Raw genomic sequence first — 131,811 nt, 5'->3', positions numbered from 1 at the left:
ATATTGGAGACCGTGCCTGCGGGAATGAGCCAGCACATATTTTATTGTCCGTATTGTTAGTAACTCTTTCATTGGGCATACTTGGCATAGGCGATCAATGCTTCCTGCGGTCCGTCGTTGTTGTTCCACTACCATTCTCCTTCGTTCTTCAAGGAGTTGGTGCGATATTGATGGTGGCATCTGCCTCCTCCTCCGTCGACATCTTCCTCCGCTCCGCACATTTTGAGCTTGGCTGCTTGTTGTAGCCGGCAACTCTCTGTATGCCTCAGCAGGCTGTGTCGTCCTGAGCTGTTACCCGAATCACTGCTTAGTTTAGTTGTACAACTAAAAAGGAGGAGGAGATCACTCGACAAGCTCAGCAAGCACACCGTAAGTCCACCAAATAATAATAATAATGGTACTGTGATGTCACACGTAAGGTTTGTCTGCGCTGTGTGAAGACATGTTGCACATGCCGCAGGGTAGGACTGCGGATAATTTGTACCACCTGGGGTTCTTTTGACGTGCGCCGGAAATCTCCGACACACGGTGCTGGAAGCAATGTTTACCTCGCCCACATTGCTACCGCCCTCAGCCGGGATCGAACCCGCGGCGTATAGTGCACATATCACCGCCTTCGTCTTCTACCAATGTGATGTCAAAATAAAATACGAAATTAACTCTCAACACAGGTGTAGAGTGAAAAGAAAAAGAGACAGCTCCGAGCGCCGAATGATTCCCTTCGAGCCGGCGACGACAGCAGACGATACCGCACTGCATTCGCATTGGCTGATTCGTGTCTTACGTGCTCATCTAGCGAAGTATGTGCAAGAAGGTTTCTTTCCACGCGGTAACAAAATTTATATTTGTTAGAGGTAAATACAAAGTAAGGTAATCTCGTCAAATTTAGGCTTTTTGCATGACAGACTTGCGTCTGCCACCGAGAGTAGCGTCATTGCTCCTCGCGCCGGCGAGGCTCGCCTACCCAGCGGACGACGGTGTCCTTCCTAGAGATGCGAAGCCCCGGAAAAAACCCGGAAATTTTGAAAAAGTTTGAAAAACAGTTTTTCCGGGTTTTTTTTTCGTCTCCGGAAAAATTGACAAAAATTTCCAGGCGACAAAATTGAAAAATGTAAATTTTCGTGCCTTCGATGCGTTCCCACCCGCCAACAGTGCCTTAGCTGCCTCTAATCCGCCAACAACCACCAACTTAGAGCTCCGTCAGGCTATTCCAAGCGATCGCCATCGCGTTCACATAATGTCGGAGTTCTGGTCAGAGCGGACGGGTTGTTCCAATTACCTATCGCTCAGTAGACAGCAGTCTCATGGGATGCTCTGCTCTGCATTTATGCCTAGAGGGCGAACACTACTAAGGTTTCTAGCTCATTGTATGCTGTGGCTTGGCCGGCAATGCTTCGACTCAGCAGTAACCGCGTTTGTTTCCAGTTTTTCCAATTTTTCGGAAAAAAACAAAAAAAAGAGAGACGGTTTTTTTCGAGCGATCCAAAATTTCCGGAAATTGTGGTTCTCTAGGCCTTACTGACCACTTCAGATCGTGCATCGGCAGCGCTTGCATGCCCGACGGTAAGCGTTGCCACGTTAGGCCGACGCACCGATGCAATGGCCAGTAATCCGCCCCTAGCTGAGAGAAGAAGAAGCCGCGATCTTCATCTTGGGCTAGATTTTGAACTTAGCGCTACCCCGTAACGCTTGCTAAACGCTCGTGCTCCCCGGTCGACGGCCAATGCGCGTGACGGAATGAGCGCGCAAATTTTGAAAAATAGCTATAACGATCGCTATGTGCAGATCAAGATTGAGCCCCTTGTCGTTACCCCATAACGCGCGTTAAATGCATCAAATCGGCAGTGATTCGCCACGAGCTCTCGCGCGAGCTTCTCAAGGCGGCTTTGGAGCGCGCGAACTTTAAACATAACGATAACGATCGCTATGTGAAACGCCCATCAGCGCGCAGCTTTTCCCCCAATAATGATATCTTCGGGGCGACCGAAGAAACCTCCTTTCGACACTCACCGGCCCCAAGATGCGGGCTCACTAACAACACGACATAGCTCACTCCCTTCTCTCGAATGTATAGACCCCACGCTTTCTCTCGTACTTCCTCCGCGACTACCGCGCCCCTTTACTGCACTCTTCCACCGCATGAGGCTCAACGTTACATTTAGACCTGCCTTTCAACACCGTCTCGGCTCCACATCGTCTTCCCTCTGCCCCAGTTGTGGAGTCCACGGCGACCTTTGCCACGTCATCCTGGCTTGTGGGCAATATCACCACGAGTATGCACTGATGGAAGTTTCTATGCAACGTCTTGACAAGCGGCCGTTCACCCTCGCGAAGATCCTCGAACCGTGGTCGAACGCTGCCCACCATATGCAAGGCCTTCGTCTTCTTGCGGAGTACTTGCGCTCCACCGCAGGTACTCCGGTGACGGATGCGGTCTGGTGACGGATCTGTGAAAGTGCTGCCCCATCATCATCCCCTCATCCGTTCCCAGTGTGCAACAGGGCAGTGTACCGCCTCGGCGGTGGTGATTCGCCCACCTCATCATCATCCAATGTATGTGTGTGTGTGTGTTATGTGAAAGTTGTGTGAGGAGTGAGCAAGAGGAGTGAAAAAAAAAGAAACATAAAAATGTGTGTATGCCCAAGCAACGGTGTGTTAGATATAGGGTTGTTAAAGTTAAGTGTCTGAGCTACAGTTACAGATAACTGGGTTCAAAAGTATCTAAGTTACAGTTAGAGATGCCCATGAAACAAAGGACAACACTGGTACATTTACATTACAGGTACCCCCAGAAAAGTACTCGATACTTTTACGGTTGCTTTCTGAATCTTCTCGGTACACCTGATATTCTGAGTAAGCTAGGCTCTGACTTTTTCGGGTTAAACCCGATTCCGTCCGATTGTTTCCTCCCGGATCAGTCTCGGACCCATTCGGGTTAAACCCGATTTCTCTCCGAATTCTAATCACAGATTACGTTGAATCATGTATCACGTACACGATTTAGTAGCAATCTGTGCGCACATTTGATGAAAATATTATCTGACTGCAACAATAAACTATGCGGAACACATTTGTAGAGGAGATGGTCTTCCTCTACATGAGTCCTGACCGGCGGTGATGGAATGTCCCAGCGGGCAGATGTTCGTGGCCTGTCACTAGGACGCTGCCGGTAGGACTGACGAGACAGCGCGGTAGCACGTGGCAGCAGGGTACATCGTCCTCGTCCAGGGGCCGCCACACATTTAATATTACATCATGTGCTATTTGTGAGTATAAATCGTGAGGAATGCATATGTCGGACTAATATGTGCACCTCTAACTACGGGCCGCTTGCTGGATAGAAAGAAAAAAAAAAGTAACGCGATAACACCCGATTGTATCAATAGCACCCGATTTCACCCCGAGTTTCAGATTTCGAAATAGCACCCGATTACTCCTCCTCCAGAATCCGGGAAAGATATTTAACCCGAAAAAGTCATACACTAGAGCAATGCATTTCTTGGTTGTAAAGGAATAAATCAATTCTTTTAAGGATTCCACACACATGTCAGTAAGAAATCATGAAAAAAAGTTTTATTCGCAATACGAGTGCATTGTCTATAGTTGGTATACGAGTAGGTTCGTTATGTACACATGAACGACCACTCTAACCCTATCCCGGTAGTTTGATTTCCACATCTAATTAGTCAATTTTGTGTTCGCGACAAGTCGCCCACCTTTTAAAACAGCACTCGAAAAAAAAAAAAAAACAGACACACACACACACAAAAACACACAGATCACTGGAAAAAGTTACTTAGTTACAGGTACAAATACGCATATGAAAATGCATCTAATATTTTCCTCAAGATACACAAAAAGTATCTAGGTACGGGTATTCAGATACGCTTGCTCGCTTATTTAAGAACCCTGGTGTTAGGCGAACGTTTAAATGTTCTCAGGTCCCTCCTCCCCTCAGCGAAGTGTTCACATTAACATAATCGTCTATATGGCGCGAGCTAAATGTGGGATGCAATTAATCATGCATTGAATAGGCGCAATATAAAAAGTGAGGTTGAAGGATAGAGGATGACGATGGATGAGCATCTTCACCACGTGCAAGGAGAAAATCGCAGATTAGTTTAATAAATTTTCTAGGCCAACTTCACGACCTTCGCATGCTCGGTCATACAAGTAGCTGAGTCGGTCATTTTGGAACATGCGGGTATACCGATGAATCTACCAAAAACACTTTTTTGTCACTTACTATACCAATTCCGTTTAATCGATCTTATTTTCTCCGATGGTTGCTCTCCAGAGCAGGGAAGGGTAACGGACGTATTTTCGTTTCCGTTATCCGTTTCCGATACCAGCCTTTTAATCGCGTTTCCGTTACGCTTCCGTTACTGTTTCCGGTAATGGAACGCCTGTTACAGAACTGCGGGAGGACAGCCCGTCCGGCTCTGTCAGCATCCTGTTTTGCCTAAGTGCTGCTTCGGTGTCACGCGTACGCACTACACAAGTAATTTTACGTCGTTGGGATGCGTACATCTTGCAAGATTTAAAAAAAGTGTAGGAACATCTCTTCAGTCAGACTTCTGCCTTCAGTCACTCTGAGCCCAACAACTCAAGATGGGCGTGACCTTCATCCAATGTCGCATTCATAGGCGGGCGCTCTGAGTAGTAAACAATACTGCCATAGCCACGGTGAAATAAAAAAAGTAAAGAAAGTAAATGAATAAAAATCGTAAGCTTTCATCCTCGTGCTATGGTGGAGTAGAGTGCGTGGAGTCTATGTTGTGTAAGTCTGATGTGTTGATATCATGGAGCTATGAGGACTGGGATGAGTAGGTAAGCGAGGTATGCATCCTGGAGACCCAATGTTGTGCTTTGTTTCCATGCTCTCGTGTCGTATTTGGAGCATTACAGCGAATGGAGTCATCAAAATACAAAAAAAAAAAGAAAGAAACAGAAAAGTCACTCAAGTGTCGTCGCACAACAGGAATAGCCATTACCCGAATTCAATACCGGACGATAATTTTCGTGTCCGTTTCTGTTACCGGTAATGGAGGACCGTGGTATGCGTTTCCGTTATCGTTACCAACTCCAATTTCGGTATTATACCGATGCTTTCTGTCAGTAATTACCGTCCTACGTGTTAGTTATTTCCGGTAAAATATCAGAAAAAGTAATTCTGACGAGTTTGAAAATTCTTTTTGCCTTAAAGCTCAGCTACGCCGATTTTCGAGTGTTACAGAATGGAATGGTACTCACACGATGTGTTCATAAGGGAACACTGATTATGTATGCAAAACAGTTATCCCAAACTCCTCGCGGTTTTCCGAAAAAGTGAATTTTTAGTTTCACTGACATCCCGTCTTGTGGCCCGCAAACCCTGTGTCGACGACACATTCGTGGTCTGCCCGCGCTCCGGCTTGGCATGACTTTTGGCTTGGTTTCTTCCGCCAAGCCGGCCAGTTTCTCCTGCCGAGCCGTCTGCTGCGCAGATTAACATTGGGGAAGTGATAAACAGTTCGCTATTAGGGAGCCAGTATATTTCTGGACTTCACTAAACCCACGAGGAACGTGAGTTTTGCTTCCTTCGACTGCAAAGCATTTGCTAGGCCAGTACAGACTTCCTGGTGTGATTCGTGTTCTGTGCTGCGTGCCGAGAATGCGTGAGCGTTTTGCTCCCGTCTGCAAGAACACTTCAGCATGCAGTTCCAATGTTTCAAACCACAATTTTCCGAAAGGTGAAAGAGAAATCTATTGAAACAATCGGTTACAACTCCGACTGGGTGCCACCTTCGAAAGCAGTGATCTGTTCATCTGGCTCATACGAATGTTACGGAAGCAATGCGCAACTTGTTTCACAAGAAGCTAATGATGTCTCGTCCGGGATGCCGTGCCAACCTTATCTGCAGCAGGAGATTGCAGGGGCAGGACTAGGCAGCAGATAAAGGTAAGACGCGTAATGTTAGACAAGTCAGTCATGCGGTGCAAATTGCATCACGTAGAAGAGAAAAATACGCTATCTGTCAGTTACTGCTTCATCCTTTGAGATTACGCCCCAGCGGGTGTATTCTCAGTACAGATTTGGAATTGCCTTATTTGTTAAATGATTTCGCAGGCATTCTGGCACCACCGAAAAGCTTGCACTCCACGTCTCAACTATCACCGTCTGGGTTTCAATCTGAAGGCTGTCACCAGTGCCAACCAGACGCCCCTTCAAAGTTCATCTGTTTTTGTTGACGGAACAGTGACACCTGGTACTGAGACATTTCATTTTCTGATTAATCAAGTGCATTCCACCACTTGTGCTCGACTTCTTGTGTTCGTATACCCTTGCTGTTGCTCGCTAGCTTAGAGCAACCATGCCTGAGGTGCCGGCGCTTTCAGAGTACATTTAAGCAGTATCATCGTATCACATGCACGGCAGCACATCTTGTGTATTTTGAGTAAGGTATAAATTCAGTGTTCGCTCAGCTGTTGTATTTTGGTCACAAATAAGGTGTTCTTCCAGAGCGCTCAAGGGCAGTTCAAGCAGTTTCATGTGTGCAACAGCACATACTTTTTCTCAGTTTTGACTAAGGTAAATCGAAATCTTCCAGTTGATGTCTTTCGGTCATAAATTATGTTTTTCGAGACATTCAAACAGCATCATGTGTGCAACAGTACATACTTTTTCTCAGGTGCAGCAGAAGCTTGTGTTGCATTCAAGTGGTATCATGTATACAAAAACTAGTTTTATGCCTTTCTGTAGCTGCTGTACTAATATTGTGAGTACAGAGACATTCCTGCATAGCATATCGGAGCATCTTGTGTGCTATTGTTGGTATGATCTGCAGCAGTATATTGATAATGTTAATTATTCAATGACTTTAGCTAACATTTACATTCTTACTTCCAGGTAAACCTGTCACGCAGATGCCCTACCCCTTGGTATGCATAGTTCAAGATTGTACCGAAACAATCCACCTGGAGCATTATTCTTCAATTGGCAGTGGCATTACTATCACAACACACCACATACTTCGTGTGTATGGTGCGTGTACAATGCATCAAACCTATTCTCATGTACAGACCAGCTGGTACGCAACTACAACATGAAACAACTGACACAGAGACCGTAAAGTCATGCCTTTTCCTCCACGCCTCGGGTTTCATGTTATTATCCTCACATGCAGCTCAATTCGCCTGTGCTGTGCAGCATGAGCAAAAGCATATATTGTTTGTGGTCACATGACACGGAACATAAATACAGTGAAACCTTCCTATGTTGGACACCCGCAGTGCAGCCAAAGCGTCTCCTACGTATAGAGGTGTCCGAGTTACAGAATATGACGGCAACAAAAAATGGAAGAGGTCACAGCTGTGAGAAATGTCCCCCTTCTTCAATTTAAGGTCCTTAGTGGTACCTGGTGGTGGTGCCTGGTAGTGGTACCTCTACTCACTCTTCACTGATAATTATTACTGATTTTACTATATTCAATTCCGTTCAGATTCTACTCAATGGCATTACATCCGGAGCTTTTCGAGCAGCAAGGACTTGTCTCTGAAGTGTCAGCCTACTTCTCATAGCTTTGGTGCAGTGCTTGTTCAAAGGCTCTAGACAAACTGAAGACAAGTGCTCACGTAAAGAATTACAATGTAGACTGACAGCACTTGTTTTTGGACTCGAAAAACTAAAGCAACAAAATGCTGAGACCAGAATAGGGGAAAAAAGGGGCAAAAGTCAAGGCCACTGGCTCATTTTGGGTCTTTTTGGTGCAAAGATGGGCCGACATTGAGGTAATTTGGCCAGGGTTTTGTCCGACTTTGCAGGGAAAACCCTATCCTACTTCCAAGATAGGGAGGTGTCCGACATAGAGAATTTCGTCCCCATGTAGTTTCAATGGGAGCCTGCCCGTGCAATGAAATCATGGGGAGTTGTCCGAGGTAGGGAGGTGTCCGACTTTGGAGGTTTTACTGTACTACAGAGCATTCTACATCATGTAATCTAACAGTTGTTCACGTTTGGATATTTTAACCATGGAATTTACCCTGCATGCACCATACGATGTCCAAACACTAACAACTGCTAGAGAGCAGCATGTACTGTTTCCGTATAGCACTTATGGCGTGCGTCCTGTGATCGGAAACAGTAGTGTCTTTTTTCTGCTACAACCAGTAAACTACAGTAAAGATTTAGAAATACTGTGTCATACCATAAAGCACTATGGGAAATGGCAGTTTGAAAAACTGGAGAAGACTGTCATTAGAATGGGGGACATGTTCTACGGTGAAATTTCTTACAGTGTGTGCTGTACCACGTAATGCACTGCAGGCCTACCACAGTATGGTAACGCGCTGAATACTGATTTGCTCAAAAAAGGAATGTGTACGTTTCTTGTACTAACTTCCCATTATGCAAAGTAGTAGAGAAATGTTCTCAGCCAATGGGGAGGGAGAGGACATCATTCTGGAGTCTCGTTGACCTACAATGTGTCGTGTGTGAATGTCATTTTGAAGAGTGTAGGTGGTACAAGACTGTGTTCCCACATTCTTGGCAGTGTTGACTAATAACCATAATAAAGTAGAGGGTACATTTGTTGCTTCATATATTTGTGTCATGGCAAAGCATGTAGAGATACATCTTCCTCAACATGCAGGTGACAAAACTGCTTTTTATGCCTAAACTATGACAAATAGTTGTGTGTTCAGCACCACTAATCATGTGCCGGCCTCCATGACATGTCTGTGACATTCCAAAGTGATTAACATGTACCATAGATGTGTGCGATGCTGAAGATGACTGTGTACCTTCTATGGATTCTTGTTTCAAGAAAAGTACTGTGTGATTTGTACCTTCACAATTGTACATAAAAATAAAAAGTTTCCGGAAGGAAACATCATGAAGGTCCATAGCGAAAAACCCTGAGACGAGGGATAGGAAGGGACATACACAATGTTTCAACATAGCGTGTTTATGTCCCTTCTTGTATCTCCTCTTCAGGTCTCGCCATCATGGACACTATCACCAGCTCGCTTGCTGTTGAACCGTTCTTTCAACGATAAGGGTCACTTTCATGGACTGGATGGCAGCCAACATGCTGTCAATAAAAAGAATAATGGAAGGAGCTCAATATGATCCTTAGGCTGTGTGTGGTCATTGCTTTCTGACAAATGGTGACTTAGAATTTCAGGACAGTGCCTGCAGTGGTAGTATTCTTGTGTTCTCACCCTTGACGCCCATTGTGTGTCATCGGTCACCTGTAATCTGCTAATATGCACATAGCTAAAACAAAGTATATCTGTATTTCTTTGAATACGGTTGGTACAGCACATTGTTTTTTACGTGTTCTTTGGAAAATATAAATAAAAAAATTCTCTACTCTGCAAGTCTCCTGTCAGCTCTACTGAGCAGCTTCGAATTTCACTAGAAGCCACGTGTGAAACCAAACTAGTGGTGAAAGTCCATATAGGTCATAGATAGATACTATTATTATTATTATTAGATCATAGGTCAGGCTTAGGTCCTGGTTGGTAGCAACGCATTTGAATCGTATTAAAAATTGGTGCAGGAGGTGACCAACATAACTAAATACACCAACTGCCTCTCACAAATTTTGTGCTGTTATACTTTTGAAACAACATTAATATGCCGCAGTGGTCTTTTCTCTCTTGTTCCTTTTAACCTAGAAATATTAGGTCTTCGGCATCACCAGCCTTAGTTGCTGAGCATGGAGTTATTTACGTTGAGCACTGCAGTTTCATATTTGTTTCTCTGGACAAGCAAGCCCGCTTCCCCATTCTGATAAGAGTCTTTCAGCTTTGACAGGGCATTTGTGGACAAGGAAAACATTTGGACTATTGTGTATTTTGCTATGAAGTGCACTGTACCAGGCAGAGGACACCATCCACCATTTCCACTAAGGTTATTAAATTTGTGATAAAGTACATGTACCTTTTGTCACTGACTAATTTGGTGGCAAAGTTACTTGAGTGGCAGTTGTGCAATTTTAAGCACATGTTTAAAAAAAACAGGATATGGGAAGTGCTGACTTGGTGAACATGTGGAGTACCCAATATAATAATTGGGGGTTTACGTCGCGAGACAACTGAGTGTGGAATACACAGCACAGTGTAATGTTCCTTATTCTGGCAATGTTAGCATGGTTCAAGAAGTGGGAAATGTTGCACTACCCTTAATAACATGTGTTGGGCCCAGCAAACAGGGTACACATACCCTGATTTGAAGACACTATGCCTAACTCAAAAGCAATATGAGATCGACCCGTACGTGTTTATTTGCGAAACTATTATGAATGAAATATGGCCTGTGTGGTATAGAACAACGCGCACACACAAGTAAACATGCAAAAAATACGTATAAGGGCTCTCGACCTACATGCCGCGATGTGCTCTACGAGATAAACAACACACTACAAAACTACATCCAACAGTTTTTGTGCGGGGCAACTCTAATGAGCACTTTTATATAACCGACGAATGGTTCAACGAATGCAGTTCGAGTGGTCACGATACATTCCTACTTCGTTCATTGCAGTCGCGCTATGATGCTGCACAATATATGTATCTCGTGTAACAAGCCTGGCAATCGCACGATGTGCATGGGCAGAAATACGGCCTTCTTTCTTTGAAGACCAGTCCTCTGCAGGTGTGTGCTCAAACGATCACAAAGTCTCACGTTGTTGCTCAATCGCTTCCATTCCTGCACTTGTAGTAAAAGCAGCAAACGGGTTGACGTGAATGGCAGCTGAACGGTTGAACTGCGAAGTTCTCGAGCACATAATCACAATTTCACGCTGAAAACGATGTTGAGGTGAGTTCGCGGTTCTTGTTTCCATCGTTCAATAGTTCTCGGGATTACCTCGGACGAAACGCTCATCGTAGCCGGCGGCCATAACTGGATTTCCTCGCAAACGGGAGAAGACGCCAGGGAAGTCAGAGAAAGCCTCAGCTTTCATCCAATCAGAGGCACGATTCTCTATCTACGTAGATGGAGCAGGTTTATCCCATCTACGTCACAAAAATGGCTGCGCCCATGGCTTGTTTTGGTTTCTTTGATGAATTAATTTTCGTAATAGGAAGACAAAATTGAGAAACGAAGGTGTGTATCGGGGGCAGTTGGATGTGCTCGTTCTGTCTATCACAACCGTTTCAACACATCGGGAAATCGGCGTAGCTGACCTTTAATAAGACACTGCTGTCAACTTTGTAGCTTGGGTTTATGAAACGAAAGTCAACTGCACTAAGTTTAGAAAAGTTTAGTTAAGTTTTAGAAAACTTTACTAGTTACTTCCCTGATAGGAAAGAGCATATCATTCGGTCCATACGTCATTCATCAGAGCAGTATGCATATCTTGCGGAGTGCCATAAGGATCAATACTTGGACCTTTCCTGTTTCTAACACATATAAACGAAGTACCTCAACTTTTATCAGTACAATTTGCTCTTTATGCTGATGATACATTTCCGTAGAAAATAATTTCATCAATGATCTACTTAATAAAGCCAATTCTCTGGCTGATGAACTTAGCTTGTGGCCCTGTCTAAGACTGATGACCAAACCTCGATAAGTCGTGGAACGTGCTTTTTCATCCTAAACCGAATATCAGGCTGATAGGGCTTATTGAGAGGGCAGAAACATAAAAAGGTTGATTGTGCTAAGTTCCTTGGAGTTGGATTCGCATTAATCTTGGATAACTCATACAGAATATTTCAGAAAGATAGTTACAAAAGGGATATATGATATTATGCCGTGTAAGAGTTCTTTTGACATTAAAAAGTTCACTCATGGTAAGTCATTTTTTTCACGACCACTTGTCATGTGCTTTAGCCACATCTGGTATCACATATGAAACTCGGTTTGGGGGGAGGGGATGGGGGTTGGTCACTCAACATATAGGACCCGTTACTCTACAGGGTGTCTTTTTTTATATACTAATTTTTCATTCAAAAAACTATAAGGGCTATAGTCATCCTGTTCTCACTTCTATCATCTCTGGGCCGGAGAACGATCTTGGCCATCTGTTGCTCAACCGTCGAATGACTAATTACCTAAACCCGTTAATTAACTTTTTAATTGTAAAAGATACAAGGTCGTCCCAATGAGAACATCTGGTTCCTTCGGCCACCTGATATCGTTACCGTTTCCAGAACAAAAATCCGTTCGATAGATCGCCCGCAAAAAATTCGTGAAAGAACACCATTTTTTTTATTATTTTGTTCATTGCGCATCTTCGGAGACGCGTCGTTCCTTCACCCCACGGTGAGAGGGTGAAGGACCACACTATCGCCTGTTACACCATCAATATCCCACAGACCTCCCAAATGGTCTCACACGTCACGGATGTCAAGTGTATCCTCACAACGCCCGCTCTATATCCATCATAAGACGTCGCAAATATCCCCCAGTGAATATTCTGTGGATATACTAAGAATATCACAACAATGACATTCCTTTACATTATAATAAAGAATTCTTGTGGCAATAGCAGCCATTTCCAGCATTCTCAGAATAAGTGACAATTTCATTTTTTGAACCAAAATGTTCTTTGGTCTTCGTAACTTCAGCATTTGCGCATTTTGTACTGGAATCTCTGGAGCATCGAGACAGTAGTGGCCAATATGGTGAACAAGCACGCTGAGCATAACAGCGAATGCCGTGGTGTGCGAGATGTAGCGCTCCGTTGTTCTCCGGCTTTGGAATTCAGGTGAATTCGTTCTTCCTTTTGCCTCACTTAAGGTTTGTGCATTGTTGTTTTTTCAGCAGTCACATGTGGTAGAGGTGTGCTGCAATAACAGCTTAGTATCTGAGTAAACAGCTATTGTTTTCTTTACCTGCAGAGTCTGGTGCGTATCACTGACGAACTCATACGAACTGTGTGTGATTGTGTGTGTGTGTGATATGTACTTTGGCGTACGTTCAAACAGTACGTAGCGCAGTTATTTCAGATGTTGCATATTGCAAAATGCAGGTATATTTCTTCACATCTCTTTGATTCCAGTACTATTTTATAGATCCTTGTGATATCTTGCATTGGGCATGATGAAAGCGACGGTGGCCTATTCTATAAACTATGAGCAGCCTGCTAGTAGATAAGCTTTTGGCTCAGCTACAGTTGTCTTTCATATAAGGGAAAGCAGTTACCTTTTCACGTCTGACTTCAAAGTTCCTTGGTTTTTGCATGACCGTCAATCTTGCTTGAATTTGGTGTGTTTATGTCGCATGGAATGGACGTGACTCTGGACTGATAAAACATTACTGTTTTACAGTATCCACACACACCCATTGACAGCCTGAGGCATGGGTAAAGTGCCTGGTGTCTTTGCAACAATGAAGAGCCAGGCATAAACCGGAAGACGTCGCTTGGGTCTGCAAGTGTTTAGGCTGCTTCCGCATCTAACCATCTATACGCCGAAAGAAACTGCGGTAAGAGTAGTATAATTATATGTCCTATAGCCAAGAGTTTTCTCTAATCCTAGAGAAGCCTATTCTAATCAAATTCTAATCCAAAATCCAGTTCTAGTCCAACACAAGCCCCATTCTCAACCATCTGATTGGTCGCCATGAGCTCCGCCCACTTCACGTTGATTGGCCCATGCTAAGCCTACTGATCGTTGATTGGTTGACCGTAGCTCCGCTCCTTTATGCTAATTACTTGGCTCCGCCCACTTCACGTTGATTGTCCTATGCTAAGCCTACTGATCGTTGATTGGTTAACCGTAGCTCCGCCCCTTTATGCTCATTATTTGGCTCCACCCACTTCACACTGATTGGTGCATGATGATCGCTGACCACAGCTCCGCCCCTTTATGCTAATTATCCGGTTCCACAGATTGGTCAATTCCAAGCCTACTCATCACTCTCCACATTTTCCAGCCTTCTAAGCCCTCTGATTGGCCGTCCCCAATTTAAGCCTACCGATTATCCCTCGCTGGCCCGTTCTAAGCCCACTTAAAAGCCGACTAAGCCTGCTGAACATAGCCTGCACTAGCGGCCGCCAGATGGTGCCATCGGCAGCGGTTCCACTGATGTCCAAACTTACCTCGTTGGAGTGCCAACAGATGGCGCAACTCTTTACTAGCTCCGCCCACTTCATGCTGGTTGGTCCATTCTAAGCATACCGATCACTCTCACCATTTTCTAGACTTATAAGCCGGTCCACGCTAAGCCTAATGATTGGCCCTTCACACTGATTGGTCCATTCTAAGCCTACTGAACAGTGATTGGCTAGCCTGTATTTGTCGCTCCTAAGCCTAAGTTTCAGACAAGACACGACAATTGTTGATTTCAACCTTTATTTGGTACAACAGCCTCCTGGTCCAGCAGCATCATAGAGCATGGGTTGGTTCAGCTGCATCCGAGAGATCATTGGTCCATAATTCTATCCGGTCATCTCTTGCGCTCATTGCTAGCTGGTCACTCAGCTCCCTCGGTCGGCTCCAACTGTTATTGGTTCATCTAACTGCAAGTGGTCACTCCCAACCGCTCGTTAGCCCAACTGACTGCAAGTGGTCGCTCACACAGCTGTTTATTGGTTCCTACTTCTAGTCGGTCAGACATCTCTAGAGCTCCCTCATAGGCTCCAACTCCGATTGGTCCGTCTAACTGCAAGTGGTCACTCACCCAACTACTATTGGTCCATTGAACTGCAAGCCACTCATTAGTCAGTCCCTCTAATCTTTAGATAAGATAATATAAGTTCAGCTGGGGATATTGGAACTTTTACCATAAGATAAGTTTAGCAGGTGTCATTGGAACTTTCTACCCAAATGGTTCACAGTTATAGACGGTCACTTCCACTCATCGCTAGAGCTCCCTCATACGCTGGTAGACTCCAACCGCTATTTGCCCATGCTAACTGCATGCCACTCATTGGTCACACCTCCTCCCGGCTGCTCATTGGTTCACAATGGACATTTTTCACAACGCTTCTGCGCATGTTCTATGACCCTGATAGTGCAGAAGAAGGTTCCCTACATATTCAATAGATGGGGCCAATTGTAGGGTGTCGTAGGGTGTAGGGTCGTGTTTCGCTGAAAAGAGCCCCGACGTGAGCGTGAAGAAGGTCCATTCTAACTGCATTGGTCACTCAGTTCTACCCAACTTCTTATTGGTTCGTATTTCTAGCTGGAGAGCCAGCGTTGGAAGGCTAATTCGCTGCTGAACTATGCAAAACGCAAATAAAACAGCTTACATTAACATGGTGCCGCCTCCTGCTGTTCACACTGCTCATAGCCACTTGGTGGTGCTGACAGGAAATTAAAAAAAACGCGTTCACGGTACGATGTACACCATCTCAAAACACACTCTATCCACCTATATAGAACACGAGTAAAGTTGGCTTCACCTGGTTGCAGGCATGCGCTAGGTGAAGCCTACCCCCTGTACCGTTTTTTCTTATAGAGTGCTTTGCACTTCAACATAAACATTTATTTCAATGTTTATCAAGCAGAATAGCAAAGAAAATCCACAAATGATGCTATGGAGTGAAGCGCGTCCATTCTTAAAAGCTCAACAACAAATTTTGCCACAGATAGTGCACTCCATCGTCCCCAGAACAAAAAGAAACATTTCAGTGTGTATTAAGCAGAGCGCAAAAAACTCATCGTGATGCTAAGCAGCGAAGTCCGCACGCGTTCGAAATAAAAAAAAAGTTGAGCAGGAAGAAGCACATGATCGAGAAAGCATCGATAGTTGTTGCTGTGCAGAGAAGCTCATTTTAGAGAAAAACAATTTGAATGATCAAGAAAACATGTAGAGAAGTGAAGCTTAGGATCGTTTTTGTTTTAGACAGTGTGCGTTGCACTTTAACACTACAAATTAATTAAATCAAGCAGAATGGCAAAGCATAGTGATGCTATGCGGTGAAGCTCAAGATTGTTTCTCTCACTAATACTTCGACGCTCCAACGCTTATTAAACAAACTGGTTGGTGCTATGCAGTGAAGCTTCGCATGTACTCAATCTTAAAAAGAAGACTCAACCCAAGCTGAGTATGAAGAAACACAATTTCAGATTGCCTTCAGAGCTCTCCCAGAACGTTCTGTGTGTGTGGACCACAAACATAGCCAGTGTATATGCGGTGAAGCTCAAGAATGTTTCTCTCACTGAAGCTCCGACGCTTATTAAACAAAGCGATCGAGTAAACCCAAAGTGGTTGGTGCTATGCAGTGAAGCTTCGCACGTACTCAATCTTAAAAAGAAGACTCAACCCAAGCTTTTTTCTGTGTTAGCACCGCGAAGCAACTGTGGCTATGAGCGACGTACAGATGTGGACAGATGGAGAGAGGACAGCAGGAAGGACTGAGGGACAGGGGGGTTAGTATGCGTCCTGGGCCGACTTCAGGGGGAACTGTGCCGACATTCGTCTGGAAAGTCTTCGGAAAACCCAGGGAAAACCTCAGACAGCACAGCCGGTGGTAGGATTCGAACCCACCACCTCCCAGTCTTCGGCACGACCTTGGCTACCACCAACCCAAGCTGAGTATCAAGAAACACAATTTCAGACTGCCTTCAGAGCTCTCCCAGAACACTCTGTGCGTGCACCACAAACATAGCCAGCGTATATTTCAAGCGAGTTCCTTCTAAACAGAGCACTACTGAACAGTAAAAAGCACCAATAGAAATATAAATTTAGGATGTTCGCACAAAATGTGCAGTGCTCGTCGCATTATGAATAAGTTCATCTAAGAAAAAAATGTGCTCACCTTAAGAGCATCACAGTTACGAATATGAGGGGTTTCACACCACATAGATTTAGAATCTTGTCACGCGACACCATGCAGCAATATCTGAAACACAAATTTCCGGCGGCGCGTGGACAGCTCACGCGATTTTAGCCTGCAAATGTCCGCGCATATTGCAGTTTTATACCGAAAACGCACTGTCGCACACGATTTGGAACGACCTGGGGCGCGTTCCCGGACACTGCGCGAGCTCGCGACTTCGCGCTGACCACGCCCATCGTTGCCACTACGCAGGAGGACAACGAAAGTGCGGGGACACTACCGTTGCGCTATCGTTGCGCGATCCGCCACGAGGTGACGGCACTCTCGGCTAGAGGCCTGCTGCGAACGCACTTAGTACCAGAAATGAAGTTGAAATAATGTCTAAACGGGACACATAATTTTGGTTACATAAACAATTACACTGTAAGTACGCCTCGAAACAGCATTCCTTTCAGCTGTTTGATTTCTGGTTCAAATCAACCAATGAGAAACTACGTGTAGTCGTCTAATGAAAAAGCGGTTGAGAGTCAAACTTGGACGCGCGCATCACTTCAAAAGTTTGGTGAGTATGAAAATTCTTGAGATATCATTCCGTATGCTATAACTTAGTCGCGTACTACCTCTTGCAACATCGTAACACAAGAAAACTGTGTGTGAACCATATTTATGTAATTCCTCGATGCATTTAGGTTTTTGCTTCGATATTTTGCACGACTGCTCACACTGTCTGCAAGGCGCCGTGCTTAAAATGTTGCTCGCTATCTATAGAATTGTATCAGCTTCATCAACTTTCACCTGTGTAGCGGTGAAATTATGTTTCTCTGCGTAACTGTCGCCGGACGTTAAACCACTTGTAATATGTCTTGATGTAGACGGAAGGCTTAAGTAATGCTATGTTAGCACAGTTGAAAGCTCAGTTGGTTGAGCACAGTTGAGCAGTGGTTGAGAGTTTTGAAACATGCAGCCATGTACACTGAAACAAACAAAAACATTTCTTACGCTCCAGTTTCACGTTTTTGGGCCTTGCAATACACAATTCGAGACGTTCAGCTGAAGCGTATGGTGCAGTGCACTGTTGAAGCACTTGAAAAACCGAACACTAGCACCCGTTAATGATAAAGCATGGCAGCGACCTAGAACAACTATTCTTTCGAATTTAGAAAAGAACAAAATGACTAGCCCATCCAATAAAAAGAAAATACAAAAGTAAAAGATAAACCACTCATAGGACCTCCCTGCACAAAAAGGGTTGAGATGAACAAAATATGGCCATAATTTTTGTCCGACTTAGCAGGGGAAACTAGCTCAGTCCTGCTTTAGTCTACTTTCAATTAGAAATCAGGTGGTTGTCCAGAAGTGAAAGTTGGTGTGTATCTTTTTTTTTCTTCTTCTCACATTACAGATATGGCGAGCGAAGCCCAAAAGCTGCTGCTGTTGTCACTGCTCGAGGAGTTGCCCGAACTGTGTAGCAACAGGAGATTCCTCGAGTGTGTGACGGCTGCACAGCGCAGAGTGAAATGGGACAGAATTGCTGCCACCCTGAACGCTGTTGGAACATACAACAAAGACGGCAAGGGGTGGCAGCAATTTTGGAAGCACTGGGGCCACAGCATGCAGAGCCGTGCCAGAGAATTGTCACGAAGACTGCAGACCACAAGGGGAGGAAGCTGCAACGTTGTCGCTAACGTGGGGCCGGCCCCAGTGGACACCTCATCGTGCCTGTCTGGGCTCGACCGGCGTGTCATGCCTCTTGTAAGCTGGGACACGACGGTGGGCGTACCAGGAGCGGTGGAGATGTCCATCGAGACCGGCCTCATGGAAGTGATGTTGCCCGTCTCAGTAGTACATAATATACAGCGGTCCTAGCCCAACATGAATATGAAACAAGTGGAAAAGATAAAGCATGAGTGAATGCAGCACACCTCACAATGTTTATATCAATTGCACGTTTTCAGAACGAGACAGAGCCGGTTCCCTCCACATCTGCCGGTCTTCGTGGAACCGAGGAGTCGGGAAGCAGAAGGTAAGGAGGTTTACCAAATAAGTGACAAATGAGCAAAAGAAAATACAAAAAACACATGCAAAGACACACGTAAAGGACAGTGATAGACAACAGAGCTAGGATTTATTTACTTTGAGGGTCATGGCTTTGAAAGCTGATGAAGAGGCGTTTGAACTGTCAAGGGCGATCTCCACAGTGGTACTTGTCTTCAGGCGGTCTCCGTTTTGGACTGAGCGGTTGAAAAGCAAGTGTAGCAAAGGCCCTCTCCTCCCGTGCATCACAAGATGGAATTCCTTCCTCCATGCAGCAAAACGACTTGTAGAGGTATGTGCAGGTAATACCTGACAGTTATTATTTATTAATTGCCGACATTGTAAATGCAGGATGATGTCTACGAAGCTGTCGACAGCGTTTTGAAAGAGAGGGCTGCACAGACATAAAAGAAAATTGACCTCCCATCTTCGTTCAACAAGGAGAGCATCAGAGGGCTTGTTAAATGCCTGAAACCAGTTGAAGAGGCAACAAACATCCTGCAAGGAAATGGGGCCATTTCGTGCCTGGTGTTGATCACCATTATTTCTAGTAGGTAGCAGTTTATTCAGAAACATTATGCAAATTCAGCAGAAGGTTGCAAGACCTTGCTGTTATGCTCACATAACAGATGGGATGCAAGTAACCAGATTCCCGACAGTTCCCCCGAGTCAGCTTCGTGTTTGCAATAATTTCACTTTCTCCCCAAATTTCATCCAGCGGCAAAATTTCTTTCGCGTTTGCTAGCATCTCAAGAAACGCTTTCCGCACTTGTGATAGGAAACATATATCTCATGCGCATTTCTTGTAAACATTGTTGCGTATTGGGTTGATTACCCTGCTTGCGTCCTGCTGTATACTTATGGCCTGACTTTTCCGGGCTATATTTTTTGCCAAATTCGGGGGTAAATTTTGGGTGATATTTTCAGTTAAAAATTTGGATGTATTCGGGTTATATTCGTTGTAAGTTCACACAACGTGAGCGGAAATTGGGAAAATTCTGGCATATTTGCCTTACACTCACTTGACTACTGGAGTAGCTGTCAAGAGCACAATGGTGCATGCAAATCTGCAGGCAAAGTTAGGATTTTTAACTGTTGTTACATTATCCATCACAATGAACCTTGGGTCTTTGCAGTAAGCGTTTGTCACTGACACTTACTACACTGTAAAATGTAGCACACTACGCCTTGCTTACATCAATTGCAGGCAACATTGTATCAGGTCAGTTGATATCACCACCGTTATTGTATAAAATGAACCTCACATTGAGTGAAGTATCTTTGAAAAAAAAATAGTTAGGCCTGTTTGCTGATAGCAACTTCGTTTTAAAAGTAACCTGCTCAAGTGAAGTACATAGAATCCCCGTAATATTACACTGGATCGTTATGGCATTGAAGCCAGATTAGCGCTGCCGTCAATAGCATGTCGATTGGAAATCAAACGAAACCATACACATAATCGGGCAATCCCGCCGATGCCTTAAAGTGGGGTTCACCTAATGCTTCGGTGTAGTGCGGTGAAGCCGCCTTGAGGAACGCCGATGGCCTCCGAAAACCATGCGAACGCTCTGTCACGCGTATTTTTTAACAATAACATCACAGATTTCAGCTCCTCCACCGTTTTTACAATTTTACTTTGAAGTTTTCAGCAATTTCCGTTCCGTACGGTGGCACACAAGCGAGTTTAAGGAATTTGTTCTTGGGTAAATTCTGGCTAAACCCATATTTGGAAATTTCGTTTGGGGGGTAAATATCAGGCGGATAAGTTAGGATATTCTTTTGCAAGTCTAATTTAGTAAGACTTTGGAATTCCTACAATCACCTCTCATGTATGGTGTTTTTCTGCAATAGTTCCCTATGCAATCATTATAGTAGAATAAAGGAAATAATCTTGGGATAGTGATTCAATAAATAACAGGTCCCCTGTCTATAGCGTACGCGTCCTTGAGCCACACAGCTGCATGATGACGTCATACCGCGACACTATTGTTTCAGGTGGACCTTGTCCACAGAGGAGCATTAGTGGAAAAAAACAGTGAGCCCTGAGACAATAGGATGACGTCACGACCAATGAGCACGGCCTGCAGGGGGCGCAAGGATTCACTTCTCCCTTGGACACTGACGGGTGTGGACGCATTAATTCTGTTCCTAGCAATTGCGTTGGCCGTTAGTGGAAGAGCGTAGCTTCGGTTGGGTTCCGTCTGCCTTTGATGGGGAGCGGATGTGTGGTTCGTCATTGGCGAATGGTGTGTGACGAACGGATTTACAATGAGGGAATGTAGTGAACGTGAAAAATGATGGTGAGTGTCTTTTTCACTCTGTTCAAGTGTCTCAGTGTTTGTTTTCCTCTGTTGCCCAGCAGTCGTGCGATTTGTCCTGACGTGTCCTGACATGCCTCGACATGCATGCTTTCCTTTGTTGACGCTTTGTATTTTTTTTTCTTTTTTGACAAGGAACATTCTTGTCTTGACGATGTTGATAGTGCTGCCCTGAATGGGAATAGTGCTAGAACAATTCTTAATAATTTTGCGATTAAATTAGTTCAGAAATCAACCGCAAGAGGGACAGATGCATGACTTTATAGAGGAGAAAAAGCATTACGATTCAGTGGTATATTGTCGGATGGAGTAGACGCATCGTTCTGCGCTCCTTGTTACCCATACTCTGTGTTGATTTGTTGAGTGCCTAGTCCTCTTATTAGCCATTGATGGAGTTAGGATAGTTTGTTCTTTTGCGAGTCTCATTTAAACAAAATACAGAAACCGACACTGAAGTGTCGGTTTCAGTGTCGGTTTCTGTATTTTGTTTATGTGATCTACAGGACTTGACTCCCCTCTTCGTATACGCTTCGAGTCTCATTTAGTAAGACTTTGGAATTCCTACGATCAGTTTTCATGCATGGTGCTCTTCTGCAATAGTTTCCTATGCAATCGTTATAGAAGAATAAAGGAAATAATCTTGGGATAGTGATTCAATAAATAATAGGCCCCCTGTCTAGATCGTACGCGTCCTTGAGCCACGCAGGCGCATGATGACGTCATGCCATGGCTTCATTGCAGATTGACCTTGTCCAGTTGTGTCGACCGTGTGAAAAAAAAAACGGTGTAGCCTTGGGACAATGGGATGACGTCACGACCAATGAGCAACGCAAGAAGAGGGCGCAGGAATGCTCTTCTCTCTTTGCCTCTCGCAGGTGGTCGCCGCAGAGGGCGCTAAGAGCGCGCGCGGCGTCCCAGTCAGTTGCTCGCTGGCTGTCGTGGAGAGCAGACGTGCGCTCGGTTGCTCCGCAGTCCCCGCGCCCGCTCAGTTTCTGCCTGGCTCTCGGATGGAGCAGTCGCACCGTTGCCGCAGGGGAAAAAGGTGAGTGATTTACCAATGTTTGCGCGTTGTTTTACCGTGCTCGTGTTAAGCCTTTTCTCGCCGTACGTGCATGTTTAGACTTGTTTAGCGGTGTCCCGTACCGAGCCTGCTGACGCACGTTTACCGTCGTGTGGCTAGTGGTTCCCGCCTTGTGTTAGCCGCGTAGTGTTGTGACGCTGTGGTTAGGCCTTTTCTCCCGCATGCCTAGACTTGTTGAGCAGTGCTGCCATTTTTACGTGTCGCTAGTACTTTGTTGTTCACTGTCTTTCTCGCATAGAGCTACGATGCTGGCGCCATCTGGTGTGATGCCTTGCAACTAGGTGGCCACCTGCCTCTGCAACCGTGGGGCCCGGTCGCCCGCACCGGCGTGATTTCTTCAAGATGGCGTCGTTGATTTTCAAATAAATTATTTCCCACTGTCTGCTTCCTTTCTATCTAGTTTCTTCTACAACCCGAGTTTTACATAGAAAATCCACGACAAGTATTGCATTGAGTTAGGTTTTGCACAATTTCAAAAATTTAAAAATTTAAATAGAAAAAGTAATTTTAAAGTAAAAAGTGCAATACTTGCCGTGGATTTTCTGTGTAAAACTTGGGTTGAATGATTACTAGTGCTTGTCAGGCTCACAGGGCGAAATGAGGACAGGGCAATGGGGGTTTACCTGGTTTCAGGACGGGAACAACTAATGCCTCCTTCTAGGTAGATGGTAGGGATCCCTGTTGCCACGACGTATTATAAACATGAAGGAGAGCTTGGAGTGACCGGCCGTCAAGGTTTCGCATGCGGCATAAGTGATTTTATCTGGTCCCGGGGATGAGCCAACATTCACAAGTTTCAACGATGTCTTTGGCTCGATTAGTGTGAAGTCGGTGTCCATAACTTCCGGTGGACTGGACCAGTCATGGTGAATTTGAGCCGTCAAACTGTGGACAAAACTGCGGTGTACCGGTGTCGTTAGTACGATGGAGAGATCTGTCGCTAGCGTGTTTTCGTCTACACCCTTAACGATAGCCAATGCCGTGAGAGGATTCTTTTGTGGGGGCGCATCCTTCAGAGCTCGAATTGTCCTCCAGATCTTTGTGGCCCGGTCAAACGGTGAAAGGTGTTGACAAAACTTACGCCACCGCTTTCGATCTTCTTTCTTAAGTTCTCGTGTTACTTTAGCTTTCATCCTGCGGTACGCTACAATGTCAGGAAGTTGCCCTGTTCGACGAGCCGTTCTTTCTGTTCGGCGACGTAATTCCCTAAGGTGGTTAATTGCTGGAGAATGATCGACGTGAAGTTCTGTATGCGGTGAAGTTCTGTTTTTAGAGTGAACTGCACACTCTTCACCGCATTGCACGCTCCTATCCAACTACCATCCCTATTGACATCGTTCGCGTCCCTGATTTGTTGAAAGCAGGAGGTGTACGTCTTTTTTTTTTGTGCCAATTATGTACTGCATAAGCGGTACAAAAAAAAAAAGGCGTACGCCTCCCGTTTTCAATAAATCAGGGGAGAGGCTGATGTCGTTCGGGATTATGGTTGGCTAGGAGCGTGCTATGCGGTGAAATTCATTTTTAAGAGTGCAGTTTCTTTCCGCCCAAGCAAAACGACAGTATGCTGCGGCAAACTCATTTCACAACGCGAATTGCAGCGCGTTGGCCGTTACAGCACGCGTTTTTTTTTAGAGGGCCTTGATCCATTGTCGTCAAGGAAGACGCAAAAGCGTGGTCGAATAAAGAAGAAAGAACGAACGTCTACAAATGGGATCCGTCATTAACATATCAGACGAACTTCACGGAGCTAATATCGCGTCCCCACACGGCGCCCCCTGGCGTAGAACTTGCAGTTGTACATCAGCTGCAGTACTTTGAAACTACTCAATGACTCTAACTGAGGCATACGAGATAGTTCGATACCCTTTGTACATTAGGGCTACCGTATCTATCGGGGTGGCTCAGTTGTTGAAATGCCCCTCTTCGCCGTCTTCTTGGCTTCTAGGTTCACTCTAACAACAGAGGGAGGTGGGGGGGGGGGGGCTAATGGCAGGATCGGCTCGCCGTTGTTGGCCACACAGAAGTGGGCGTCATCACGACTATAGCAAAAAAAAAGAAAGAAAGACAGACACATGGAGGATAGAGGATGAAGGGCGGAGATGCGCAGAGGGTGCATGAGTTCGTCGGGGAGAGAACAGAACTTCACCGCATAGCACGCTGTGCACCAACCATTGCCACGAACGATAGTGTTATCGCTTCTAACTCGAAGAGAGAGGGGAGCGTACGCCTTTTTGTGTCAATTATCATATATCCAAATTGGCACGAAAAGGCGTACGCTCCCCTCTCTCTACGAATCGGAAGGGATAAACCTATCATTCGTGGCAATAGTTGGCGCACTGCGTGCTATGTGGTGAAGTTCTGTGTTTCGAGTGAATGTGATACGAGCATACATGGAAGTAGCCAGCTGATAGCGGTATCAAACACACTCTACGGAGTTCCTATCACTCGAAAAACAGAACTTCACCGCATAGCACGCTGTGCTCCAACCATTGCACATTTTCACCGCCTGTCATGCTTAATGTTACGCAGGATGGTCCACATACAGCTTATGTTTTACCATATTTATGTTTGTACATAAAACATAGCAATGCCAAGCTATGCTTTCAAACTGCATGAGAGAACTAGGACTTTCATTATCGAGCATTTCAAATCTGCGTTCGATTCATGTAACATCTATGCACTCAGTGAGCTAGAGTACGGCTTTGTCATGCGATATACTTGCAGACTGAATGGAGAGTCAAATTTTCTTCTATGGAACTGTGAGGACCGCAGAATTATCAAAGCATATTTTTATTGATGGAGTTCATTGAGCAACTGAATGTTACTGACCTGCATGAAGGGTGCTCTTCACAGGACACTGCAGATTGACAATGAGTCCACGTGTGAAGTTTTTGTGCAGGCGGATGATTTCCAAGAACTTGCGTTTATTGGAATCACCGGGTTTGACTTTGCCAGATTTTATTTTCTGTACTGTTATCTGAAGGTCTAACACAATGGTCCAACAAACAGCCAGGAACATGGTACAACATACTCCTATCCATTCCGGTGTTACATGCTATATCGACACCTCAGAGCGAACACTGCAGAGTGCACTAGCCAAGGGCCTGAAGATATGTCTTGGAGTACCGTGCGCCACTTCTAATATACTAACCACAATAGAATCCCGAGAACTTTCGCTCGCTGTGCTGCGGACACAGGAATCAGTGCGTCATTATGCGCGGCTAAGCACGTCACACTACAAACACCCGCTTGCACGACAATTAGTCCACCGAAAATCGAATTTTTCAAATGCGATCGCTCAACACCACCGAACAATTCCTAAGGCGCAAAGACAGGAAACGGCGCTGCATCCTCCATGGACATTTATACCCCCGGTAGTTTGCACGTCCGTACCAGGTTTGCAGAAAAAAGCACATCACCCAACCTTGGCGATCCGACAGTACTGCCTTGCCGCAATGGACAATCACAAGAACAGGACGGCGATTTTTACTGACGGCTCGACGACGACCTCAGGATCTGCATCTGCATTTGTGGTACCAGAGCATAGTAGGGAAGGGATCGCGAGACTATCGCATCGCACGTCGTCGACCATGGCTGAGTTAGTTGCGATTAAAATGGCAATAGATTATATAGGCACAAGGGAGATACCGGCTCAGTGGGTTATCTACTGTGACTCCAAGGCTGGACTTGAAGCTATAGAATCGTTCTTGACTGGCGGACGTATTAATCCAGTTGTTCACGACATGCTGAAAGAATATGCAAGATCGTACATCACCGGTCATGACGTCCTCATCCAGTGGATACCTGGCCACATTGGCATACCGGGTAATGAGGCCGCAGACAAATTAGCGGACGTAGCACATCTTTCGTCAACAAACTATGTAGTGCCATTTTTCAAGGCAGACGTGAAATCGCTACTTCAGTCCATTTCAAGAGCAGGTATGGAGGAACAGTGGCAGGAAGCTGATCGCCGATCATCTCTCCTCTTTAAGATCGACCCGGAAGGGAAATACAGGTTCCCATCCGGTACACGGAGGCCCATTGAGACGCTGCTGCATCGTTTTCGGTTGAATGTCCCGTACGGTCAACAGTTCCTCCACAAGATTGGGCGGGCAGACTCTGCATACTGTTCAGTGTGTGCGACAGTGGAGGACACTGAGCACATTCTCCTGCATTGTACAAAGTATGCTCCACAAAGGGCTAGGTTGATGTATACCCTCGACCGCCCTGACAACAGGCGTTTCGACGTGGTGAAAGTGCTCGGACTGTGGGACCCAAGAAAACGAGACACTGCCTTTGCGGCACTTGAGAACTTCCTTGTGAGCTGCGGCATGGAACTCATATTTTAGGATTTTGTGCGAGTGCCTCGTATCAGTGTGTATCTTTGTAGTGTGTATTTGTAGTGTGTATCTTTGCATTAGTGTGTATCTGTTTCTCTGCATGTTCTAGTAATATTTATTCACTTGCACCTAGTGTACTAACACACTAATTGTTGGGGATGGGGAATGTACTTTGTTTGTTTTTGGTTGTTTGTAGGTTGTTGTTTTGTTTTGTTTTGGGAGTAGCAGAACTAGTCAGGAGACAAGTTCAATTTCTCCCTGGTTTTCTTTTAAATAATCAATCACAACATACTCCTCTGTGCTTTCATGAGGAAGGAGGACAATGTCAGGATTTAATGTAAAGGGAAGTAATTTTCGAGAGATACTCTACATTTGCCATGCAGCACTAAATTACTGGCACCCTTCTTCGTCTTCTCCAGAGTGGCCAAGCACCTCGTACGCTGCAGTATGTGCCTGGCCTCGGCGATTATAAGCTTCCACTTTGATACGGTAAGGTTTGCAAGGTGGCTGATCGTAAACCACGTGTGAGTGCTGACGCCAGTCTTCAATGATACGGGAGTTCCAGGAAGCATCGGGCAGATCGTCCCGTTTCCACAATACCTTATAGAAGAAACCAGGTGCGTTGTGTTCGATGGGCGACATCGGTTCCCAGCTTATAACAAGGTTGTCTGACCGATCTCCCCGTCCGCTCACTCGATCAGGGTTCTTGTGGGGCACATCCTCGAGTGTCTTGCAGTAGCCAAAGGGCGTGGACGGTGGTGAGGATCCAATCTTGTTGCGTGCCACAACGCGGAATGTGTAGTTGGCCCATGGACTCAAAGACACCTTGAACTTAGTTTCTGGAGCAGGAATGTTGACAAAGGCATCCTCCCAAATGTCGGGCGTAAAGGAAGTATTGTACTGTATGGAATAAGAGAGGATGGGGGCACGACGATCTCCAGTTGGCCTCCATTCCACCAGGGCAGTGACGGGCTCGCACTCGACATGCACAATCTGCAGAGCAGTTAACCAAATAACAGCCAGTTACACAAAGGTTCCAAAAGGTGCTAATTAGCAAATGAACAATCACTAAAGTGTTAAAAGTTAAAACCGAGAGATAGCAACATAAACAATGCATCAGACGCCATGACACAGTTGATAGAGTTTGTCGTTCGACTACAATTAACAAAATGTATAACTTTCAAGGACAAAGAACTAAAAAAGTAATAGAAGACAGGCAAATACTGAAATAAATTTAAAATTCGGGCAGGTTGGTGGTCCATTCTAAAATCGATAAAAACAAAAGCGCGGTAGCCCGCCGGTTCAAAACTTCTGCGCGTTTTTTTTTTCGCGATAAGTTCATAATGATGAACTTTCTGGTGACCTAAGCGCCGCACGGCAGTTCCTGAATGTTCTACAGGAGAAGGAAGAGGGAGGGTATTTTGTGTTTATAGGCGTGGATATATCAAAAATAAAAGTCTTTGGTTGGCAGTCAGTGCTTGTGTCGTCTCGTTTTTGTCCTGTTTCGTTCTTGTGCCCTTGCACCGTTTTTTATCCATTTTATAACAGGCAAATTCATTTACGTGCATAATGAATTGCTCTAGTAATTGGTACATGTTTTATCAACTGAGAAGGTCTGTCCACCACCGATAAATAAGTATAGGGACTGCACGACAAACTAGTGGCGGCGCGATGCGGCCTCCGGTGAAAGTACCTTGCGTGACAGCCGTCGGGTAGTTAGCTTTGTTCGCATGTGAAGTGCTAGCGTCTTTTTTTGCCACACTAGAACTGTTGCACCGCTAACTGTGCAAACACCTAAGAGCACTCTTCACTAGGGACCAACTGTTTCATTTCTCGTGATTTCTACGCTTCCAGTACCACCAAGGGCACTAGACTCGCAGCGCATAGCGTTCGCGACGCACGTTCGGCCATTGCATGGAGTTTGGCACAACATGAAGGAATGTATTCTATTTATTTTGTCCTAGTTTCGATGAAACTGAATGAGGATCTGCAAAATGATGAATGGTTTACAATTGCCGCTTTCGTGACGGTGAAACGCCGCTGGATACTGTATCACCGTCGATGCACCGACCAAACGGGAACTTTCTTTGCAGAGATAATGATTGAGGTGTTTCATCGCCAGAGCCCAGAGACAATATTGCTCCTGGTAATTTGGTTGAGGAGTCTCACAGTGAGAACGGAAGTTCTACGTTATCCAAAAAGTTTAGCATTTACGCACCGGGCCATTTCACAACCGTTGTGCCGCAAGGCCACGGCGGCAGCCGAGGTAAAAACTGATATATATAATTTCTCCTTTGATGATTTCTTTAGTGTTATTGTTTTTATTGTTTCTGAAGATATTGAAAAAACTGCAGCACAAGTTTAGACAATATGTTGTGACCACACACACACACATACATTGGATGATGATGGGGTGGGCGATTCACCGCCGCTGAGGCGATACACTGCCCTATTGCGCGTTGGGAAAGGATGAGGGAATGATGACGGGGCTTTCAGAGAGCCGTCACCAGACCGGTGGAGCACAAGTACTCCGCAAGAAGACGAAGGCCTTGCATCTGGTGGGCAGCGTTCGACCACGGTCCGATGATCTTCTGCGATGATCTGCGATGATCTGCGAGGTTGAACGGCCGCTTGTCAATGCGTTGCATAGAGACTTCCATTCGTGCACGCTCGTGGTGATATTGCCCACAAGCCAGGATGACGTGGCAGAGGTCGCCGTGCACTCCACAAGTGGGGCAGAGGGAAGACGAGGTGGAGCCGAGACGATGTTGAAAGGCAGGTGTAAAGGCAACGTTGAGCCTCATGCGGTGGAAGAGGGCAGTGAAGGAGAGCGGTAGTCGCGGAGGAAGTACGAGAGAAAGCGTGGGGTCTACATACGAGAGAAGGGAGTGAGCTATGTCGTGTTGCCACTGAGCCTGCATCATGGGGCCGGTGAGTGTCGAAAGGAGATGTCTTCGGTCGCTCGACGACATCATTATCGGGGGAAAAGCTGCGGGCCATCCGAAATCTTAGCGATGCGGGTATTTCCTGTCTGCTCCGTGTCTACAACACCTCATGGAGGAACGGGGAAGTGCCGGCGATCTGGAAAGACGCGTTAGTTGTCCCTCTCTTAAAGCCGAGCAAGCAACCTTCTGATCTCTCCTCCTTTCGTCCTGTCAGCCTGACAAGTTGTCTCGGTAAAGTTTTGGAGCGAATGGTATACTGCATAGGCTGGAATGGTGGCTTGATGGACATGGAGCTTTCCCTGCAGAGATGACAGGTTTCCGTCGCCATTGCAGCGGCATGGATTCCGCCCTCAACCTTTTCATCTCCATCGAACAGGCAGAAGAAAATTGTCATGGCGGTTTTCCTGGACGTCAAAAGAGCTGTAGGACAGGACAACCAGAGACCAGAAGAGAAGAGTGTTTATTCTGGCCGGGTGCTGCCGGTGGACTGACGGCCAGAGAGCCGAGAAGCGCGGGCCGAAAAAAAGGAAAAGGAGCGCGCGATAGATGGCACGGCTGGATGTCGTCGTTGTCGTCACCACATGGCTCCCCCCCTTAGAGCGGTGGGAGCTGGGATGTGCCGGAAGGCAACGAGGTTAGGTGACCAGCGGACACAGGGCGGCTTGGAGTTCATGGAAGGCAGGGCTTGAGGGTCCGGTGGGGGTGGGGGAGGTGGAAACGGTACGGCAGAAACTGAGGCGACGGTGAGGTAGGCTGGCTTCAGCCTGTCGACTGCGATGACTTCATGGCGCCCCTTGATGTCAACAACGAAAGTCTTCTGGCTGCGCTGTACCACTTTGAAAGGACCATCGTAGCGGGGGTCGAGAGGTTTACGCACCGCGTCACGCCGCACGAACACATGGGAGGACGAAGACAGGTCCTGGCTGATGAAGACGTGGGAGCCAGGCGGTGTGCGGGGAGGAACGGGACGCAGCTTGCACATGGTGTCGCGGAGCGTCTGAGCAAACTGCTGGATGTCTGGGACACTGGTGGTAACCGATGAGGACGATGTGCGGAAGAATTCGCCAGGCAAGCGAAGGGTGGAGCCGTAAACCAGCTCTGCCGACGAGCACTGAAGGTCCGACCTTAGGGCTGACCGTACGCCGAGGAGGACGATCGGCAGGGAGTCTGTCCAACGGGTGGAGCCATGGGCCCGTAGCGAGGCTTTCAACTGCCGATGGAAACGTTCCACCATGCCGTTAGATGCCGGGTGGTACGCCGTCGTGCGGGTTCGTGTTATACCCAAAGTGGCTAAGAGGTCCTGGAAAAGGCGCGACTCAAACTGACGACCGCGGTCAGTAGTGATGGTCGTAGGCACGCCAAACCGCGATATCCATCCGGTAACGAAGGCTTGGGCGACGACAGATGCAGTGATCTGTGGGATGGGGAACGCCTCGGGCCAACGCGTATAGCGATCGGCGCAAGTTAGCAAGTAGGTTGCTCCGTCAGATGGTGGAAGGGGGCCGACGAGATCGAGATGTACGTGATCGAAGCGTGAAGATGGCAGGGGAATGGAGGCAGTCGGCGTTACTGTGTGTCGGTGTATTTTGGTCCGCTGGCAATGGATACAGGACCGCGTCCAGGCCCGGATTTCAGCGTTCATCTTGGGCCAGACAGAGAGCGTGGTAATCAGCTTCTGAGTGGCCCGCACGCCGGGATGGGAGAGTCCGTGTAGGGCGTCGAAGATGGGACGACGGAAAGTGCTCGGCACGAGAGGCCGAGGTGAGCCAGTGGAAACGTCGCAGAGGAGGCGGGCGTTGCAAAAAGGAACGGAACGCTCTTCGAAGCGGAGGGAGGACGTTGAGAACAGGTCTGCGAGCTCTTGAGTGTCCTGCTGAACGGCCATGGCAGAGAAATCTATTCGGAGGAGTCCAGGGACGTGGGGTTCGTTGAGACTCGCACGAGAGAGAGCATCTGCGACAACGTTGTCCCGTCCTGGAAGATGACGAATATCCGTGGTGAATTCGGATATAAACGCGAGTTGCCGGAGCTCGCGGGGAGAGTAAGATGTGCCGGTTGTTGACAGGGCGAAGGTCAGCGGCTTGTGGTCGGTAAGGACGAAGAAGCAGCGGCCTTCCAGGAAGTACCGGAACTGCTTGATTGCAAGGTAGATGCCCAGGAGTTCTCTGCCAAATGTGCTGTACCGAGCTTCTCGAGGTGACAATGGCTTTGAGAAGAACTCGAGCGGCGCCCAATCGCCTTCAAGGTGTTGCGGAAGGACTGCGCCCACCGCGGTGCTCGAGGCGTCTACCATGATGCTGGTGGGAGCATCGGGCTTGGGGTGGACCAGGAGAGTTGCGCGCGAGAGTTTTTCCTTGAGTTCGACGAAAGCAGCCGCGGCGGAATCCGTCCAGGTGAACGACGGTGTCGAGTTGCGCTTGTGACGTAGGAGGTCGTTGAGGGGCTGGGAGGCTTGCGCACATCCAGGGAGAAAGCGGCGGTAGAAATTTACCAGCCCTAAAAATGCGCGCAACTGCCGAAAGTTGGTTGGCTCGGGGAACTTCTGTATGGCCTCAACCTTGCTCGAAAGGGGACGGATGCCATGCTGGTCCACGTGATGCCCGAGAAATTCGAGTTCGGGGACGGCGAACTCGCACTTGGCCGTGTTGATGACTATTCCGTGAGCGTCGAGGCGCTTGCAGAGCAGACGGAGGTGCATCTCGTGAGCCGCTTCAGAAGAGCTTGCAATGAGGATGTCGTCCAAGTAGGCGAAACAGAAATCTAGCCCGCGAAGTACTTGGTCGACAAAGCGTTGGAAGGACTGTGCCGCATTACGGACAAACTCAAATAGTCCAAAAGGGGTGATTATCGCCGTTTTTGGGATGTCCTCCGGAGCCACAGGGATCTGATGGTATGCTCGAACAAGATCGATCTTGGAGAAACATGTTGCCCCATGAAGGTTGGCCGCGAAGTCCCGGAGATTGGGGAGAGGGTAGCGGTCAGGTATGGTGACTTTGTTGAGGGCGCGATAATCACCATGGGTGCGGGATCGCCAGAGCCGGGAGCTTCCATGGTGAATGCGGCAGCGACAAGGATAGGTGTTCCAGTCCGGGTCACCAACTGTAGGACAGGACAACCAGAGACCAGAAGAGAAGAGTGTTTATTCTGGCAGGGTGCTGCCGGTGGACTGACGGCCAGAGAGCCGAGAAGCGCGGGCCGAAAAAAAGGAAAAGGAGCGCGCTGGATGTCGTCGTTGTCGTCACCACAGAGCTTACGATACCGTCAGTCACCCCTTTGTGCTGTACGCACTGCTCCAAGCCCAGGCCTCTGACAGAATGTTCTTGTCGCTGCGCGGCGCTGTCGCTGCGCGCAGCGACGGTGTCGCTGGCGGATTTTCTGCGCGACAGAGCACTCTCTGTTCGCACGCATAAGGGGTCCACGCCGGAGATTGGTTTAGCTCATGGGGTACCACAAGGGACTGTCTTAAGCCCAATTCTCTTCAATCTGGTAATGGCAGGCCTAAAGTCCTGCGTTGGCCGAAGAGTTAAAGTTTCCATTTATGCCGACGACATTTGTATTTGGACAATTGGGAAATCAAAGACAGCCAAACGCCGTCGTCTTCAGCTTTCGCTGGATAGGATTTGGCGGTATCTCACTGAAGCAGGCATGGATATCTCGGCTGAAAAAAAACAGCAGCGCTAGCCTTTACTAAGAAGGATATGTGGCAGTGCCAGCTTTCCATTGGTAATACGCCGCTCAGACAAGTTAAACACCACAGATTTCTGGGCGTCATCCTGGACTCCAACCTGTCCTGGAAGATGCATGTCGACCACATGACACCAAGGCCCACTGGTGGATATCTGTCATCCGTCACTTTGCCGGAGCTAAGTGGGGAATGGATGAGAAGTCCCTTCTGGCCCTCCATCACGCTTTAGTTCGTGGCACACTTGTGTACAGCCTCCCTGTCCTGCATGGCGTTTCTCAGACTCAAGAACAGCGACTTCGGTGTACACTTGTGCGAAGCCTGAGGATAGGTCTTGGTGTTCCGAGAGCCGCGGAAACTCGAATGGTGATAGCCGATGCCCGTGAGCTACCGATAGAAATCCTACGGCAGATGGAAACCATTCGCCATTACATGCACCTCAGAACTCACCCCCGTCGTCATCCCCTTCTAGCAAAAATTTATCGGCGAAGCCAAAGTGCTGTCTTCACTAATGAAAGTGAGGACCAAGCTTCCTCCGTTCACAATCCACACAACAGTTCCCACAACCCCTCCGTGGTCGCTTGCGCTCCCCTCACTCTCCCTATCTGTCCCTGGCCTCAAGGTTCCAAAGCATCAAGTGCCACCTTTGGTTCTTCAACAGTTGGCCGCGGACATGGTGCACCTTAAATATCCTGACCACACTACCATCTTCACTGAGGGAACTTCCATACGTGAGGGTTCGTCGTGTGCTTTTGTCGTCCATCTGATGCAGTCGCACGTGGATATCGTCTCTCCCATCGTACGTCATCAACATCGGCGGAGCTGTATGCCATTCTACTCTTCCAACTTCCTCCGCGTGCCTGGGTGGTCTACACCGATTCACGGGTTGCTCTGCAATGTGTGGCAACCATGGGGCTTCGTGGGTCGCTAGCCTCCATCGTAGTAGACATTCTCCACCAAGTTCAGCGTCTACATGATGAAGGTCATCTTATATCCCTGCAGTGGATTCCAGGTCACTGCGGTCTAAGAGGCAATGAGGAGGCTGACAGAGTACCAACGGCTGCCCACGAGTCCCCGACAGCTGTGCCCATTGTGCTGTCGAGAGGTGACAGAAGGACCCTCCTAACTGCGTGGTTTCAACCCTTGGCTCTGCAGCAATGGCGCCGATACATCACGGCTCAATCTCTCATGTATTCAGTAGACCCAAATTTGTCGTTTTCTTTCCCTGCCCGTCTACTACGCCATTTTACCTCCCTCCTGCGTAGACTCCGGCTCAATGTGGCTTTCACCCCGCAATTCAAGTGCATGATCAGATGCTGTGACACAAGCCTCTGTTCCACCTGCGGTGTCGTGGCGACAGCCCAGCACATTCTTATGGAATGTGCACTGCGCTGCCCGCAAAGGCGGATATTGTGTGATGAACTTGCCCGTATCAGCAAGAGGCCGCTCACCTTAGCTGCACTCATTGGCCCCTATGAAGATCCTGTGCTCCATCGTCGGGTTCTTCACCTGTTCATGGACTTCCTGTCGTCCACTGGATTGTTCCAGGCGCTTTAGTTCTTTCTTGTATTTTCATCCTTCCTTCATCATCTTTACATAGTCCCTCATATCATCTAATAATACCCTCATCAGGCGTACCTCATAGACTCTTTGGAGAAGGTTCAAAACCGGGCCGCCCGGTTCATAGCCTGTGACTATCGTCCCGACAGCAGTGTCTCTGCGATAAAATTGAAGCTCGGTTTAACCACATTGACCCTTCGTCGTAGGATTTCTGCCCTGCTACTTTTTCACAAAACCTTCCACAATAGCTTCCTCTACTCCTCTATACTGCTGCCCCCTAGCCATATATCTCACCGTGTGGATCATGCGTTTAAGGTTAGAGAATACCGATATAATACTCAGCGTTTTTCCGAGTCTTGTGTTCCGTGAACTTCACGTTTGTGGAACGATCTTCCTCATGACATTGCTACAATTAGTGATCATTTGACTTTTAAGCAAGCAATCCACGATTTATTCTGCTCGCCCTAGTTAATCCTCTTCTTACTCATAACTTTTTGCGCTTTGCTGTTCGTGCCTTGTGACCTGTACAGATATTTTTGCCCATTGTATTTTATGGGATGTATCACGTGCCTGACTTTTTCTTATGTTCATTTGCCTCCTTTGTTCTGTTATGTTCCACTCGGTCATGTTGTACCCGCTCTGCGGGCCTTTGACGTACGTACAATAAAAATAAAATAAAATAATGTTCCACGTGCAATGGGGTAGGGTACCGCACCACCGCGGTGAAACACCCCACCTCATCGTCATCATTGTTATTGTTGTTGTTGCCCTTCTTCCGACTTGATGGGGAAATAACCCTCTGTTTCTTTCGCCTTATTAAAAGTGCAACACAACTCGGTCATTCTGACACAGCACATACCCCGTGCATGATGAGAGAACACGCTACTTTTGAAAACTTAGCACTATCGCCACAAGTGGCACTGACTGCCGTAAACAGGAGCGCCCTCTGCCCAGCCAAACAGCCCTATAGTACGCAGATCCCAATGAAGACTTCTGAGGGATGTTTCGTAGCTCTCCCGCTTCATGACAATACAAGGATGCTTCGTATGGGTAGTTCTCTGGGACTACCTGGATTCTTGAGCAAGACGGCCATTGCACCTGTTTTTAGGGCGATATAGGGTGATGACGTGTGTTGGCGACGCAACGTAGGTCAGTTAGATCTCCACGAAAAAAGAAAAGCGAATGTAGTAATATTACTTTTAGTAGTGGATATTATACCGGATAATGCATTATTATTATTACATTCACTCATTATTGGCATTATCACGGAAGAATTGGCACAATTCGGGCAAAATCGGCTTGCCGGTATAGGCAGCCCATATTGGTCCGATGGGGAACCTGGTTGCACTTTTCATGTGGGACCAATATTGGCAGCCCATATGGTCCACTTTCAAATGCAATATTGGCACAGCACGCGCGCGACGAAAGTAATATGGGTTGCGGAACTGCTGACAGGTGATTCGAGACAACCGTGTAGCGAGCTGTGCCTTGATTGGGCCTATATTGACTTCTCAGTTACCCAATATGGGACCAATGTGAGGCCAATATTGAGCTGCTGCCTGGCCAATATGGGGTGTACATTGGCAGTACTGGAGCTGAATATCGGCTGCCAATATTAGGCCTTGCTTGGGCAGGGTTGCAATTGTAAAATTGGGCCAACATTTGGAATCCGGGATAGCCTATACTTGTCCAGCCTGGGACCCACATTGGGGCGCTGCCTGGGTTACTACGGCGTGTCTCACCTTGCCCCACTTGATGTCTCGTCTTGTCCCGAAGGTTGGGGCAACATGAGACAATCTGCGTTTATGAATTTCTTTTTCTGTGCTTATTCTAGACCGGCTAAATCCGTTCTGCATTTACAGGTCAGAAGCTCTAGACCGCTGAGAATGTGCCAATGGCTAGTTTTCTTGAAAAACACGAAAAATAAACATTTCATATTCAATTGCAAATTTCTGTCTCATCTTGCCCCACACTAATACCAAATACCTACTTCTACTCGATCAACAGGAGTCAGCCGTGCTATGCTGTGCGTCAAGAAGGACATTCCTAGTAGCATCATGTGCATATCCATTGACGGGGACTTTAATACGTTGTTTGTAGCCTCCTCGTGCACACACGCAGGCTCGCTGTAGCTAGTGTGTAAATCACCCCTTCGGTCCGCATCCCTGAGGACGTGGATAGAGATTTCTTCCAGGGTCTTCCTAGCAGTTTTATTCTATGTGGTGACTTCAATGCCCGCTGTGGTAGCTGGGGAAGTCAGAACACCGATCACCGTGGACGCTTGCTTTATCAGTGCATTGAGGATTTTAATGCCGTGGTCCTAAATGACGGCTCATCAACATATTTTAGAGGCCATTCAAACTCCAGGTGTCTGGATCTTGCAATTTGCTCGATGGGCCTTATTTCCGGTTTGCTTTGGAAGATAGACCTGTATCCAATGGGAAGTCATCATGTGCCTTTGCTAATTTCTTTCACTGGCACAGCGGCAGGTTCTCACACAGTAAAAATCACGGATTGGGCCATGTTCCAAAAAAATTCAGTGGCGATTTAGAGAAAAATGCGAGAGAAATGCATTAGCATTAAACGCCTTTTCCAGTCCATACTTGACTTCCGGGTATCCACTTGCGGTCTAAATCCAACTTCCGGTTGTCCACTCCGGGTCTAAACTCGACTTCCGGTTGTCCACTTCCCGTCTATACTTGACTTCCGGTATCCACTTCCGGTCCAACTCGACTTCCAGTTCCCCACTTCCTGTCTAACCTGACTTCTGGTTGCCCGTCTCTGGTCTATACTTGACTTCTGGTTTGACACTTTCGTTTACTATATGTAAGTCCATTTAGCTACCTTTAATTAGCCTCAATGACTTTCAGTTACGTTTTAATTACCGACGGTAACCGCAGGATACCTGAGGTATTCTTGGATTTCATTTAATTCCCTTTAATTATGTTTGCTTGCTTTAATTACTCTCAATTCCCCATTAATTGACGTTAATTACCTTTAATGACATTTAGTTACCTTCGGTAATATTGAATTTCATTTCATCTTTCACTTCATTACACATATCTTACATTCATTGCCTTAAACTCAACTTTCTTGCTTTATTGTCTTTAATTACCTCTAATTACTCTCAATTACTCTCATCTCTTACTGTTAATTACCTTCGACTACTTCAATTTCAAATCATTTACGTCCATTTACATTTACCCTCTTATATCCCCTTTACATGCCCACTTATACCTCCGCCTCGGTGAGGCTTCACCACTTCACACACGGACACACACACACACATACACATACATACAGCTTTTTCCATTTTGACACTCCTCACGCTAACGAGCAGCTAGTACACTCTAAACACTGAGCTTCACCGCATAACACAATCTGCGCCAACCGCTACCACGAATTATAGGGTTATCGCTACTGATTCGAAGAGAGAAGGGGGCGTACGCCTTTTGTGTCAATTTGGATATATGATATTGACACAAAAAGGCGCCTTCCTCTCTCCTCGAATCAGAAGCGATAACCCTATCATTCGTGGCAATGGTTGGCGCAGAGCGTGCTATGCGGTGAAGTTCTGTTTTTAGAGTGTACAAAACGCCACAGCCATTACAAGATTTTAACAACGCGCTGTCAGCCGACATGACTTTAGCGAATAAAATGGTATGATGTGATGTGATAGTGGAAGAAAAAAATGGGGATTTACGTAGCGACAAAGTCAGACAGGCTACCCCGGACCACTTAGCCGCAGTTACTTGAAAACAAAGAAGAAGAAAAGGGAGAAAACCCAGTAGTTGGCGGGCTGGAGACAAACATCCCGAACTAGTGGGAGCACTTTTCACAAACAAGGGACCAGAAAGTGTCACAAAATATCAATCAGATCCGTCTCTTCAAGGAAACGTAGGAGCGCTTTCAATGCAGCCATTTGATGTTTGAATGACTGAGGACGCAGGATCTTTACAAGGTCAAATGGCCAGTGGTCCAGGCGTGCCAGAAGTGCTCCTAGTGTCCTGCGACTATCGGCGTACTTGGAGCACCCGAGTAGGATGTGTTATGTGTCCTCGACAACATCGCATTCACTGAAGTTTGGAGATGGTGACTTGGCCAGTTGGTAGAGCAATCGACAGCTGTACGGGACGTTCAGCCGGAGTCTATGTGGGAGACACGCTGCTTCTCGAGGAAACGACGGAGTAAAAGGGTCTCGCGCCCTGTCAGGTCAATAATGTGGGTGCAGAGTTTGGAAGGTTACGGGCTATATGGCGTCGGGCAGAGAGAAGATTTCGGAGGTCCGGGTGTCTTAGTGACTATGACGAAGTCCGCAGGCTACGATCTCTAATCCGGAGACATCTCCAGCAATTGAGCCGGAAGAAATAGGGGTCGTTCTGTTTATCATTATCGCCGTGCACGTCAACAGGACGTATATGGCATGTTCTTAAAAAGTCAAGTTCCCCAGTGGAACAACTGAAGCCCTTCCGAGCTCTCGGAGTTCATCAAGCCAAATCGGAGATATTGATTGGGGAAGACTTTTGCAGGCTCCTCGGAGACTTTTGCAAGCCCTCGGAGGCGTCCTACACTGCCTCCCGCAGATCCTCAGCAGAACACATGTATGGTGCAATAGTCTTTGATAGTGGGGCCCATGGACAAAGATTTCGCTGTTCAAGACCTAGAAGCTGCAATCCGCCCTTCCGCGAAACACTCAGCTCCTGGACCTGACGGGGTCTCATACAAGGCTATAGGGTCTTTGGTTTCTTCGTCGCGCTCTGTACTCCTTGCCCTTATCAACGACTCTTGGAGAAACGGCGTTGTCCCTGAGTCAGGGAAGATGTCATATGTTGTACCAGTACTGAAACCGGGGAAGCCGCCTCGAGAGCTTGCATCATTTCGGCCCATCACCCTTACCAGTTGCCTGTGCAAGATCATGGAGATACTTATTCTGAATCGTGTGGACTGGTTCTTGGAATCTCGTATTCTACTTCCTTGGGAAATGACAGGTTTCAGAAAGGCGCGCTGCCCAATGGACCGCATTCTAAACCTGGCCACTCACATCGAACAAGCCCGGGCAAATGGTGAACTCACCGTTGCAGTCTTCCTGGTTATAAAAAGGGCTTATGGTACAACAAGCCATAGCAATGTCCTTCATGACCTATGGATTCTGGGCATTATGGGGCGGGCCCTTCGCTGGATTGCTAATTACCTTAAAGGAAGGTCTGTTTTCTTGAGGACATCAGAAGGTGACATAAGCTCTCACAACCAAATAGCTGGTGTGCCCCAGGGAGGCATCCTTAGTCCATTCCTTTTTAATGTCGTTTTTGCTGCGCTGCCCGCACTGTTACCCCGGGGCGTGTACATCAGTCTTTATGCGGACGACATCTGCATATGGTCGTCCGGTAAGCAGTATCCAGCCCTGCAGCGTCGCCTTCAGAGTGCCCTGGACTGTTTTGGAACCTTCCTCCTGCAGAGGGGCATGGGATCTCATCAGAGGAGACAGTGATGCTTCCCTTTACGTGCCGGCACCTAAAGACATTTCAACTGCATATTGGCAGCTTCCAGATACGCTGAGAGCCTCATAATAGATTTCTGGGGCTTACTCTGGACCGGAGCTTGTCGTGGGCGGCAGAGGTGCATTGTGTAAAGGCAAGAGCGGAGAGCAGACTCAACGTACTGAGATATCTATGCGGCTCTCGATGGTGTCCCAAGCAGCACACCAATATTGGTCCAATATTGGACCCATATGGGCTGCCAGGATTACCAATATTGGTCCAATATGGGCTGCCAATATAGGACCAATATGGGGAGTGGAACCAGGCTCCATATTGGACCAATATGGGCTGCCCATATTGGCAAGCTCATTTTGCCCATATTGCGTCAATATATCCGTGATAACGCCAACGGGGAGTCCGTGTAATAATAAAGCACTATCCGGTATAATATCCACCACTGATATTACTTCTCTCTTCTTTTTGCTTTTTCATTGCTGCAGATCTTATTGATCTACGTTGCATAGCGTTACAAAAACAACACTGCCTCGCCCTAAAATCGAAGAACAGGTCTACGCCTGTCTTGCTGAAGGACCGAGGCAATCCCACGGAACTGCCAATGCCAAACATCCCTCAGAAGCCTTCCTTGGGATCGCAATAGTGCATTAACCAAAAAATTCCAACCCGCTCCTACAGTACACAGGAGCGAAATACTTTCGTGACGGTGAAGGACATACGCCTCAGCAACTCACACTGCCCGCAGTAACTTGAAAGCACCTAGCGTTACAGAAGAGACATCCCTTCCTATCAAACATTGTTGTGTTTTGTGTTTTTTACTTGACCTGCCGCAATTCAGTTGTCATTAGAGGAACCAGCGACATTTTAGCCCGAATGAAACGCCCGATCCGAGTGTCACGAATGCGCATTAGTTGTAGGACGTGTGATTTCGCTCAAACGACCACGCTCTCAGTCGGTTCGACCGATTGGCATTGGCATCGCGAAGCAAGATGGCGACTGGTTGCAGCAAGTGGAAAGTTGAGTTGCTGTGTTGCAGAGCATGTTACAGTGAGATTGCCACGTATGTACACTGTTTCGAACAATGTGTATCATCCGCGGGAAGTTATTGGATGTAACGACATATTGAATTGGGTAATTTCACACGCTCGAACGTCCAATCTTGCCGTGCTGCTTGGGCATTTGGTACAACACGGGTACGTACCATTTTCTGCATTTTCAGTCAATATGGGGTGTACACGGGCAATATGGGGCCCATATTGCCTGGCTTTTCTTCATATTGGCTCAAACTTGGAAATGTGGGGCCCATATTGCCAAGTTTGAGCCAATATGGGGCAAATTCTGGCAAAACGGGTCCCATATTGGACCCATATCGCCAATGACCAGCCCATATGGGTCCAATATTGTGTGCTGCTTGGGGTAGCTCGAAGAAAGCAATGCTTGGTGTTCACTGCTCCCTCATGCGCCACTTGTTAGCGTACCACATACTGGTGCTTCACAACCTCCCTCTCACGATAGAGCAAGCCCTACAAACCATTCTTGCAGAGAGTAGTAAGCTATGTCTTAGCGTCCCTCGAGCAACTTCCGACGCGGTAGCTATGGCAGAGACACGGGAACCACCTGTACCTGTTCTCAGGATGCAAGAGTCGTTTTGCCACTTCTCTCGACTGGCAACGCGTCATCATTGCGTTCCTCTGCTTCGAGACTTATTGCGATGCTCCAGCTGTGCGTTCGCTCATGCTATCCAGGCACAGCAGTTAATTCTCCGTAAGCACAAGCAGCACGTGTCCCAGCTGTTCCAACGTGGGCCCTGCAACCACCTGAAGTGAGGGTCAATATCTCGGGTCTACCACGCCGGAGAGATGTATCGACTCATGTCCTCCGGCAGCTTAGTCTAGACCTAATGGAGAGGTCGGCGGGTAGAATTCAACTTTTCACCGCTGCATCTACAACGACATCTGGCTCGTCATGTGTGTTCGTTGTTCCTGAGATGAGTGTCGAAATATCAGCACGGCTGTCACACATCACCTGTGCTTCAGCAGCTGAGCTCCATGGGTTCCATCTGGCACTAAGCTTCATCACTTCTGAACCCACGTGCTCTCAGTGGTCTGTGTACAGTGACTCAAGATGTGGCCTAGAGCCATTAGCCTCTATGCTCATCACAGGGTCTCCGGCCCTAATTGTTCATGATGTGTTGCACCTATATGACGCCGCAGTCTCAGAGGGGCATGATATCATATTACAGTGGATTCCTGGTCACTGCGGCATACCTGGTAACGAGGCTGCGGATGCTTCTGCACGCCGAGCACTTCAACACGGTCACATACAAATAAAGCCCACTTATTTCACCATAGGGGATGCAAATAGGATGATACGTGAACTGAGACAACAAATGTGCAACTCTTCTTTGCTGACACGAGGATTTGCTCGATCTTTGCTGTTTTACAGGGTCGACCCCGAGCTACGCTTCTAGGTACCTCCGTCGTTTCCTCGACAACCAGCGTGTCTCCTGCATAGGTTCCGGCTGAATGTCCCGTACAGCGGTCGGTTGCTCAACAAACTGGCCAAGTCACCATCTCCAAACTGCAGTGAGTGCGATGTTGTCGAGGACACAAAGCACATCCTCCTCAGGTGCTCCAAGTATGCCGACAGTCGGAGGATAGCAAGAAGCAAGATAGCAAGAAGCAAGCCTGGCACGCCTGGACGCCCGGCAATTTGACCTTGTAAATATCCTGGGTGCTTAGCCAATCATCAAGCGGCTACATCGAAAGCGCCCCTACGTTTCCTTGAAGAAACGGATCTGGTTGACATTTTGTGACACTTTCTGGTCTCTTGTTTGTGACAAGTACTCCCACTAGTTCGGGATGCTTGTCTCCCGCCCCCAACTACTGGGTTTTCTTCCTTTCTTTTCTTTTCTTCCCAACTAACTGCGGCTAAGTTGTCTGGGGTAGCCAGTTGACTTTGTCGTAACTTAAATCCCCATTTTTTTCTTGCACTATCACATGACGTCACAAGCTACGATTTTGGGAGACATCAAAGAACCATCCTCTCGACGTATCAATTACAGGTGTTTTGACACAGACATTATCTGTGTGGCTGTGTCTCCTTCCGCACTGTTAGATACATTATAAATATGGTGGTTGCTTCTGTGTACCTTCCCTTGCATATCCCATAGTCGTTTGTACTTGACTTTCATTTGTAAGTCCTTCCAACACACTGATATAGGCAAAGCAATTTAGTGAAATTAATTAAAAAGAAGGCAGAATCACCTGAGGTGCATTTGGGACATCTAGCACAATCAGCGTAGCACTGGCTCGGTCGTCATCCAGCTCCGTTTGCGCCAGGCAAGTATATGTCCCAGAATCCAGCTCCATGGTGCGTGTAATTGTAAGAGAGTTATCGCTGACCTGCATTCGTGCATCTAACTCCGGGTCAATAGGTTCCCCATTAAAGAGCCACGTTATCTTGAGTTCCAGGCTAGGGTCAGCCTCTGCTCCACAGCGGAATGTCGAACTTTTGCCAGCTGCGACCTCATGGCTTTCGGGAGGTAGGGTGATGCGTGTCTTTCCTGTAATAAAGATGTCGCATATTATTTCACTTTAGGTATGTCTTCATGCACAAGTGTGGCATCCTTGTGTTGAAACGCTGTTTGCGTTTTTGCGGCAATGCTCATGGTCATACTCAATACAGTACATTCCAAAAAATAAAACTCCCTTTTAGGTGTAATTGGGATATATTTGTGGTGTATCAGTTGCTGTACTCCCCTATTACACCCAGAAGGAAAAGAATACACCGTGTTTTTGGTGTGAAATGGGTGTAATGTGTATATGTCTCACTCTGCAGGGTGTAATTTGGAGGATTGGTGGGAAAAAGGTGTAGTGGCCATCAAGGTTATAACGCTTCGCTACGGTAGGTCTGACAACAGTGTGCTGTTTACTCTGTGTTCTCCAGCTATGGCGGTTGGAGTTAGTTGTGGTAGCTTTCGTGTCCTTTGGGCAGGTCTTTTGTTGAACTACAGGTCATTAGACCATCTGAGTTTAGTATGACACTGCAAGGATTACGGTTCCGGGTCTCGAACGGAGGCGAGCAACAGCTGCGCCGTGCCCATCGGATCGTGTAGCTTGTCCGAGCGGCTCGCTGCATCGTGCTGTTTGGTTGTCGGTGTATTCTGTGTTGTATTGTTGATTGGGGTGCCTTTGAAGCGGGTATTTTCAGATTATGTTTGAACTTTAAGTGGAATGCACGGATTAGGTCAGATAACAGTGCGCGCCGCGTTGTAACGGTCACATGTGATGTGGCCGTTAGGCAAAGTCAAGAGGTACACTAAACAAACGAAGTCGGTGCAATTTGTGGTAGAAAGCGAAGCAGTTGGCAAGAGTCAGCGACTCACGAGGCAAGAGGTAGCAGGATTCGAACTCGAAAGGAGGTTGGAAACCCAGCCCACAGAGTGATAGTAGAAAAAGTGACAGTTCCTGAAATTGGGAGAGGGAAGGTACGGTCCCAGCCGAGGCCGGACGCGATAAGCTCTGTCAGTGTTATCCATGGAGGAAGGAAACACAGGAGCGGCCGTTTCGAACAGATTTCCGTGGGACCCCTCTGGCGGTCACTCGTGTCAAAACCGCCATTCTTTCCTGTCCACCACGTGATCCTCCCTAAAGTTTCGTTTTAGCAACCCTATGTTGCTCGCGCTGTTTTCCATGCTTTTATGCCTTTCCAAAGTCATTTACTCTTAAAATGTGAGCACCATTGCTGAAACAACCTTGTGTTAACGTGTTCTTACAACGGCTACGGCTGTCGTTCAACGGATAGCAGCTCTGTCACGGGAATAAGGTTTCATTCGTAAGTACGTACTTGATCGGTTGTTTCGTGCCCCCGTGTGTGTGAGCAGTGGCGTAGCCAGACCTCCAAGGTAGGGGGAGGGGCTCGACACGAATACCAGCCCCAGTTCCGACCCCTCCCCCGCTGATACTGGGTGCGCAACCACATACTTGGGCACACCGCAAGATACGAGATGCAACTCTAGCATAATTGATTTGAACGTTCACAATGCGATTACGGTTAGGCTGTCATGAGGCCGTATCACCAGATTCCGGAATGGAAGTATTTTGAAAGGCTCATACTTTGAAAATCATTTAAACATGTAGATAGACACCAGGAACTGCAAGAACTTTCGCGATCGTCACATTGGTCCCCCCTCCCCGCTCATATAGAATTTTCTCCTCGGATTTGCACGGTTTGCGTGGGTCGGCCCGTGGCAGGTAGGGGGGGGGGGCTCGAGCCCCCCCTAGCCCCCCCGTGGCTACGCCACTGTGTGTGAGACAGTCATCATGAATCGTTCGTTTGCAAGCTGGCGCTGTGCTACAGCTGCAGGTTCATTTGATCTCCTCCATTGTTGTACAAGTTTGATTAATGGCATTCTTTACGACTTCAGCAACAAACAGGCAAAACGTGGCCTCGTCGTCACACAAACGTCGCTGAATGATGTTTCTAGTCCTCCATGCTTGTCCTGCAGACCGTGACTGGTCTTGTAATAGAAGAGTAAACTGAAGAATAAACCTCCGAACACACAGAAATAAAACTGCTCGCGCGCGTTCATTGCAACGAGGATATCACTGACAACCACGACTCCCGTCGTCTGCTTTGGCAGCTGGCATGCGCATGCTCTTGTGGTCACGTGAGCGGTCGCGTGGTAGACAGGAGCATCCCAGAATGCAATGCTCAGGCTGGCACGCTCGTTCCAATGGAAAAAAGTTGGAAGGGCCGCTCCTGCGTTTCCTTCCTCCATGGTGTTATCTCTTCCTACCATGCCGGTGTGGGCTTGGTTTCCAACTTCCTTTCGTCGGACTGACAATGATTTCGGTGAAAATTCTCGCGCGCTATTCTCTGCGAGCTCCGTACAGCATGATTTTTGGCTATTTTTTCCGATACGATAGCTCCTCAATATTCCTGTCAATTATCATTAATTTGAGTAAATTCGGCACGCTTTTCACATTGGTGGGGTAAAAAAGTGACCTTTACTTGGCAAATTTCCGAGTTGAGTTCGCAAAAATTTACAGAATTAAACTTAGGTTACATGACATGCACATCAGGAGGGGGCAAACCCCTAATTAGAACAAATGCCGTTGACCGCATGATTCTATGTAGCGTAGTTTTTTTATTAAAATTCAATGACACGTTTTCTGTGACACCCTGTATACAGGGTGTCCCAGCTAAATGCGAACAGATTTTCTTTAAATATATATTGTAACAAGAAGAGAAGACGTCTGCTCAAGGGAACTGCAAAACGTTTAATGAATATGAAGATGACGGAAGAATCTCAATCACGAGATCCGTGCCATGATTTTACGTGATATGGTGTCATCTTTCTTCATCTGTCTTCTTTCTACATATATATCACATTTTTCGAGATGAAATCAATTGCAATATAGCATATCCTGAAGGGTACTCATTAAGAGGGCACCAGCAAACTCCTAAGCCAATGTCTTAATTAACTTTCAATAATTAACTTTTTATTTATAAAAGCTACGAAGTTGTCCCAATGAGAACATCTGGTCCTTTCGGTCACCTGATACCGTAGCCGTTTTCAGAACAAAAATCCGTTCGATAGATCGTCCGCAAAAAATTCGTGAAGGAACACCATTTTTGCTTTATTTTGTTCATTGCGCATCTTCGGAGACGCGTCTTTCCTTCACCCCAAATGTGAGAGGGTGAAAGAGCCACTATCGCCTCTTGCGTCCTGGAAAAAGATTAAAAGAAAACAGAAAATGCAACCCAAGAAAGGGCAGTTCCTATAGCGTCACCCGATACACTTGTTTTTGTTTTGTTTCCGCAAGTTAAAGCTAATATTCGACGCATGAGGCGGCATTGTGCTCCTTCACCCTCTCACACCGGGAGTGAAGAGAAGACGCGTCTCTGGAGAAGCGCAATCAACAAAATAAATAAAAAAATGGTGTTCCTTCACGAATTTTTTGCGGACGATCTATCGGACGGATTTTGGTTCTGAAAACGGCTACGGTATCAGGTGACCGAAGAGATCACATGTTCTCATTGGGACAACTTCGTAGCTTTTATAATTAAAAAGCAAATTATTGAAAGGTAATTAGGACATTGCCTTAGGAGTTTGCTGGTGCCCTCCGAAGGAGTGCCCTTCAGCATATGCTATATTGCAACTGACTTTATCTCGAAAAAAGTGATATACTCGTATATATTTTGAAAAGATCTGTTCGCATTTAGCTGGGACACTGGGAGAGAGATACTCATGGAACGATGCGACAGCACCAGAGGACACGTGTTTCGCCGTGTTCGCGGCTCGTCAGCTCTGGGTAGCTGCGCATCGTTCGGAATTGGCAAACCAGGGGTCGCTCAGCGAGCGATACACATGTAATACATGATATACATGATATATACATACAATGGCTTTTTTTCCCTTATTATATATATACACAGAAGAAATAAGTTCGCACAGAGCACCATCAAAGGAATATTTTTAGATGACTTCATTTAATTCATTTTGAAATTACGTAGACACGACGTTTCGAACGGTGGACCGTTCTTTTTCAAGTGAAAAGATATAATGAGTTGGTCAAACAGAAAACACTCACTTTCGTGTTCTTCGACAGCAGTGGGGGAAGGGAAATCGCAGTGCGTTGATGTCGCCGAAGGGAGGTCATAAATTCTGTGTGCGGGGTCCTGTCGAGTGTGTTTCGCACGTGGGTGGGGGTTTCGGGGGGAGGCGGACTTTCCCTAAGAAGCATTTGTGTGGAAAGGACACGTTTGCGTCGCGTAAACGGGTGTAGCTTCTTGTTGTGTTGTAGGCGTTATTATTTCTTCATGTTTTTCACAGTGGACAGCGATCCCGGGTGTTCGTTTAGGGCCGGATTGAATTTATGTATTAAAAAGGATTCCTTCATTTCACGATCCCTATCGCTCTTGAATCCCGATTGTAATATGGCAATAGAGAGTTTCTCGATGGCATGTTCTGGAAGGGCCATGCGCCTAGATAGCGGAAGCTCCGGTTTTGTTTTGGTATGGGACTTGTGGTTGTTGAAGCGAATTCTGAATGATGTGCAGGTTTGTCCAATGTACTGAGCTTGTCATATGGTGCAATGTAGAAGGTATATTACGTTTTGACGGCCCTACTTATAAGCAAGTAATAACCAAAAGCTATTGCTACGCAATCCCAATCAGTCAGTCCGCTCGCTGCACCTCCAGATGCTCGCCTTCGCAGTAGCATGTGAATTTCCAAGACAATGTTGGTTTATTAGTGGCTTCTCCGGAGCCCGAGTGTTTGACACTCCTACCGTTAAGTGGTTAAGCTCGTACTGCGAGTTTTGTACATGAACGTGTTCTTCACGCCCCAGCTTTTGGAGGGTGCACGAAAAAGGGATATCGTGCTCCGTCACGGGACCTCTTCCCTCCTCTCCACGAAAGCGAAGAAAGAAAATACAGGACATGGGGTGGCAGCAGAGTAGAGAGAAAGTAGAAAAAAGAGAAAGGGAGAGACGGCAGCAGAGCTAGCGTGTTCAAGCCTCCAAGTGCCGTTTAATAGCTGCTCCAGGAGCACGAAATTCGGAGCGCCCGAGAAGGAGTAAGGGAGCAGATACTTAACGCACCCATTGATTATAAACTCATGAGGTGAATGCAGAAAGGATGTGAGGACTTAGGATTAAATCCCACAGTAGAAGGATTAAAAGTGGTGGCACGAGTACTGCCACTATGACATAAAAATATGAAGTATAGACGTGACCGAACTCTTCGGCTGCATCACCAAAGATGAAAAAAAAGACAATGTTTTATATCCGATGTCTCACCAGACTTTCGAAGGAAGACTGCATTAGAGACAGAGGTGCCGTGCACATTAGTAGCTCGACACTGGTAGAGACCCTCGTCGACGTCATCTGGTTTGTTGAACAGCAGTGTGCCTCGGTGAGGCTGTTGAGAGATACGGTTGTCGTACGACACGTGGTCAAACTCCTTGTTGTTTTTAGTCCACTGATATGTAGGCTCAGGGTTGCCCTGGGCCTCACACTCCAGAGCAAAAGGCTTGTCTGGTTCATCCTGGGACTGGGATACCTAGAAATGCCACACTTACATCAGTGATATGTATGTAACTCCAACAATAGAACAGTGTAATACAGTACAGCTCAATTAAAAAGTGTGAAGTTACTAAAAGCCTAAAATGGTACAATTTTGATGTAGTACTATAGGGTTTATTCACATGACGTCATCCGCTGGAGAGCGCCGCTGTCGCTAGCAGATTTGCTTCCATAATGTAGGTCCCTCAGACCTTGACTGCCCAGCGTCACGCACATCACATTCATCGTACATTTGGTGTTTCAAAGTTATTGTACTGTTTGAATATTATTTGTACCATATTCAAGGAATTTCCATGTTTTCAACATTGACAAATCTCTAAAGAGTAGGGATGGGGCAAACGAACCCGCGAATCCTCAAATCCTAGGCAGGGATTCGAGATTCGGGAATCCGAGACATGTCACTTTCAAGAGGACTGTCTCTTCTTCCAAACGTGCATTTCACAACGAACACAATTCGTTCCTATCTCTCCCGAAACAACGGATGGATCTTCACCGGCACATCTCGTTTTTCCGGAGCCAGTCTTCATGTTCACCTCGTGAGCTCCATGTTTTATCCGATGCAGACGCCATGTCTCGTCTTGAAGATGTAGCCAAGGGCCTCGCCGCGCGTTTCAGTAACACTGTTCCCCTACCTCCTCCTCCTCCTCCTCCCCCCTCAGTATCGCCATATCCTGGATTCGTAGCAGTCGCATGGGACGAATTGGACTGCATTATCCGTGCGCTCCCTTCATCTGCTCCCGGCCCGGATGGCGTATCTGCTCGAATGATGAAATTTCTGTGGTCTGCTCACCCCAACGTCTTGCTTGACATTGTCAACACCTCTCTGAGTTCGTCAGGATCCCCATTGACTGGAAAGTTGCAAGGGTTATCCTGTTGAAGAAGGTTGCGTCCAAGGGCCTTGCCATTGACAATATTCGGCCGATCGCGCTAACGTCTGTCCTGTGCAAGACTGTGGAGCGAGTGATTCACCGCCGGCTGCCTGATTTTGTTGAGTCCAATAACATCTACAACTGTAGCTAGATAGGCTTCCGTCAGCGTTGTTCCGTCTGGATGGGCCACGTCAACCTCGAGAGCCAAATACGCCGCGCACCGGAGGATGGGGATTTCTCAGCTCTTGTGACATTAGACATAGCACAGGCATACGACAGCACTGAGCACCGCGTTCTGCTGCACATGTTGTGTGCTGTTCGTACCCCTGCTTATATTCTCTCCTGGGACAGGAATTTTCTCTCTTGAAGATCTTTTCAATGCTCGGACAGCCACCGCGTCTCTTCCCGCCAACAGCTGTTTAGAGGGGTGCCCTCAAGGTTCTGTCCTTTCCCCACTGCCCTTCAACATACTCATGAGCTCCCTTCCCTTGGACGCTAATATTCTGACCATCACTTACGCAGATGACATCGCCTTTTTCACCTCGACCTCATCGCTTAACTTGTTGTACACGCTGACCCAGAAGTACATCGACACTATTGTGACTTGGACCAGATCCGTTCATCTGAATATTAAGGTCCAGAAATGTGCGGTGCTGCTATTTCCGCCTGTGGGCTTCCGTGGGGTGTTGCCCAGCATCAATCTTTTGATAGGCAATGACCGCATCAACCAAGGCGAGTCTCTCAAATATCTGGGCGTGTGGTATGATCACAGGATGAATTGGGGCCGCCACATTGACCACATCAGCAGAAGAGCCTCTGGGTTGCGTCCAGCGTTGCTCCAGCGTTCGTGTTGGTATGCGCAGGAATGCCCTCCTTTATGTCTATCGTTGCTCTGTCCGTCCCATCCTCGTATATGGCTGTGTCCTCTTCTCTCATCTTCCTGACTACCGGATAAGCAAGCTGTTCGTCTTAGAGAGGAAAGCGCTCCGCATGTGTCTCGGTCTCCCCAAGTATACTGCAAGCGACGCCCTGTATCTTGAGGCTGGTGTGCTCCCACTGAAAGCCCGCTTTCATCTTTTAACAGTGGGCACTTTCCTCTCTCTGGCACAGAGCCCTCTCGCTTCTCACCACATTGAATCACTCAGAGATTTGGGTTCCTGGACTAGCAGGCGGTGACGCAGATCCAATATTCCCCAGTTGCTATTTGCCCAATCTGTCCTGTCGCTGCTGAACGTTTCGCTTGCCCATGTCCCCCAGCCGGTTGTGCCTTCCGCGCCAGTCTCTGTCCAGGTTCTCAGCATCTTTTATTCTGATGCCAAACATGCCCTTCTCAGTTACATGAAAGCAGAACTTGTCAATCACATGTCTCACTTTCCCAATCACCTGATCATCGCCACGGACGCATCTGTCTCTGCGGAACGAGCGGGTGTTGGCATTGTCATTCCCCAGCTCGACTCGCATGTGCCGTTCGCCTCCCTGACTACACACCGGTCTATCACAGTGAGTTTCTGGCCATGCTCCTAGCGCTGCTGAAGGTTCCCATTGCTTTCAAAATGGCGCTCCTTCTCCTCTCTGACTCTTTCTGTGATTTCCTCCCTTGAGAGCCCCACAAGCACCTTGCTCGCCACCTTAGTTGCTTTTGCACCTAGCCACATCTCCCATCTCCTTATCACCTGGATTCCTGGCCACCGCGGTCTCCCGCTCAACGAAGCCGCTGACACCCTGGCTAATATGGCACTCTCTGGACCAATCCTGGATATCCTTCCTCCAATTGGTGACATCGTCCGGGCGCGCTACAGACGTTTCCTTTCTCTCTTGCGGCGTCGCCCTCAACGTCCTGGCTATGAGCACCTCTCATTCAGTTGGAAACCTGAGCATTGCTGCTGCCGTGAGACCGAAACTTCTGTAACGCGCGCTCGGTGCCTCTCCCTCCCATTAAACATCTATCTTCACCGTGCTGGCCTCGAATCGTCACCTGCGTGCCCGCACTGCGGTCAAGACGAGACCATCCATCACTTCTTCCTTGATTGCCCCTCCTATGTCACCATTCGTCGTCGTCTTCTCGTTCCCCCTCTTCTCTCCATCGGTGCTCCGCTCTTCCTGACATCTCTGCTATCTCTTGGAGCCTCCCATAACGGCGTTAGGGACCGCGCTATTCTCCATAGTATCATCTCATTCATCTCCAGCTCTAACCGGTTCTAACTCGTTTTTACCATCCTGATGACCGCACCTCATTAGTCCTGGCCAATATCCCTTGCGGATAAGCGCCATCCCGCTCGAGGAGCAACAACAACAACATGCGCTTCCCTGGCATTCGGCGCCAGTCAGATGAGTTCCCTGGTAGCCACTGATCGCGCTGCCCCAATAAACTGTGGCTCTCTACTTTGCTGCCTCCTGCCTTTCTTCACCACAGTCCCACAGTTTCTTTTTAAAACTGGCGCCCCCGGAGTCAGCCGAAAGCCTGATTGGGCGGCGGGCGCCGGGGCGCGCCAAAATCATACCGTACACGTTACTTTAGTCTTACATTTCAAGTTTAAAAGCAACATGGTTTTGCATTTGATTGTTTCTTAGTTTTATGGAATAATTCAGACTCGAGAGTTTATGTATTTCCTGTAGTCGATGAACAACATGTTAAATGGTTTCTCGTCGATGCCGGCGCCGACCTGAGCGTACTCCCTGCCTCTCCCGCGGACCGCCGCAGGCCCCCGCTTTTCCACCTCACAGCTGTCAACGACACCGGCATACCCGTCTTCCGACAGCAGTCCGCCACGCTGAACCTCGGCCTTCGCCGAAACTTTCAGTGGCTGTTCCTCGTGGCTGGCGTCAAGCAGGCTATCCTGGGCGCGGATTTTCTTCACCGTTTCAATCTCGCTGTGGACGTTGCTCTCAAGCGTTTGGTGCACACCTTGACCCATCTGTCTGTCCAAGCCCTTTCCGTCGAACAGTCTCCTCTGAACCGGGCGTGCCCATTTCTGCCCTATCGTCTCCTTACGCTGCCGTCATTAAGGAATTTCCATCTCTCACGCAACCACCCGACTGGAACCGACCCGTTATCCATGATGTTGTTCACCACATCGAGACGACAGGACCACCCATCTTCTTCCGCGCCCGTCCTCTTGCTCCTGAAAAGCTAAAGATCGCTCGAGCAAAGTTCGACCATATGCTCTCCATCGGCGTCGCAAGGCCAACCTCCAGCAATTGGTTCTCTGCGTTACACATGGTGCCCAAAAAGACCGGCGACTGGCGACCATGTGGGGACTACCGTGCCCTAAATCTCGTCACCGTCCCAGACCGATATCCTTTAACCCGGTTGCAGGATTTCACGGTGAATTTGCACGGCACGCGCCTTTACAGCAACATCGACCTCATGAAGGCGTACCAAGAGATCCCTGTCGCCGCCGAAGACATCAAGAAGACCGCTATAACAACACCCTTCGGTCTATTTGAGTTCCCGCGTATGCTCCTCGGGCTCCGCAACGCGGCTCAAACCTTTCAAAGGTTCATTGATTCCGTCGTCCAAAGCCTCCCATTCGTGTTCGCCTACGTGGACGATATACTGGTTGCGAGCACGAGTCCCGAAGAGCACGTTCAACACCTTCGACAGCTTTTCGCACGCCTCGAGTGAACCTTCAGAAGTGCGAATTCGGCGTCTCATCCATCGAGTTCCTTGGACACATAGTCTCTCCCGCCGGCATCGCACCACTCGCCAACAAGGTCATGCCATCACCAATTATCCGAAGCCTACATCCATCCGCCAGCTCCGCCGTTTCCTTGGTCTGATTAATTTTTATCGGCTCTTCCTTCCGCACTGTGCCGCCACCCTCCTCCCGCTGGAAGTTCTCCTGGCCAAGACGAACGTAAAATTAAGACCTTTCTCCTGGAATGCCAACGCCGATGAAGCCTACGCCAAGATCAAGGCCGATCTTGCGGCTTGCACTCTTTTGTTCCACCCGAAGCACGATGCTCCCTCCTCACTGATGGTGGATGCCTCGGGAACAGCTGTTGGTGCAGTCCTCCAGCAACAGATTGGTGACTCCTGGCGCCCGATCGCTTACTTTTCCAAAGCCCTCAAACCTCCCGAACAACGGTACAGCACTTTCGGACCCGATCTCCTGGCCGCGTACCTTGCCGTGAAGCACTTTCGGCATTTTCTGGATAGGCGCCCGTTCACAATCTTCACTGACCATAAGGCCCTCACATATGCCTTCCGCTCTGCCAGCAGTAGCTACTCGCCCAGGGAAACTCGGCAACTGGCCTTCCTTGCGGAAGGCCTACATCATGACGGCGGTTTCGCTTTTTCGAAGCTAGTGCCCTCTGGAGGGATGACGTCAGAGAATAAACTCTATACTTAGTACGCATGTGGTGGTGAAACGATATGCAAACATCAATTTTCTAATCACTCACTCAGTGCATGTCTTATTGGTTGGTTGGTTGGTAAAAAGAAAAATATGGAGATGTTGGCCCAACTCTACATTGGGCCGGCTACTCCAGTACGCTTATGGTAGCGAGGTCTGGCTACCACGTCTTGTGTTTGTCATGATTTGATGCACTGCAGCAAGAATTCAAGGGTGAGTGTTAGAACGAAGTTTTTTTCTAGTTATGTGTTAGCGCCACGAAGCAGTTGTGGCTATGAGCGAGGTACAGACGTGGACAGATGGAGAGAGGACAACAGGAAGAATTGGAGAACAGGGGGGGGTTCGAACGAAGTAAAGAGGACTTCAATAATCCTGTTCACTTCATTCTAACACTCATCCTTGTCTTCTTGCTGCAGTGTGTCAAATCATGAGTTGGTACAACCTACCCCGGATTGTTCCCATTCTGTTTGTCTGTTTGTTTGGTCCTTTTTACCCAGCATCGGGTTGCATCACTAACAAATAATGGATATTTTGTAGAAATATTAAAATGTACAAATTCATAACGACTAATATACCAAATAGTCCAAGTTTCAACGTTGTTTCAGATCAAGTGCCTTATCATGCGCTATTTCAGGGACTCTCTCCCAATTTTCTCCCTGCTCTTTACTGATACGTATATAGTGGATGTGGGAAACCGCTTCTTTTTCCCTATTTTTTGTGCAGCAATATCCCAGCTGGACAAAGACAAGAAAAATTGAGTTCACTTCAGAAGTCAAAACACCACATACAAATAGTATTTTACCTGCAGCATAAGGAGAGAGTGCTTAGTTCTCTAAGAAGCCCAGGAGTAAATTATTTTTTATTAATTTGCATTATATCGCATGCACTAGTATGATAATGCAGCTACACTTGTTTGCAACACACTTTTAGGGCGTTTTACGCATATTTCTGTAGGCATGTGTCAATGATTGGAGTCATTGCTACACCACAAGCAGAGAAGCTTACTAATGCGACATTCACTTATAGTTTTAGGGTAAGGCTTACTTGGTAAAGCTGTTCTTGTTTGGGCTGCTTGATCATGGTAGGCGGTGAGGGCACAACGGCTACCGCTGTAGCAGCAGCCACTGTGAGCACTAGCCATACCTCCTGAAGCATGCCTGCATAGAAAAACTTCGGTCAGTAGAGTACAGCTTATGTTTATCGATCTTGTATTCTAAGGAAACCATTTCTCATGAAGGCAGGGGACCTTTAATAATGACGTCTCTTTTTATCGGTACCGAGTACAGACAACCTTCGATTTACGAATTCCCTCAGATTATGAACAGTGCCTCATGGGACGAGACACCCCCCTTTGTTTTTCACCTTTGGTTTCAGAATCCCCGATTTCCGAACAGTGAATGCATATTTTGGGGAGGAACCTTTAAGACCCGTCCCGTTTTTTACCTCAATTTATGAACAGGGTATGTAGAGCCGTCCAGGTCAATAAATTATAAACATAGAACGTCTAGTGTCCCACTGTCACCAGGCAAAGTAAGGAGGATGATTCATTTATTTATGTAGGTATTTCCATATACCTCCAAAACTCACTTGAGGGACATTGCCACAAAGTACCGTAAACGTACTTTTATTTTCCAGGTATTAATTTTCGCGAATCGCTTATTCATTCGCTTGCAACAAGAACAACAACTACATGAATGACGATCGTATGAGGTGATTCACCGCAACAATTTCGGTACCATACCTCAGTGCATGTGGGTTAATATATGAATGGGATGACTATGAAAAAGATGAGACATACACACTCGCACACACACATGACACACGCAAATGAGATATCACACACGCGGGTGCGTCGTAACTGATGGGGATAGTAGGATTCGCTTGCGAAGTTATTCGCCTGAATTTAATTTTCGCGATTCCAAGGCAGTTTCCTCTTGCGGGATTAACGTCAAGCTCTGCCGGAGGTCCGGTCGGCACGTGCCATCCCTGAAAAGTTCACTAAATGGATGCCACATGTGCCAAAGCTGTGCTGAACTATTCTCCATTCGAAGTCAAGGTAGAGCTACCTGCAACCATCAAACCCATTCATCCTGCTCTGATTGAAGCTTTGCAGGAAATATCTGTGCGTGACGCCGCTATTCATTCAGCATTTGTGCAAGCAGGACTGACCCCAAGAAAGTGGCACAAATGTGAAAATAAATGTATATGTAGCCTTAGTACTTTTTGTTGTCCTGTGAAAACTTAACTGAGAGTATGTATCTGGCCAATACATCAAGGCAATGCGTCGATCTATCAAGGTGCTATGCCTCTTTATTCGCGAGTACAACTTTTCGCGACTGTTTTGCGGTCGCGAAAATTAATCGTGAATAAAAATATGTTTACGGTATGATCCATCCTCCTGAGGTCCGGATGGGCAAGCATATGTCACTCTTGACTTGACTTCAAAATGCACTTATACCGAAGGTGCACTACAGTACATCGAGGATTGGAACGACGAGTCAAGTGCTATAGATTATCCTGAGCAGGATTGACACAGAAAAAAAAATTACGGTAGGGCACGCAAAGTACTTAAAAACAAAAAAAGGAGAAGAACGTTTTCTCACATCACAATGCATTTCCTGTCATTGTAGCGCTGTCACGTTCTTCCAGACCTTGATTTATGAAAAAATTTCGAGAAACATTGACCGTTCACAAGTTGAGGGTTGATTATACCCACTTGAGCGCAAGTGATGCACTGACTATATGGTAATGATATCCTTCAGACAAAAAACATGTTTCTTTCAGGTTGTTGCGAGAGGTACAGGATAATTAAACCTCCGGTTTCAACCATGCCAGGTCTACTTGCTATCATTTGCTAGCATTCTGGCATTCTGTTTCTGTGATGAGCTTACAGTATCAGTAGCATCTCATCAGCGTCTCTTTATGTGTGTGTGTGTGTGCGTGTCAGGCCTGCACTATACCATTTAGGGGAACCTATGGAACCTGCATGTAAGGTACAGATTATCTTGCAATGGTTGTCCTCTACAATTTAATCACTTACAATGATCCTAACATGCAGGCGCTCTCTGCTGTCTGGTATCCCAGCTGTATGGTGACAAATGCCAATGGGAACAGTCTTTTGATGCTTCTGCAATGCTCTAATTAGAAAATTTTGCACCTGCATTACTTACAGTAATGAAAGGTTTTGCTGTAATGACAAAATGCTTTCCATCACTTTTCTATACAAGTAACCTCACTGACAACGCCATTATTTTTAGAAGTAGAAAGGAAAATATGGAAACGGACTGGACTGGTCGGACTGGTCGACCAGCTGTTCCATGACGCTTGATGTGTGAAAGCACTGAATGATTTAAAAGATTACTTCAGCACGTATGTCCTTGAGGTAGTTCGCCAGGGTACACAGCGCAGGCTGTTGGTGCTGCTTTGGCCAACTCCCCAGTGTCTTCTCAACTCCCCAGTGACTTCTCAACACTAAAAGGCCAGTTGTCAAGTCTTGCAAGGGCGTTCTTCAGTGTTCGCCCACTAGAGTCGAAGCGTCAGCAAGTGACCAGCACGTGCTCCGTGTTCTCCACGGTCCAGTAACTTGAACAGTTCGGCGATGCATCGACAATCTTATGAAGGTGTAGCGAGCCGCCCCATCTGCAACGCCATCAGCGCTCGTTCGCTTGGTCGCGCTAATAAATGCACGGCACACGGGCCGCTCGGCCAGATGTTCCCGTGGATTATTCTGAACCTAGTCTATTTCTTGGAACACGCTACTTACAAACTGGTGACCCGACGTCTCAATGGACGCTCCACGGACATCAGCCCCGACGTTCCCTCCAGTCCAAGATGCCGGAGACCAACCGTCCATCGCCGCCGTCGGCGGTGAGATTAAGCTTCCCCCCTTCTGGGCCAAGAATCCCCGGGCCTGGTTCTCCCAAGTTGAGGCGCGATTTGCACTTCGGCATATTTCGTCACAACTTACCAAGTACCTCAACGTTGTTTCCGCGCTGCCCATGGAAATCGCCGACCAGGTTGATTACATCTTGGCTTCACCACCGCCTGACAACCCCTACGATCGGCTGAAGGAGGCTATTCTTTCCCGCGCCGAATGCACCGAGCAGTCCCGGATCCGTCAACTTCTATCCGAGGAAGAACTGGGCGATCGGCGGCCAACCCAATTACTGCACCGCATGAAGCAGCTTCTTGGAGACTCGGCTGATACTCAGCCCTCGATCCCGCGGGAGCTCTTCCTCCAGCGGCTCCCACAGCAAGTCCGCTTGGTACTGGCCGGATCTGACGAGGTCGCCCTCGATAACCTTGCCCAGTTGGCGGATCGCATCACCGACTACTCTGCCCCCTCTGCGCCACATTTCACACGGTCTGAGAACATCGCGGCTGTTTCCCCGTCTGACCCTACGCTCCTTGTTCTACAAGCGCAAGTCAAAGAGCTTACGGACGCTGTTGCCGCTATGCGCGCTGACCTTTAATGGTCGCCCACGGTACCGACGCTCTCATTCTCGTCCACGCCGATCCCCTTCCCGCAGCCCGGCCTCCCAGGGGGATATATGCTATTATCACAAGAAGTTTGGCGACAACGCTCTCAAGTGCACCCAGCCGTGCTCCTGGACGGGAAACTTGGGGGCCAGTCGATAGCGGTGGCCTACGACTCTGGCCCACCGGCAAGCCGTCTATTCTTCGTCACCGACCGGGTCGCCGGCCATCGGTTCTTGGTGGATACGGGTGCCGAAGTCAGCCTTGTGCCTCCGACACGTGCCGACCGCGTCCACGGGAAGTCCTCCGCCACCCTCCAAGCCGTGAACGCCTCATCCATCTCACCCTTTGGTCTGCGGTCCCTTGCCATTGACATCGGCCTGCGAAGACTCTTTCGGTGGGTCTTGGTAGTCTCATACATGCTTCACCCTATCCTCGGCGCTGACATCCTCCAGCATTTCGCACTCGACATCAGTCTCTCGCGCAGGAAATTGACAGACACCCTGACCACACTTTTGGTGTCTGGTTTGCGCGCGCTGCAGACTTCTACGGGCATTCGTACTGTGCTGCCTGCGTCCCGCTACGCCGCTATCCTCGCCGATTTTCCCGCTGTGCCTAAGCCGTGCAACCTTGAGGTTACGCCCAAGCACTACGTCATGCACCACATCCAGACCACCGGACCACCAGTGGTATCCCGCCCCCGCCGGCTCTTTGGTGAGCGCCTCCAGATTGCTCGCCGTGAGTTTGACCACGTGCTGCAGCTGGGGCTCATTCGTCCATCGTCCAGCCAATGGTCATCACCGCTACATATGGTACCGAAGAAGGACCCCGGCGATTGGCGGCCTTGCGGCGACTATAGAGCCCTGAATTCCCGCACGGTACCAGACCAGTATCCCTTGCCCCACATCCACGATTTCACCAGTGGCCTTGCTGGTGCGACCACCTTCAGCAAGATCGATCTGGTCAAGGCCTACCACCAGATCCCGGTAGCGCCCGACGACATTCCGAAGACCGCCATTATCACGCCGTTTGGCCTCTTCGAATTCGTCCGAATGCCGTTCGGTCTTCGGAATGCGGCGCAGACTTTCCAACGATTTATCAACGAGGTCATACGATGTCTTCCATTCGTGTTTGCGTATATGGACGATCTGCTCATTGCCAGCAAGTCTCCTGAGGAACACGAAGCTCACTTGCGCCATGTGTTCCAGCGCCTGGACAACAACGGCCTTGTCATCAATCTCGGCAAATGCCTTTTCGACGTTCCGTCGTTGGAATTCCTCGGCCACAGTGTGTCGGCAGACGGCATTTCACCGCTTCCGTCCAAGGTACAAGCCGTTCAAGACTTCCCCGTGCCTTCTTCACTACGGAAGCTGCGCGAGTTTCTCGGCCTCGTAAACTTCCATAGCCGTTTTATCCCACACTGTGCCGACCTCTTACGACCCTTGACAGACCTGCTTCGTACGCACACCAAGGCGAACTCCCATCTGACTCTCCACTCAGAAGCTCTCACTGCCTTCCAAAGAATCAAGGCGGCCCTTGCCTCAGTCGCCATGCTCGTACATCCGGTGTCTTCGGCACCTACACGCCTAATGGTGGACGCCTCATCTCATGCTGTTTGCGCCCTTCTCCAGCAGCAGCAGTCCGGTGATGATTGGGCCCCCTTGGCTTTCTTCTCTCAGCGGCTCAAGCCATCTGAAGAGAAGTATAGCACCTTTAGCCGAGAACTCCCCGTCATCTACTACGCTGTGAGGCACTTCCAGCATTACCTCGAAGGCCGGCGGTTCTACGTTCTCACGGACCACAAACCTCTGACGTTTGTCTTGAAGTCCAACCGTGACACATACTCCCCGACTGATCTCCGTCGTCTCTCGCTCATCTCGAAGTACACCACCGTCATCCGCTTCGGCCGTGGTGGTCAGAACGCTGCGGCCGACGCACTGTCACGCTTCGAGGGTGCCACGCGTTCGGCCGTCATGACCTTCGACACTCTGGCCGCCGCACAAGCGGGAGATCGTACGCTCAGTCACCTTCTCTCGGACACGAAAAAGCATTCCCTACAGCTTCAGAAGGCGCCTCTACCCTTTTCGTCGTCTGACATATGGTGCGACGTCTCTGGCCCCGTCCATACTTACCGCCTTCCCTGCGCTTCACTGCCTTTCAAGACCTTCATAACATCGGCCATCCTGGGATCCGTGCCACGCAGCGACTGTTGTCATCTCGCTTTGTGTGGCCGGGAATGAACACTGACGTTCGGCGTTGGACGAGGGCTTGCATCGCTTGCCAAAAGGCCAAGATCAGGGGTCGCACCAAGACACCCGTTCATCCCTTTACCTTGCCTGACGCACGGTTTCAGCACCTTCATGTCGACCTCGTCGGTCCGCTACCACCGTACCACGGCCATCGCTACCTTCTTACTATCGTGGACCGCTACACACGATGGCCGGAAGCGGTTCCCCTTCCCCATGCGACTGCAGATACCGTGGCGCACGCCCTCCTCTCCGCCTGGATCGCACGGTACGGCTGCCCCGCCCACATTACCACCGACCAGGGACGGCAGTTCCAGAGTGCCCTCTTCAAGCGACTCATGGTACTCCTCGGCGTTCACCATCTGCGGACCACAGCCTACCACCCTGCTGCAAACGGTCTGGTGGAGCGTTTTCACCGCCAGCTAAAGACCGCTCTCATCGCTCGCCAGGCCGGGACTCATTGGGTGGACCATCTGCCCTAGTCTTGCTGGGCATTCGCTCAGCCCTGAAGCACGACCTTGCCTGCTCTGCCGCAGAGTTGGTTTTCGGCACGACCCTGCGTTTGCCCGCTGACTCCTGGTGCCCCGGTCAACCTGAGCAGCCTGTTCCCCCGGCCGACTATGTCCACGGCCTCCGACGCTTCTTCCGTCAGCTTGCTCCGACTCCTCCGCGCCAGCCCACCACCGTCCCAGTTTTCGTTCCCCAAGACCTCAAGTCCTGCACGCATGCCTTCCTGCGTCGTGACGCCGTTCGCCGTCCCCTGGCCCCTCACTACGACGGCCCCTTCCGTGTGCTGTGCCGGTCTCACAAGACGATTACCCTCGACATTGCGGGACACAAACAGGTGGTGTCGTTAGACCGCGTGAAGTCTGCTTGCATGGAGTCCGACTCTCCTGCACAGCTTCCTTGCTCCACTGTACGACCTCTGCAACCGGAGCCCAGGGTCCGTCGTACTGTCTCCTGGACCAGCCCCCTCAGCCTGTCTTCAACTCCCGCCTCAGCCAGTCGAAGTGGAGGGGGAGCCCTGTAGCGAGCCGCCCCATCTTTAACGACATCAGCGCTCGTTCGCTTGGTCGCGCGCTAATAAATGCACGGCGCACGGGCCGCTCGGCCATGGATTATTCTGAACCTAGTGTCTTTCTTGGAACACGCTACCTACAAAGGAATGATGCTGCGAACGGGACGTTGAGTCGCAGGCGATGGATGACGGACTCTAACGGCCTTCTCATCTTCGATGGGAGGCAGTAGGTGCAGGTGCAGGTAATAACTGATGCAACTTTGTTGCAAAATATAAATATGTCCGCGCTTCCAGCACTATTAAATACGATTATATCCTACTGCTCTACCCTGACATAATGCATCCTTCTCTGATTCTTTACGTCAGATCTTTGGTCAGATCTCATGCTGGTTTGTGTGCTGTCAGTTATTGTGCTGTTTTTCGGTGTTACTAAAATAACCCCATATTAATATTTTGACTCTCACATACTTTCGAAGCCATCGTACCCAAATATGTGTTTGCACCTGACAGACTGGGAGCCGCCAGCAGACATCGGGAAAATAGTGTACAACCAGGTGACAATTGCAGCTGCTGGGATAATGTCACCAGAAAATGAAAGTTAATGCAAAATAAAACAAAAATAAAATAACCACAGCTCCCATTAGGATCCTTTGCGTCGTGTTGCGACTACTGTTGTTTTGCACACCCACAAATTGCTGGGAACTGTCATTTCTGAAAGCATGATCAAACACACTTTTGTGATCTGCAACAATTTATGCACATAGGTAATTCTTTCTGTCACTCCTAGTCAACAATGAAAGCTGTGATGTCGTCGGTGGTGACACACACAAAGGAACACTAGATGGCAGGATGGATTCGTTCACAAATTGAAGGAAATGATAATAATCAAGATGATGCGAGCTTGCTTGCCTGTTCGGTTGTGACCACTGCGTTAATTGAGACCCATAAACTATAACACTGGAGAGACGACCGGGCATACCTTCGGACAAGACAGCAGTTCAAGGCAGCAGGCAGCATGAAGCAAAAATGTACTTGTTACGCCGTATCAATGGCAACAACGAAACGCAACTATAAGACAACAAGGAACCATAGGAGACTGACCGCTATCGGATACCGCGGGCGAAGCAGACCACGCACTGTGTTACGAGAGGAAAAAGGACTGGGAAAGTTGTTCGCAACTATGTTCGCTTTAAGGACTGTACCGCGTGAAGCGACGGGATTTACTCCCGCATACAGTGTTGCCAATTTAGCGGATTTCCCACCAGATCTGGCGGATTCGACTTGCATCTAGCGGGAAAAAAAATGTCTTTAGCGGCTAGCGGAATTTCTGACGGGGTCCTGGCTGAATTTAGGGTATTCTAGCGGATTCAGACTTTCGCCTCATTTTGGCTGAAAAGCCCGCAAAAATCAATTTATTCCCTACAGTATGCTAACTTCCGAACCGAAACCAGTCACCTGAAATTTGGTAAACTCCCTACTCTCCAAGGTCAATAAAGTTGTTGTTTGAAATTTGGTATCTGCACGGCTGTTTGCGCGCAAGAAGCTCACTTTCGATTCACTCTCTCTCCTTTGTGCTAGAACCTTTTCTGTTTCGGAGAACACACCACCAGTACCTCGGTCAGACCACAACATTTAATGTCTTATATGTTAGGGCCATAGTCTTGCGCCGGACAGAAGCGACTTTGCTCTGTCCTTAGGGCGCGAAATTAAGGCCTTAACAACTAAGGCCTTAAATGCTGCTCTCACCCAGCACAGCATTGTTGACTAGGGGAAATGATGACACATAACCCGAGATTTTGCACCAGAACACGAATTAAAGTTTGTCTGGACATCTTGCTCCCTCTTGTAGTAGCCCACAAAGTCTGCCGATTGATGTTCCCAATGCGAGGTGACTTCGTTTCTCTTCTTCACTAGCGTCTATGATGGCAGTGTGCACTCTTCTAGTTTGTTGAAATGCCAAAAGTGACTTACAAACAAAAACTTTGCAAGGAATGGCTTCGGGACCCTGTGCTAAGGAACGGTTCAGAACGGCGGCAGATTGGACGAAACGGTATAGTGCTGGTTCTAGTTCTTCGGTGTAGTGCTGGTGTGAGTCTGTGCTGGGTACGAAGTACTCAGATCTGAAGGCACATGGAGACAGTGCAAAGCACAGAGAGGCATTGGGACATTTCACGTCCGGTCAACAGCAAGTTCGCATCGCCCCGGAGAAAGTCGATCCAGCGCATGAAGCTGAAGGCGGGACAGAGCTCTTTATTGCTGAACACAGTTCAGTGCTGCCCACCGATCATGTTGGGGAACTGTACAAGAATTATTTCCCGGACAGTGCGAAAATTCCAGACAAAGGAATAAAAGATGTATCGCTCCAAATGTTCAGCTATCTTGACGAACGTGCTTTATAGGCACTTCAAGGATGATCTTCATCGGACCTTCAGCCAGTTGAACTTGATAAAGGACAATTTGCGCAATAAAATGAAGCCGGACATGATCGGGCCTGGTCATGGTCAAGATACGGGCTTGAGAAGGCACGCGAGGAGCTGCTTCGAGTACGACCTCCTCGGTACGACGAAGAAGAAATGAACGAGAATGCGAAGCATGCTCTTGAACACCATAAACAGAGGTGAAATATACATAAATCTCAACGTGTTCATGCACTTTTCAGCGTTAAGCGGATTTTAGCGGCTTCTTTGCGAAATTTAGCGGATTCTGGCGGAATCGGTTGGCTACTTTGGGGGATCATTCGTCTAGAATGTTGGCAACACTGCCCGCAGAGCTAGTCTATAGGAGAACGTTGCGCACTCCGCTACGGATGCTCCGAGAACGTAGGGAGGAATGTAAGCATGATCTGACGGTAGTGGAATACGTTCTAAATTTGATAGAACGCATGCAAGCAGCGAGAATGTTAACGCAGGAAAACACGAAAGACGCACAAAGAGGGCAAAAGGGTACTACGATAAAACGTCCAGAGCACGAACTTTTTCGGTAGGAGACAAAGTTATGCTCCTTCGACCACCGAACCAGAACCATGAGGAGAATTCAGGGCCATTCCCTCTGAATGCTGGCTTCACCTTACTTCAGAAATGCCATGTAAGATAAGCAATGCCACGGGTCACAACAGCTGAAAGGAGGAACTGTTGGGTAGGGCGGGAGAGTAAGCCGGAGGCCGCGTGAAACGACTTATCATTGTTCCGCTATCCTTCCGCCAGCGCGGTTATCAGTTTATTATTTTCTGTTTCCCTGATTTTTTTACCAGACGCCTGCTAAACAAGCTGAAGAAGCAATCTCAAGGTAGATTTAGCCAGGTAGCGAAGGCGAAAAAAAAAAAAAAAAATCTGACCCGGCAACGCTGTCATCTCCGTGACTTGAGCGATCCTGGGTGTTGGTGGCACAGGTAGGGTCGTAAACAAAAAATATTTACGACGCGCGCATGGGTCTTGTATAAACTAATAGTTTATTCATAATTTAAGTGTATGAAAAGCTATCTGTTGCCCCACTGGTACACATATACGAAATCATCTACAACCTGAGTACGTTTCCGTATCCTGCTCCACTGCGCATGTGTAGCTGTAGGCACGTTTGTCCGTGCATTCTTGTATCCGTGCCGTGTGCCCGTGCATAGTAATGCGGAGTTCGTACACTTTTTGGATTAAACAGGAAGCGACGTTCACATCTCGAAGCTGAAGGCCAAGATTAACACGTGTGAAGAGATGAGTGCTATGCATCCCGTGTTGCTGGCCCCGAGAAAAAAAAATTTTCGTCATGGCAAGACCGGCCATGATAGCGTGAGTGTTAGCGAATCAGCTGTGCACCAACGATGCCTTGTTTTTGCAACGGAGCCATTATGAGCACTCGTTGAAGAAATGCAAACAGCTAATCACTACGTGTACGTTTTGGTCTAGGTTAGGAATGGACATTAAGTGAAACTTCCTGTTTAGTTGTGGTTATCACGTACCCTTCGTCAAAACCTGTGATATCGCTATGTATTTCGAACTGATATGTATCATTAAACCTGACATGATTTATTTTTCTCTGTTTTCGTCTGGTATTGCTGCCCTGGGTGATTAGTATGGTTCGGTCAGGAAAAGGGGAAGGGAATGCAACGCAAACGAAGTACGCGAATGCAAACGTGCCATAGCTAATTATGCACTACTTATTATTCATGCTGCTGACGTCATATCTGACGTCATTTATTTACAAAAGTAGTAGTCCGCGCAACGGATGGATGGCGCTGACAGTCTCTATCATGGCGTCATCTGAAGACGCAGGGCCCTATGGGAGTTTCGCTACCTGTCTATATATACCTTGGCAATCTTGCTTCGCCGCTTCGGTTGTACGCCGATTTGGAAGCTCGCCGTTTTCAGGCTGCGGGAGTACAGCTTAGGAAGAAAGCTTCTGAAACGCTGGGATTTTGTATTGAACTTCTCTCAGCCTCCCCTGCTGCTTAGAGGAACACGTGTTGAGCAGAACCCTTGGAATAAATCAACTCACGGATTGTGTTCAAGAAATGTTCCCCTAGGGCCGCAGGGGAGGCTGGAAGAATTTAAATACAAGATTCCAGCGTTATAGAAACTTTTGTCCCAAGCTGTGTTGACGGCATAGGTGAATAGAATACAAAAAGCCCATCACAGGGCTAATCATGAACTGCGCACAGCAAGCGTTATCGTTGTTCTCAAAATTGCAGGGCTGCATGCGCATTGGCCGTCGCAGTGCATAATGAGGACATAGCGCGTCCCTAGTAGCACAAAATGTTGCAAAAACGTCTTAATTTGGTCAAATTAGGATAGAACATGATCAGGACGTCAATGCGACGTCTAGAAGCCGTAATTTATAGTACGTTTGTAAGACGTACCGATTTTTCGTTTATAATACGTCTTCGTCATCTCTGTTGAAAACGTATCCTAAAGGAAGACCTCCTGTAAACGTCTTCCGTTCACGTTTGCAAGGCGTACCGACTTTCCGTTTATAACACGTCTTCGCCATCTCTGTTCAAGAGGTATCTTAAAGGAGGACGATTTGTGTGCACTGAATAAGTTTACTTTCGGTGGACCTACTGACTGTCTCAAACCAAAAGCAGTAAGAAACACAGACGTCGTGCTGATGGTGAGTTAATACTCCCACCAATTCCCCACATCAGTGTTATTTGTGTGCATAATTGAACTAAAATTAGACACCTCACCCTCCATTTTGACTCAGAGGCGAGCAGGACTATCGAGTTTGCGGGAGTTCCTAAGACAAGCAATGTATATAGTATCTGTTTTCCTTTTCCAAGGGAATAGACCACCTCCATGCTCTGGACTCCCTACGCGAACGCGATAGAGGGGGTAAAAAGGGAGCTTGCTCTTTTTAGGGTGAGAACATAACACGGTTTGCCTTGGTGGACTGTGTCTTCGATTACGGCCGAAAGGTCGCGAGGCATGTTGCTTGCAGTGTTGCTTGCTCTGTAAAACTATACCCCATAGATATGCACAGGGCTGAATTTTCTGACATTTAAATAAGTGTTTTAAACATTGTTTAGACATCTTCAGGTCGACCAGAAACACGTCTTCAAGACTCAGGAAAGCGTCAACTTATCCCGGGATAGAAGACGTTATGTAGATCAGATTGAAGACGTCTCCTAGATGAAAATGTGGTCGTGGCTAGACCTTTCCTCGACGTTTACAAAACGTTTTGCGCTACTAGGGATGTTACAGGATATCGAAAAGTTGAAGATCCGGCCCCTTAGGTCATCATCTCAGTAATCAAAAACAATCTTTAAAAAATATGGATAAAAAACGGGGATATTGAGTTCGGCCCACGTTGCAGCAAGCTCATTTGCAAGCGGCTTTTTAAAAGCGATATCAGGAGGTCGTGCAACCTTCAGGGCGCTTACCAAACAATGCGGCCTTTGTAATACGTGGCTACAATTCTGCTATCCTCGTGCTTCCGAAAATCCACTAAAGTGAAAGTTAGTGAGCCAATTTTGGAAATATTCATCTGACACACGTGTACTGTGTCATGGAATTTGCACTACGCTGCGTTCGTGTGTATACGGAAACAGAATGAATATGCCACTCATAATTACGGAATTTAAAGTGTGCGATATTCGATATGCTATTTTACCCACACAGTGGCTATCTCTCCCTTTTATCAATGCTGCTCTTTAACTGACCAAGAGCAAAATAACAACTACGTTCAGGCACACAGTATATACGTCGTGGCGGAAATGATACGACTCATAGTACGGGAGTGCTTGACGAAAACAAAAACTCGCTAGAGTCGCACCGTTGACTGCAAGAAATTAAATCAAAAGCCCACAAAACAATGTGCTATAAATAAGCTAAGTGGTTAGAAGCTTTCTTATATCCTTTAATTAGTTGCAAGACTTTCGCGCAGTGGTTTCGTTAAAAGGTCGCTAATTAGCCGTTTAATGAGCTACTTTTCGAAAGAACCCAGATAGCTTATTTGTCGGTCGGTGTCAGAAACACTGCAATTGCCAATCCCTTCATAATGAAGATAAATGCGATTTCGAATAGCGCGTGGTGTGCGCGTACCATTCGGGTTTTTTGATGGCGCCTTTCTTCGTCATGTTTTTTTATTAATGCCAGGCTACAATTCTGCTAGCTCGAATATTTCAGAAGTCAGCCGTAATTGAGACTTCCTAATTATTATTCATCGGGCACGCGCCTATACTCTCGGTCATATTATTTCCGTGTATATCGTATATAATATAGAAGTACTTGCAGTTATCAAATTACAAAGTTCAGTCGATTAAAAGGAAACTCTGTACAATGATATACATATATATATAACGTCCTTGTGGTGTCGGGTCTACAGGGTGTCCCGCCTAACGTGTCACGAAATTATATTTGAAGAGGGCGATCAAACGAAAGAAGTCGCTACTTTTCTGCTACTTGAGTTAGAAACACGTGCTACGTCAAAAGTAGCACCTGTTTCTAACTCAAACAGGTGCGAACTTGCACTTGTTTTTCTTTTATCACTCTAATTAAATATAATATTAAATTAAATTAAATTAAATTTATTTGTAGGAAAGGATGACTCCAATGCAGAACAAGTGTTTAATCCAACACGAACGAGAAACTGTACACGAGCTCGAGCTCTGACGATTAACGAAGCTGTACGCAGGTGGGGTCAGGTGATCCTTATCCTCTTCGCAATTTCTTATATCATTATTAAATTAAATATAATATAATTTTAACTTAATTTCGGGAGACATCACTTTTTCCGAAACGGCTCTCGCGATAGCGTGTAAGCAATAGAAAGGAATCTGGTTCCTATATTTAGGCCGGTTTTGGGTATAAACGTGCAGACCAGCAAACTGCCTACGAATTCAAAGACTCAAACAGCAGTTGCTGCAACGCATCCGCGATATCGATATGCGATTTTGAAGCTTCAACCAGCGAACTGTTAGAATGGTTCCCAGATCACGACGCTCACCACGTACGAATAACAACGTACTCATATTAGTTCCATGCATCTACGCAACGGCATCTCTACAGCGCTCGTCTTCAAGTACCCATCCTAGCACTGTACGCGCGGCTTTTAGCAAAAATAAAAATAAAAAAGCGCAAACAGCAACCGGTGCTAAATGCGTAAAATACGTAGCAAGGAGGAAATAGAGTACAATAAAAAAGTAATTGGAAGGAACAAAACGCGGGGCGGGGATTCAAACCCGGGCATTCCTCGGTGAACGCCGAAGCGTTACCGGCGACGCCAGCTGAACACTAGTCGGATCCGCGTAACCCGGCATAAGCTTGTTCTGAGGCCTCGTGCGTAGATTGAGAACTTTATACGCCCTGGGCAAAAAATTGACGCTACTTTGGGTGGCGTTCTTCCTCTCAGTTTGAAGTAGAATCTTTCATCTTCACGTCCCATGGTGGACATTTTTTGGGGAGCTTAGCGTTTCGTAGATATTTGCAAGCAAAGACGTACGACCAGCCGTTACTCCGTAGAAGAAACGCGAATTGGCTAAGTTGGTCGGGCAAAAAATTCTGTGGTTCTAGACGCGCGATTTTGGTATCAAAATGTCGTAGGGGGTCTCATTCGTTCATCCAGACGTGGACATTTTCTTGCAACTCTGGGTTTATTGAGATGCCAGAGAAAAACGTGGTGCAATACATTGCACCTATGGGATATGCAGGTATAGCCGACTTTAGGGAGGGTGTTCCGCGATTCTCGGAATGAAACTTCAGGTGCAGTGGGAAGGCCCAGCTGAAGTTGTTGAAAAGCTTTCGGACACAAATTACGCCGTCAAAATTGGGAAGTCGTAAAAACGGAGTGAAAATATACCACGCAAACCTGATGAAGCCATATGTAGAGAGGCAAGAAATCGTGAGCTTGACACTGAATGTGCCCGAAGAAGTGCCAGTGGATATACCTGGTTTAGAGAGTGGTGATGTGGTACCCGTGGATCATATCTTGGGTGAGATAATAGATCAAGGTACGTTAGAACCAAATCAGAGTGAAGATTTACGTTGGTTTGGTTTGGTTTAAAAAAAAAAATTGAGATTTTGGCTTCACTAATGTGAGGCCCGCAACTCCACACCACTTGCACCAGTTACTTTGGTGGAAAACTCCTGGAATGGTGATGCCAATGAAGGTCAGCAGGATGATGGCTATGATGCTGCTGATGATGATGATTAGTGGTGGTGGTGATTCCGAGAGAAAACAAGTACACAGACACTTAGATGTCACAGAACGCACAAACACGCAACACGCAAACACACATAGGCTCAAAACGTGTTGTCTGCATCAATGTCCCGGAAAGATTTCACTATGGCGGAGAACGCCCGCTGTCTCACACTCTGATCCCAGGGCCCAAGTATTTTTGAAACGCTGAGCGGACGGCCGTCCACTGCTGCCCGCTCCGACTGTAGAAGACGACGAGCTTCAGTGTATCGTACGCAGGACATCAAAATGTGCTCTACATCTTCCACAACACCGCACATGCAGCAGTTTGGGGAGGCTGCCTTTCCGATCATGTGTAGAAAGCTAAGGCTGTATGGGACCTTCAGACGAAACCGGTGGATTGGGGTCTCCATGGACCGAGGAAGCGACGCTGGGACCACGAACGAAAAGTCTGGGTCTATGCTGATCAGTGGCGGCCTTCCAGAATCACTGCACCACAGGTCTCTGCTTAGTCTGTTCGTCAAAGTAGAGAGCATTAAGCGGGTGTCGAAGGGAGTAAAATACACTGGACCGGACTGATGTGCCCGGGAAGCCGCTGCATCCGCCGCGTCATTCCCAGGTATGCAGGAATGGCCTGGGATCCATTGAAGGATGATGTCGTGTCCTTGTACTACACACGCGTTGTAAGTCTTAATGGCGTCGTGTACGATTGAAGCAAGACCTGCTGATCCGCCCGGCACTTGTAATGCTCGCAATCCGGTCTGTGAATCACTGTACCAACGCATGATTTGGGGTCTTCATGTGCTTCTGTAAATTGCATCGCCATGATCATCCCATGGAGCTCAGCGGCTGTGGACGACGTGCGATGAGACAATCGTGCGCAGCCCTCAATGCAGAGCTCAGGGACGATATATGCACACGTGGATCCTGACTCATTTGTAGACGCATCCGTGAAAATGCACACTCTGTCCCTTTGACTGTGCATTGCCTGAAGAGTTTGCTGACGCACAACACTTGACGGCACGAACTTTCTTCCCACGAGACCCGGTACTTTCGCGAACACCCGAGGCTGTAGCAAAGTCCATGGAGGGCTGGAGGGCACTGGCAAAGGTGTATGCCGGGGGACATAAGTGCGGCACGGCATAATAGCTTGATGGAACCTCGAAAAACTTCGTGTCGAAATAGCTCTTGGGAGCGGGTGCCGGCGAAATCTCGTTGTTAGTCGAACGTAATGGCGAAGCGATTCTACAATCCATAGCCCAGGAAGTGGGGGCTGTCTCGCCTCGGTTATAACAGCTGCATTGGACGCTGCTCTGGGAACACCAAGGCAGATCTTGATGCTCTTTGCCAACGCACGTTCTAGAATCATTTCCGACGACGGCGCAAGATCATGAAGAACTGGGAGGTGGAACTTGAGGGGAGACCGTACCAATGCAGTATGTAGGGTAAGCATTTAATGTACATGATGATCCCCCCCCCCGCCCCCATCGACAACCTGCAAAAAATCGTAGGATATTGGTACGAGCATGCAACTTAGTCTTGAGGCTTAGGACTTCAGGTCTCCATGAGAGCGAACGATCCACGATGACTCCAAGGAACCGGTGATGCGTAACTCGTGACATAGCATGTCCATTTACCTCCAGCTGTAATCTCGGCAACCGTGAAGATTTACGTACTTTCATCTGTAGTGTCGCGTGCCTTTAGGCCGCTGATGCTAAGTTTTGGACTAAACAATGCTCCGTACTGTTTTTCTAGCTTAATCACAAGGTACTGAAAGGCTTAAAGGATTTTGCCTTGACATATATTGACGATGTGGCAGTATTTTCCGAGACGTGGGAAGACCACATTCTTCATTTGAGAACGGCATTTGAGGGATTCCGTGAAGCACAGCTTATCTTAAAGGCCAATAAATGTATGCTGGAAAGATCTCATGCAAACTATTTGGGGTACACGGTTGGAAAAGGTTTCCGTTTTCCTTCGGACGTTAAAGTAGCAGCTACTCACGATTTCGGACGACCCAGAACCAAAACGGAGGTACGTGCTTTTTTTTTGGGATTGACCGGCTATTATCAGAGATACAGGGTGTCCGGCGAGAAAGTGTAAAAATATCACTAAAAAAAACTAGGGGTGATAAAAGCATGCGTTGCTTTATGAGACTCCTGAAGGATTTTGCCACCTACTGTAATGATTTTCGTTTGTGTAATTAATTAATTAGTGCAATTCCGCTAATTAATTTCTGAAAAGTGCCAAGGGAACGTCACGTTTTTCTGCCGGAATTGGAAAGGCCATGTCTGGAATAGCGTATCGCAGTCAAAATTAGTTGATTTTGCGCACGTTTTTCAGAGAAAAATTGCTACCCAAAAAGCACCCGCAATCCCATCGCAAGTTGAGCGCTCTTGCGGCATTCGCTTCGCCGCGGATACAAGCTCCGCCCAAGGGCCCTCCCTCTGCGAAGAAAGCAGGAAGAAAGAAGCAAACAAAACCGGTAAAGAGGAAGAGTGAAACAGACCGCAGTCCTATTATCAATCACCGATAAACGGAGTCACACGATTACACTGCGCTTTGGACACAACCACAGTTTTGTGCCCTTTTATTCTCAATGAAAACAAAAATAAAAAAGGTGCTCGAAGTGCCTGCCGTCTTCGCCGATACACAACTGGTATCTGTAAAATACATTTCTTGCAGCATTCTTTAGCTCTTGTGGTGGGATGGTACGGCAGAGGGCGGTTATTTTTTGCTGCAATTCTTCTGGCGCTGTGGACTCCGTTTGGTACACGGCGTCCTTCATTCTGCCCCACAAGTAGAAGTCCAGTGGCGTCAGATCTGGGGACCTCGGTGGCCAGGGAACAGGCCCATGACGGCCAATCCACTTATCCCCGAAGAGATTGTCCAAAAATCTTTTGACACTGCCAGACGAGTGCGGTGGGGCGCCATTATGTTGGAACCACATCGTGGCGCGTTTGCTTAAGGGCAACTCTTCTACGAAGTCGAAGACTGTCTTCATGAGTATTTCGTGCACATAACGCTGCGCTGTCAGGCCACCGCTGTCAGGCCACCGCTGTAGTACACTGGACCGAGTATGGCGCCATTAAGTATCCCAATCCAAACACTAAAGGACCATTTCACCTGGTGCTTGGATTCCCGTAACCAGTGAGGGTTCTCCGTGCTCAAATAATGAGCATTATGGATGTTCACTTGCGTATCTCGCGTAAAATGTGCTTCGTCCGTCCAGAGCACGTTTTCGCAGAAGTCGCCCCGCCCGCACTGCATGCTGAGGGCCCAGTTGCAAAAGTCTAGCCTCTTGGCAAAGTCGTCTTCGTTGAACCGCTAGTGGAAGCTCACGTGGTACGGGTGATACTTCGCTTTGTGAAGTATGTCCCATACTGTTGAACGAGGGACTCCTCTTGCAACCTTAATCTGCCGCAAAGAAGCTTTTGGGTTCTCCGAAACGACGCTAAGGCCGCGTACCCACATGCGGAGAATCTGCGCGGAAACGCGAACGCGGCGCGGTAAACTCTTGCCGCTGTGCGGGAAAAGCCACCTCCGCGTTCCGCTTTTTGGCGATCGCGCAGTGCACGATTTTTAGCGGCATCCGCGCATGGTCGGCCAATCACGAAGTAAACGGAAGTTGCGTGCGTTCTTGTTTTCTTCCGGCCTCCCGCACGGGGAGCATTGACGGCGTCGTTGACTAGATGGTATGTCGCAGTGATGCTCACGTTTTTCAGCCGGCGAATTTATGACGGAAATAAAATGTTATTGCTGCCTACATTATAGAGCGTTGCATTAAAATGACTTTTCGGGTAGACACTGGAATAAAATTTGGGAGTGCAGGTAAGTGAAGTGTAAGATATTGACTGTCATAGTGTCAGAAAGTTGAAAGCTAAACATTGTTCACAAGAAAAGAATGCGCTATCGCCACAGCGAGTGAACCCAAAGCATGCGTTTCTTGCGTCTGCGATGTTGATTTCGCAAAAGCTCAGATGTAAGAAAGCAAACGTTGACTACAGTCAGTAGCTCGACTTCGCTGTCGTTCGCCATCTTGTCAAGCTTTCGCTCTGGAGAGTAGCGGGCGGAGGCAGTATAGCTGGGGCGGCATGCATACGCGTCCGCTTGCGGCAGGCGGTTGCGCACATCTCTACCGCATGTGGGTACGCGGCCTAAGGACAGCTGCCGTGGAGCGACATGAAAGAGCCAGTCTCACTCAGCCGCTCGTACAGGCGGCGGATCATCCGTGCGTTTGGGCAACGTTCACCATCATAGCGCTGATTATAAAGAACTACAGCCGTGTCAAAGTCCATGTTGGCGGCGCCGAGCGCCAACATCATGTTCATGTTGTTTGTTGTCGGAGGAACCAGGGAGAAAGCAGACAGAAACCGTTGTACCTTTTTCCTCGTGAAATGATTTCAACATGTGAAGCCGTACGCCAAACACATGTATTTGCCGCACCTTTTTTATCTTGTCTTCCCTAGAAAACGTAATTGTTCCGACGGGGAAAGGGAAGGCAAGAAAACAGTTACCAACCAGCACAATGTACGGAAACCAGCCAGGCTAAGGTTGGGCTGGCTTATCTGTGTCAGCTTTATTGGGAACATACCTCAAGCTACGATAATAGGGACACTGAGGTATTCTTGATAATACCACCACCGACTATCCCCAATGCACTTGTCTTTCGAATGTGCTGCACTGCGGAGTTTGGAGAGGGACCGACAAGCACCACTGCTGGCTCATGAATTTGAAATTGCTCGTTCTCCTCTCGGCTGGCCAACAAATGTACAACAACAAGAACATTTAAGTTTTTCTTGCAGAGCGCAATATTTTATGCCGGTAAATGTCTTCTAGAATATCATTAAAAATGTTATCGGAAAGCAGACACACCTTCTGCATTGGGCTTCAAACAACTGTTTTCGTCGCTTCGCAACTCATTAGTTGCTTCATTATTTAGAAAAAGAAGCACCGGCTGGTGTACTACTTTAGTTCAGGCCACCTTATGTTGCAAAAGCCTGTATGACAGTCAGAAAGCAACAGTTCACTTCTAGTATGACCACCTTTTCTAATTTGTTATTTTAAAAATGAAATAAATGGTCCTTTAGTGTTTGGATTGGGATATTTAATGGGTCCATACTGGGTCCAGTGTACTACAGCGGTGGCCTGACAGCGCAGCGTTATGTGCACGAAATACTCATGAAGACAGTCTTCGACTTCGTAGAAGAGTTGCCCTTAAGCAAACGCGCCACGATGTGGTTCCAAAATGATGGCGCCCCACCCCACTCATCTGGCAGCGCCAAAATATTTTTGGACAATCTCTTCGGGGATAAGTGGATTGGCCGTCATGGGCCGGCTCCCTGGCCACCGAGGTCCTCAGATCTGACATCACTGGACTTCTACTTGTGGGGCAGAATCAAGGACGCCGTGTACCAAACGGAGTCCACAGCGCCAGAAGAATTGCAGCAAAAAATAACCGCCTTCTGCCGTACCATCCCACCACAAGAGCTAAAGAATGCTGCAAGAAATGTATTTTACAGATACCAGTTGTGTATCGGCGAAGACGGCAGGCACTTCGCGCACCTTTTTTAATTTTTGTTTTCATTGAGAATAAAAGGGCACAAAAATGTGGTTGTGTGCAAAGCGCAATCTAACCGTGTGACTCCGTTTATCGGTGATTGATAATAGGATTGCGGTCTTCTTCACTCTTCCTCTTTACCGGTTTTGTTTGCTTCCTTCTTCCTGCTTTCTTCGCAGAGGGAAGGCCCTTCGGCGGAGCTTGTATCCGCGGCGAAGCGAATGCCGCAAGAGCGCTCAACTTGCGATGGGATTACGGGTGCTTTTTGGGTAGCAATTTTTATCCGAAAAACGTTGCGCAAAATCAACTAATTTTGACTGCGATACGCTATTCCAAACATGGCCTTTCCAATTCCGACAGAAAAACGTGACGTTCCCTTGGCATTTTTCAGAAATTAGCGAAATTGCACTAATTAATTAATGACACTAACGAAAATCATTACAGTAGGTGGCAAAATCCTTCAGGAGTCTCATAAAGCAAGTCCCATGCTTTTATCACCCCTATTTTTAGTGATTTTTTTACACTTTCTCGCCGGACACCCTATGCAAAATATTCTGAGATTGCGAGTCCGCTCACTGCCGGCTTAAGGAAGACCCAGCCTGATCAGATCGTTTGGGATGACCAGAAAGAGAGATCCTCAGGTGAAAAACGTTTGCAGTTACAAATGGTTTATGAAACAATTTCCACCTGAAACCACTTTGAACCACTTTGTACGTAAATGGTTTAAAGTGGAAATTCTTTCATAAACCATTTGGAATTGCAGACATTTTTCACCTAAGTCCTTTAAGAAATTGAAAGAAATACTAACTTCTAAGCCACTATTACGGGCATCAGACTACAGCCGGCCTTTCATTATACAGTGTGATGCTAGTGACAGGGGAATGGGAGCGATTTTGTGTCAAAGAGATGGCAACGGAAAAGAGCACCCCATGCTATATTTACGTCGAAAGTTGACATCGCGGAAGCAGGCTTACTGCGCGTCAGAGAAATAATGTGCATGTCTTGTGTGGGCCGGACAGAAATTGGCGTGCTATGTTTGGGGCACGAGGTTCACAATACAGACTTACCACTGTCCTCTGACTTGCGGTGTTGGGACTCCTCTGCGGTGTTACGATAGGTGCAGACACTACAGTCCCACACGTTGTCTTCTTTTGCTTGTCGTTTCGTGCGCCTGAAATGACACCTTTTGCTATACGTGTTCACCCTCTATACCGAGATATGGGGTGAAAGCGTCTTACCAACTAGGGCTTTTCATAGAATCCATACCGGATAATCGATCTCCACCCAACGATGCTATATCAATGCTACCTAGGGTTTAGCAAACTTAGAAAAGCCACGAAGAGAGCTTCACTGCTCATAGCTCCCATAGACGTAAGTTCAGCAGAGTCCAGCTATCCCAGCCAAGCGTACTCATAAAATATACTTTGTAAAGCAGTTACGGTCGTTACAAAACAGACACGGAAACAGTAAATCCGCCATGATGGTCTTTTAACAGTGTTGTCAGCCGCGGCACCATGCGCGGCACGAAGCAGCACAAGACCAAGCGCCAAGCTGGCAACGCGCACTCTGAGCACCTACAGTTTGTGCGACGATGCCGGTGTGACCGGCGGCAGAGTGGCCGAGTCATTAGCAGAGTATTACTGATTTCGCAAGCAGCGGCAGTGGCACGAACAGACAAAATAACAAAAGTCGACGACAGCCCGCGAGCACTATATAACAATATCTAACAATCTAGAGCACTATCACTGCATTAGACCAGAATCTCTATCCATCGTGATAAACAAATCGGCGAATAAGTGTGTTATCAAGCGTTGTGAAGTTCTGAAGCTTTAGTTTGTGGCGAGTAACAACATCTAATCTTTTTTTTTTAACCGCTGAGGACACACGGCCTTACACTCGCTGGCGGCCAACACGCATGGAACAACCTCATGGACCTTTGCTGTTAGGAATTGTGTTATAATTATGCAAAACTAAAAATAAATTGCAGTTCATTTTCACTGTTTATCGAAACAGTACGCTTTAGTTGGCATACAGATTGACTAGGACAAGCCACCCTGAGATAACGGTTTTCAGAGGCCCCCCAGGCACATGTCCAGCCTTTTGGGAATTCCCATCACTGTCGATCAGGGCTCATGGGACACCATCCCCTTTCCAGATCAAACAATAGAAGACGAGTAAATGGGAAATAACTCCTAAGGTGCAAACGAATGAGGCCAGTGAAGGGAAAGACATATTCCACTGGTTGCTGTTTTTGGCGACTGAACGTGTCCTTGCTCGGGGATCCCGAAATTAAAAGTGATATGCAAGATTGGCTATCGGAACAGTGTTCCGCACCCGATTTTGGGCCAGATCACTGGGAGGCTTTGAAGCAAGGAGCAGCACACCGCCTTCGGTCTTCGGGGAGACAGCATGCGCGTAAACATCGGCAGTGCAGAGATGCACTCATGCAGGTATTAGCTATTCATCGCCGCCCTGACTCTTGCAGCCATGATACTGCCTCTGAAATAGAGGATGTGCAAAGACGCCTTGCGTCTCTTCGAATGCACTCTTGGCGCAAGTTCGTAGCGCAAAGAAACGTCGAGTGCTGGTGAAGGGAAGCTTATTGCTCCCGCATGCTATTGTGGCGCTATGTGGCAGGAAATCCGGGCTCGAGTATAGCCGAGCTCCGGTCAGCTACCGGCTCACTTCTAACCGAACCTGATGACATTCAAGCAGTGCGTGAGCATTGCGCGGCCCTTTACGAGGGGTCATCACCCGACGAGCCCGTTATCAGCCGACAGTGCCCACTGCCGGAGGAAAAAAATAGAGCATGTAGGCTCGGGGTCGCTCACGCCACAAGAGATTCTAGCAGCTGTCTCCTGAATGCCGAACGGAAAGTGTCCTGGCGTTGATGGCCTCCCAGTTGAGTTCTACAGACGTTTCTGGAGAGTAATTGGTAACTCCTTGACTCGGGTATTTAATCTATGCTTGTCCCGAGGGATGCTATGTTCTAGCATGCAGAATGGAGTTGTTGTCCTCTTGTGCAAGGACCCGTCCAGAAAACGAGATCCGGATGCATACCGGCCTATCACTCTATTGGCATGCGACCACAAAATCCTAGCCAAGACACTTCTTTTGCGTGTTTCGGCGCACTTACAAAATGTGCTACGCCCGTGCCAGGCGTGTTCTGTCCCTGGCAGGTCGTCAGACCTCCACAGGATAGCGCTACGTGATGCCATCCATTGCATTATGTCTTCACGCACAGCAGCAGTCGTGGCTTCCTTCGATCAGTCGAAGGCATTCGATCGTGTGCGGCACATGTGCCTATTTTCAAGACTGAGGGCATATGGTTTCGCAGATGGTAAGGTGCACTTTGTTGAGGTGCTACACAAATGCGCAAAAAGTGTCGTTTCTATTGGGGAACAAACGACAACGACATCATTTTGGTACGTGCGCATCTATGCATGCGCACCCACCCACGTTTTCTCTTTCTCAGTAAACCTGTTGCACCCGCATTGTTCGGGCCGTCTGTCATTGCAGATCCAATAGGCTATGGGCCCAGAGTCACGGAACTGACATCTGCGCTGCACAGGAGGGAAGCTGCTACAGGGTCAACCGCTGGAACTAGCTTCGGCTCTACACAATGCTCGAATTGGTTTCGGGACAGCAAGGAGATGGGAGAAGCAAGCAAGTTTTCGGTCCCGAAGCTGACGGACGGTAATTACCAGGCGTGGAAATTCAGGATGAAGATGCTGCTAATAAGGGAGGAAACTTGGACTTTCGTAGAAGATGAAGCCCCGGAGAGACCAACAGTTGCCTGGATTGCCGGCGACCGGAAGGCGCAGAGCACCATTTGCTTAAGCATTGACGACCGTCAAATAATACACGTCTGCAAATGCTCGTCGTCCAAGATGATATGGGAGGAACTTCGCAAGGTACATGAGAGGGCTAACCTGAGCAATAAGTTCTACCTTATGAGGAGGTTATACCAATCGAAGATGGACAGTTAGCGTACACTACCGCGCAGACTACGACAGCCCCTGATCCAGTCAGTTGGAAGGAAATGCAGAAGCTATCTCCCTCTGAGAAAGCGAAGTGGATGACAGCGGCGAGGGAAGAGATGGACTCGCTACACCAGCTTAACACTTGGGATCTTGTGCAGCTACCGCAGGGAAAACATCCATTTGGCTGCAAGTGGATATTCAAAATGAAGCGAGATAAACAGGGGAACGTTGAACGCTACAAAGCGAGGTTGGTCGCACAAGGTTTTTCACACAAGTACGGCGAAGACTATGACGCAACGTTCGTCCCTGTCGCAAAACTAACAACCTTACGTGTACTCCTAACCATCGCTGCGATAGAAAAGCTAAAGCTCCGACACTTCGACGTTAAAACTGCTTTCTTGAATGGTGATATCGAAGAGAATATATATATGAAGCAGCCTGGAGGGATTTGTTCAGGAAGGGGAAGAGCATCTCGTTTGCAAGTTGAAAAAGTAATTATACGGGCTTAAACAGGCCGCGAGGGCCTGGAACGTGAAGGCAAACAAGGTACTACTCGAAGAAGGCTTCAGGCGTGCTGATGCCGACCCCTGCCTCTATTCCCGAACTGTAGATGGTGGGGTGATGTATATTCTCTTGTACGTGGACGACATACTGACATGCCACCCAAATGACTCAACCATTCATGCAGTTTGGAAGGACCTTAACAAGCATTTTGAGCTCGAAGACCTTGGTCACATCAGTCACTACCTTGGAATTGAGATTGAGAGAAGCGAGGATAATCGCTTTCTTCTTCACAACGGAGCCTACTGGAGAAGTACAAGCTTTGAGATGCTAAAGGCAGTGCCATCCCTATGGACGCGGACTATCCGAAACTCACTGGGGACGACGTACTGCAGAGCAACGAGATCTATCGTCAAGCAGTTGGAGAGCTTTTGTACCTGAGCACGACAACGCGCCCGGACATAGCGTGTGCAATGGGGTACCTGTGCCGACGTGTCAGCAAGCCCCGCCAGGGCGACTGGACCGCCGTTAAGAAGGTATTTCGGTACCTGAAGTACACGTTGAAATACAAGCTGCAACTGTCTGGGGAGCGAGGTGCCTGGTTGCTATGCTACGCAGACGCAGACTGGGCAGGTGACATCAGGGACCGTAGATCAACAAGCGGCTACTTCATTAGTCTAGGAGGAAGCCCTGTTTCGTGGTCCAGCAGGAAGCAGACGTCCGTGGCGCTTTCATCGACAGAGGCTGAATACGTCTCAGCGGCGCATGCCTCACATGAAGTGCTATGACTGCGACAGTTGCTCACCGACTTCGGCCGCAGCATGGACGAGCCGACGTGTTTGCTCGAAGACAACCAGGGTTGCACCAAGCTGTCGGTTAACGAGGGCATTAGCGCGAAGACGAAGCACATCGACGTTCGTCATCATCATCTGCGCGACCTAGTTCACCACAGAGTCATCGACCTCCAGTACTGCCAAACTAGCGAGATGGTCGCAGACATTTTTACGAAGCCACTGTCGCAAGCAAGACTGCAGAACCTCAGGGGCCGTTTAGGCCTCGTTGATGGCTAGTCGTTGAGGGGGGGGGGGGGGGGGTGTTGGGGAACAAACGACAACGACATCATTTTGGTACGTGCGCATCTATGCATGCGCACCCGCCCACGTTTTCTCTTTCTCAGTAAACCTGTTGCACCCGCACTGTTCGGCCGTCTGCCATTGCAGATCCAATAGTTTCCGTAGCTGGTGGTCTATCGTCTCCGTTTGACGTTACGTGTGGTGTCCGACAAGGATGCCCTCTCTCCCCTGCCTTGTATGCCATTGCCATCAACCCTCTCCTCGGGAGACTGTGTTCATTCTCAGTTATCCTAAGGCTACCTAATAGATGTCCACCGCCTGTGTTTGCGTACGCATACTACAGCGCGAGAGTTCCCTAGAGCCAGTGTTGAAAGCATTTGAAGACTACGGTACAGTTTCTAGGGCAAGATTGAACAGATCCAAAAGTGTCGCTCCCTTTGTAAATGCTGAGCCAGCCTGTGCTGCACCGTTTCAAGTTCCTGTAAAACCTCAAGTTAAAACCCTAGGAGTAGAGTGCAGGGGTCTCAGCTGTCAACTGGCCTCGAGTATTCAGCCGCTGTAGTGCTGTGCTGCGGGAGCTTAAATTAGTTGATCTGCCCAACTGCTAGCAGCATGGTATTACAGTCGCTTGCGGTTTTTAGCGGTTGTTTCATCCCGACCAGCGGTAATACAAGGTGCTATCACACGACACGCGTTCCGCTTTCTTTGGGGCAGATCCGTTGAATGGGTCTGTAGGTCTCAAGTACACGGGAGCCGTGATCTGGGTGGTTGGGAGTACCAGCTATGCCACAAAAGTGCTTGGCGCTTCAATCGCGAATTGCCTTTGGGGCGCTCCGTGCGTCGGAGCACGCGGCCTGCGGGTTAGTACAGTATTTTCTAGGATACGCCGCCAGGTGGTTCCTAGAGAGTCCCGAGCTTCGTCCCAGGACGGAAATACTCCCTGCTTATTTTAGTCCTTGTGTTGCTGTTGTGCGGCGCTTGCGTGTCCAATGCCCAGGTGAAGACATTTCCTTGTGGAGCGTCTGGGATTTCTACGCCGCCTTCAGGCAAATGCGACCGGGTCCCGCAAGGCCAGCAGCGCCAACGATATTCGACTGGCGGCGTATCACTGCAGGCTGGCTTGATGCACGGCGCGCTAGTCTCCAGTGGAAGCTGGCCTATGGTGTCCCTCCACTGCGTGAACATTTGCACCGTTTTCGGATATGTCGCACGGACAGTTGTCCGTCTTGTGGCATGTCTGAGACTGCAGAACATTGTTCCTTGCGATGCCATATTCCGCTTTTACTGTGGAGTAGGGTGGCGCAAATATTTGGGCTCCCAGCAGTGGATTGGGCCACCGTAACGTACCTGGAGCCGTTGCCGGTCGTGCGCGCAGAGCGGAGGCAGTTATCATTGCTGATCTCGGAAATCAACTTCCAAATTTGGATTAGCTGGTGTCGGCTGGCCTTCGGTGGCCCAGATGTTGGGAGCATGGCTATTTTCCAGGCAGTGAGAGCCGGGCGGCGTGCACATGTCATCAGTGAGCAGTCATTGTTCGGGTCTGTGGAGTGCTCTCGCCGCTGGCTTACAGCGACTCGGCTCCTTGATCATGATCAAGGTGAGTGGCATATCAAGTTCTAGTAAGCCCACTGGGACTGTACTGCCTCCCGTAGCGACTCTTCCGGAGTTTCAGGATTCTTCGTATGGTATGGCACGTACAAAAAGCACTCTCCCTTTGGAGCGTTGTTATCTGGTATGTAAGATAGAGTCTGTGTAAAAGGGCTACCTCCATAGGTAGTTCTCTTGCTTGATGACAATACACATATTCCACTGGTCCTCCAAGGAATTTCTCACAAAGCACAGAAGTTATTGTAGAAAAAGGTAACTTGTCCAAGGCTCGCGCGCTTGGCTTACACGAATATCACCGCAACTAGGGTTTCAACTACGAGCTCACTAGGGGTGCTCATGCTAGACAGCCATGGTAGCTGCTGTTCTCTGCTCAACTTCCAAAAACTCAGGAGCTCGTCAGTTTCCAACTAGTGACACGCCGAACGAACCAAGAAGAACGTGGTGTTTGTCTTTGACAGAGTATGTTGCCAGAACTGTCGCTGCGAAGTCCTGCAAGACCGCCTACACTCTTAGAAATGGATCTTCTATCGTGTCTTCTTCTGCAGACACCCGAAAAACGGTAATTTTGGGGTTTCTACGTAGAGACCACGCGAAAGCGCGGGGAATGACGTCGCATCACGTGATTTCCCTCGTAGAAGCCACAAAAGTGGCGTCTGTTTTATGCTTCACAGTTTCCTCCTTTCCCGGTCGTTTCCCCCTCCCCGCGTGCTACTGCTTCCCCTCTCCCCCGCCGCAGGCTGGGCAGGCAGGCCTGCTGTCAACAGAATTTGTTTCAAAGAGGATTGAAGACTTTATTTCGGCAAAGTTGTGAAATTTTGTGGCAGTGATACAGTGAACATTGAATTGACTTGCAAACTATGCAAAATACCCTGTTCACAGAGAAATGACTCAGAGAAAATAAAAATGATTAAGAACCACACATAGTCAAAATATCACCGATTGCACAAAACGGCGCGGCTCGACGCCGCTGCGAAACTATTTGCAAGCTTGAAACTCGCTACGAAACAAGTTTGGCTGGGCCTGTTTGTTGCTCATATGATCACCATATTTCAGCGGCTCTACATCTCTTTGTGGGGGCTGTTGATATGGCAGTTGTCACCAGCGCTTCCTCTCCATGCTACATCTCCGCGCTACGGTGGTGGTGGTGGTGGTGATGGCGATAGGGCTTGCCGTTGTCGGCCTCTCCGCGCTACATCTCCATGCTTCCCATCCTGGCCTCGAATCGGAATTCTGCCTCAAGGCGTAACTGTGACAAAGTAAACGACGACAAAGACGCATTACAAAGTGGGTAGGAACAACGTTAGGTGTAATAAAAGTCACTATCGACAACAGTGAAAGGGTACGAACTATTGCTTATACTAAAACGATGATAGGTGAGGCAGCGAAGAGAGAAAAATGGTACATTGATACCACAGCAGTACCAAGTATGTAGGAGGAGAGATCAAAGAGATATCTTACTGAATGCGGTCATGGTCGACAGGTGAGTGTTAGCATTGGACGCATGTTCCGGGTAACACTTGTGCCATGTACCGGCTAATATCTGTCAGTCTTCGGTATGAAACGCACACACATTTCCTCCAGGCGGCACTTTAAACACCAGCGAAGTCTTCGTTGGTGACGTCCATACCCACTGCTGCCAGCTGAGACAGAGAATGGTTACTCAAACCACGGTCGAAACGAGCCCCCGAAAGACAACAACATCCTGCGCCATACACAAACGTTAGCGCTCGTGAAGTCCACGTTTATAGGCAATTCTAACAGAGCTAATAACCGGATACAGCTGATAACACATTAGCATCTCTCGAATACCTTCACTACTCAACTTCTCAAGCATCACCACATAACTTTCGTTGACGTTCTGTCACGACCGCCATGACACTTCCATTCGCACCTGCACCTTCCAAATGCTCGTTAGAAGCGTGGGGAAGTAACAGGTAGCTACTACAGTAGTAGTGCTGCTAGCATAGTTATCGCAATAAAATTTATGAAACGGAGGTGTCTTACCTGTAAAAGAATCCCAGAATCAGCAAAGCGAGGAAACGCTCGCGGGAAGGCATCGAAGAAGAGGTGTGACCAGTGTCGCGCCACCAGCATGTCTAGCCAGGCTCCCACAGCTCCCCATAGAGCCCATAGTTTGAGATAATTCAGGCAACACTGGACATGCAACCAATGAAAATGAACTATGATGCCTACCTTTCGGCCAATCAGGAGTCTCTCAGTTTGGCTCGCCTTTCGGCCCGGTACTGGCTACCATCGGCTTTTACTTTTACTGGTTTTCATGCCCGACGCTTGTTATTCCGTATTCCAGAACAACTAGGCAAATTTTTGACAAAATAAACATTTATTTGAAACGTCGTACTGATTCAATAGTCTGACACAAATATTCACCGTGCCTACAGAGTCCAAATCGTTGCGTTCGTTGACCAAGTTCGAACTCGAAAAACACACACACACTCTACTCCCAGAAGTGAGCGACGCTCACACGAGTGCACGCGATTTCACGGTGATCTCCTTTCGTTGGTTAAAGTGCGAAGGTTTCAACGAAGCGGGCAATGCTTGTCGCACGGACACCGAATCCTGTCTCCGTTGTGACTGCATTTGAAAATGCGACGGCGCTCACAAGTGTTCCTCAGGCGTGAGCTCACCACTGCATTCCAGTTCTGAACTCGAGAGACTGTTCGTACGTAGGATACTTGTGTCGGGAAACATCACAACACGCGCTGAGTCACTTTGACACACGAACAAATCTGGGACTTCTCTTTGAACAATGCCATCATACCGTGGTGTCAACTGACATCGTCGAGACGCGAGACGCCGCTGCCGCTTCTCTCCCTTCTCTTCTTGTAACTGCCCGCCAGACAGGCAGCCCGCGAAAGAATGCTCTTTTGAAACTTTGCCAACCAATAGCGGAGAGCGCAATGTCCTTCGGCCAATGGGTATCAACTATGATGCCTGACGGAGTAATACCACGTGTTTATGACGTGCAAATATTTTTTTAGAGCCGCGAAGAGGGGGAGCTGTGGGGGCCTGGTCTAGCCCCGTCGCATAGTTCACGTGACACACCCGGTCAGGTCATCACTCCGAGCGCATAGAAACCACGGCAAAAATTTAGACAACACGAAATAGACTTCACGACGTCCGATTCCTGGTCACGTGATAAACGTGTCTTCTACACGGCGTACGCGCCAAAAAAAGCAAGACAATTTTTATGGTATTTTCTTTTCTCCCGGGTCACGTGGGCATCTGTCGTCTAAAACTTCGGCCTTGAGCGTGAATCTAGAAGACACGGCAGCTCTTGACGGCACGATAGAAGACCTATTTCTAAGAGTGTAGACATGATTTGAGGATCCTGCTTGGGGTACAGTCGTGGGAAAATCAGCTTCCTCGCAGTACATCCCCACTGGATCTGGCAGGGAGCTCACTTTATTGGTAAAATTTCTCGTCAGAACGATCCTCGTTTATGTTCAAGTTCTACAATCTCGGCTAAAGCAGAGACTACGCGATTGCAATGTCGCTTACTCGAAACCAGTGGTCTAACGTTTGTCGTCTTCACAATAACCGGTGCATTTAGCTTCGCTTCCATAAGAAGGAGGGGGGGGGGGGGAATATACATTTATTAGAAGGAAAGGTATGAAGGAGGGGTAGATTGGACGTGTAGCCATTTTGTGTAGATAGGAGCTCAACAGATGTATGGGAGGATGTAGATGAGGAAGCGAAGGAGTTTGTCAGTCAAGACCCATTCCCTTGACTGGTATCTACCATGGATAACAACTTTTTAAGGGGCCACAGTTTGCTGCATACACGTGATACATTTAGCTACAGGGCTACATTTAACGAGAAATGACTGCAGCGCACGAACTTGGGTAAAGCAGCCCACAGGAATGAAATTAGGCCGTGACCAGCCGTGACCGACGCTCAAATGGTCCTCAGTTTTGGCCAACGAGGCAGCACGGCTTAGTACGTTTAGCACCGTTTCATACGTTGTAGTCAATGAATTCGACACGCAAAGGCCCACATTTCCGACTTGAACGGATTTGAGACGTTAGCAGACAAACGGGAAGTGACGTTTTATCCGTGAAAGCTTGCCCGAGGTACTCATAGGTCACCATATCGAATGCGGTTATTTTTATATTTAATATACTCCGAGCCGTAGCCCAAGCAGGAGGGGCCTAATCCTCAATAAAGCAAATCACTACAAATCGGTTCTCCGATGGCCAGCTCCCTCATTACAAGCGCCTACGTCACCACGGAAACGAAAAGGTATGCGCCTTCCTTCCTTCATGATAAAACGGCACTCCGAAAGCGGGCGATAGGGTGAAGAGTTGTGTTCGACGGATGACCTTGCCAGGAGGAAAAGGAGGGGGGGGGGGGGACTCGAGCCCCCTTCCTGCCACTGGCCGACCCACGCAAACCGTGCAAATCTGATGCGAGACAATGATATATATATACATCTATATATATATATATACAGCGTGTGTGCAGAAAAACGTAAACCCGCATTTAGGCACTTAGCTTGTTGTCTACCTAACTAACGAACTTCCGGTGGCGCACAATGGCGCATTTATGCCTGCGAAATCTGGAGAAAAATCGTGGAAGCCATACTCAGCTTAAAAAATAAACAGAGCAACGAAAACGTTGGCCTCCGTGCATCAGAATAGGGCAACATGGCGGACGTAGGAGAGTCGTGTTCAGGTACCGCTAGGGGAGCTATCGGTGCAGAAATCGAAACGATGTCCCACATGGATGCTCATCGGTAGTGCCCCTAGCGGTGCCTGAACATAACTCTTCTGAGACCGCCATGCACTACCATGCACTGTCATGACCGCCCTATTCTAATGCATGGAAGCCGATGTATTCGCGCTCTGTTTATTTTTTACGCTGAGTATGGCTTCAATGATTTTTTTGTAGCTTTCGCACGCATAAATACGCCATCGTACGCCACCGGAAGTTCCTCGGGTAAGTAGACAACGAGTTACATGTAAAAATGCGGGTTACGTTTTTCTGCACACACCCTGTATATATATATATATATATATATATATATATATATATATATATATATATGAAGGGGGGGGGGGGTCCAGCGTGCCGATCGCGAAGGTTCTTGCAGTTACCGGCGTTGATGTAGGCACACTCTTTGCGAAAACGGTTTGACAAGGTGGTAACCAGATCGCCTACCAACCCTTGTGGAAGGGTATAACGGGACTGTTTACCTCCTCGATTGCGGCGCCGTCTTTCGGTCGACAAAATACAGAGAGTGGTAACCCAACTCATTTATCACCCACGGTACACAAGTTCATTACATGCCACAGCGATAATTGCTCGAAGAAACGGTATCATCGTATTTGAGGAGTACTTTAAGTAAAAAACACGGTCAGCAACACGGTTGTGTTTTATCCGAAATGTTGTCACTTGTGGCGGCAGACTTTCCGTTTCTACAATGAGGAAATCCCCGAACCCCCACTTGCAAAGTCGTTGGTCATACGAAGAGGACCTCAGAATTTGCGAAGTTGTAGCTATTAATAGTATCTGTTCTCCAGCAAATTGCTCCCACATTGGTGATTATACGGCGGGAATCTGCACTACCTTTCAGCCTATAACCTGCGCTTTCCGCGTGTTCAGCCTAACCTGCGCGCGAAGTTTGCATTTTTGTAAGCGCGGTAAATTTTTGTTTGTGTCTTTCCCTCGGTGATCCGTAGATGAAGCTAACTTCCATTCAAATGTAGCTCTAAAGAGTCTAAATGCGCCGAGAAGAGACGGGAAGGAGATGCCATACGCGGATATGATTTAGCAGATGGACTCACACGCACACACACGGGGTATAATGCAACACCACACGATATATAATGCGGCATCCAGGAGTGACAATTTTACCACCTGTCCACGGGGTGCGATATTCTCCCTTAAGGTGGTAATGTTACACCCTGCCAACGGAGTCTACTATTGCCACCCATGCGAGTGGTTTAACCTTAACAGCTTTTTGGACTAACATATGTGGCAGCCCGTTACTTACCACCTCGAGGGTACAAGTGTACAAGAGTGCAGCATTCTTAAATAGTTTTGAAATTTCGAGCTTTTCAAACTCCTTCCAATCTCGTGATGCGGCCTCACCGGTCATGCATGACATCTCCATATGTAATCGCATTATTTAACGTTCAAGTATTCTATATCCTCATCTCTCATCTCGCTGTATGCACAGGTATGTGTGTGTGGGCGATGAGCATATCCCATAAAATTTTGCGAGATTACGCAATATTTAGTCAAATAGCATAAAAATACATGGGAGTAGCCTTCATGTTGTGACGTCAACCCCCCCCTCTGGTTACACCCCCGGGGACGAAATTCTTGATAAACCGCTCTGTTCCTATATGTGTGAAACATCGTTAATTCAATTACATGCAGTAAATTGCATGCCGTGATAGCTGTCGCCATTAATCGTTGGAGTCATTCATAAATCGCCAGCTGTGAACAACATAACGTAAAAGCGAGAGCCTTATAGGGCCAACCCTCAGACAAAGGTCAGTCCAGGCTTTGTTGGGCCATGTGACTTGCCACGTGCCACACCCACCTGATGGGTAGAGTGTGTTCGCGGTACGCCGACATTGTGCACACAGAGCAGTAGCGATAAACAAAAAACACATAAACGATTTCGCACAATATTAAAATGCTTCCAATAACAATTTCGCAGCATTTCAAAAAGAGCTTGGCCAAAAATTTACCGTTAGTTGTTTGTGCAACAAACCACAGTGCAGTGCGGTCCAGATGAATCTCTGTTGTTCGTTGAGAGCGATCCGAGTGCACGAAAATGCCACGAACAAATACCCCGCCGACGGAAATTTGCGGTCCGCCAGTTCCTTCCGGAATCCCCGCGCCGCCCGTGCCTCAGTCGAGCTGCAATCGAGGCTAAAATTCCGCACGTGGCACAATGCCCAAAGATGCAGCCATTATACAGGGTGTCCGGTGAGAAAGTATCATTAAATTTCTAAAAATAGGTTTAACTTCAGAAAATTATGAAACTACTTGGAATACACACACACAGACTTTTGCCACAGATTCAGGCCGTTTGCATTGGCGTCACACATTAATTAAGGTAATTTTGCTAATTGAACTCGAAAATTAGCCAAGCAAAGGTAACGTTTTTCTTGATGAATTCGGAAGCCAATGGCCATAGCACAGTATTCTAACCGAAATCACAGGTTTTTTCAGAAGATTTGTACAAAAATTTGACAGCCGCAAAACCGTCACTTGGCAAGGCGTGCTCCATGAAATTTGCGTTTGCATAAATGCTGGCTCTGCCTTTATCGAGAGAAAGTGGAAACAGCCACACCCGATCGAGGGCATTACAGCGGTAACCGACGTTATCAGTGGCTGGGGACTGACGGTATGCACGTTGATAAGGACGGAAGGCGTGATTATGTCCTTGTTCGCATAGGAGGGAGGGCATTTGGATGGAACGAAAAGTTCCGCAAACGTAAATATCAGCAAGCGCACATCGCACGGGGACGGTTTTGCGGCTGTCAAATTTTTGTACAAATCTTCTGAAAAAACCAGTGATTTCGGTTGGAATACTGTGCTATGGCCATTGGCTTCCGAATTCATCAAGAAAAACGTTACCTTTGCTTGGCTAATTTTCGAGTTCAAATAGCAAAATTAGCTTAATTAATGTGTGACGCGAATGCAAATGGCCTGAATCTGTGGTAAAAGTCTGTGTGTGTGTATTCCAACTAGTTTCATAATTTTCTGAAGTTAAACCTATTTTTAGAATTTAATGACACTTTCTCACCGGACACCCTGTACAGGGTGTCCCAGAAAACGTGTCATTGAATTATAATTAAAAAAAACTACACCACCTAGAGCCATGCGGTCAATGGCATTTGTTCTTACTGGCTTTTTGCCACCACCTCATGTGAATGTCGTGTAACGTAAGTTTAATTATGTAAATTTTTGCCAGCTTAAGTCGGAAATTTGCCTAGTAAAGGTCACTTTTTTACCCCACCAATGTGAAGAGCAGGAATATTCAGGAGCTATCCCATCGGAAAAAATAGCCGAAAATCATGCTCTACGGAGGTCGCACAGGATATAGCGCACGATGAATTTTTCAGCGCAATCTTTGTCAGTCCGACGAAAGGAGGTTGGAAACCCAGCCCTCCCCGACACCGCAGAAAGAGATAAGAATAAAGAGATAAGAGATAAGAAAGGCACGGCTTATCACGTCCGACTTTCGCTGGGATAATGCTTTCCCTCTCCCAATTTTAGGAACTGTTACTTTTTCTACTATCACTCTGTGGGCTGGCTTCGGAACCTCCTTTCGTCGCACTGAGAGCGATTGCGCTCAAAAAGTCATCGCGCGCTATGGTCCAGTGCTCCGAAAAGCATGATATTCGGCTATTTTTTCCGATGGGATAGCTCGTGAATATCACTGTCAATTATCATGAATTTGAGTGAATTCGGCACGCTCTTCATATTGGTGGGGTAAAAAAGTGACCTTTACTTGGCAAATTTCCGAATTCAGTTCGCAAATATTTACATAATTAAACTTGGAGTACATGACATTCACATTAGGAGGTGGTAAAACCCTAATAAGAACAAATGCTGCTGACCGCATGATTGGTGGCGTAGTTCTTTTATTATGATTCAATGACACGTTTTCTGGGACACCCTGTATATTGAGTGTGTGTGTACATTGGAAGCTGTTTTACACGATGTGTTCGCTAGAAAATCGAAATGTTTCATTCGCTGGTGATAAATAAATAAATATTGATGTATTGATGTGGTGTGATACTAGAAAGCGTTTCACGTTGTGGTTTTAAGCAGATGATTACGATCCCAACGAGGTATATGGAGAAGGCAACGCATCTTTACTCGATCATAATTAGCTACTCTCGATCAGCACTGGGCGATGACTGGCGTTATAACAGCCAACGTGGCTGACCTTGGGGATGTTTTTATTTTTATTTTTTAAAGTGTGCTACAAAACACTTTTACTGATTAAATTTTTACACAGACAATCGCTTGATCACAATTCATCGGAGAATATTTACAAAAAGGAAGCTGGCCTTTTTCACGTGCGAATATACAAGTTATCGATGAGTTTTGTCGAGTTATTGATATAATTAATAGCTTCGTAGCATGGGCTTCCAGGGCCTCAATCTTGAACTCGCCCATAGCGAGCGTTATCGTTCTTTTTAAAGCTGGCGCGCTCCAACGCCACGCGGCCGCACGTGAAAACCGTTTTGATAGGCTGTCATTTCAAATAAACGTTGGGCTTCGCGATGGAGCTCGTGGCGAATCACGTGCGAAGTGATACATTTGACGCGCGTTACGGGATAACGACAAGTTATGGCGTATTCCATTGCACTCTAAATCTTTTCACACCCCTAAAGGTGTAAAATAGGTGTAAAATGGCTGTACACAGGAGCAATACACCCTTTGCGCACCCCAACAATTCGTTTGAGAGCTCTTGAGGGTGTAAGAATGGTGTATTACACCATTTTCTGGAAAATCTCGGTGAGGGTGTGATACAGGGTGTATTCTAGGGTGTGTTGCTCAATGATGGCTCCCCAACATACTTGAAAGGACCCACCTATTCTTCTCCATTGGACCTCACCATATGCACACGTGATATTGCGTCGCACCTAGGCTGGACAGTTGACGTTGAGACAAGAGGAAGCGACCATATACCAATCCTCATCTCCTATGATGAATATAAGCCTCACAGGAGAACCTTAAGAATATACAACTGGAAAAACTTCAGACAGCACAATACAGCATCCCTCCATGAAGGACACACGTCGAAAGAATTTGCCCAGGAAATTGCAAATAACCTAAAAGCAACCAGCAAGCAGATCAACGTTCCAAAGTCGTATACAAGTATCGACATAGAGTATGAACGGCTGCGAGCAATTCGCCGCCGCGCAGAGAGGAAATACAGGAGAAACGGGGACATAAACTGCTGGATCGAAGCCAAAGCTACAAAAGCCAAAATAAAACGACACCTGAAGAAACTATCGATCAAGAGCTGGACAGATACCTGCAACAACTTGTCCCCGACAACTACCGCGAATAAGATGTGGACCATAGTAAAAAGCCTCAAATGTGTCCCCTCCCAAACAGCACCCTTCCGCACCATCTCTCTGAAAACGAACAGCACAGAAAAAGAAATTGCCAACAGTTTCCTGGCAGCCCTAAACAAGACGTCAGAGGCCTCCATAAGTGCCCTTTACCACCAGTCTCTACGGTCAGCAATTGTGGACAACAGTATGCAAGGCAAAGCCGCGCCCAAAGAACTGGAAATGGACTTTACAGTCCATGAACTTAAACGTGCTATCCAAGCAGCCTCTAACAAAAAGACAGCCCCAGGTCCAGACGGGATATCCTATAAGTGCCTGGCAAACATAGGACCCAAAGCCATGAAGATCCTCCTCGAAATCTACAACAAGAGCTGGAGGACAGGAATCGTACCAGAAGAATGGAAAACGGCACGCGTAATTCCAGTCAGAAAACCCCAGAAGCCAAAGGAGGAAATTACCTCCTACAGACCAATCAGCCTCACAAGCTGTATTGCCAAAACCATGGAGCGAATGGTTCTGTCTCGAATGCAATGGTGGTTGGAGCAAACAAACTACCTACCCGAAGAATTCGCCGGATTTAGAACATCCCGCTGTACAACAGACTGCATCACAGACCTCGTAACGGCCGTACAGCATAACAAAGCCTTGTCCATCGTCACAGTAGCAGTCTTCCTTGATATCAAATCAGCGTTTGACTCCGTCAGCCATGCCCACGTACTGCAAGCAGTAAGAAAATCAGGGCTGAATGGAAAAACATTCGCATGGCTCACCAGCTTTCTCACCGACAGAAAGGTCTTTATGGACACCAACGAAGGGAGTACACCCCCAGTCACACTTGTACAAGGAGTTCCGCAAGGAGCAGTTCTCAGCCCGACACTCTTCAATCTGCTCATGTCGGAGCTCGCCAGCTTACTACCACCCAAAGTAAAATATACCATGTATGCCGACGACCTCTGCATATGGAGCAGTGGAAGACAGATACAGGCGATAGAAAACACACTTCAGTATGCCCTAGTAACCATCGCCATCTTCCTTGAAGAAAGAGCCATGGACCTCTCAACCAGCAAAACCGTCTACTTACCCTTTACAGGAAAACGGCTGAGAAACTTTAAACTCACAGTGGCCGGAACCGAAATAAGGCAAGTCACCAAGCACAAATACCTGGGAGTCACCATCAACAGGAATACAACATGGGGTGACCAAGTTAACCACCTGGAAAAATCCACAAGAACCTACACAAACATAATGAAAATCCTTGGCGGATACCGATGGGGTAACAACAAGGCTCTTCAAGCAATGCACCGTGGCCTCATCAGGCAAACAATAGCCTACAGCATCCCTTGTCTTCAAAACCTCTCTCCGTCTCAGGATAACAGACTGCAACGTATCCTAAGTCGCAGTCTACGCATCTGCCTGGGACTTCCTAGAACTGTCAGAACGGATATAGTACTTGCCGAAGGAAGAGAGCCACCCATCCAAACCCTTCGCAAACAAGAAACTGAGCGGCACCTTATCCGTCTCCTCACAAGACACTACGGGCACCCCCTCATCGACAAGATAAAGCAACGCACCAAATGTAGCATCTATAAGGCCATCCGATACATTGACCGCATCCTTCCTAAGCATCGTGCAAAAAGACACTATCAGGACACGGCCCCCTGGCTCCTACTCCCACCAAAGATCTCCACTGAAGTACCAGGGATTGACAAGAAAAACGAAACACCACAAGTGGCCCTAAAAGCACTAGCCATGGCACATATTGAAGAAAACTACCCGGTAGCAATGCAGGTGTATACCGACGGTTCCACATCGAAAAACAGATCATCCAGTGCTTTCGTAACCGACGGCATAACAAAAGCGTACAGGTTGTCCCACAAGACAACATCCACAGCAGCAGAGCAACATGCAATTTTGAAAGCTCTACGCCACATCAGAAAATCCCAAGCCGGGACATGGGTAGTGTGCTCCGACTCCAGAGCGGCCCTCTACTCCATCCAAAAGCAGGACCCACAAGACCGTATTGTCTACAACATCATGAAGGCGCACAGCGAAGCCGAAGCCTTAGGACACAATATATCACTCCAATGGATACCGTCTCACTGCGACATCTCCGGAAATGAATGCGCAGACAGAGCTGCAAAGGAAGCCCTTAGCAAAAGTAGGATATCTGCAATCCCCTTTACAAAGTCAGATGCCAAGAGCCTTCTTCGTAAAAGTACAGAAAGAAGATCGCGCACAATTTGGAAACAATCAATGAGACCAAAGGACTACCTTGCATTCATCGACCCTGAAGCAGACAGCATAATTCCAAATGGAATTGAACGATCAGTCAAAACAGCCATACATCGCACACGACTTGGAGCGCTGTACACAGGAACTACAAGGCGCCAGCTAAGGCTCTGCGACTCAGACCTTTGCAAACGATGCAAAGTCCCAGAGGATACACACCACATAATCATGCACTGCCCAGAATATAGCCAAGCCAGACTTAAACTCCAACAGACTCTAGCGGCACTGGACAACAGGCCTTTCTCCTTTTGCAAGATTACCGGAAGATGGCCCACAAGGCACCAACAATCCAAAGCACTGAAAGCGCTCTGCGTTTTCTTAAAAGACAGCGGTATAAAAGACCTCTTCTAAATTCCATCACTCCCAATTATTATAATTTAACGCGTAAGAACTGGAGCTGCAGGCGCCCTTACGGCAGCCACCTAGCTCCAATACATCACAATCCAGTTAACTTATCTTATCTTATCTTATCTAGGGTGTGTTTGAATCTCGAACATACGTTTACTTTGCTCACTGAAAGGAGATCGAATACTGCAGACATGACCGGGAAACATTATAAAGGAGCGCATTACATAAGAACAACAACAATTATATTTTGACGATGATTGGTGTTTTATTGGCGCAGCGGTAACTTTTTTTTTTTTTGACGATGAAGTGGGCAGGTTTTTCACATTACTTAAAATTACTTAGAACACTAGAAGAACGCACGACATGACGAAATAATAAACACATGGCATGATGAACAGCCAGGCGTGGATTAATTTAGGCACACTAAGGAGAGCTTGACATCAGTTAATAACATAGGCAATCAGAGAGAGCTCTCATGAACTGACATAAGTAAGGCACACTACAGAAGCGTATGACATGGCTTGATAACGCGCCTGCCATCCGGGAGTTTGTGCAGGTTCAGCACGTCAGGTGAAACGCTTTTAGAATTTTCCAAAACAGTGGATTCCTGAGTGGTGGTTACCACATGGACATGCAAGTGGCAATCGTATTCAACGGTGGTTAAACACAGGGTAACGAAAAGAATATGATAATTTACAACATATATTCCTAAGATCTCTGAAAATACCGGCAAGTCATTTTCAGGAATTTCTTTTACAATTACACAACTTGCTGAAACTGCAAAGCTGTCAATCGTGACACTTCTGACAGAAGCTTTCTTATGTGACATTCTGGTACCTGTTCAAGGTCATTTCTTGGTTGTAAAGGAATAAATCAATTCTTTTAAGGATTCCACACACATGTCAGTAAGAAATCATGAAAAAAAGTTTTATTCGCAATACGAGTGCATTGTCTATAGTTGGTATACGAGTAGGTCCGTTATGTACACATGAACGACCACTCTAACCCTATCCCGGTAGTTTGATTTCCACATGATATTAGTCAATTTTGTGTTCTCGACCAGTCGCCCACCTTTTAAAACAGCACTCGAAAAACACACACACACAAAAAAAAAACACACAGATCACTGGAAAAGGTTACTTAGTTACAGGTACAAATACGCATATGAAAATGCATCTAATATTTTCCTCAAGATACACAAAAAGTATCTAGGTACAGGTATTCAGATACGCTTGCTCGCTTATTTAACAACCCTGGTGTTAGGCGAACGTTTTAATGTTCTCAGGTCCCTCCTCCCATCAGCGAAGTGTTCACATTAACATAATCGCCTATATGGCGCGAGCTAAATGTGGGATGCCATTAATCGTGCATTGAATAGGCGCAATATAAAAAGTGAGGTTGAAGGATAGAGGATGAGGATGGATGAGGATCTTTACCACGTGCAAGGAGAAAATCGCAGATTAGTTTAATAAATTTTCTAGGCCAACTTCACGACCTTCGCATGCTCGGTCATACAAGTAGCTGAGTCGGTCATTTTGGAACATGCGGGTATACCGATGAATGTACCAAAAACATTTTTTGTCACTTACTATATCAATTCCGTTTAATCGATCTTATTTTCTCCGATGGTTGCTCTCCAGAGCAGGGAAGGGTAACGGACGTATTTTCGTTTCCGTTATCCGTTTCCGATACCAGCCTTTTAATCGCGTTTCCGTTACGCTTCCGTTACTGTTTCCGGTAATGGAACGCCTGTTACAGAACTGCGGGAGGACAGCCCGTCCGGCTCTGTCAGCATCCTGTTTTGCCTAAGTGCTGCTTCGGTGTCACGCGTACGCATTACACAAGTAATTTTACGTCGTTGGGATGCGTACATCTTGCAAGATTTAAAAAAAGTGTAGGAACATCTCTTCAGTCAGACTTCTGCCTTCAGTCACTCTGAGCCCAACAACTCAAGATGGGCGTGACCTTCATCCAATGTCGCATTCATAGGCGGGCGCTCTGAGTAGTAAACAATACTGCCATAGCCACGGTGAAATAAAAAAAGTAAAGAAAGTAAATAAATAAAAATCGTAAGCTTTCATCCTCGTGCTATGGTGGAGTAGAGTGCGTGGAGTCTATGTTGTGTAAGTCTGATGTGTTGATATCATGGAGCTATGAGGACTGGGATGAGTAGGTAAGCGAGGTATGCATCCTGGAGACCCAATGTTGTGCTTTGTTTCCATGCTCTCGTGTCGTATTTGGAGCATTACAGCGAATGGAGCCATCAAAAAAAAAAAAAAAAAGAAACAGAAAAGTCACTCAAGTGTCGTCGCACAACAGGAATAGCCATTACCCAAATTCAATACCGGACGATAATTTTCGTGTCCGTTTCTGTTACCGGTAATGGAGGACCGTGGTATGCGTTTCCGTTATCGTTACCAACTCCAATTTCGGTATTATACCGATGCTTTCTGTCAGTAATTACCGTCCTACGTGTTAGTTATTTTCGGTAAAATATCAGAAAAAGTAATTCTGACGAGTTTGAAAATTCGTTTTGCCTTAATAAGACACTGCTGTCAACTTTGTAGCTCGGGTTTATGAAACGAAAGTCAACTGCACTAAGTTTAGAAAAGATAAAGGCAACTATAAACAATAAGCCTTTGACATTAGGCATTCTTCTTGATTTATCCAAAGCTTTTGACCTTGCAGATCACAAAATCATGATACACTAGTTTACTTGAGCTTTACGAAGTTCTGCGGTTGTACTTTACTAGTTACTTCCCTGATAGAAAAGAGCATATGTATCACTCGGTCCATACGTCATTCATCAGAGCAGTATGCATATCTTGCGGAGTGCCATAAGGATCAATACTTGGACCTTTCCTGTTTCTAACACATATAAACGAAGTACCTAAACTTTTATCAGTACAATTTGCTCTTTATGCTGATGATACATTTCCGTAGAAAATAATTTCATCAATGATCTACTTAATAAAGCCAAGACTGATGACCAAACCTCGATAAGTCGTGGAACGTGCTTTTTCATCCTAAACCGAATATCATGCACATGTTATAGCTGATAGGGCTGATTGAGAGGGCAGAAACAGAAAAAGGTTGATTGTGCTAAGTTCCTTGGAGTTGGATTCGCATTAATCTTGGATAACTCATACAGAATATTTCAGAAAGATAGTTACAAAAGGGGTATATGGTATTATGCCGTCTAAGAGTTCTTTTGACATTAAAAAGTTCACTCATGGTAACTAATTTTTTTCACGACCACTTGTCATGTGCTTTAGCCACATCTGGTATCACATATGAAACTCGGTTTGGGGGGAGGGGATGGGGGTTGGTCACTCAACATATAGGACCCGTTACCCTACAGGATGTCTTTTTTTTATACAAATTTTTCATTTAAAAAAACTATAAGGGCTATAGTCATCCTGTTCTCACTTTTAGCATCTCTGGGCCGGCGGACGATCTTGGCCATCTGTTGCTCAACCGTCGAATGACTAATTACCTAAAAACCGTTAATTAACGTTTTAATTATAAAAGATACAAGGTCGTCCCAATGAGAACATCCGGTTCCTTCGGCCCCCTGATATCGTTACCGTTTCCAGAACAAAAATCCGTTCGATAGATCGCCCGCAAAAAATTCGTGAATGAACACCATTTTTTAATTATTTTGTTCATTGCGCATCTTCGGAGACGCGTCTTTCCTTCACCCCACGGTGAGAGGGTGAAGGAGCACACTATCCCCTGTTACACCATCAATATCCCACAGACCTCCCAAATGGTCTCACACGTCACGGATGTCACGTGTATCCTCACAACGTCCGCTCTATATCCATCATAAGACGTCACAAATATCCCCCAGTGAATATTCTGTGGATATACTACGAATATCACAACAATGACATTCCTTTACATTATAATGAAGATTTCTTGTGGCAATAGCAGCTATTTCCAGCATTCTCAGAATAAGTGACAATTTCATTTTTTGAATCAAAATGTTCTTTGGTCTTTCAGGAACTTCAGCATCATGCGCATTTTGCACTGGAATCTCTGGAGCATCGAGGCAGTAGTGGCCAATATGGTGAACAAGTACGTTGAGCATAACAGCGAATGCCGTGGTGTGCAAGATGTAGCGCTCCTTTGTTCTACGGCTTTGAAATTCAGGTGAATTCGTTCTTCCTTTTGCCTCACTTAAGGTTTGTGCATTGTTGTTTTTTCAGCAATCACATGTGGTAGAGGTGTGCTGCAATAACAGCTTAGTATCTGAGTAAACAGTTATTGTTTTCTTTACCTGCAGAGTCTGGTGCGTATCACTGACGAACTCATACGAACTGTGTGTGATTGTGTGTGTGTGTGATATGTACTTTGGCGTACGTTCAAACAGTACGTAGCGCAGTTATTTCAGATGTTGCATATTGCAAAATGCAGGTATATTTCTTCACATCTCTTTGATTCCAGTACTATTTTATAGATCCTTGTCATATCTTGCATTGGGCATGATGAAAGCGACGGTGGCCTATTCTATAAACTATCAGCAGCCTGCTAGTAGATAAGCTTTTGGCTCAGCTACAGTTGTCTTTCATATAAAGGAAAGCAGTTACCTTTTCACGTCTGACTTCAAAGTTCCTTGGTTTTTGCATGACCGTCAATTTTGCTTGAATTTCGTGTGTTTATGTCTCATGGATGCGACCTGACTGTGGATTGATAAAACATTACTGTTTTACAGTATCCACACACACCCATTGACAGCCTGAGGCATGTGTAAAGTACCTGGTGTCTCTACACTGTTAAAACAGAACTTCACCACATAGCACGCTCCTAGCCAACCATCATTCATAATTATATCATTCTGTGCATTGACTTGTTGAATATGGGAGGAGGCGCCTATCTGGGACAGATTATCTTGTCCCAGATAGGCGCCTCCCCCCTGTTTTGAGCAAATCATGACACATAATGATATCATTCGGTATGATGGTTGGCTAGGAGCGTGCTATGTGGTGAAGTTCTGTTTTAACAGTGTGCAACAATGAAGAGCCAGGCATAAACCGGAAGACGTCGCTTGGGTCTGCAAGTGTTTAGGCTGCTTCCTCATCTAACCATCTATACGCCGAAAGAAACTGCGGTAAGAGTAGTATAATTATATGTCCTATAGCCAAGAGTTTTCTCTAATCCTAGAGAAGCATATTCTAATCAAATTCTAATCCAAAATCCAGTTCTAATCCAACACAAGCCAATTCTAAGCCATCTGATTGGTCGCCATGAGCTCCGCCCACTTCACGTTGATTGGCCCATGCTAAGCCTACTGATCGTTGATTGGTTGACCGTAGCTCCGCTCCTTTATGCTAATTACTTGGCTCCGCCCACTTCACACTGATTGGTGCATGATGATCGCTGAGCACAGCTCCGCCCCTTTATGATAATTAACCGGTTCCACAGATTGGTCAATTCCACGCCTACTCATCACTCTCCACATTTTCCAGTCTTCTAAGCCCTCTGATTGGCCGTCCCCAATCTAAGCCTACCGATTGGCCCTCGCTGGCCCGGTCTAAGCCCACTTAAAAGCCGACTAAGCCTGCTGAACATAGCTTGCACTAGCGGCCTCCAGATGGTGCCATCGGCAGCGGTTCCACTGCGGCTCTATCTCAGATGTCCAAACTTACCTCGTTGGAGTGCCAACAGATGGCGCAACTCTTTACTAGCTCCGCCCACTTCATGCTGGTTGGTCCATTCTAAGCATACCGATCACTCTCACCATTTTCTAGACTTCTAAGCCGGTCCACGCTAAGCCTAATGATTGGCCCTTCACACTGATTGGTCCATTCTAAGCCTACTGAACAGTGATTGGCTAGCCTGTATTTGTCGCTCCTAAGCCTAAGTTTCAGACAAGACACGACAATTGTTGATTTCAACCTTTATTTGGTACAACAGCCTCCTGGTCCAGCAGCATCGTAGAGCATGGGTTGGTTCAGCTGCATCAGAGAGATCACTGGTCCATAATTCTATCCGGTCATCTCTTGGGCATCCGGTCATCATGAGGCTGGCGCGCGCCGATCGTGTTTCGCTGAAAAGAGCCCCGACGTGAGCGTGAAGAAGTGACTGCATTGGTCACTCAGTTCTACCCAACTGCTTATTGGTTCGTACTTCTAGCTGGAGAGCCAGCGTTGGAAGGCTAATTCGCTGCTGAACTATGCAAAACGCAAATAAAACAGCTTACATTAACATGCCGCCACCTCCTGCTGTTTACACTGCTCATAGCCACTTCGTGGTGCTGACGGGAAATTAAAAAAACGCGTTCACGGTACGATGTACACCATCTCAAAACACACTCTATCCACCTATATAGAACACGAGTAAAGTTGGCTTCACCTGGTTGCAGGCATGCGCTAGGTGAAGCCTACCCCTTGGATCGTTTTTCTTATAGTGTGCTTTGCACTTCAACATAAACATTTATTCCAATGTTTATCAAGCAGAATAGCAAAGAAAATCCACAAATGATGCTATGGAGTGAAGCGCGTCCATTCTTAAAAGCTCAACAACAAATTTTGTCACAGATAGTGCACTCCATCGTCCCCAGAACAAAAAGAAACATTTCAGTGTGTATTAAGCAGAGCGCAAAAAACTCATCGTGATGCTAAGCAGCGAAGCCCGCACGCGTTCGAAATAAAAAAAAGTTAAACAGGAAGAAGCACATGATCGAGAAAGCATCGATAGTTGTTGCTGTGCAGAGAAGCTCATTTGAGGGAAAAACAATTTGAATGATCAAGAAAACCTGTAGAGAAGTGAAGCTTAGGGTCGTTTTTGTTTTAGACAGTGTGCGTTGCACTTTAACCACTAGAAATTAATTAAATCAAGCAGAATGGCAAAGCATAGTGATGCTATGCGGTGAAGCTCAAGATTGTTTCTCTCACTAATACTTCGACGCTCCAACGCTTATTAAACAAATTGGTTGGTGCTATGCAGTGAAGCTTCGCACGTACTCAATCTTAAAAAGAAGACTCAACCCAAGCTGAGTATGAAGAAACACAATTTCAGATTGCCTTCAGAGCTCTCCCAGAACGTTCTGTGTGTGTGGACCACAAACATGGCCAGTGTATATGCGGTGAAGCTCAAGAATGTTTCTCTCACTGACGCTCCGACGCTTATTAAACAAAGCGATCGAGTAAACCCAAAGTGGTTGGTGCTATGCAGTGAAGCTTCGCACGTACTCAATCTTAAAAAGAAGACTCAACCCAAGCTTTTTTTCTGTGTTAGCACTGCGAAGCAACTGTGGCTATGAGCGGCGTACAGGTGTGGACAGATGGAGAGAGGACAGCAGGAAGGACTGAGGGACAGGGGGGTTAGTATGCGTCCTGGGCCGACTTCAGGGGGAACTGTGCCGACATTCGTCTGGAAAGTCTTCGGAAAACCCAGGGAAAACCTCAGACAGCACAGCCGGTGGTAGGATTCGAACCCACCACCTCCCAGTCTTCGGCACGACCTTGGCTACCACCAACCCAAGCTGAGTATGAAGAAACACAATTTCAGACTGCCTTCAGAGCTCTCCCAGAACACTCTGTGGGTGCACCACAAACATAGCCAGCGTATATTTCAAGCGAGTTCCTTCTAAACAGAGCACTACTGAACAGTAAAAAGCACCAATAGAAATATAAATTTAGGACGTTCGCACAAAATGTGCAGTGCTCGTCGCATTATGAATAAGTTCATCTAAGAAAAAAATGTGCTCACCTTAAGAGCATCACAGTTACGAATATGAGGGGTTTCACACCACATAGATTCAGAATCTTGTCACGCGACACCATGCAGCAATATCTGAAACACAAATTTCCGGCGGTGCGTGGACAGCTCACGCGATTTTAGCCTGCAAATGTCCGCGCATATTGCAGTTTTATACCGAAAACGCACTGTCGCACACGATTTAGAACGACCTGGGGCGCGTTCCCGGACACTGCGCGAGCTCGCGACTTCGCGCTGACCACGCCCATCGTTGCCGCTACGCAGGAGGACAACGAAAGTGCGGGAACACTACCGTTGCGCTATCGTTGCGCGATCCGCCACGAGGTGACGGCACTCTCGGCTAGAGGCCTGCTGCGAACGCACTTACTACCAGAAATGAAGTTGAAATAATGTCTAAACGGGACACATAATTTTGGTTACATAAACAATTACACTGTAAGTACGCCTCGAAACAGCATTCCTTTCAGCTGTTTGATTTCTGGTTCAAATCAACCAATGAGAAACTACGTGTAGTCGTCTAATGAAAAAGCGGTTGAGAGTCAAACTTGGACGCGCGCATCACTTCAAAAGTTTGGTGAGTATGAAAGTTCTTGAGATATCATTCCGTATGCTATAACTTAGTCGCGTACTACCTCTTGCAACATCGTAAGACAAGAAAACTGAGTGTGAACCATATTTATGTAATTCCTCGCTGCATTTAGGTTTTTGCTTCGATATTTTGCACGACTGCTCACACTGTCTGCAAGGCGCCGTGCTTAAAATGTTGCTTGCTATCTATAGAATTGTATCAGCTTCATCAACTTTCACCTGTGTAGCGGTGAAATTATGTTTCTCTGCGTAACTGTCGCCGTGCGTTAAACCACTTGTAATATGTTTTCATGTAGACGGAAGGCTTAAGTAATGCTATGTTAGCACAGTTGAAAGCTCAGGTGGTTGAGCACAGTTGAGCAGTGGTTGAGAGTTTTGAAACATGCAGCCATGTACAGTGAAACAGACAAAAACATTTCTTACGCTCCAGTTTCACGTTTTTGGGCCTTGCAATACACAATGCGAGACGTTCAGCTGAAGCGTATGGTGCAGTGCACTGTTGAATCACTTGAAAAACCGAACACTAGCACCCGTTAATGATAAAGCATGGCAGCGATCTAGAACAACTATTCTTTCGAATTTAGAAAAGAACAAAATGTCTAGCCCATCCAATAAAAAGAAAATACAAAAGTAAAAGATGAACCACTCATAGGACCTCCCTGCACAAAAAGGGTTGAGATGAACAAAATATGGCCATAATTTTTGTCCGACTTAGCAGGGGAAACTAGCTCAGTCCTGCTTTAGTGTACTTTCAATTAGAAATCAGGTGGTTGTCAAGAAGTGAAAGTTGGTGTGTATCTTTTTTTCTTCTTGTCACATTACAGATATGGCGAGCGAAACCCAAAAGCTGCTGCTGTTGTCACTGCTCGAGGAGTTGCCCGAACTGTGTAGCAACAGGAGATTCCTCGAGTGTGTGACGGCTGCACAGCGCAGAGTGAAATGGGACAGAATTGCTGCTACCCTGAACGCTGTTGGAACATACAACAAAGACGGCAAGGGGTGGCAGCAATTTTGGAAGCACTGGCGCCACAGCGTGCAGAGCCATGCCAGAGAATTGTCACGAAGACTGCAGGCCACAAGGGGAGGGAGCGGCAACGTTGTCGCTAACGTGGGGCCGGCCCCAATGGACACCTCATCGCGCCTGTCTGGGCTCGACCGGAGTGTCATGGCCCTTGTAGGCTGGGACACGACGGTGGGCGTACCAGGAGCGGTGGAGATGTCCATCGAGACTGGCCTCATGGAAGTGATGTTGCCCGTCTCAGTCGTACATAATATACAGCGGTCCTAGCCCAACATGAATATGAAACAAGTGGAAAAGATAAAGCATGAGTGAATGCAGCACACCTCACAATGTTTATATCAATTGCACGTTTTCAGAACCAGACAGAGCCGGTTCCCTCCACCTCGGCCGGTCTTCGTGGAACCGAGGAGTCGGGAAGCAGAAGGTAAGGAGGTTTACCATATAAGTGACAAATGAGCAAAAGAAAATACAAAAAACACATGCAAGGACACACGTAAAGGACAGTGATAGACAACAGAGCTAGGATTTATTTACTTTGAGGGTCATGGCTTTTTCACTTAACAGTACATTTCTGGAATCATGATTAAAAGCGTTAAAACCCCAGTGCCGGGGAGCTAAAAAGACAGACACAGACACATGCACTGACTGGTCTGTACATTTCTGTTCTCACAAACATATATACACTTTCTTGGGTAATACTAGGGCGACACTGCTGTACAATAGAAAAGATGTAAGGAAATTATTGTTGGAAGTTCTTGCCCGGTTAATATGTACACCTTTGTCCCCGACAAAAAATTGTCTATAAAGCGAATGGTCCCTATTATTATGTGCTAAGGAAATTACAGAAAACAATGGGACATTTCAAGATTGACATTACAGATAAAGCAAGTCTGTTATGGTACAGTCTTTTTCTCTCGGAATCCTTATGACAAAATGAATCACGGGAATGAAAAGCCATAGCTTTTCGTTTGTACAAGACAGCACTATGGACTGTCCTACTTTAAGAAGTTATCGTGATGAATGTGGGGAGAGACTTGCTACCCTCCATGCAGATATCGTCCATAATAATTACGAAAACACATTAACAGGGGTTTGTTCCCTGTTCTACTCGACATTATTGGAACCGCAAGTTAACGAGTTATCAATGCACCAAAAACATCTTCCATAATTCGGTAACATAATTCAGTAACATCTTCCATAATTCGGGATATCCAGATTAACAAGGCTCAGATGCACTTTTACAATGTCCCTAGTGGATGAATGAAAAATTAACAAGGTCTCTGCATAGTAACACTGTATATTGTTTACAGCTGCTCTCTCCTGTGAGCGTCTGAGGTGAGTTATCTGTTCTGTATGTCTGAAACACTGTCTGATAAGTTGGCTTCTCAGTTGTGATGCAGTTTCTCACGAACACATGGTCAGGTTTAACGTCTTCTGTTCTATTCTCCTCAGTCTCTCACCGCCTTCCACCTGTTCCTCCTTTGGCTCATCACCCTCACAAGCATCATCCAGAGGCTCAAGAGTGTTGTACACAGAGCCATGTTATGGAGGGCGGCAGAAGCATTGATTATCTTGCAACGTTGGTCAGCAGCGAAGTGCTGTGTGCGGCACCTCTGTAAGCACCGGAAGCGCGTCTTCAGTACCCCAAAGTAGTGCTCAATGCACACATGGGTCCTGCTGTGTGCAGTGTTGTAGCTTTGTTCTTAACGTGTTGAGGGCAAACGGACAGGTGACATGAGCCAGGGCTGGAGCGGGTAGCCGTTATTACCTGTCAATAGTTTTACACTTCAACTAGTTATCAAAAAAATGTAAATCAAGACTGATTGCCTGTGCACTAAATGTGTTATACACTGAATTGTAAATAAACATAAGCAATGTGTTCAATAAAAATGAATCATATGTTAGCACTGGTGCAGCCGTAATATTACTGGGTACAGTATGCCTGTCAGTTACGCAGAAATGTTTTTGGATATTTGAAGTACATAAATTTTATTATGCAAAGCTGCATTGTTGTGCACAACCAAAAAATAAATACCACACAAACATTTCATACCTACAGGTCAATATCTGTCTTCGAATATAGTGGCAGCTGCTTGATGCGGATTGCAGGCTGTCCATTAAGAAGCACAGTGCCACGATCCAGGGAACCTTGTGTTCATGAAGAGAACCTGACTTCAGGCATCACAGACCTGAAAGGAGGAGGAATAGTGTGGTTCATTGTGTTGACATTCTTGTTGATATACAAAAGCTAGCATGCTGGACATCACACATCGGCATATATATGCACATCAAGACATTGATGGAGAGGCAGCCTTTATGGCAATAGCAATTACAATCAACAAACCGCTGATCAAAGAGGCTCTGCTGCATAATTGCGACATGTGTACCACCAATAGCCTCCTGAATTATGACACAAAATTGGATACTGTGGGAGACAGCATCCGTTCTTTGTTAATAAGATCACCCAATACGTAACCACACATACGTTAGCAGCAAAGTACGTTTACTACTCAGTATTAGCGACCTGGAGCATATACTTACCTGCATAAATGTATCTTGCACCTAGTTGATGGTGCATTTATAATTTATGACCTGCATAATAGTATGAATCGGAATAATAGTCTAATATTCTCAATACTAATGCACACTGAATACAAAGCACGAGTAGATTGTTCTTCATAACAAACACACACATTCTAACTCAACACACACATGTATAATGGTAACATACAGACACAGCCTGTGAAACTTCTAATTCGTGGATGGAAGCTGTGACAGAACCCTCCGTTCCACGGTCAGTGTGGTATGATGCGACTGACAGGGTGAAATGCATTACATATTTAATTACAAAACAATGACCGCTCATCATGCAAAGTTTCAGGTTCTCGCAAGTGTACTTACTGCGTTGCACATCCTCCCGAAAAGCTTCATATACTTCCCGTACAGCCTCATTTGATAGCGACGAATTCATCGTCCGACAATGTGGAGAAAGCATCGCTACTAATGCGGAATCTGCGCACTGGCTCTTCCTCTGCAGCACCTTGTTCTTCCGAAATGAAACAGAGGTCCGCCATTCTTGACGCGAACACCGACGCGCTTTGCATTGTTGTTCCTCCTCTCAGGGAACAACAACCTTCTCCCAGCGCGAGCTCGCGAAGCAGGTGCAGGAACGGGGTTATCTGAGCCACGACCTACTCTCTACTAGAGACCTGGAGAACTGGCGATCGCCTATGGGAGAGCCGGGTCATGGGATAGTTACGGTAGTGGCCACTGCAAGCGCCACATAGCATTATTGGGGAGAGGGAATGACACTGTCACTCTTGCCACCGTCTTTTGTGCTATACACAGGATGTTGCTAAGCACGCGCTACGCTTATTGCTTCGTCGTCATCAACACAGCCTACCATGTATAGCCGTGGTTTCGGCAAGTCACGTGGTAACGAATAGTGCGAGCTAGCGCCAAATCCCATAGCCAAGCGGCGATTGTCAGAACTACTACCCCGGTGCTGGGAGCTTTGCGGATGGCCAGGTCTCTAGTATAGTAGTAGGTCGTGATCTGAGCATGCTCGCGAAGCGTACCACGTGGTGCTCTTGTTGCTGGGGCAACGGGGACGCTCGACGCGAGGTCGCGAGCTCGCGCAGTGTCCGGGAACGCGCCCTTGGGGAGCTATTCTCGATGAAGCTAATGCGTGCATTACTTAAACATCATGAGCTCTTGGGTGGAGTCCACGCGACACGCTCCACCCGAACGCTCCGCCCATTTCTAGGGACATTTGTCCCTAGCGAAGTCATTTCCAAGTACATTCTTTGCAGTGGCATGCTCTGTTATAAGATAATGTAACGAGGTGGCGCTACGTACAAGGTGTAATAAATGTGGGAGCAAAACGCAAGCGAAATCGTAATGCGGCAGTAGAAACGTTCATGAGAAAGCCGTTCATGAGAATATTTTATTTCCAACTTTTACAGTTTCAGCAAGAAATTGCAGAGAGTCCTTTATGTAGACATGCATGATAAGATTTCCAAAGCGATACAGTGGCGCCACACCCTACGCTTTGACTTTTACAACATTACACCGAGGAGTTGTCCCTAGATTTCCCCTAGCCGGCAGACATAAGCTAACATCGCGTTAGGCCGTACGTCATTTTGACGTAGGCAATGACGTACGGCATCACTTTTAACCCCGAAAAGTAAGGCAGCGTAGGGGATGCATTACTTTGATCAAGGACGGAGGTTATGGTGTTTTATCATGTTCGGCAACTGTTTTCGCGATTCAACGATGGCGTACACTGCATTTGTTTGGGATAATGATGACCGGTGTGTTGTTGTTTGTTCGTACTTCACCACATAGCACCGCACGTCCGATGTACTTCACCACACAGCATCTCCATTGAGCCGTTTCTCCAATGTAACGTCGTGCAAGCAAAGGGATGGTCTCAGTAGTTTACACAGAATTCCTCCCTCCGGGGGGGGGTACTTTTACATGCTTTTGACGAAGTATTGTGCAATGTCACAAAATTGTAGGGGGTCTCTTCCAGATTTTTGGGGGGTATTAGGGTGTGTGTGGGTGGGGATCGGATGTCCTCCCATTCGAAGAACTTGGCAAACACCGATTCTCAAGGGAAATAAAAAAGACGTCGGCAATGCGAGGTATGTATGGTCACTTCGATGGTCACTGTCGATGGCCCGAGCTCGCGAGGATGTGGCTGCATCATATGTTCCATGCACGCGACGATGCCCGCACATAGCGAATAACTATTGTGTATTTGTCAAACGAGGAAATTAGAGGAATGTCCTCAAACATTTTGGTGAAAACGGCGACGGTGTTCACAAGACAAGAACTAGCAATCGCTGCAACGGCCATTATACACTTGCACAAATTTTGTTCGCGCCACTCGGTTTGTTCAAATTGCAGCAAAATGTCACGCGCGAGCGCCACCATACTGTCAGCAACTTCATAATGCAATGCGCTCACGTTCACACATTTTCTTCGCTTTAGCTCTTACAAGTCCGAGCAAATTGTCTCGTCGCAATTAAGTTGCATATTGCTACACTCTTACATGTTCCGACAAATCTTTCCTTCGCATTGTGCTCTTCCGTTTCCGGTAACGGAATGCAAGGGCGGTCTCGTGAGGCGGTAGCCCAGTACAACAATGCAACTGCAAGCTTAATTGCTTTAGCATTGGTTGCGTGCGCGTGAGGTATCTTCACGCCTTGTTCGCTCGGCGACCAATGATAGCTTGCAAACGAAGTAATGCGCGCATTACTTCATCGAGAATAGCTCCCCTGGTCGGCGCAATCTCGCTGGACACGCTGCGCCGTCCGCACTTCACGTTCGTGATACAGGTTTTCATTTGACGCCGTCTGGCGAGAGGTTTGCACAATACCTACTGAAGTTTCAAATTAAAGGAAAACATTGGTCCAGGATATGTACTTGAAATATATTCACATTAATGCAAATGCTATTTCAGCTGTTTCAGCGTTTGTCCATGTTGTTTTCTTCGTTTGGGCCGCTGCCATCAACGCGATCTTGCCAGCCCGGAACCGGCAGTGCGAGTAGAGAGAAGACGAAGAAGTGAAAGGAAGCCACTGCGCCTGTGCCAACCCTCCTTGAAGTGTATAATCATGTTCGCGAACGGGGGACAAGCGTCTGCGTTGTTGATCTCTGTCGCCGAGACTCGCTTTGTCCCCACCTGAGGACGATCGCAATCGCTGCCTAATAACGATTGCGCGCGATGTGGATCCTGCGTCAGTACGTTTTGGGTATTAGACAGTGTGCGTTGCACTTCAACATAAGAAATTAATTAAAACAAGCAGAATGACAAAGCATAGTGATGCTATGCGGTGAGGCTCAAGATTGTTTCACTCACTGATACTTCGACGCCCCAACGCTTATTAAACAAAGCGATCGAGTAAACCCAAATTGGTTGGTGCTATGCAGTGAAGCTTCGCACGTACTCAATCTTAAAGGGACTCTGACCAGAAGTTGTGGGAGCTCTTTTGTACTTGCAGTCGATAAAGCACCCAACAAGGACTCTCCATGCGAAAATTCACGTATTAAGACCCCACGGTTTCTCTAAACTCGAATTTTAAACATTCAACTTCATCCGAGTGCAGCACGCCTAGCGTCATACCGAGAAAACATGCGTTTATATAGAATATCCACCCCGGCTCACCATCAGAATGACGTCAACATGAGGGCCACTGGCAACACCCACAATTGGCTCCAACGCGTCACGTGGTCACACAATACCCTGTCAATTCCCTTTATGAAATGGCATTTATATGTTAATATATTTTTGTTACAGAGTCACAAAAAGAAAAATATACCCTGTATTTAACACATGCAGTAGGTTCTACGATTGCCTTTTGAATCTGCGTTCTGTTGTCTTGCGTTCCATATGGTTCCGTATCTGGTCAGCTGTAATGGCTGCCATATGACGAGCTTGCGAACGTGTGTGATTCCCGGCTCATCCTGCCTTTTTCGGGTCATTGGGTTGGTGTTGGAGTTGTTCGCCATATTCTGAACGTTTCACCTATTATTGCGGCGTACTGTTCTTGATCTGCTGCGAAGCAACGAACCGCAACGGTAGTCACTCTCCTCAGCGAAATTCTGTCTGCTGCATATCAAAGGAGCATCGGGACCTGATGATGTACTGCAAATGCTGAAGTTGAATACTTTGAACCTTCATCTAAAGAAACCAAGTGTGTTCTCGTGTGGTTCTGACGGAAAAGCAGTTTCAACAAGGTTAGCGCATTTATTTTTCAGTTCTAGGTCTACGCACTCAAAACCATGCAAGTGCATCCGATGATTCTCGTAGCTGTTCTGTAACACGTATGCTTTCTTACGTATCCCCCAGAACCCTCCGCTTCATGAACCCAGGTATACTTTATGTGACCCTTCTGATGGCTCCTTACTAGACTATGCCGCTCTGAAGCATTGAGGTGACGAAAGGTCGTGGGGGCTGCACCTCTGCTTTCGAAAGATGAATAAGTCATTCCACACTGTCCTTACTGGCTTTGTATCGAGTCTGACAAATCCGACAGACCTGGACCTTTTTCAAGGAAGTTTGAAATGTAAGTATGTGTTATATTGGTTTCACATATCTCCACCACATATTGAGTGTGTATATCGCTGTACTTTTGATGCTATAGGATATCAGCGTACATTATTATTGAACACCTAGTGTGGAAAACTCTACACCAGCCACACAATGCCAACAATTTTTTCTGCCTTTTCTTCGACTGCTTATTTTTATTATAATATTATTTTAGTATAATCGTCCGATTCTTAATAGTCACAATTTTCCCATGGTTTTGGCGCACTATAGCCTGAGTTGCTTATGCTCCATTAAAATTGAATCATCATCATCATCTTTAACTGCCATTATTCACTTGAAGTGCCATGTGTCAGTTGGATACAATGATATGGCCAGAGATATTTTTTTGCTTTCGTTCTGGAGTTGCTCATTTCATAAGAATAGTCACTGTGAAGTTTGTTTTCGGAAACATTAAGAGGACTAAAACCAAACATTTTCTTTCAGAGCGTCCCTTATGCACCTGCATTTCAAATAAGATCTGTGTTACAAGAATGACAGACCACTCAACAGCGATGAACATTTGAAGGTGGAAGTGCTGGAACGAAGATGCGTTAATCTGTGTGAAAACTGCTTTGTATGTGTCTGAGTCGAGGGCATAGGTCACAAGCTAATTTCTGTCTTCAGAAGAGGTGTCAACTATGCTCCTTCTATCTACTAATCAGCTCCACTTTTTAGGGTTCCCTGTAAACTAATGGAGCACATCATATACCAGCACGTTGTTAACCATGTTGAGTCAATCAATTTCTTTTTTTAAATTCCAGCATGGCTTTAGAAAAGGGTATTTAGGCAAAACTAACATAATTCGGTCACAGCATTTTAAACTGTCTTGATTTCTGGGTTCACGTAAATGCAGTATTTTTTTTTTGTAAGGGCTTTTGACACTGTGCTTTATGCTTGCTTGTTGGCCAAACTAGCCTCATTAAAATTTGATCCTGCTACAATTAACTGGATATGCAGTTTCTTGACTAACCGCAACCGTGACAACAATTCATAAGGAGAACTTATCATATCGCCGCCATGCAGCGTTTGTCACGTTACAGTTGCATCACATTTTAATCTAGTGTGAAGCAAGGCCTGTAGGTGATCGGTCTTGTATAATTACACGCCCCTCCGTTATGTAACACCACACGGTTCTTCAACCTATGACAGATAAATAAATATATTGCCAAGTAAATTGTTTACAAGGCTCATTACCCCATTTCACCACATTACCGCAAGCAATTGTTAGAGTAGTGGCCCAGGGTATGAAGCTCGCCACTAATCATCATTCAAACAAAGTTCATAATGTAGAATCTTTTACTGAAAACACCGACTTAACACAACAACTGAGAACAAAGAGAGTGAACGTTTCGTCGCCTATCCGGGTGGCATCATCGCTACAACAGAGAACAGTCAAAAACAACACCGAAGGAGTCAAATCAGTGGTGTGAATTCCTTTCATCCAAGGTGTTTCGTACGCCGTTTGAAGGGCATTCTGCCCATCAGGCATTAAGACTGTGCATATAAAGTTAAGTGCATAGACTGTGATGCCACCTACATTGGCGAGACAGACAAAAGACGTGGGACAAGACTAAAAGAGCACACAAGGGACGTTGCCAAGGCTTCTAATGCTACTCAAACCAGGACCGAATTGGTCTTCCATTGTTGGCCGAAGGGACATGTATTTAATTTTGATGGTGCGGTAACCTTTGCACATGACTAGCGACGTGGCCCTAGAAAGCCTGTAATACAAACCGTGGGCCCCTATCGGATGTGTATGACGCCCTCTTAGATAAGTAGGCTAGTGTGCTTGTCTTTGGCCTCTCTTGTACTGATGATGCCACCCGGATAGGCGGCAAAACGTTTACGCTCTGCTTTTAATCGTTGTGTTAAGCGGTGTTTGCAGTAAAGGATGTTACATTATGAGGTCGTCACCTGGCATTTGGAATATATTTTCAAATAAAGTTGTTGTTTTACAAAGCTCATTACATTGTAGAAACCATTCTTAGGGATACCATTCTTGCAGTCACATGAAGCACTGAAAGGCCAATTTCGAAAGTAAAGGCACTTTGATTTATGTTCTTGCCGATATGGCGCAGCGTATGCATGAGGTAGCTCCATTTCAGAAGGCTGAGAACACTCAAAGCAATTAGTGTGCTAGCATTAGATATTGTGTGCAGCATTACATATTTGCTTTTGCTAGGGCAACTAAGAAGGGTTGATAGAAAGACACTTGCAACCTGTTTCCACAAAAAGCACTCAGATTCATTAGCAACTTCCTGCAAGAGAACTAAGGCTTTTCCAGATTACTATAACATGGGCACCTGATTGTAGATAACAAGAACTCATACACCGGAGGTCAGTGTTACACACACCCTGCTTTCCATCAAAACTGTTAAAAGGCGTGACCCCCTAAACCTGCACAAAATTCCTGGAGTGTCTTCACTGGGCACTGTCGCTGTTCCTCTCATAAGGCGCTCTCTATGAACCTGACTCCCAGTTCTGGATGCACTGCCTGAGGTAACTTCAGCATACTTTCCCAACATGAATGGTCGCAACTTCTATGAGCAGTGTTGTACATACTGAAAGCAATATGAAATGGTATGCCTTGACAGGTTATGTTGATATCCTTTTTAAGACCGTAGAAAGATGTTCCTTGCTCCCTTTATTCCAAACCGCACTATCAGACGCAAGTCCACTTGCCACCAAGCCGATGAGTATTGCCTCACAGTCAGGGCAATCAAGGGAATCAATCACTGAGGCTCAGAAAAGCTGTTTTCTATGGGGATCTGATCCAGGACTGAGACATGAGTTGCCCCGAGAAAGCACCACGGTTTCTTTGAATTTTAGATGTGCCAGCTTTTAATTTCCTCCTTCCCCCTTTTTTTATGTAGCACCTGATTACTATAGCCTTGTACAGCTTTGGAGATTGAGGATGTGGAGATGATGTAAGAAGTGGAATTAGGCTTTAGGCACAATCAGGCAAAGTGTGACAACATACCTTCTGAGAATGTTTATGTATCATTCACACAAAGAGAGGATAGGTATTACAATATATGTTACACCTTTTTCTGGTTTTGATATTTATTTATTCATGAATATACCTCAAAGGCCCTTGCGGGCATTACATGAGGGGGGACATCAACATGGGTCACTTAACAAATACAGAAGTTACAAGAAACATGCATATTTGAAAGACAGACTCTGCTTTTCATTTGTTCATCAGTCTTGCTCAAGAAATTGTTCAGTGTAGTAACGGTACACAATGTCACGAAAGGAGTGCTCATCTATCGTTCCGCAAGACTCATTAAAAATGACTGGTGTTGTGTTTCAACACAATATATTGAACTCATGAACCATGCATCACCCTGAGAGCTATAAGTCATCCTAAATACAGATGAATACAAGAGAATGCGATAGACGAATGCGGTAGACGAGCTGTGCGAAGAGGTACCTCCAGTTAGGCTGTTGGGTACTTGAAGCCTGTGGCAGTTTTTGTGTGGAAGGCTCGCCAGATCCTGTTCACTGCACAGGATGGGATGGCCATGCTCTTGTTTTCCCCAAGCTTGTGGTAAAAACACCTCGCAAACTGCCGATACGCAGTATATTTATGTCATCTACGCAGATGTACATAAAATATAGTTTAGGCAACCAGGTAACCGGTCACAGTGCAGGGTGTGTGTCGTGGCATTTCCACATGTACTTGAGAGCGACTGCAATTTATCTGCACACACCCTGTATATTGCTACATGCTGTATTCTTTTAGAAACCAACATTTTTTTTTTACTTTTCAGTGAATCGAAAGTAAGAACACTCAATATCGCTAAAAACTTACGCTAAAAACCTAAGCACAGGGCAATACATAAAAAGGTGACTTAAGACACAGCACACTGACAATTACACAGTTGCCTATATTGCTTTTCTCCAATTCACAGTTCTGTATTGTGTCGTCTTTTATGTGCTGCGCCCTGTACTGGTGTTTTTAGCGGCTTTAATGCAGGACCAAACCAATTTTGAGCACCCAAATTTTAGCATCGTTCGACAGGGCCACATGTGACGTACTTGTGAATATGGTCGCTCATAGGTTCGCGCTGCCCACGGAATTCAAAATATGCCACCTTCAGGACAGTCGTATTGAGGCATAGAAGTTGGAAATCTTCGTGGGTTGTAATGCACTCATATTGCTGTGAATAGGCAGCGCTTTCGAGCTCCTTGCAGCACAAGCATTCGATCTCCTTCGGCATTATGACACACCAGCCGCACCGGCACCTTAAACAGCAAGTACACATTAAATATGAGGACACGAAATTTCAGAGAACGTTTACATGTTCGATCACAGTGTGCGCTAAAAAGCTCATCGCTTACCTGTCTGGCGACTGATCCTGTTTGCTTCACCTGTGACCGATGTTCGTAGAGCTTTGACTTCGGCTCGCATTTGCGGAATCGGCGACGTTTCGAAAGCGAGGCTCACGAACTGTTCAGCACACAGAATTTCCTTCTCGATCGCAGAAAGGTCAGAAAAAAGTTCCGGGCTCGAAGTATCTGTATTTCTTGCTTCGACGTCCATATTGAAGATCGCTTTCCGGATGGCGCCGCTCTAACAAACTCACTAACAACAGAACTTCCGGTCCGGGCGCCCAATAAAACATGAACCTCATGTTTTTGTGACGAACACGGAAATTGGCGGATATCCAATATAAAGAGGCTAGATTTCGGCGCCGATTGCGCGAGTTGAGGAGGAAAAGTCTTGCTGGTTGTCAGCTCCCCCTCTGGCAAACTTTGCCACCGCGCACAGCATTATGAACAAGTTCCCCCCCCCCCCCACACACACACATCTCAGGAAAAATATTTTCACCTTAAGAGCATCACAGTTACAAATATGACGCACATAGATTCACAAACTTGTCTTGCGACGCGGTACAGCAGGACAGGGAAACACGAATTTCGGGCGCGTGGACAGTTCACGCGATTTTCCATGCCCGCGCAGTTTTTCACCTCACACACCGGTGCTACACACAAGCTCAACATGCGCCGATATAGACACATCAAAATATCGGGCACGTTCCACGTTCGCAAATCTACCCCCATGTCGACAAAGAATAGCTCAACTTACCGTGGTGAGTGCCAGCCGCACAGAAAACTATATAGCCGGAACACAGGCGCGTAATATACCCCTCTCGGTCCGTGTCCCAACATGTTGGGGCCATCTGTTTTATATCAATGCTCGCTTGTGCCCGCATGGTTGTAGATCACGCTTTTCGAGTCATCGGGCTTTTGAGGATGAGCCGACTGCATGCCACAACATGTTCGAGCCATCTGTTTTATATCAAAGCTTCTGCAGTTTGGGGTTGTAAATCATGTTTTCCGAGTCATCGAGGCCACTCGTATTAAAACGTATACCAAAAGTAAACTGTCCTGCCTGATGAGAAAACTCTATGCAAAGAAAAAACTCCCTATGAGCCCACGTCAAAGCAAACCACCTCTTTTACATCATAGCCTGCTCATTTCCACATGCTGAAACAAGCTTTCTGTAACCAAAAACAAAGGGTTGCTTTTGCAGTTTGGTTTCCCACTCACCCGCCTAACTGTTCCTGGCCTGCATGGAAGGAAAAGGGATACAGCCCCGTGTGTCGCCAAGCAGCTTATACCCCTGTCACACGGGGAAACTGAATGTCATTCCCAACGAACGGCATTCGTAAGAATGTCATTTGTTCAGTGCTACACGGGTACGCAGAATGACATTACACGCGACTGACATTTGCTCAGCGAATGTGTTCGAGGAACTCATTCACTCTTCCCCCTCGCACGAACTGCATACCCTGGACAACAGAGAGGCAGTGAGAAACAACAACGTCAAGCATTCAGAACGACAAAAATGCGACCGAAAAATTTACAGCCATTAATTTTTGTAAAAATGGTGACATCTGAGTTGAGGAAAACAGATGTAAAGTAATGTTCACACGGTACTACCCAACTGCTCTCGTCCGCTGTCAACACGGACGCCATGCTCAGCGCTATGGCGGACATCTTGGCAGGAGTTTCGCCTACAGCCACTGTAGTTCCAGACGTATCATCTGTCACGCGTGGGGAAAAAGAACGGACCCAGTGGACAGATCACGAGACAGATCAGCTGTCGCGCGCGGCATTGTTCATCGCCGGCCGCAAAATCGTTCTCCTCGCGATCAGCCATTTTGTTTGGTGACTCCTCAGTCCAGATGCGTACTCGACTTGGCTTAGGCCTTGTACGACATGCAAAGTACGGATTAAAGCAAAGCGCAGGTTCGAAGGCGCGATGTTGAATGCAGTTTTCAGAAGCACGCAAAAGTATATAAATATTGAGTGCATGCACAGTCGTATGAAGCTGTCCAATTATTTCTCGAATCGCCATTAGCATCAGCGCGGAATGTCATTTCTCTTTGCCGTGTAGCTACGCTTAGCTTTTGCGAATGACATTCATACGAATGTCGTTCGTTGGGAATGACGTTCAGTTTCCCCGTGTGACAGTGTCACGGAAACCAGGTGTGCCGTATAATGGCCTCACAATCTCACTGGGTCTACTTCGCGATCGCACCAAGTGGGCTTTCACCTCCGTCGCTACATCGGGAGGGCTAGGCTTACTTCCACTGGCAAAAGCTAAATGCAGCCACAGTGTCCGATGTATCACCGTTCCGACAAATACAGAAGAAGTGGGCGGACTGTCCCCGGGTCAAAAGACACGCGCTCGGGAGCGACACAACAGTAACTACGAGGAGAGTCGAGATGTCGGTAACAATAACAAGTTTACTCTGCACATAGGTTTCTAGTACCGATACGCAATCAATAACCACAGGGTGACTAATGAAACGATTCTAATAACAGTTACGGTTGACAGCAAAAATTAAATGTCCAAAGTTGCGAGGGGTGGACAACAAATCAAAGTCTTATCTGTTAGGTGATGTGCAGTGGTTGTCTTCGGAGGTCCCTTGGGGTGAGTGGTGATGCTTGTTGACGAAGTCTTGATCGTTGAACATAGATGGGCACTTCACTTCACTTCACTAACAAACACAAGGTGGATAGTACTGACAACTAAGTTAAATTTTAGAAATAAAATCGACGGAACTTTGAGTGGGGTTGATGCTGGGGCGTCCGACTTCTGGCTACATATTCTACCGACTGCCCCGCGTAGAGCCTTCGACTTGGTTTTGTAGGGCTCTTCCCGAGGTTATCTTTCTCATTTATTTTTCCCTTTTTCTGGGTTTGCTTTGTTAGAAACCTTTTAGATTTCAGTGCCCCTCCGTTACTAATGGCTTCTAGAGGGTATTTGTAATCACACGGGCCATCCCATACAGCATCTGGTTGTACTTCCGTGCTTTCGTCACGGTAGAGACAGTCCCACTTTAGTTAATTGCAGTCAGGAATAACACTCTTCTCAAACACATATACACTGAACAGGTGGTTGCACTTTGCTAGCACTCATGGGTTTTAAAATCGTGGCCCGTGTCTAATCAGGAGTGGAAAAAGTCAACAGTCATCCTCCCTTTGACGAGTTTACGCGGAAGGATTAACATTTGGGGGTGGAAGTCTGAAGTTAAAGAGGATGAACAAAGATGCTATAATCTCTCCCTGAGACACAATGGCGCGCGGGAGATGGTCGAAGGTCGATGGGGCAGGTGGATTGGGAAAGCAAAATGTCTGATTCCGTCACAGACAGGGGTATTACCCTGGGCATCGGGCTGGATCGTCCTCGGCATTTGTCATTCCATCTCAGTCAGTCTCCTGTGGTCACCGTCTTTCTCACAGAACATCGTCCGCGTGTGCCGAGCTTTACGACATTTTATTTGCTATGCAAAAAATATCAGCCAGTCCAGCTCAGTCCTGGGTCATCTTTACAGACTCAAGACCCGCGCTCCAGTGTGTGGCCAATTTGGGGATAGTGGATCCCTCGGTCGTGTTGTCATTGACATCCTGCAAGCTTATAAGAAGGCGACCATTGCAGGGCACACTGTAGTATTGCAGTGGATCCCCGGACATGTCGGTATCAGCGGCAACGAAGAAGCAGACAGAGCCACATTGAGCGCCCATCAGCACGCAGCTTTTTCCCCGATAATGATGTCGTCGGGCGACCGAAGACACCTCCTCTCGACACTCACCGGTCCCAAGATGCAGGCTCAGTGGGAACACGACATAGCTCACTCCCTTCTCTCTGACGTAGACCCCACGCTTTCTCTCGTCCTTCCTCCGCGACTACCGCACCCCTTAAAGGTCAGCTATGCCGATATCCCAAATAGTCGAAACGGTTGTGATATTCTGAAAGCCCACATCCAGCTCTCCCCAAAATGCACCTTCATTCTCCCAGTTCGGTACAGTACCATGTCAAAAAAAACAGATAATTCATTCCGAAACACACATGGGCGCAGCCATCTTTATGACGTAGGTGCACCCGAACGGGCATTGTGACGTGTACGCGCCTTCGTACTTGTCAGTGGATTCCAGCTACGGCTTTTCGTGGCTTCACGTATCTGTGCTTGAAGATGGCGGACAGCCGGGTTCCGTTGGTTCCGCGATAAGTAAACAGTGCAGCAGCTGCGAACTCATTCGTGAACCAAGCTCTGTGCGATGTTGTGACTGGAATTTGTCGTTTATGTTTTGTGAGCACGTACAATTTGTATCAAGTCGCGTCTGCGTTAGCCCGGCCCATTACAGTGATTGCCCATGCCCATTGTAGGGTCAATTATCTTAGGAAATTGACTGACGTTTCAACAGCCGTTTTAGCAAGAAAATGCCGACAGAGTTTTATTTTTGCAGGAAAAAATCGTGCTATGTATTTCAGAAACCGCATACTGCTATGGGACAAGTTTTACGTACGATTTACCAATGTGCAACACCGTCGACGATGTTATGGAACGACGAGCGACGTAAAACGAAATACAAATCACATTTTAAACTTTTTGTGGGATTCTGTGCATTTTTCAGAAGCTTTCTTTGAATCACACACTCCCATGTCATGCTGCGTCGTGTGGCACGCTACAAACTACTGCATTTCATGTCTAACATCTGGATATTGTTTGTAATGAGCACCGTAGCACAAAAACATACACATACGAAAGCTCCAGAAGCCATGTGGTTGCGCACTATATGCTGACGCGAAAAAAATACCAGAGCACATATTGCCACTTGAAAATGGTGTTTTTAGAAATGTGGTCTGAAGAGTTAGGGCATAGCATAGATCCTAGAAATCAAATCAGTGGGTGCACCTTATCCCTCTGTAGAGTGCTGTTTCAACTCACAACTCAGCCCATGGGGTGTAAAAGTGCTAGAGGTAATTTATGTGACTTGTCGTCCTGGGTAACATCACTGGCCAGCCTCGGAATTAATTCCGTACTCAGGAATTATTGCACAAACCACTTTGTATTTAATATTTATCACGTAGGACATGAGAAGCAATCTGTAAGTTGCAGCCCTGTCTGCAGCATTCTCGACTGCCTCTTACCTTTACAGTTAGAGACACGTTACCAAACCATTCGCAAAGGGCAGTCTTACAGGGCCCATGTAACTTGCCTTCAAGGAAGTTATGCGTTAGCATATCCACTGCACATAAAGCACAATTATATATGCTTGGACATCTATCATCTAATCTAGGCATCTGAACCATATGTGTGGATGCATACGAAATTATTTTTTATGTGCATGCTGTACCGTCCTAGTCCTACATGTGCACACGAATAACAGTGAATATATGTGAAGTGGCAAAAAACAATGCTAGACTCTACCGTCATTGTGCCCCTTTAACTTTTCCACAGTTATGTCTGGTGAACAGGGAATATCTCACTAGAAAAGACGACGTTTGTGTATTTTTTGGCAGGCAAATAAACCTCTTTATTTACATTTTTCATCAATCAACCGTGTTGGGACCTGGTGCAAATATAAATGACAACAAGGAAAGTACTTACAAATTATTCCTATGTATTCAAAAGCAGATATGACAGTTCTCTTTTTGGTGATGATGATGATTAGGATTTTTATGACGCATCGACAACTAAATTCTCTTTTTGTACCTCAGCACCGTACAGTTTCAAAATTATCACACTGCACAGCATCAGCAATCTTAAAGTATCTCAAGAGGAGAATCACATACGGCTCCCATAATAGGCTCTGCAATCAAAGCTCCAAAAGACAAAGAAAAATCTGAATAATCGGTTGTCATTGTGATGTGTACTACACTCTGAGAAAAAAGGGAGTCAAGCTGGAGTTAAGCAGGAGTAAAAGTTTATTTTACTCCCACCGGGTCAAGATAACTCCATTGAAAAGTCCCACGCTCGCGGTTACTCCGTCTTGCTGTTATCGTAACTCCTTCGACCCTTTCTGTACTCCGTCATGAGAGTATAATAAACGAGCAGGATCGGCGGCCAATTTCGCCTGGAAGCGTGCTTCCCCTGCAATGCTCCTTAACAACGCGTTTTCGCGAAAAGCGGTTAGAATTTTTGCAAGTGCGCAAGCAGATTCGGTTACCTCGACGTGTAACTTACTTAATAAAATACGGAGCACACACCTACCTCTAATCTCTGTTGTTCCCCTGGCGAATAAAAAATTATACATGGTAGCCTATGAGAAAGAAACCGAAACTGTGCTCTGTCGTGATTTTCAGTGCAGTGCCTTTTAGCAAGGTGCGCAACCTGTTTCACGATTACTGTGTCGCTGTCTTGCATATGACATAAAGGTTTCGATATTACGCCGACGAGATTTTGTCCCCGTTCCCAGAATTCGGGTTGCCGCCAATCCTGAGAATGGACGAGAATGGCGCGAACCAGGTTTGACTTACTGCAAGTACCTCTGCTCTGGCTGTTCAATGTGAAGCTTATCACTTTCCCTGGGACAGGGTTCAAATTGAAAAAATTCAAATGGGAAGTGTGCAAAGGAGAGTAGACGAAAAGAAAATTCCTTGGCTCAACATAATAGCAGCATTTCGTGTTTGTCTCGTACTTCAAACAATTTTCCCAAAATGTGACCTCTTGTCTGTTCTGTGCATCTGTAGCATGCATGAACCAAGTGGAAGGAAAGTAGGTCATTTGATATGTATACCATACGAGTGAGTTTGAGACCTGTATCTGCTGTCTTGTGATATTTTCCTCACGGTGAGGCTACTAAATAAACCCAAGCAGCACAAAGGACTGGGATTCGGCTGGGAACGTAACGGGGATGATGGGTTCGAGGTGGCCGATATCGCCGTCACGAGCCCGACTGCTTCCCGACTATGTGAGGGGGAAGAATTGAGGGAGAGGGAAACTACATAAAATTATTTCCCGATAGATCCCCGTTCGTGTCCCGGTCAGAATTCTTTCCCGATAGATTCCCGTTTGCGTCCCGGCCAGGATTCTTTCCCGATGGATCCCCGTTAACGTCCCGATCTGCTGTGGTGTACTGGCTAAGTATTTCTTCCCGCTCGTCTCCCGATGTTTATGCAGATTCGGTAACACGTGATCGGATGGTACAGCTCGAGACAAAGTTTCTGAAACACGGGTTTTCTGTATTGGACTTTTCCCAGCCACCTTTGGGAAATGCTTGTTGAGCAGAATCCTTGGGGATTCTGTTCAACAAGTGTTCCCCTTAGGCCGCAGGGGAGGCGTAGAGAAGTGAAATACAAAACACCCGTGTTTCAGAAACTTTTGTCCCAAGCTGTACGAGACAGTGAAGCATCCCTTCAGGAAGGAATTTGGCTGTCTGGTATGAGGTAACTCTTTCAAACATTGGGCTGCAGTTCACTTCATGTGTTGTGTTGTGTTGTGTTGTATGACGGAAAACATGCACACGCAGCACCCTGAACAGAAGTATTAATGGAGCCTCACTGCAAAGCACGCAAGTACAAGATACTCGGGAAGAGTCGGCCACGCCCGAACGAAACGACCGAATCTCCCGAATCGAAAAACTCACGTGAAACGAAACGAAGAGAGCTTTAGCAAGTCGAACTGATCGGACGAAAACCGCTGCACCGAAACCCGCAAAGACTACGCTGGAGCTCCCTGCATTTGGGCTACCGCGACTGCCATCGCCATCATCTTTGTTTTGGTTGTCATTGCTGGGTGCAAATGGCCGGCGTGTGTGTTCTTAATGTTTCTGAGCAACAAGTTTTGCAAAGTTTGGTTCGGAGGGAGTATGGAACGCCGTTTTGTGGTCAACGTGGCCAGAGTGCCTCAAAAGTACTCCTGCCGCATTCTGGTCACTGTTATAAATGTGAATCCCTGCCACCATCAGCAGCTTTTAAGTAGATTCATGGCACATGAGGAACCTGCGATGTACACCATCGCACACAGTCAAGAAAAATGTAGCATTTAACCTTGCTTTCCTTCATTATAACAAACAAAAAAAAAAAGAAAGAAAGAAAGAACACTAGAGAAAGGGTCGGCAAAACAGTGAGTGTTTTGTTGTTTTTGATTCTATTGATCTCTCACTGTCAGGTTGCACTGCCGATCTGTTCACAATCATAACTAACTAATACCTTAGCTTTGGCCAATCTCATGTTGCAATTTTGCTTCAAACACAACATTCAGGGATTCTTATGAAAACAGCAGCATTTCTGAAAGATCCTGGAACGGCCACAATCTCAAGAGGTAGTACGATTCTACCCGTCGTCATATTTCGTCCGCCAAGCCATTGCGCGGAGATGTTGGCTCCATGCCCATTTCAACACAGGCTCACCCGCGCTCGCTCGCGCGTCGTCGCTTGTCTTCCATGCCACCAGCCAGCGCTGCGCGCTGCCTGTCGCGCATGCGCTGTTCTTGTTGGCTTCGCTTTGGCTGCTGTAACGGTCGTTTCTCGTCGCCGCGTGTAGTTCGCGTAATTGTGAGCGTTCCAGCAAGTCTAAATAAAGCGTTTTAGAGGCTTTGTATTGTTGTTCTCACCTGGTGCTGTCGTTCTTGCAACCCGTCTGATATTGCAACTGTCTGTAAGTGGAAGCGTTTCTTCTAACCGCGAGCAAACCAGTCGGTCTCGTTTGACATGTCAAAGAGTGAAGACGCTACCTTGCATGTGAAGCCAAATCGTTCTTCGCCTTCAGGATTATTGCCGTTTCAGGTGTGTAATTAATATAACTCTGAAGTAATATGTTCGACTGCGCCATGCATTCTCATTGTTCGTTTTACTCTATTTGCAGGGATCTGCGCAACGACAGGGAGATAGAACGCCAAGTGAAGTCGACTGTGTACTTTGTGCAGACGGTATGTCATATGTCTCTACACTGCTCTACATATAGGTGTCCTGCCATCGTATTTTCTGGAACGATATTTCTTGCAGGTTCAGCGTGTATGACGCAGCGGCCTTCAGCAAGAGAAACTCAAGCACCGTGTTCAAATGCAGTGGGGACTCTTGCTGGCCATGACAACGCTTAGAAGTGCTTTTTCGGAAGAAGGACAAGTTGGACCGGAAATGAGGACCTAGGTGTGCTCTTTTGCGCTGTTGTTCACCGTTCGATCATTACCAGTTTTTGTGCCCCCGTGAGTTCAACGCTTAGGTATGTTGATGATAAATGGATATGCGTTAAAAGGTACGTACTCCGGAGTGGTGAATTGTTCTGGTGAAGTGATTCGTTGCTGCTATCTCCTGTTTCGTGAGGGTTCTTGTCGGTACTCATATACCGCAGGCATGAGGGGCTTTCTTTGCAGAACATTTCAGTAAACCAAGACTGCAGCATTTTCAAGATTGCCATAACCAGCATCAATGCAGCTCTCATGTCAACATCAGCATCAAGACAGCTCTGATGTGAGCATCAGCCAGCGCAGCTCTGATGTTAACATCATCAGAGCAGCTGTGATGTTAACATCAGACCTGATGTCGCTTTTTTTTTCAATAGGGATGCTTCTCCTTGACCATGTTTTTTTTTTGCTTATTGACGTTTTTGTGAAGGAACGCTGAATATGCGCACACCATTGACTGTCAGCTCTAGTCCCGGTCAGCTGTCATTTTTTACAGTTTTCGTTGTAGTAATTGCTAGTCATTTGCACCAAAGGCGCTGGATGTGAACTATTTTCTCTTTCCTGGACTTGCATTTCTCCCAGTCGTTGGCTTTGTCATTTTTTCATAATTTAAATTTTCTCTTGGTAACTCTTGAGTTTCGTAATCCCTACGCTGTGCATTTTACCATTTTTGATAAAGCTCATTCCACGTACCGTGCACATACTATTTTGTGCTGAAGTGCAGCAATTGTTTCGTTACGTCTAATGTTACATGCCATTCATTTTTGTGTCTGGGCAGTACTGAAGCGTGAGCAGATAGGCAGACTGCCTATTACTGCATAACTTCGTTTTCTTTGAGGCACCACCACTTGGACAGGCAGACCGCCTCTTGCTGTATACTTTTTCTTTCTTTTGAGACACTGTTGACGTGCGAGTGGTTACGCAGGCAGGCTGCATATTACTGTATACCATTTCCCACCATGCAGCAATTTTACCGTTACGTCTAATATTAATGCTACAAGCCGTTCATTTCTTCCAGGGCCATTGCCGAAGTGCAAGTGGTTAGGCAGACTGCCTACTACCGCATACCTTTTTTGTTTCCTTTCAGAGACCAACTCTTACTGTGTACGTTCCCCCCCCCTTTTGAGACACCATTGAAGGGCCAGTGGTTACGCAGGCAGGCTGGATATTACGGTAGACCATTTCCACCCTTTTCTTTTCAGGCTACATTGGCAATGACAGTAGTTATGCGGACATGCTGCATATTTCTGTATACCCCTCTTTTTTTGTTTTTCATTTCAGACACAATTGGCATGCATTGGATGATGCAGGCAGACTGCTTAGTGTACACCACTCGTCGTTTAGTCTATTGAGGTGCTCCAAGTGTTGTGTCAGTCTATTTCCTCTCCGAAAATAAAATGTTGGGCTCTACACACACTGTTTACACTCAAAATTATTGTAATTATTAAAAATAAGCATATTAATGCCAAAATATGCATGGGGGGGGGTAAATATGCATGGGGGGAGCCCCTGCCAGCATTATCGGGGATCCGCCGGGGACCTGCTGGGACCGAATACTTGCTGCCGATGTCGGTCCTTAATCATCCCGGTGTTGCAAACTGGAGGAAGGACCGGTATCGGCTGGTGGCATGCCCCCGACTTTGTAGGATTCTTTCCCGATGCTGGACCGGCTTCGCCCCGGTCCTTTGTGCTGCTTGGGAACGTTCTTTCAAAATTAAAGACTGCGGTGGTGCTTTTGAGTGCACTGTAGGGTCATGCTGTGCGTCCTGGAAGAATTTGAGGAAGCTAGTCGTCATTAGAGGTTTATTTTCACCCTGTAATAGACGATATGCATAAATCCCAGATGCCAGTGCAATGCGGTACATCTTGTGAGCCTGTTCGTTCCTTTGGCACCATCCTTCTCTCCCTCATTCCGAACCTGATGCCATCAGGAAGGAGAAGGAAGCGCCAGGGAATGAACAGGCTCCCAAGACACTGCATCGCACTGGCGCCTGGGATTTATGCATATCGTCTATTGGGGGTTAGTTGGACTCCACTATCGGGGTTAACATAACTCCATCATCAGAGCTTACTATACTCCCTCACTGGCATTTCATATACTCCCCCACAAGTGTTTGATAAGCTCCCTCACAGGCTTTTAGTATGCTCTTCCATGGGAGTTAGCCTAACTCCATTGAAGGTGTTTAGTGTACTCCATCACATGGTTTAACCTGAGTCCATCAGAGGTGTTTAATATACTCTGTGACAAGGGTTAACCCAACACCATTGGAGGGGTCCATCATACTCCAGCATATGGATTAACCCAACTCTGTCAGAGGTGTTCAGTATACTCTGTCACAGGTTGAACCCTACACCATGGGGGGTGTTTATTATACTCTGTGACAGGGTTTAGCTCAACTCCCTCAGAGGTGCTTAATATACTCCGCAACAGGGGGTTAACGGAACTCCGCTGTGGGTTTTTAACCTTACTCCCTCTTGTCCTGGAGTTAAGGTAACTCCTCAGAAGCCTAAAATTTTGCACCTGGGAGTTACAGCTTTTTGCCCCGACAAAGGAGTGTTTTTGACTCCCTTTTTTCTCAGAGTGTACTATGTACAGTTCATGAATGAAACATGTTACCTCATTGCATTGCCTCCATGTGAGCACTAGAACAGGGAGCTTTCCAGGTTGCTGTTTTCGTGGTTTTCTATGCTTTTTTTTTTCTTTTTTTGCAATAGCAAACGTGGCCATAGTGAAACACAAGCAGCCAAGGACCGGACGAGACAGCTACAATGCGACTGCTAGCTTTCAACTGATATATTTATTAGCAGACCCTGGAATATACACATATATGTTGCTAAACAAATGACAATTTAACCAACAGAATAACAGACAAGAAAAAGGGGTTATATATCTTCCCCATCTCCTCATTCTATTTCACAGGCAACCCTAGTATGATTCTGAGTGTGCCCGTGCGTCCCCTTTGAGATAACGTATCTCGGACAGAAGCAAATCCAACCGCGGACTGCTTACACATGCAACTGTCTTGGATTTCTCTAACCACTTGTTGTTTAAACGCAGCCTTGATCTCTGTGTTCTGGAAATTTAGGCAGCCTCCAGGGTCCCTGTAATGTGTTGCCAAGTTTCTCGAGGGCATCCAAAGTCAGTCCTTGGCTGCCTGTGTTTCACTATGGCTCTCAGATACAAACTACCCCTTTTCAAGAACACAAGAAAGCTAGATTTGAAACCACTCTTACGTCGTAGTAGTAGTATTTGTGTGAAGCTACGCAATTCCTGTCCTGCAAATAATTTAAACCATATGTTTCATCTGCCAGCGTGATGATCCCCTGAAAAGCAGTTCTCACTTGGCTGGAACTACCGGTCCTGAAACCTATCCCTGACATGTGTAGAATCAGGGAGGAAAACCAAGGGCAGCGGTGGAAAAGACAAACACACATGAGCTATGTTCTCACTGTGTAACAGCTGCTCTAGCTACTAAAATGAACATGTTCCAAATTAATATAACATGGCTTGACACCATACGCCAGCGAAAGCTAAGAAATAAAATTAGTGAAATGTGCAATACATAAACACTTGCCATAACATGACAGTTTCCTTCCTGCATTCATGCACTGCCATTCATCCCACTTAAAGGAAGTACTGAACTATATGATAGCATTACACGCTCGTTTGACAGAACTTGAACAAGATTACATAGCACACGATAAAAGTAGAGTGAACATAATGTGCAGCTTTCCATTCACGCATAATGGCCGCAGCAGTAATGCATGAAGGTCACTGCTAAGTTGTGTTGAGAAACACTACTTTCTGTTTGCCATGTCTAAATGAAACGTACCTGACCTGATCCAAAGTACCGTATTTTCACGCGTATTAGCCGCACCGCAGATAAGCCGCAGGACTCGTTTTTAGATACATTTTGAAAATGTTTTTGCAGATAAGCCGCGGGTAATACGACGCGACTGCTTTGTGCGCTAAACCAGTGATGCACATACAAAATCAATGGAGACTTTATCGCTGTGAAAACGGGTATCATTTATTCGACAGATGAGAGGCTAGCATCAGAAATATTACAGAGCGGCTCACTAAGACATTTTCTGAAAGCTGTATTAATAACTTCCGCCGAGATGCTCCTCCAGGATGAGTCCACCCACTGGGCCACTTGGGCGTACGTAGCACGGCGGCTTCGACCGCTTGCCGTGAATGTTCTTTCGCCACACTGCATCCATGTTTCCCACTCCTTGCGACTGTGGTCCTTAAAGATCTTGTTAACTCCAACGTCGAGCGGTTGCAGCACTTTTGTTAGTCCGCCAGGAATTATGCAAATGTCCGTTCGTACTTTCCGCAAAGAGTCCTTTACGGTATCACACAAATGTGCCCGCATAGAGTCCATTATAAGCACGCTCTTCGGATTGAAAATGCCACGTCTGTTCCAGCATTCTTCAATCCACACATTCATCATTTCCTCATTCATCCATCCTTTTTCGTTGGCACGTACGATCACACCCTTTGGAAATTCTTCTTTCGGGATAGTCTTGCGCTTGAAAATGATCATGGGCGGAACTTTTCCTCCCGTCGCCGTGCAGCACAGTACAAGCGTAAACGAAGACTTTTCTGCATTGTTTGTAGAAATATGAATTGTTTTCTTTCCTCTTTCATCAACTGTCCGTCCCATAGGCATGTCGAAGGTGAGCGCCACTTCGTCGAGGTTGGCCACAATCGAAGCGTCCACAGAGGCAGTTTCTACGTACTTTCGGAAGTTTCTCACCTTTTCTTCCCACTCGTGAGGAAGTGTCTGGCCCACTGTTGTCCGTGCGCGAACGCTGAGGTGGTTTCGTTCCATAAACCTTGAGCACCACGATGGTCCTCCAATGAAATCACTGATGCCCATTTCGTCGGCGAGCTGCTTTGCCTTGAGGCGAATTGCAACCGTTGAGATAGCGCGAAAATTCTCTCGTGCCGTGTGGATCCATGTCACTAAGACTTTTTCCAACGCTGGCCAACTAGGAAGTCCATGGCGCTGGGCTTTCTTTGTTTTTGGAACTCCCTTCAGTGTCGATACCATCTTCCTCCAGTTTCTGACGCAACGCTCGTCGACGCCGTACTCCCTGCCAGCTGCCCTGTTCCCGTACTGGTCCGCAAAGTCGACGACTTTTAGTTTGAAGCCGCTGTCGTAGCTGTGCCTCCTCGTTGGAGCCATGCCTCACCTCTAACTGCCGTGCCGGTGTCCACGAATGCTGCTGCTCTAGTCAACTGAGAACTGACGCTTAGCTGACCACGTTTTATCCAGATGTCAGGTGGATTGAACCCTTCCCGCGGGTCTGCCGACAAAGGAGACCGAAAGGAAGGCCATAAACCCTGTGGTCCACATTCCGGTGTCGGCATGATGTATAACAAAGGAGGTCAGTTCTAGTGTTCTACTAAGATCGGATTGTGCCCTTGTTGCGTGTTTTTCGTGGATTGACGGGTTAGTGGTGTTCCATGAGACATGATTCACTGTCACCCCCTTTTCTTAAAGCTGCGTGGGGGAATGTATTCGGAAGGTCAGTCCACTCAAATGTGGACCCGCCCCTGTTCGGTATTGTTCGTGCACTCGCAGGGCGGTCTTGTTCCGAAAAACATGACGCACTGCCGGGCCTTTCGTTTTATCCAGGGTATTGGGAAAATACCAGGAAAAAATAG

General features: G+C 47.0%; 2 protein-coding genes and 2 long non-coding RNA genes across 5 annotated transcripts; 3 read left to right on the top strand and 1 right to left on the bottom strand.

Annotated features, from left to right (window-relative positions):
* The first annotated feature begins 5,517 nt into the window (after window positions 1-5,517).
* Window positions 5,518-6,991, top strand: LOC135397760 (uncharacterized). The gene is made up of 3 exons (XR_010423726.1): window positions 5,518-5,941; window positions 6,110-6,248; window positions 6,890-6,991. It is a non-coding gene; the product is annotated as an uncharacterized LOC135397760 (long non-coding RNA).
* An 18,903-nt stretch (window positions 6,992-25,894) lies between these two features.
* On the top strand, window positions 25,895-26,500 carry LOC135398400 (uncharacterized). Its single transcript, XM_064629809.1, has one exon. The coding sequence runs from the start codon at window positions 25,895-25,897 to the stop codon at window positions 26,498-26,500; it is 606 nt and encodes a 201-aa protein (XP_064485879.1).
* A 290-nt stretch (window positions 26,501-26,790) lies between these two features.
* LOC135397759 (neuroglian-like) lies at window positions 26,791-90,396 on the bottom strand. The gene is made up of 5 exons (XM_064629348.1): window positions 90,293-90,396; window positions 55,531-55,643; window positions 48,978-49,239; window positions 43,437-43,735; window positions 26,791-27,484 (listed from the first exon to the last, which is right to left on the bottom strand). Exons 2-5 carry the CDS (start codon window positions 55,639-55,641, stop codon window positions 26,882-26,884), a joined length of 1,275 nt encoding a protein of 424 aa, XP_064485418.1. The 5' UTR covers window positions 55,642-55,643; window positions 90,293-90,396; the 3' UTR covers window positions 26,791-26,881.
* Window positions 90,397-123,584: 33,188 nt separating this feature from the next.
* Window positions 123,585-127,546, top strand: LOC135396470 (uncharacterized). 2 transcript variants are annotated; one of them, XR_010423397.1, is made up of 5 exons: window positions 123,585-125,736; window positions 125,816-125,879; window positions 125,956-126,420; window positions 127,222-127,307; window positions 127,416-127,546. It is a non-coding gene; the product is annotated as an uncharacterized LOC135396470 (long non-coding RNA). The 2 variants fall into 2 exon arrangements; XR_010423396.1 differs by having other exon boundaries at window positions 123,590-125,736; window positions 127,222-127,546.
* The last annotated feature ends 4,265 nt before the right edge of the window (window positions 127,547-131,811 follow it).

The sequence above is a fragment of the Ornithodoros turicata genome, chromosome 6, assembly GCF_037126465.1.
Source record: "Ornithodoros turicata isolate Travis chromosome 6, ASM3712646v1, whole genome shotgun sequence".
NCBI lineage: Eukaryota > Metazoa > Arthropoda > Arachnida > Ixodida > Argasidae > Ornithodoros > Ornithodoros turicata.
This window is presented reverse-complemented; position numbering and strand designations above follow the sequence as displayed.

What these genes read in the sequence shown, in the direction of transcription:
- LOC135398400 (XM_064629809.1), top strand. Translation starts at nt 25,895, where the DNA reads ATGCTGAAAGAATATGCAAGATCGTACATCACCGGTCATGACGTCCTC.
- LOC135397759 (XM_064629348.1), bottom strand. Translation starts at nt 55,641, where the DNA reads ATGCTTCAGGAGGTATGGCTAGTGCTCACAGTGGCTGCTGCTACAGCG. An exon ending in AACAAGAACAGCTTTACCAA is followed by an intron (nt 49,240 to 55,530) that starts GTAAGCCTTACC and finishes TGGCATTTCTAG; the next exon opens with GTATCCCAGTCCCAGGATGA. An exon ending in ATGTCCCAAATGCACCTCAG is followed by an intron (nt 27,485 to 43,436) that starts GTGATTCTGCCT and finishes ACTGCTCTGCAG; the next exon opens with ATTGTGCATGTCGAGTGCGA.